Below are 144,179 nucleotides of genomic sequence, written 5' to 3'. Positions count from 1 at the left end.
GGAGAAGAATGCCTTAAAAAGCAGAATCATCCAAATTTTAAAGGAAACTCGAAAGTTCGTTGAGTAAGTGAGTCCTTAAAATTAGAATGGAGCAAACAGAAGATAAAGAGTGTATCAGAAATGAAGAAATGACGAAGCAAAACCAAAAGAATATAAAACACAAAATAATCTGAAATATCTAACCGAAAAACATCTGACCTGGAAAATAGATGCAGGAGGGATAATTGAAAAAATCTTCGACTACTTCAAAGACATGATATAAGAAGAGTCTCTACATCATATTTCTAAAAGTTCTAAAGGAGAACTGATATTCTAGATATTCTAGAAACAGAGGATAAAATAGAAATTGAAAGCAGGCACCTATCATCTCCCGGAAGAGATACGAAAAGGAAACCTCCCAGAATGTCATAGCCAAGTTCCAGAGTTCCCAGGTCAAGGATAAAATATTGGAAGCAGCCAAAAAGAAATCATCCAAATATTGTGGAACAACAATCCCAGTACCACAAGAATTGGGCGCTTGGGCAATATAAAAGTCAGAGAACTTGGAATATATTCTAGAGGTCAAAGTAGCAAGGATTAAAACTGAGACTTACTTACCTATCAAAACTGAGTGGGGAAAAATTATATTCAATGATGCAGAGGAATTTAATACATATTTGAGTAAAACAGAGCTCAACAGAAAAAGAATCTTACAAATACAAGACTTAAGAAAAGCATGGAAAGGAAAGTAGGAAAGAGATATCATAAATAACTTATTAAAATGAAACTGTTAATATTCCTATATGGAAAAAAAATTTGTAACTCATGAGACTTTTCTCATTATGATAGTTGGCGGGCACTGGGTGAGTTGAATATCAAAGGATGGTATTGAAAAGTAATATAAAAGTTGAAAGAGGAATGTACCGGGAGGAGGAGAAATGGACAAGGGACAGGTGGAAGGGAGTAATTTATCTCACACAAAAGTGGTAAGAGAACGCTTTTACAGTGGACGGGAAGAGGAGGGAGGTGAGAGTGAGAGAGTCAACCTTACCATCATCAGAATTAGCTTAAGGAAGGAATAACATCCACACTCTCTTGGGTATGGACATCTATCTTACCGTACAGGAAAGTAAGGGGAAGGGCATAAGAGGGGGGGATTGACAGAAGGGAAGAAGTTTGGGGGAGGGGGTAATCCAAAGCAAACACTTTGAAGGAGGGACAGGGTGAAATGAGAGACGAGAATAAATGGGAAGTGTGATTGGATGGAGGCAAATATAGTTATTCTTTCACAATATGATTATTTTGGAAGTATTTAGTATGACTTCAAATGTATAACATATATTGAATTGCTTGAATTCTCAATAAAGGTGGGTGGGGAGGGAGGAAGGGAGAGAACTTGGAACTCAAAGTTTTGAAAACAAATGTTATAAAATTGTTTTTACATGGAAATGGGAAATACAACAGGCAATGCAGTTTACCAAGCTACTTCATCCTAAACAAGACATAAATAATGTCTTAAATAAATAAGTTATGTTCAATCATTTGTAAATAAGTACACATAAATATAAAACAAACAAAAAAATTCCCGTCTAGTATCATTTGAATGTAAAATTACAGTCTAAAAGGCCATGGAAAAGTACAATGGAATTGGTACTTTGTGAAGTATTTCTCCCAATACAGAATCAGCATGATGTAATGAATACAATAAGCCTCAAGTCCAGAAAGATCTGGTTTCAAATGTTGACACAGAGTTCATCTTACCTGACTCTGAGCCAGAGGTCTGAAATTGCCCCAAATTTCTTCACAAAACTCAGTCCTGGGGGCATCTATTTGACACCACTGATCTCTCCTCACCTTCCATAAGAATATAAGTTCCAGAGAAATCCTCTCTTTTTGCAGAGAGTATTTCCTTACCTGAAAATTCTTGGCGAATGAAATTTCAAGTTCATTCCCTTTTGCTCTTCCTTACATTACACTTTAGTATACATCCCTCACTATTTCAGAATAGTTCGTTGCTCTCTAGGATCTTTATCTTTTACTTATTTTCTTATTAATTTACGTAAAATTATTCAAGTCTTTCTACATGGAGGAAAGACAAAGTCTTCATAAGTCAGAGCACTGGATGGAACCTGTTAATCACATGAAATTCAGTAAGAATGAATACAAAATTATATAATTAAATACAAAATAGTTTCATAAGTATAAGTTGGAGGAAATAGAATTGGACAGCATTTTGTCTGAGAAGATGTTAATCTTAGTCAGTTCTAAACTGAAGCTGAGTTGGTACTGTTATCTGAGAACCCAAAAGCTAGTGTAATTTTGCATCCTATTCAGAGAAGCATAGCTTTCAAAACAGACAAGGTGAAAATCCCTGTGTACTCTGAAGTGAATAGATTGGCTTATCCTGATTAATTCATTTGTGGCTCTCACAGAATTATGACAAGTAGTAAGCACGATGCCTAACAGGAAGACCCTGGGGGTCCATGACTTGTGAGGATCTGTTAAAGGAACTAAAGATATTGATTCTTATGTCTTCAGGATTTTGAAGGACAGTCATTTTGAAGAAAGATGAAGCATTCTGTGCTTCAGACTGAGGATCAGAGCTCGGAGCAATGGATCAGAGTTTCCAAAATGTACATTTTTAGGGTGAATGTCAGGAAAAAATTGTTAACCAACACAAACATCTTGAAACAGAATGCGCTCACTTGAGACGTGGTGGCCACCTCCACCTGTGAAGCCTTCAAGTTGAGGCTTGTAAGAGTTAGGTCCCTAAGAATTGATAAGGCTTGCCTTGGGTAGTGACTGAGGTTGCTTTCCATCTTTGAAATGCTATTATATTTTGGCTTTTCATTTTCAGTAGCCTGTATTCTTTTAATCTATAAAGCTATTTTCCTTGCTTTTTCACATTCTATATTCCAGTTGAAGGTCAAATGTTGTTGCTGACTTTGGAAGGAAAAAAGATGATTTAAAATTTTCTGAAATTGTTGTCCCCAGGACGAAGAAGAGCTCATCTCAAAGAGACTTTTTTCTGGAGCTAAAAGCCAGAGTTGAACAAGGTGGAATTGTGAATAATCCTCTTGGAAGCAGAAAGAAAGCTTCTTCCCAATTCACTGAGATTTCTGAGGTATTCACTTTGATCACTTTCCAACCTAAGTCCATATTTTCAAAATCAGGACTGTGCTTCTTCATTTTGCTACATATTTCTCATCCTCAGTCCGGTACATCTGTCTACAGCACACAAGTCGGGACATGGCTGGTTATCAAAATCCGCATATGCTGTTTGTTATGCTTGGTTGTTCCTTTTTCCTTTTTCATTCAATGGCCATTCTTGAGACCCAACTCTACTTCAACTCAAAAAATCCCTGGATTTCAGTAATGCCTTTGCCTTTTCTGGTCAGAGAAAAGGGGGAGCTCATCAGTGTCATTCACTCCTAAATTAGTGGGAGAAAGGAATGCAAAGAGGTAGAAAGTGACGCCTCCAAAACAAACCATTTTTATTCCTTGATTAAGCGATTCATCTCTTTGTACTTTTCACGAGAGAGATTAAGGGTTACTATATACATATATACAGAGAGAGCAAATATATAAAAATAGAGCAAATTAATAATATATAATAATACATATATAATTATATATAATATAATAATATATAATATATATACATACATATATATGTATATATATATACACACACACATATGTATATATTATTAATTTGCTCTATTTCACTTTGTTGTCTCATTCATGTCCCATGAAAGAGAAGTAAAAAATATTTGCCACAGAAAAACTTTTCTTAGATTTCTGACCTCTGGCTTTATCTGTGACCTGAATTCCTACATTCATTCTAATTCAACATTGCTCACCATGATAGGAATACATATTCATCAAATTCTAAATTTACAGTTTTGCATTTTCATATTTTCTTCAAAAGTTGTTTGAAGGAAATCATTTGTGTTGGTGGCCCCCAGTAATCCTTGGTTAATGGTGCCCTGGGGTGCTCCTTTTAACTCAGCTGAAACCTCCTCATACCCTCCTGCTACACTTCCAGAAAGGATGTCACAGCATGGAGCTTATAAGCTTTTTGATGTAACTCTTTCCACCAGTCCTGAATGGGGAACAATGCTCCTGGACCAGTTTTACTATGATACGAGTGCAATATGCACTTTTTACACTTTGGCCTCAGTAATGCTTTCATCATTCTTTTAAAATATGATGGTGAAGGGTAGGTTACCATCACTAGGAGAACACACTGCAGGTCTCACTTTTTCCATCCCGAAAATGAGAGGTTTTGACTTAACAACTTCTAAAAGATTTAAATCAGTGTTGCTGTGAAAACGCTACAGCTATCAGCAAAGAGAATTTTCTGAGGACTTCCACTAAGAAATTTATGACTTATCACTTCATTGTTCTGGAGATAATATAATTGTACCAAGACAATGATTCTAAACGTAGGACAAATGCTTGTCTTCAGCTCCTAAGAGGAATTAGCTATTGCAACAGCATGTTTGATTTGGAGTTTGAAGAGACGTGGTTTGAAACACTGCTACTACTACGTACTGAGTGTGACAATGGGCAGGTTATTCAGTAATATCTCCTACCGTAAGTCCTGATGTGTAAAATGGGGAGAATAATCTAAATATTTCCTTCTTAAGTGTGTTGCAAATTTTAGCCGTGATAATATATTGGAAGAACTTTCTAAAATACCTTAAAAGGCAACGTGGCATGAAGACTTCACACAGACCTGAAAGGATTTATTAGAAGTGATGATTAGTGATAGGAGCAGAACCAGGAAAACTCTTTACACAGCAAAAACCGCAGTGTGCAACGAATTTTTCTGGTACACTTAGTAATTCATTGCCATGCAAGTACCTAAAAGATTCTGAATGGCCTCTGGAGGCAAACCGCCTTGCACATCCTGAGACAGAAATACTGAACTGGATAACAGAATGAAGCAGACCATTTTCCTTTGGATTATGTTTTGTTTTATGGTTTCTCCCATTCATTTTAATTGTTCTCTGCAACGTGAAAAACAGGAAAATGTGTTTAATAGGAATGTACGTGTAGAACCTATATAAGATTGTACACAGAATCAGGGAGGGTGTGTGTAGAGAGAGGTGATGGAGGAGAAGGAAAGGGAAAACATCTAAGCTATATGGAAGTGATTCTAGAACACGGAAAACAAAAAAATAATTTAATATAAAAAGGCAATGTGTAAATATTAAGTATTTTTATTTTTATTGTAGCGCTTTGACTATCCAGTTTGGAATAGAATGGATAGAGCAAAGGAAATAAAATATGCTGAAAGGCAGCTTCGTGGGACTAGAAGTTTACTTCTTATCTTCAGATTGATGAAGCACTTTTAAGACCTGTTCTTTTTGAAAACTGAGTTGGACAGAAATGTGAAATAGGTGAAACTCCCTTAATTTAATTTTTTCTGAGGAAACTCTGCTTCTTGGCACCTTGGCATTTATTTTGAATTACTAAGGAAAATCAGAATACATAATTTTGTTTTGAGTAACATTTTTTTTCTGTTTGTTATATTTAGATTCCTAACGGCAATGAGAAAGAAAAATGTCTGTTGAATAAAAATCTAATCCTACACGACGAAGTTGCCAAGCTCAAACTCGAACTAGACACAGTAATAATTAAGGATGAAGAAAAAGAATGTCATTGTATGGAAGATATAAAAGTTTGAAAAGAAAAGATTGAGGAGCTTCAAAAGAATTACAACTGAATGAAGAAGTCTTAAGAAAAATTACATTCCAGTGCAGTGGAAAAGTACATGATCTGACGACTGAAAATGCAGTTCTGAACTTTAAATTGAACAATGCAAAACAGAGACAGAGTAGAGAGAGTAATTGCATCATGAAGTTCCCATGCGATTTCTGCTGTTCTCGATCATGAGCAAAGTGAGTCATCAAACTAGCCCATGAACATTCCTTTCAGGGAGAATGAGATGAGTGGCTTTGTTTACAACACAAGCTATCATGACACCCCTAGCTTAAGAGAGAACAATGGTGTCCTTCCTCATGAACTGTCTAAAGCTGAAAGAAAAACCAATAGTTTAGAGAATTAGCTGTCTGGTGCACGATTGCTTCAGGGAAAAGACACCCATTTAAAAAGCATACAGAGAGAATTAAACCTTGCCCAACAGAAGAAAAGGAACTTCAACACACAAATCAACTGAAAAAGGGGAAAGTGAACAAGTTACATTATCAAATGGGAATCTATCCAAGAAAGATTAGCACAAATTCAGAGTGAAAATATGTTGTTTCAGCAACAGCTTGAAGACACCCAAAAGAAAACCATGACTAAAGAAAAGTTCTTGAGTGAATCCCAGGTACTGTTCATTGATCTTTTGAATATAGTTTGTGCTGACACTGAAAAACAAGTTCTTACGGTAGAATAGAGAAGTAAAGTGTTGACCAGTGAATGTATGTACTTAAGAGAGCAAATGTGTATATATGAAAATGTGTAGGCTGAAAGAGAGGTAGGGTTTTAAGAATTCTGCTTGGGTAAACATGTAACTTTTTGAAATGAAAGTCAAAATTGATTTGATGAAGATAATTTAAGCATTGAATTTTCAGCAGGCACGCAATATTATTAACTTTTATTGTCAAAATTTTGAAATGTAAGAAAGAAGAATGAGAAGCAATAGTATGATAAAATAATACCATAAAAACGCATAAGTAAGTGTGAATTTAATAATAGTAATGAAATGAAATACAGTAAAATACAGGTAATTAAGTTCATAAAAGTAAATACTTAATATATCAAATTAAAATTTCTATGAAATAGAAATAAATTTTCATAAAGAAAGTATTTATGTAGAAATAAATAAAAATAAATACATAAAAGTATAAAAATAAAATAAAAAAATAAAGTGTCAGTGTCATCTTTTAGGTAAGATGACTCACTTTGCTTAAAGAAATTGTATAGTCAATGAATTTTTTTTTTTCATTAGCATAGATAGTGTTATCTCTTGTGCATAGATATTGATTAATTTATTATTCTCATTCCTTTCCAAATATTACATTTTCTTAATGAAATACAATAAATTATTTGAAATGCTAAAACTTCTGAAGAATCCTACAAAATTTTGCTAGGAATAATGTAGCAATTAAAATCATATATCTCCCTTGAGATACTCGTGAGTATTACCGTTACCCTTTTCATAAGATTTTTAAAATATTCATCAGTCTGACGAGTTTTTATTCATACTCCTTTGAACTAGTTTTAGAAACATTGAAGAGTGAATCATATTTTTAGTGGAATTCCAATGACTAGTCTCTACCTTTCTTTAAAATTTAGGACAGTATTTCTATTAAAAGGAATATAATTATGCACTAAGCATTAATATTTTTTGTGTTAATAAACTTATTTTTTTTTGCAGCTACAAAGTCAACCAGTACATATTTACTTTTTTTTTGGATTTTTTAAAAATTTATTTATTTAGCTTTTAACATTCATTTTCACAAAATTTTGGGTTCCAAATTTTCTCCCCATTTCTCCCCTCCCCCCGCCCCAATTCACTGAGCACTCTAATTGCCCCTATTACCGATCGACCCTCTCTTCGAACATCCCTTCCTTCCCTTGTCCCGATCTTCTCTTTTGAACTGTAGGGCCAGATAACTTGTTATACCCCATTACCAGTATTTCTTATTTCCTAATAGTAAGAACAATACTTGAGAGTTGTTCCTAAAACTTTGACTTCCAACTGTTCTTCATCCCTCCCTCCTCACCCATTCCCTTTGGGAAACAAGCAATTCAATATAGGCCATGGCTGTGTAAGTTTGCAAATGACTTCCATAATGGTCGTGTTGTGTAAGACTAACTATATTTCCCTCCATCCTATCCTGCCCCCCCATTGCTTCTATTCTCTCTTTGGATGCTGTTGCTCCCCAAGAGTGATGACTTCAAATTGCTCCCTCCTCCCAATGCTCTCCCTTCCATCATCCCCCCCACCCTGCTTATCTCCTTCTCCCCCACTTTCCTGTATTGAAGATCAGTATTCATACCAAAATGAGTGTGCATTTTATTCCTTCCTTTAGTCGAATTGATGAGAGTAAGCTTCATGTTTTTCTCTCACCTCCCCTCTTTTTCCCTCCACTGAAAAGTCTTTTGCTTTCCTCTTTTATGACAGATAATTTTCCCCATTCCATTTCCCCCTTTCTCCTCCCAATGTATTTCTCTCTCACCACTTAATTCCATTTTTTTTTAAAGATATGATCCCATCCTCTTCAATTCACTCTGTGCTGTGTGTGTGTGTGTGTGTGTGTGTGTGTGTGTGTGTGTGTGTGTCTGTGGGTGTGTAATCTTACCAACTACTCAGATACTGAAAAGTTTGCAGAGTTACAAATATTATCTTTCCATGTAGGAATGTAAACATTTCAATTTTAGTAAGTCCCATATGACTTCTCTTTGCTATTTACCTTTTCATGCTTCTCTTCGTTCTTCTGTTTGAAAGTCAAATTTTCTTTTCAGCTCTGGTCTTTTCATCAAGAGTACTTGAAAGTCCTCTATTTCATAGAAAGAGCATTTTTTCCCCTGAACTAATATACTCAGTTTTGCTGGGTAGGTGATTCTTGGTTTTAGTCCTAGTTTCTTTGACTTCTGGATAATCACATTCCATGACCTTCGATCCCTTAATGTGGAAGGTGCTAGATCTCTTGTTATCCTGATTTTATTTCCCCAGTACTTGAATTGTTTCTTTCTAGCTGCTTGAAATATTTTCTCCTTGACATGGGAACTCTGAAATTTGGCCACAATGTTCCTAGGAGTTTCTCTTTTTGGATCTCTTTCAGGTGGTGATCCGTGGATTCTTTCAATATTTATTTTGCTCTCTGGTTCTAGAATCTCAGGGCAGTTTTCCGTGAAAATTTCATGAGAGATGATGTCTAGGCTCTTTTTATGATCATGGCTTTCAGGTAATCCCAAAATTTTTAAATTGTCTCCCCTGGATCTATTTTCCAGGTCAGTTGTTTTTCCCCATGAGATATTTCACATTATCTTCCATATTTTCATTCTTTTGGTTTTGTTTTGAGATTCCTTGTTTTCTTATAAAGTCATTAGCCTCCATCTGTTGAATTCTAATTTTTAAAGGACTATTTTCTTCAGTGAGCTTTTGGACCTCCTTTTCCATTTAGCTAATTCTACTTTTTAAAGCGTTCTTCACCTCATTGACGTTTTGAAACTCTTTTGCCAATTGAGTCAGCCTATTTTTGAAGGTGTTATTTTGTTCAGCATTTTTTTGGGTCTCCTTTAACAAGGTGTTGGCCTGCTTTTCATGCTTTTCTTGCATCTCTCTCATCTCTCTTCCCAGTTTTTCCTCCACCTCTTTAACTTGATTTTCAAATTCCTTTTTGAGCTCTTCCATGTCCTGAGACCATTGAATATTTATTTTGGTTGTTTGGGATACGGAAGCCTTGACTTTTATGTCTTTCCCTGAGGGTAAGCATTGCTTTTCCTCATCCAAATGTATGGGAGGAGACATCTGCTCACCAAGAAAGTGACCTTCTACAGTCTTATATTTTTTCCCTTTTTTGGGCATTTTCCCAACCAGTTACTTGACTTTTGGGTCCTTTGTCAAGAGCAGGGTATTCTCCGGGAATCTGTGAGATTTCACTTCCTCCAAAGTGGCACAATGAAGCGTGTCCTGGTCTGGATGCAGAGAGCGATTTCTATGCCAAGAATCTTAGCAGATACCTCTCCACTGGCACTTGGCCTCGAGTTCCCAAGTCAGCACTTGGGGCTGATTTTCAGATAGGCTGGATGGCAGGGCCACCATTCAGTGTGAAGCAAAGAGCAGCTAGCCCAGGGCCTCCACCCAGGGCAGAGGCAAGACTCAGCTCTTCAATGGCCCCAGGGGTTTTTACGCTCCAACAAGGGAGCTTCCATAGGGGCTGCTGTGCAAGAACTGTGGCCACTGCCTGCTGCCAGAGCTATGGGAAAGCCGTCTCCCTTCCTGGTCTGCTGATTGAACCCCATCACTGGCCTTTGGTGCCTGTGGGCCAAGGGGTCTGAGGCCTCACTGTTGCAACTGCAGATTCAGCCCCTGAGGTGTCCTCACTAATCTTAATTTTTAATTGTTTGGGTGTCCCTACTAATTTTTTTTTATCTCAGTATTTTTTATTGTTTTAATAATTATCCTTGCTCAGTGTCCAAAATTGCAGTTTCTAGAATCATTGCCTTTTATTTGTTGAATATGCATTGCCCCTTACAATCTACTAGCAGTTCTCATTCTCTCTGATTCATCATCAATTCAATGGGGAAACACGTCACAAAAAAATTTTTAAATTTTATTTTTAGTATATATGGTCATGAATTTGAATCCAGTCCTTCCATACTACAATTCAGTTTACTTGTATGTATTTAGTTAATTAGGTCAGTTTTATTTTCACAAGTTTTTATTGCCATCTTTCTGCTTTCTGCTTCCTTCAAAAATTTACTAGATGTTATTTAAATTTAATGTTTCAAGGCACTTAATATTATCTAATAAGAGAAAAAAAAGCTTTAGTTCCTTTTATTTTTTGGTTTCATTTTCTCTTACTCACTGGTGCATTCACATACTTTGCTGTATGGTGAAGTGAAGATGATATTTTGTAGCATATCTCTCTATGCATTTGTGACTGTGTATTTCTGTGCATATTTGGACATTTGGATATGTGCATATGGATGAATATACTTATGTATGTAGAAACACTGACCTTGCAATATACTGCGTATACATAAGTGGGAAAACTACCCTATTTTTATTGTTTTCATTTTCTCTGTCCATTGGCTACAGCCAGACGTGTAATTCCTATTCTAATGGATAAGTGAATTGCTTTGAAGCCTTGGCAAAGAGAGTTGAACATGTGAAAGGTAGTTAACAAGGATATATGTTGCAGTTTTGGCTGCGAGCAAACTAAAACATACTTGTCAAGTGCTTTTACTAAGCCTGATAAGGATATCAGCACCTATGTTCATTCTCCAGGGGAAACTATGAGAGGAACGAAAATGCATCCCTTTCTTATGCATGTCTTCCTCATTGTAAAGGCAGGGGCAGAGAAAGAAAGTAGTTCACGTTTCTGAAAAAGGGAAGGGGAAACCCCTAATGTTTCTATCAAATATAAAAACTATTGATTATTCCCACTCCATTACATCACCTTCCATGTCAATTTCAGATAAAAGAGTTTAGTCCCTAGGTAACTTTGGAGGTCTTTTAATTTTTCTCTGAAAGAGGTGATGGGGAAATCAGGTTGAATGCATTGCTTAATGGGGAGTACACTGAGCAAGAAGAAGACAGCATTTGATCCATGCTGAGTGGAGGTGAAGTTGTATAGTTAATTGAGGTTTGTAGTCTCAGGAGACAAGTTCCAATCCTCTTCTCTCTCAATGACTGCCTTTAGGACCTTGAGTAATTCATTTAACTTCGTTGGGCTTCAGTTTTCATGTTGGCAAAATGAGGTGCTTGTATTAAATAGTCCTTAAGATATCTCTAGCTGTAAATCTATGGTAATTATGAATATATAAATGAAGTTAAGTTGAAAGAGAAAATATTAATTTCTGTTCATTTTAAAAGTGTGTTCGTTTTTTTATGAGCTAATATCATGTCATGGAATCATGAACAGAAATAATTTGGAAATATTTCACTCAGGTTACAGTAAGAAAGCTTCAACAAGAACTTGCTGATTCTTTGTGATATCATTCCATGACAGTAGTTTCACAAGTTGCATCATTTTATCGAACTGATTTTGAAAATAAGAAAAAACTACAGGAGAAATTAGATCAAAGGAAAAGTAATGTATGTATGCATAAAATCTATAATTTCTCACTGGTTAAGGGAAAGTGTGTTGAGTGTGCTATTTCCTTTATTTCATCAATATTATAAATTTTCTGAACACTATGCCTGTCATTTACACTCACATAAAGCTAGACATAAAAACTCCACCAACTGTACACTTGAATTTTAATATATTAAATTAAATTATATTTAATATTTTTTTTTAATTTTTCATTTGTAACATATTTCATATCACATAAAACAATTCCCACCTTTGGTCGGGTGATATCTCTTTTAAAGTGTTCACAATGTAGACCGCAATGTAATTTTTTTTAGCAGTATCCAACTGAGATACTAATGATAACTATGTATGCTAACTTCATAAGCCCTTGTCCTAATTGTCTCCACATTCCTACTAAGAAGTAGACGACCTTAGCTTACTGTTGTTGTTCTAAACTCCTAAGCCTAATAGCTTAATTTTAGACTTGACCTTGGATGTTCCCCTACCAACAAGCTATAATTTAATTGATCTCGTATTAGGCTTACCACCCTTTTGACTAGAGGAAATTGCCACTAAGTGTTAGGACATTGCAGCGAAAAACAAATCTCCCCAAATTCCTGTCAGTTTCAGGCAGGAATAGATTGTCAACTTGCATTCACTGAGGCTTCGAGTCTGCCAGCTATCAGTGGGGAAATTGAGTCAGGAGAATCCTACCTCAGCCCAGGCTGTACAGCCGCTCTCCCACCCTTCCCATGAGATCACCTTTTTCAATTCCTATACAGGCTTAATGGCACCATGGATTGGAGGCTCAGATTACTATTTTGCTATCCATATATGGAGTTAGATTCAGAATAACAGTCACTTAGTAGTCTCATAGCATCTTCAAATAGCAAGTTGCAATGACCACGGTTTCAGTTATGACTATAATTTCACATTGGCTAAGGCACATCTTTTGAGAGAAGTCTTAAGTGACTTCCATGCCGTTCTATACCTGTTTTAGTTCCCACTTAAATAACGATCATAAAAAAAAATTTACCAATCAAACCTTAACCTTTCCATCAATGCCCATTTTACCCCAGGTTACCTGACTCTAGGAGGTTTAGAATAAAATGCATTTCCCCAATCTAACGATGTCTCTGGTGTAGTCTCAGTAATTAATTCTGTCAATTGTTTTAATGTTAAGTGCTTTAACATCACTTTGTAACATGTCCAATTATTCTCCCTATCTCTCCCGTCCCCCCACCCACTAATTCCCTGCATTCTGATTACCCCTTCACTCAATGAGCCCTCCCTTCCATCACACCACACCCTTCCCTTTTCCCCATCTTCTGTCTTATCTTGTAGGGCAAGATAAATTTCTGTACCTCACTACCTGTGTTACCTGTTTATGGGTTATATGCAATAAAAATTATCAGCATTCCTTTCTACTGCTTTGAATTCAACCTTCTTTCCATCCCTCTCTCCTTCTCTCCCTCCCTCCCTCCCTACTCATCCCCCAGAGAAGGCAAATAATTTAATACAGAGTAAATGCAGGCCGCTTTAAAGAAGACTTCTATAATAATCATGTTTTCTAATACTAACTATATTTCCCAGTATCCTGTTCTATTCCCCGGTATGTTTTATTCCTTCATTTAACCTTCTTCCTTCCCAAAAGTGTTTATTTCTAGTTATTCCCTTCTTCCATTTGCCCTCCCTTCTATCATTCCCCTCACCCCTCTTGTTGCCTCCTGTGCTACATTCCTCTAGTATAACAGAGATTTTTATACCAATTTGAGTGAGCATTTAATTTCCCTCCTTTAGACGAATGTAGTGAGAGTAGCATCACTTACCCCCTGTCCTCTTCTCCCTTTTCTCCTCCATGGAACTAGATTTTTCTTTCTCTCTTTATGAGTTATAGCCCATCCCATTGCATTTCTCCCTTTCTCCTCCCAGTATGTTACTCCCTCACACTTCAGGTTTTTTCTATATATTATTTTTGTAGATATCCTCTCTTCTGATTCAACACAGCCTGTACTCTTTGTCAATGCGTGTGTGTGTGTGCATGTGTGCATGTGTATACAATCCTTCCACCTACCCAAACACTGAGAATAGTCTCAAGAGTTATAAATAATTTCCTTCCAAGTAGGAAGATAAACACTTCAGATTTAGAGAGTTTTTTTATGACTTTTCTTTCCTGTTTATCTTTTGAAGCTTCTCCTGATTTTTGTGTTTGAAAGTCAAATTTTCTGTACAAGTCAGGTCTTTTCAACATGAATGCTGCAAAGTCCTCTATATCACTGAATGACCATTTGTTCTCCTGAAGTATTATACTCAGTTTTGCTGGGTAGCTCATTCCTGGTTTTAATCGCAGTTCCTTTGACTTCTAGAATATGCTTTTCCTAGCCCTTCAATCCCTTAATGATGAAGCTAACACATCTTGTGTTATCCTGATTGTATTTCCACAACACTCGAATTCTTTCTTTCTAGCTGATTGCTGAATTTCCTACATGACCTTGGAACTCTGAAATTTGCCATGATCTTCCTAGGAGTTTCTCTTTTCGGGTGTTTTTCTGGAGGTGGTAAGTGGATTCTTTCAATGTTTATTTAGTCCTCTCGTTCTAGAATATCAGCACTGTTTTCCTCAATAATTTCATGGAAGATAATGTCTACGCTCCTTTTTTGATCATGACTTTCAGGTAGTCCAATAATTTTTATATTGTCCTCCCAGGATCTATTTTCCAGGTCATTTGTGTTTCCATTGAGGTGTTTCACATTATCTTGTATTTTTTCAAACTCTTTTTTGTTTGTTTTCCAACTTCTCGGTTTATCTTACACTCATTCATTTCCCTGAACTCAGTTCTCTGTTTCAGAGAACTGTTTTGCTCACTGAGCTTTTGAACCTTTTCCTTCTTTTGCCTAATTCAACTTTTTATTGCCTCCTTCTCCTCCCTGGCTTTTTGGACCTCTTTTCCCAATCGTGTCAGTCTCTTTATAAAGGTTTTATTTTCCTCAGCATTTTTGTGGTTGTCCTTGAACCAGGTGCTACCTTGCTTTTCGAGTTTTTCCATTGCCTGAGTCTACTTTAAGTTCAGTTTGGAGGCCCTGGAGGCAGAGGTCTTAACTTCCTGTGACAGTAAGTCTTGTTCTTTCTTGTCTGAAAGGATGGGAGGAGACAGCTGGTCACCAAGAATGTAACCTTTGATGGTCTTACATTTTTTCCCTTTTTGGGGCACTTTCACAGCCATTTACTATCACTCAGGGATGACGTTTAGATCAGCTGCTCCCTACTGCCAGAGGCTTTCAGTTGAGCTTCTTGAACAATGGACCCAGGTTACTTCCCACCCTCTGTGGCTTCCCGTGTCTGCTCCTGGCCTCTGCCATCACTTTGGGCTATTGCTGAAGAAATCCCTTTACCTCTCCCCAGCTGGGAAATCCCTCCCCCATTGACTTTGGGTGATTTCTGTGTTGCTTGTGGGTTGAAGTAAGTAGGATCCTCCCTGTTAGGAGCTCTTCCCAGAGGTCTGTTCAGGTCCTCTTCCTCCCAGTGCCGCATGGCCAGGGTTGAGCTCTGCTCTGCTCAGCGTCCTGTGAGATAGACCTTTCCTGTAAGCCTGCAGGTTGCCTTTGACTGGAAACCTCTTTTGCTCTGTTGTTCTGAGACTTCTGTTGCTCTACACTTTGTGGAGAGACCTTTTTACCGTTATTTTGTGGGCTGTAGGGGAAGTGCTAAAGTATATGCATCTTCCTACTCCTCCATCCTAGCCCCACCCAATATTTAATCATTTCACAGCATTCACTCTTTATGTGGTTGCCAATTTTGTTTTTCTAGCCTTACACAAAGAATCGGGTGTTTTTCCAACTGCCAATAATAAGTAAATCATTTCTATCATACTTCATATTTAGAAAGACCTTTACATTTATTTCCTGATTTATTCCCCCAAACAGCACTGTGAAGTAGAAATTATTTGTCTCCTTCTCTTCGAACTACTCCTTGAATAAAAGCAAAATGTCATTTCGTCAAAATTTGTAAATATATAAACTACACATGCAAAATGCCATTGAGAATGGAAGTAATTAGGTAGAGAATCTCATTATTATCTTCTACCTTAATCAAAGTGACCTCACCATGCTGATTTCCAGCTCCATACGTTCAGCACCCTCTTCTTCTCACTTAGTTACACTTCCCTATTTAGTATACCTATCTAAAACCTATCTACTCTTCACTTCAAGGTGCCTTTGAATTACAAAAGTATGATTCTTTTGCCATAACACTTTTTGAACTTTTCATACCTATTGAATTCTTAATCTCCTGAATTCCACTTAGATTTGGACAAACCATAATTTAGTGGTTAACTTTATACTGATTGCCTTATGGTGTTCACATCTGTTAACAAATTATCATGTCCTGATTCTAAGTCTGTTTTTTTCAACTAGATTGTGGTTCCTTGAGGACAAGAATTATTTATTCTTCATTTACTCAATAGAGCTTCCTTTTCCCAGAGTGTTGGCAGTATAAGTAAGTGTTATTACTGTAACAGTAAAAGAAGTTGTAGTAGTTGTTCTAGCAGTAGTAGTACTAGTAGTAGAAAAATAAGAACAAGGAAAGTAAATGTTTATTTGTCGATTTTATCATGAATTGAAAGTTTACCCAACATTAAATTTGTTCTAAGGCAATAATGGGCCTAAAGCATTTTTTTGTTTTTCTGGTCTTATTTTTTATGCATTTTCAATTTCCCAGAGACCCAGTGGCAAAATAGAAATTCAGTATAAAATTATTTCATTCTCAACATTTTTAGTATTAGAAATTGTTACGATGAATGTGAAGTTAATCGTAGAATAACATGGCAGTCAAAGTCTCACAACCTGCTCCTTTTATTACTATAAAATGCCTTTCTCCATAATCAGTTGCTTTCCCACAGTTACATGTATTATGTAGTAGGCTATTTATCATGATACCAGCCCAAAATTATAGAAATAGATATTTCTGATAACGTTCAAAACACAGTTTCAACCTAGTATCCATCATACGTGGAAAACTAAGCAAAATCTATGTCAAAGCAGTCAAAAAGAGAACTTTGGATGGTGAGAATTTTCAGAGATACATTGGGGAATTTTGTATAGAGATTTGAACCTAGACTTTCAAAGATCTGCCTTCATATATGGTCTTAGGTGCGAAGGCATAGCAAGGAAGCAACAATTTAGAGTCCATCTCTGACAACATGAAATTGGTCATTTAATTCACACTCAGGGGAAAGTGGCACCATTTCTTGTCTAATTTTCCTGATGATGAAAATGTTCACTATGTAAGACTTCAGTGAAATGATAGTTACTTTCTTCATCAAAACTTATTTCATCAACCAGTGACTGTTAATTATGCAAATAGTACTATGATTGATTCTGAACAGGTTACAAAGACTTGGTGTAAGACATGGCCTCTTACCTTGAAGAATTTTCAATCTCACTGGGAAGCCAATACAAAACAGAGGAAGTTCATTTATTATACAAGGTAGAATTTAAAGAAGTATTAAATAAATGCTATACCTGTAAGTATTTATATAAAGGAGAGATTATTATAGTTGGAGATTAGCGCAGGTGATGTTGATCCATTACTTGGTTTCCAACGCCAAAAATATTCCATATAAATTTGCTAAGTTAGTACCTCTGCTGGAAGAACAATTGCCGAATACCTACATTATATATGTATATATCTATATATATATATATATATATCTATACACACACATGCATATATATGTATATATGCATATGTGTATATGTGTATATCTGTTCCCCTATATATATGTACACAGAAACATATGCATGTGTACATACACAAATTGTCCAAAATCTGCGTCTGACTGTGACTTTTACCAGATTTTGAGTCCTACCTCAGTCCATTGCTATCCACATGATTTTCAACAAATGGCTTCCTGTTTCAGGCCTCTGATTCCTCATTTATTCCATGACGTGCTAACTCATCGCTAGTATCCCTTTCTGCTCTCACAATCTATATTTCTAAAAGAGTAAACTGCACTTCTGTTACACACCTAGCAATGGATATGAATTGGACTGAATAGTTGTTGAGGGTCCCTTACAATTTTGAAATGATATCCTTATTCCCTTTCGTTTTCAATAGCCTCCTTTTCTTAGAATTTTTATCTCTTTTCCATCCTTTCTCACATTCTATATTCCAGTTAAAGTTAAAATGTCTCTGCAGAATTCTAAAGAAAAAAGTGATGAAAAACTTTACAATATTGTTCTGCCCAGGTTGAAGAGCAAAATGACACTCAAAGACAAAGGCAGGGTCTGAGTGTCAGTTCTTTGCAAGATGGAATTCTGAATAAGCCTCCATGAGTGAACAAAGAAATAGAAGCTACTACTTCCAAAATGACTCAGGCTGGTCACCATTTCGAGTGAGCAGTAACGCCGATGGGTGAGTGGCGATACAAATACATGGAAGACAACACTCCATCAGGAAAAAGCTGTTCAGAATATCTCTGTCAAGCCAACAGATGGCTATTGGCAACCCCCTTCCACCAGAGTACATAAATGCCAGAAAGACTGTCCTCCTCACAAACCAACTGCAGTAACTGCAGAAGGTTGTCCTGAAGGCTCTATGGCAGCACAGTTTCTCTTTACCCTTCCAGCAGACTGTGGATGCGGCCAAGCTCACTCTCCCAGATTATTACAGCCTCCTAAAGCTCTTGGAACATAAATACTATGCGGAAGCCTCAGAATGTATAGAAGACTTGAAAATATTGTTTTGCAATTGTTTTGCAAGCCAGGTGATGACATTGTTCTAATGACACAAGTCTTAGAGAAACTGTTTCTGCAAAAACTGTCTCAAATGCCTTCAGAACAACTAGTGGCAGGTGGAAAGGAAAAAAAATGAAAAGGTACTCAACAATCTTCAGGAGTTTCCACTATGAAAGAAAAACCATTCCCTAAGGCATCAGAAAAGATAGCTAAACAGCAAGTGATTCCATCTCCTCTATGTCCTCAGACGTTACTTTCTGCATTGCACATTGCTAAACTAGCTCCACCAAGCTATAACACACAAGCTGTAACATAAGTGAAAAGGGGTGTGAAAAGGAAAGCAGATACTACAACCTGTATAACGTGGATAGATACAGCAAGTAGTGAATCTTCATCAAGCCTGGTTGAGCACAAATCTGCTAAAATACCACTTGTAATAGAAAAAGTAGTGAAGAATATCATACCAGATTCTCAGCAAAAATATAGAGTTGGGAACATGTTAAATTAACTGAGTAATTAAAATACCGTAATGAAATTCTTGAAGAAATGTTTTCAAAGGACGAAGTAGCATATACTTGACCTTTCCATAAGCCTGTTGCCAGTACTGCTCTAGGACTCCATAAGTACAATGATGTTGTCAAAAATCCAATGGACCTTGGCACAACTAAAGAAAAAGGTATAACCAGAAATGTAAGGATGCACGTGAATTTGCTGCAGATGTTCAGTTAATGTTTATGAATTGCTGCAAGTATAACCCACCAGATCTTGAGGTGGTAGTGATGGCAAGAACACTTCAGATGTTTTTGAGATTCAGTTTCCAAGATCACAGATGAACCCATTGCAAGAATGTCTATGTGCTATATAGAAAAGGATGTCACCAAAGCATTCTGTAGAGAAAGTAGCAGTGATGCTTGCCAGGCCTAGAGGCCTGAGGGCTACCCGAGTCTTCTTACCTCTATCCCGAGGTCTTCGGTTGGCCAAACCGGATGCTCGTATGAGAGAAAGGACGTTCCAGAGTCGAACAAGGGTTGAGCTTTATTTCAGGGTCTAGTTACAAGTGCAGGGGAATTCTTCCTTAGGAGGGAACGAAGAATCTCCCAAGGAGGGAAAGATCTTACAATAAGAGATTGGAAGTAGAAGTATAAGTGGGGAGAGAGGGGGAGGGGAGAGAAGAGAGAGGAAAAGCTGAGCCTTGTTGTCCTCACCACTCCGTGCCCCTCCGCCCAAGAGAGCTTTCAGGCTTTCCTGATCCTACTTAAACCCTCTAGCAGCATAGTTTTCTTCTGAATTCCGGGCTGTTAGATAACAATAGTGTGCCCAGATCTGGAACAATGTCGAGGGCGGGGAGAGCTCTCTCCCATCACGTTTCTCACGGGAAGAGGCGGAAATACACGAGATAGCTCGGTTCACCTCGATTCCCAGTCGTTTCCTGGGGGGTCTCGTGAGAACTCTAAGATTTAGAAGTTCCCACCTTTACCCGCCCGAGACTGTCCACCTGGAATTGAGCTTCCATCCCCAGCAGATGCTTCCTTTGAAGACAACTCTTTTGGAGAGTCTCCTGATGAGAGAGTGAAAAACTGCAGGAGCAGCTTAAATGTGTTCATCAACACCTGCAAGTTCTGTCTGAAGGACCTTACCAAAAGCTGAAGAAAAAGAATAAAAGATCTAAAAGAGAGAAGCAGAAAGAAACAAAAAAAAAATGTATCAATAAAGATGAAAGTGAGAGGAAAAAAAATTAAGCAAACAACTACAGAAAAAGCTGAAAAATAGCCTGCCAAACATTTCAAGGAACAAATGTTGGCAATAAATCTGCGGAGGAAGATAATGCTAAGCCTAGGAACTATGATGAAAAAAGGCAGTTAAGCTTGGCTATCAACAAACGCCGCAGAGATAAACTTGTGTGAGTCGTCCATATAACAGAGTTAGGAGAGCCATCTTTACTGAATTCTAATTCTGATGACATAGAAATTGATTTTGAAACACTAAAAGCATAAATCCTGAGAGAAATAGAAAAATACGTTATGGTGTGGGAAAGAGACCCAGGAAATCTCACACTGTGAAAACACAAGTGTCCAAGGACATGCGGGGGGCGGGGGAGTGCGGGGCACAAGGTTGAGCCAGAAGAGCAGCAGCAGTGACGGCGGTGGCAGCAGCTCCTCAGGCTGGGGTAGCAGCAGCAGCAACTCGAGCTCTTCTGATAGCAGGGATTCACGTTCAGGTTAGTGTCCCTTTTCCATCTCTCTGTGTAGGTGGCACACCTGTTCCTTGAAAGACCAGAACTGTTCTCTTTATGGAGTATTTGTTGCATCCAACAGGAAGGTGTGATTTGTACTGCCAGGTCCATTTGCCTTGCTTTCCATCCCAATCTTTCCCTCCCACCTTCAAGTATGTGAACTTGTATAAGTCTCTCATAGACTGGTAATGTCCCAGAGATAATTAATAGTTGATGAAAACAGAGACGATTGCTTAATAAAAAGTTTGAAAATGTGAGATCTCCATCAACTTATCACAATAATAAAGGGTCGCTAAAGGCATGTCACTTCATAGTGACTGTGACTATCATCTGGTTCCTCATGGTAAGCAAGCCTAAAAAATGTTGTCTCTGGTGTGGGATACTTCATTCATAAATCCTCATCAGCAAAATGGGGAGGATGACTACAAATATGTCTCTCAAAAGGTTCATCAAAGTTTTAGGTGACATGATGTTTTGAAAGTACTTTTGAAAAACCGTAGAAGGCCCACATAAATAATTAGGTTTTGCTATTTTTATTGTAACATCGTGACTAATCCGTGTGGGATAGAATGGATAGTGCAAAAGAAATCAAATATACCGAAAGCAGACAGCTTTGTGGGCTTAAAATTACAGTCCATATTTTCTGACTGATGAAGCACTTTTAAGACCTGTTCTTTAGGAAAATTGAGTCTGACAGAAATGTGAAATAGAAGAAACTTCCTCAGTTTACCGAAAACACTATCCATCTTGGCCTCCTGGGGTTGATTTTGAATTTCTAAGCAAAACTCATAATTCATGAATTTATTTTCACTAACATATTTTCTGTTTATTATGTTTGGGTTCCTGTTAGGAATGAATAAGAAAAATATCTTTTGGATAAAAATGGAATCATACAGGATGACTTTGCCATGTTCAAAGTGGATGTAGACGCAGAAACAATTAAGGATCAGGAAAAATAAAATCAATATGTAGAAGACATTGAAGTTTTAAAAGCAAAGAATGATGAACTTCAAAAGGAATTACAACTGAATAAAGAAGCATTAATTAAATTCATATTCCACTAGGGTGGAAAAAATAAAAGTTCTGACAACTGGGAATGCAGCGCTGAACTCTAAATTAAACAATGCAAAGGGAAGGACAGCAGTCTAGAGAAAGAAACTGCATCATACTGTTCCCTTCTGATTTTTGCTCTTCATGCTCATGAGCCAAATGGGACATCAGAGAGAGCTCTTGAACATTCCTTTCAGGGACAACGTGAAGAATAGCTTCGTTTACAACACAAACTAAGTCATGACTTTTCTAGCCTAAGAGAAAACCGTGGTTCCCTTTGTTAAGAGCTCTCTAAAGGTGAACATAACCACTAGGTTAGAAAAAGAGGTGTACCATGTACATGATTCCCTCAGAAAAAAGACATTCATTTGAGAAAGCATACAGAGAGAATTACACCATGCAAAACAGAAGGCAAAAGGAATTTGAAAACACAATTGACAGGAAAAGGATGAACCGATCAAATGCGTTGTCAAAGGGGCATGGTCAAGATGCTGGAGTAGAAGCACGCACCTCTAGCACTCTCCTCCCACAGCCCATTAGATACGTGTAAAAATTAAATCTAAACAAACTCGAGAGCAGCACAAGCCACAAAATGTCAGATTGAAAGAGATTTCCAGCCCTGAATAGCCTTGAAGTCCACAGAAAAGGTCTGTCATGCTGTGCAGAGTGAACCACAGAATAGGTAGCACAGTGACAGGGACAAGACTGGAGCAGGCCTCAAGAAAGCACCAGCAGCAGCTGCAGGTCCCATATTCCTCAACTCACAAATGCCAAAGACAGCTTCAAAGGTCAGTGAGAAAGCTCTTTCATTTGGGTGAGAAGGGAATGCAGCAGTCTAGGTGCAGGACCCTTGCAGCTGCATCTTCCATTGTTGGAGCCCTGGCCTAAACCCCTGGGTGAACTGAGAAACTGACGTGGATCTCAATCCTGAGTGGGGACCTTGGGGTTAGAAGGAATGGTAGCTGGTGTGGTGGAGCTAGTGGAGTCTCTGTAGAGGGAATACTGCTCACTGACCAGACCAGAGGCCAGGAGAGGAATCAATCCCTCCCCCTTATTTTTGCCACCTCGCAGGAACTGAGAACTTACATGTAACCAGAGTAGACCCTCCTCTTGAAAAAGGATTCAAAAGTCAAGAAACTGGCTGGGGAAAAGTTCAAACAAGGGAAAAAACATGAGTATAAAAGACTATTTTCTTTGCGAACGGGTATTTCTTCCATTCTTTGGATGAGGAAGAGCAATGCATACCATCAAGGGAAGTCAAGTCTTCTACATCCTAAACCTCTAAAATATATATGCAGTGGTCTCAGGCCATATAAGAGGTCAAAAATGATTTTCAAAATCAGCTAAGAGAGGTGGAGGAAAATTGGGAAGTGTTATGAGCGTAATGCAAGAACATCATGAAAAACGAGTCAACAGCTTGCGAAAAGACAACCAAAAAAATACTGAAAAATTTAGCACCTTTAAAAATAGACTACCTCAAATGGCTAAAGAAGCCCAAAAAGCCAATGAGGAGAAGAATGCTTTAAAGAGCACAATTAGTGAAATGGAAAAGGAGGTTCCAAATCTCACTGAAGAAAATAGTCCTTGAAAAATCAGAAAGGAGCAGATGGAAGCTATTGACTTAATGAGAAACCAAAAAATTACAAAACACCACCAAAACAATGAAAAGTAAAGAAGATAATGTGAAATATCTCACTGGAAAATCAACTGACCTGGGAAACAGGTCCAAGAGAGACAACTTAAAAATTAAGGAACTACCTGAAAGCCATGATCAGAAATAGAGCCTAGACATCATCTTTCATGAAATTATCAAGGAAACTTGCCCTGATATTCTGGAACCAGTGGGCAAAATAAATACTGAACGAATCCACCAATCACTTCCTGAAAGTGACTTGAAAAAAAAAACCCACCTAGGAATATTGTAGGCAAATTCCAGAGATCCCAGGTCAAAGAGAAAATATTTCAAGCAGCCAGAAAGAATCAATTTGAGTATTGCAGCAATACAATGGGGACAACACAGGATCTGGAAGCTTCTACATTACGGGATCAAGGTGCTTGCAATATGATATTGCAGATGTCAAAGAAAATAGGACTAAACTGAAAGATCACCTAGGAAGTGAAACTGAATATAACACTTTAAGAGAAAAAAATGGTCATTCAATGAAATCGAGGACTTTCAAGCATTCTTGACGAAAAGACCAGAGCTGAATAGAAAATTAGACTTTCAAACACAAGAATCAAGAGAAGTATAAAAAGGTAAACAGTGAAGAGAAATCATAAGTTATATACTAACCTGAAATATTTACATTCTTACATGGAATGATAATATTTGTAACTCTTGAAACTCTTCTCAGTATTTAGGTAGTGGAAGGGATTATACACACACATACACACACACACATAAGTAAATATATATGTATATATGGAGAGAGGGAGAGAGAGAGAGAGAGAGAGAGAGAGAGAGAGAGAGAGAGAGAGAGAGAGAGAGAGAGAGAGAGAGAGGGAGGGAGAGAGAGAGGGAGAGAGGGCAGAGATTGACTTAAATAGGAAGGGATGATATCTAAATAAATAAAATTAAGGTAAGGCAGAGGTGAGAGGAAAAAAGTGAAGCTTGCTCTCATCACGTTTGATTTAAAGAGGGAAGAACATGCAAACTCAATTTGGCATGAAAATTTATCTTACACTACAGGAAAGTACGGGGGAAAGGGATAAGTAGGGTTTGGGAGATGACAGAAGGGAGGGTAAATGGGAGGAGGAAGTAATTACAAACAATCAGTTTTGAGGAGTTTTAGAAATGACTCTTGTGAATTGTTTTTTCACATAACTGGGAAATAAGAAATGCAGGTAATGGGGTGTAGAAAACTGTATGGGGTATAGAAATGTATCTTGCCCTACTGGAAAAGAGAGAATATAGAGATATGGGAAGGAAGGGGTGTGATACAAGGGAGGGGAGACTGGGGGAAGGGGTCATGAGAATGTACACTGTTTTGGGGTGGGGGAGGGGAGAGATGGGGAGAAAATTTAAAACTCACAATCTTGTGGAAATGCATGTTGAAGATTAAAAATAAATAAATAAATTGGGAAAAAATACGCAAAAATACATCTTGTCAAAAACGACCTTATCCAAGAAATACGTGCCCAAATTCAGTGTTCAAATATGTTCCTTCAGCTACAGCATGAAGACACCCAAAAGACAGTCATCCTTCAAGAAAAGCTATTGAGTCTTGCCCAGGTACAGTTTCTTGATCTCTTCAATAGAGTTTATGCTGATACTAAAAAGGAAGTTCTTGTGATAGAAGAGAGAAAAAAATGGTTAAATCAGTGAATGTAACCAATTTAAAAAGCAAACATGTAAATATGAAAATGAGAAAGCTGAGCAGAGGTAGATCTTTAAATAATGTATCTGATAAGCATTTAACTTTCAGAAATGGAAGTTAAAGTAATTTTGATCAAAATAATTGAGGAATTTGAATTTTCAGCAGGTAGACATTTTTAACTTTATTGTAAAAATTCTGCTATGTAAGAAAGGAGCATGAGAACCAATAATATGACATATGATAAGAAAATAATGACATAATAGTCTCTAAGTTAATATGAATGTAATAAATCAGTGGAATAAAATAAGCATAATTAAATAAAGAAATGACAATAATCTTAAATAAAAAATAAAATAAAAAATTAAATTATACAAATAAAATTTTAAAATCATCTTTTAGGCTAGATGGCTCACTTTGCTGAAAGAAATTATGTACTGCATGAAATTTTGACAATAAATATTGATAGGGGTAATCATTAATGCAGAAGTACTGATAAATTTATTCTTCTAACAATATTCCTAATGTTCCATTTTAATACTGTAATGGAATAAATTATTTGAAGTGCTAAAACTTAAGAAAAATTCTACAATGTCATGCTAGGAATAATATCACAATTCAAATCAGACATCTCTTTTGAGATACTAGAGCATATTACCACTACATGTTTTACAAGAATGTAACCATGCTGAACAATCCGAGTAGTTGCAACTCAGACTTCTCTGAACTAATTTTTGAAACACTAAAGATTGTATCATATTTTTAGTGAAATTCCAAACACGAACCACCACTTTTCTGTAAAACTGAGGACAGTAATTCTGTTCAAAAGGATTATGTTTATGCATGTAGCATTAACTTTTGTGTGTTACTGATCTTATTTTTTAATTGTGCTTCCCTAGGATTTTTTCATTTATCTCCATTTTTTTTTATTGCTTTGACACTTATTCTTGCACAGTGTCCAAAATTGCAGACTCTGGAAGATAATCTTGATTTATGAAATCAGTAATAGAAATTATTTGGACATATTTCTATCAGGCTAAAGTCAGATACCTGCAACAAAATTTCGTCTTTCCCTCAAATATCATTTGCAGACAGTAGTTTCACAGCAAGTCACATCATTTTATCGAATTGATAATGAAGATCAGAAAAAACTACAGAAGCAAAAAAATAAAACTAAAATCAAATTACGCAATTAATAATTTGTCCCTGATTAATGAAAAGTATATTCAGTATGATGTTTCTCTTTTTTCACCAATATTATAAACGTTCTGAAAACTACTACTACTACTACTAATGCTACTGCCAATGCTACCCCTACTACTAGTACTACTAGTACTACTGTTGCTGCTACTACTACTACCACTACTACCGCTACCACTACTACAACAACTCCTCCTACTCTACTCTTCAACTTCAAGAGACTTTTGACTGAATGTTTTCCCAGGCTCCTTTTTGGACTTTTCACCTGTCTTGACTTCTTAATCTCCTGAATTCCACGTGTCATCAGATAGCACATAATTTAGGATTTAAGTGTATATTCATTATGGTGTTCACATCTGTTATCAAACTATCATTTCTTTTTTCTAAGTCTTTGTAACTCAACTAGAAAAATGTTCCTACAAGACAGGGATTACTTATACTTTGTCATTTTTGAAAGAATTCCTTTTCACAGCATGTTAGCAGTAGAAGTAATTTTATTATTGTAGTAGTAAAAGTAGTACGAGTAGTTGTGATAGTAGTGGTAGCAGTAATTCTAGTAGCAGGAGTACGAGTATTAGCAGTAGTACTAGCAGTAGAAGAATAAGAACAAGAAGAAGAAAACGAAAGATTTATTTGTGGATTTTGCCATGAGTTGAAAGTTAAGCTAAAATTAAAATTGTTGCAAGGTGACATTTGGACTAAAGCACTTTGAGTTTTTCTAGTCTGATTTTTTTAAACAAATTTTCAATTTCCCAGAGCCCTCAATGGCAAAATACATATTCCATATATAATTATTGTATCGTTACTATTATTATTTTTGGAAATTGTTACAATGAAGGCAAAGTTAAGCGTAGAATAACATTGCAGTCAAATTTTCCTAAAGAGTTCACTTTATTACCATCAAGTAGATTTCTCCATTCTCGGTTGCTTTCCCATATTTGTATGTAATTATGTATGCTATTCATCATTATGCCAACCAAAAAAGTATGGAAGTGGATAATAGCGATGTTCTTCAAAACATTTTCAGCCTAGTATCCATCATACGTGATAAAGTAAGTGAAATTTAAGCCAATGTGGTCAAAAACAGAATTTTTGAGCATGAGATTCTTTTCCACTTAGAGGTACTTTGAAGGAATTATGCATAGAAAGTTGAGCCTGGGGTTAGAAAGATCTGATATCAAATGTTGCCTCAGATGCTATCTGTGTGATACAAGTCATTTAATCTTTCTCATTTGGGGGATAATAACAACAGCTGTTTCCCAGGATTGGTGTAAGAATCAAAAGAGATAATAATTGTAAATCTCTTAGCTTTGTGGCCTTTATTTTAGGCACATATTAGACACATGATAAATGCTACTGTCTCTGCTCCAAAAACATAGTGACCATTGTCGATTATGTTAAACTAATCACGGCCTCCCACATTTTCATAAGCACTTCCTAATTTTAAAAAAGTGTTCTCTTCACCTGGTTCATTTCAGTTTACTTGTCTTAACTAAGAAATTATTGTGAGGGCCAGTCTCATTCCTATGGAAACTTTTTTCTTTTGCATTTTCATGTTTCAGAAATTTTTCTAAGTTTCAGAAATCAGTATAGCAAAGAAATAAGCTTTGTTTTCCATTTAACTCCCCTATCACTCATTGTCTTCATTTCCCTCCTTCTTTTAGGAGCACACTGATGGAAATAATAACCTTCCAAAGCTTTTGGCTTCAGGCTGCAGTCAAAAAACTAGGTGTGGACCGAGCCCTCGAAGGTAAAGCAAGGAAGCAATAAGTTGGAGTCCATCTTTGGCAGTACAAATTACCTCATTTTATTTGTGATCAGGGAAAACTGGCACCCTTTTTCGTCTAATGTCCCAGAGCATGCAAGTTTTCAGTATGTCAGCTTTCAGTCAAATTACAGTTTCTTCCTTGTTCAAAACTTACATCATCAACTAGTGCATGTTAATTATGCTAATTGCACTATAGTAGGTCCTCAGTAGGTTGCAAAGGCTTTGTGTAAGACATGCCCTTTCTCCTTGAAGAATCTGCAGCCTCAATAGGAAGCCAATGCAAAATAGAGGAATTTCATTTTTAATATAAGATAACACATAAACAACTATTGAGGGAATGATATACACATAAGTATTTATAAAAGGGAGAGATCACTACAATTGGAGATTACAGTGGATGGGATTAATCCCGTGGTGTTCTTCTTAACACAAGAAACACTCCATGCAAATTTGCGGAGGTAACAACTCTACTGGAAGAACAATTGCCAGATACTTAAATTTTATGCATGCAAATGTACTTATGTTTTTATGGATCAACTATCCTATGCCATCTGTTACGTCCTCAGTTGTAGCCATACATAAATGAACACATTTTATGTACCCGGGACTAGTGCCGCTCATATTCCTTAAAATGAATTCTGTTTCCTCATTAACCAGTTCTTAAACATGGGTTTTATCTCCTCTGATTGTTTTCCCATGGTACTGGCATCTTAACACTTAAAACACAGTCTTTCTGTGATCCTTCTGCTTTTTTTTAGAACGTCTTCAACATCTATATAAACACAAAAAGCCATACCCATATCAACACATTTTTTTTATTCAATACTGTAGAGAAATCTTTGGCAAAGTCATCACATATAATATAAAGAATTACGTCCTAATTTAGTTATTAGTTTCTATTTGTATGCGTATTTTCTTCAACTAAGATTAGAAACTTAAAAGGTATTGCATATCTATGGCATCTTTCTCTCCCTTTATAAAACGTGCCTAATTCTAAGGACCTCCCAGAGCCAACATGATAAATGTAATGCAGTCAACATTCAATACAGCAAATGTTTCATTTTTTTTAAAGACACAATTAAAATGCCTTAAAAATATATGTACTGAATGTGTTAATCACTCAGGGAAGATGAAATGATTAAGCATTTTGGGTCAATGGCTTGTAATCTTCTGAGTGATTTAGATATGATAAGGAAACATGAATAAAAGTTAATAAACATGTCTTCATTGTGAAGTTTTAATTAAAACGTTCATTTTGAAAACAGATAGTTTTGCAATTTTTAGGAAAACTTTCATGAGAAAGTCTCCTTATTAAGCCATAGTTGACCACTTTGTTTCACTTGTACATAGATAGGAATTATAATCACTCCTTCCCTTTGCCAATCAGCTCACCTTCACTTCATTTTATTTCATTGAATCGTGTGGCGTAAGATCTATACATGTGTTCTTACTTCTGCAGCTCCTTAATCAACAATTTGTTTCACCCTTCTGTTCTCTGCAACTATATCTATGAAAATGGGTGTACTCAATATTACTCAATGGTCTTACTTGCTCTCTGTTCATGGCTTGGACCACCATAGATGCTGGGGCATCTATATCACCATATAATTCCCTTATGAATAGAAGTTTATTTTTGCCATTAAAAAAACAACAACTAGTCTATATTCAGACTGTAGTCAGCTGATTCTGATGTCATTTCCAGGAATCAATCTTTTCTTTTCTCATAATAACCAATTTCATTTCTTCTTTGTGTGTGGTTTTCTTTTGCTTTGGGTAGTTACCTTCAAATTCTGGAAAAAAATCATCAGAAGAGACATGCAGACAGAGAAATATTCTAAATCATCGTAAAAGCCTTTGTTCTCTTTCATTTCTCAAACGTGAGTTATGTTTTTCAGCATACCTTCTAGAATCCCCTTTTCTTCAATCTTTCTTCTGAAGTCACTAAACATCAAAAGAAGTTATGATTTGAATAATACCTCTTTATTTCTCACAGAAGGTCTCTTCTTTGCTCTATTCAACACATTATTGGCATGGAGGTAACAATTATCTTCATGGTGGTCTTTTTATAAAGACTTGTCGTAATCATTGCTGTATGTGATGGCCAATTATGTGGAAAGATGGATCTTGTTGCTTTGGAGCACGTAGTGAAACCAACAATGATCGATCCCTCTAAGCTATCTTTCAGTTTCACTAGAATTTTATTTTGTCTTCTCCCTTATTGTGGTGACTTCATTAAGGGTGTTAAGGATTTTTTGCAATAACAGAGCAATTTCTCAGTCATCCTACACTGAAATTACCAACGGTTAAGTTAATATTCATAAAATGACTTAAACTATGATTGTCTCAATACCATCTCCACTGCGTGGAAGGAGGGATGTCGTTGAAAAGGACTAAAAGCCATTTATGCTTTTATCTAAGTAAGTACGAAGCATATACACACTACCTACAAGATCATTTGTTTTACACGGTGGGCAAATGAACTCGGAATTAAAATAGGACTTGGACGCACTTGAACTGAGCTTTCAAAAGATACTGGGAATTCTGAAAGACCCAGGGAAGGTGGGATTATATGCCTGGCATGGGAGAAAGTCTTTGGAATATCTTGGAGATAGAAGATGGAATAACATTTTTTTCTTTTTTAATTATTATTTTATGTGTTTCCAGTGTTCTACAATCACTTCCATATATCTTAGATTTTTCTCTCATCCCTTCCTCTCCGTCCTCCTCTCTGCACCCGCCCTCCATGAGAAAACATACAATTTCATATGGGGTCTATACATACATTCGTACTCAATTCATTTTCATCTTATTCGTGCTCCTTAGAAGAATTAAAACGAATGGGAGAAATCATCAAACAAAAGAAAACATAATACAAAAGAAAATATTCTCCTTCATTCTGTGATCCAATTTCGTAGTTCTTTGTCTGCATGTGAAAGGCGTTTTACCTTAAGAGACCATTCTGAATTTTTTAAGTCCTTGCATTGCAACGAAGGACTACGTCCACTAGAAACATTTCTCACACACTGTGGTTGGTGCTGTGCGAAAAGGATTTCTGGTTCTGCTCCTTTCACTCAGCATCATTTCATACAAGTTTTTCCAGGTCTCTCAAAGTCTTCCTCTTTATCATTTCTTATAGTATATTCACATTCCATTACAGTTAAATACCACAGTTTATTCAGCTGTTCCCCAATTGATGGTCATCGCCTTGATTTCCAGTTTTGGGCCACCACAAAGAGAGCTGCTATAAATATTTTTCTCCATGGACACGTACATGTGTTTGTTCTTCATCCCCGAAGAACACCTTCCCATCAAAGAACTGATGACACTTGAATTTGTTCTGAGTGAGGGAGGGCTGTGCAACGTCAATAGAATCACTTCGTCCCCAGAGCCATCTGAATCTAGTGAAGTGATATTCCTCAGGAGGCCTGGAGATGACCACAGATGCAATGGGAGACCTTGGCACTTTTAGGCCAATGGCTATACAGGTATTCCCTTAGGGTGACTCCTTGCTCATTCATTGAATAGGCCTCTTTAAGAAGTAGTCAGAGTATGGACACTCCTGCCTTCAGAGTGATTATTAAGAGTCCAAATACTAAGGCCCAAAATAAACCCTCACGTCAAAGCATAGATACTCTTTTCAGGGCTGAAGGGCAAGACTATTGTGACTCTGTGCCTCGTTAGAAATTAGCAAAACATGTCTGAGGCCCATTAATGGATGGGAAGGTCTTGAATTCTTCCCCCATGTACCATTAACCTTACATTCACCTTATGTTCAGCCCGAAGGGCATCCTTGACCCTTACGTAGGCAACAAACATTATCATTACTTAGGTAAACACGAAATAATTCCCACAAACCCGTCTTGAACTTCACATTTGCAGAATACAGAACGCAAAAACTAATTACGAGAGTGGCCTTAAGAGTGGAGGCACAAAATTATAGTACATGAGAAGTCGGCATACTCCACACCAGGTCACACTCAATACAAACAAAATGTCCAAATAATGGTGTATGTGTATGTTGTAAGAGTGACCTCATATCTGTCTATACTATTCAAACTATTTCATTTGTCTCCTGAAAGGGAAACTATACCACTTTAATCGTTATCAACAGTGATTTCCCATTTCATCTTCTCTTCCTGTATCTATGAAGGGGTTTTAAGAATTGAAGTAATGAATGAGGAAACAATCTTTCCTTCCTTCTTTATAACTTAAAGATGGAAATAGAATTTATCTTAGCGTGGTTTCTAAAATCTGCACAAGGAGAATGCATGTATTTTGAATCTCAAATGAAGTCAGTGTCTGCCTGAATAAAGAAATAATTCGAATGTAACAGACAATGGAGGAGATGCTTTCATTTAGTACTCTCTGCCCTTCCTTGGCGATAATGTATTGTATTTCATCATTTCCAGGAATTTTCTTCTCTGTTAAGGACCTCTTACGGGTCATTTTGTGTTTAGAATGAAGCTTAATGAAGACAATTTTAATGTTTGAAATTAACTATTTTGAAGCATAGGATATGAAACTGATTTTATTTTTAGAGAAAAATGTTATATTGATCCAATGAAAATAAAGAGGGCACAATTTGCTCAACACAGAAGAAAATTGTATTCCCAACCTGAGACATGACTACTGTGCTAAAAAATGTTCACATGTCTCTTTGCATTTAATCGTGAGAAATTCATGATTGTGTTCATAATAATATTAATTTATTACGTCAGTAGCTTTTCTGTTGAAAGTCTAAAATCAAATATACTGAGGTCTTAATTTTATTAGTCATTTCTTTGAATGTCTATATTCTTTATATGATTTTTTGAGTTCTGTGTATTATCTTGACTTCCTTTTTCCTCATTTACCTCACTGTTCTGACTTGGTTTTTCATTTGACTTCAGATGTGACAGGAGTTGGAAGAAAATATAACCAGGGAACTCAATGAAGGTATGTTCTAACAGCTCACAAATAAAATGTTATATTTAGATACTATACCTGATTTTTAAATATGGTGGAAAACTTCCACAGAGGTGCTGTTTCATTTCCACATCCCTCTTCTTCATCCCGTTGATGCAACCAGGGACTCTTCTTTGCAGGTGAAGTGCAAGATTTAGCAGCTTCTTTCCAATAAGCTAGAAAGGTGGCACAAGCCCTCTTGTGTCTGTTTTCAGAAGAGAAGCCTGGTCAATTAAAGAGAGACTCAGATGCTGAAGCCTGGTCAGTAAGTAATGAATCTTTGGCCACCATATCCCATGAAACAGAAGGAAGAATACTGCTGAGTTCTCGGTAGCACCTTCTGATCTTCAAATGAGAAATGAGTCACATTGGGCGAATGCCCTCAGGATGATAGAGGATTAAGGACTGTCTGGATTAGAAAGCTATTGAAGTCATATTCAATGCTGAGAGTCTATTGTTCTGTTTAATCCTGTGATTCTACGATGATTTCATAAGGGTGAGGAGACAGGGGGCAAACGGTACTAAGAATGACAGGATTGAAAAACCGTTTACAAATATCAATATAATTGTTAGAATCTCAATGGACACTCTTTGTCCCATGACCAACAGTACTGAAAATCAAAGCAAAATTTTTATTGACGCCCTGGTTATCAGTTTAACCAAAAGATACAAAGAAGTTGCCGCTAACTGCTATTGTGGTTTTTATTTTATTGAAACAGGCAAATCAAATTATTGGCATGATTGATTGTGTGGTGAACTCAAAAGCAAACATCAGCATACTTAAGTAGGAAGTAAAGTTCAACATGAGCATAAGTAAAGAGGTTTTCATGAACACCATCCTGATTGTTATTTATATAGTGTTTTCTACAGCAAAAATTTAAAAGAAGATCATAGTAACAATTGGCTGAAATCAAGGCAACACACATCTTAAGTGTAATAAGAAGATGAACTTTATTATAGCACTTGAAACATTGAAAGCATTGTGTTTGAACTTTAAAACACCTTGTAGGGTAGATGACTTCCCCAAGAGCTTGAGTTCAACTCATCCCTATGATAAGATACATGCTGCCTATGACACCATGACCAACTTCCTTCACTTCAAAGGGCTCAGGACACTCTTAGGCTCAGTTGTACCAGTGACAATTTTCATGCTTCTCACACACAGAATTCCTTCATATAATGAATCCTTTGTCCCAAGGAAAAGTAAAGAATTACACACATACATATATGTGGTATGTGTATACATACACACATATAAACATACATATATATAAGGTCAATTGATTTTCCTTCGTTCCTTTCCCAGCAGCTACTGATAAACTTTGATTACAAACCTTGACGGACTTCTCCAATAGACAACAGACTGAAAAATCCTTGAGAATGTCAAAGATGAATTAGCATCCAGAAATACGCTTAGAGGAAGAAATAATGTTTATGTATCAAATGAACTATGTTTGACAATGTTTACTGCTTTTCCATTAAATATACAAATGTGAAAAAATCTTGACTTCGAAAATATGTTGTCATGTTTTAATATGCACCAGGTGTATATGTATGAAAATATGTTTGTACAATCCTTTATTAAAAACGTTTATTTCACTATATTTTTAACAGTGTCCCTCAAATTGTTAGTTGTTGCAGGAATTCTCGAGACCACTAAATTGGCTAGAACACTTTAATTACCTATCGTTGAACATTATAATGTAATTTCTATTTAAGAAATAATAGATAAGACAGGTTTACTTCTTATTCAGATACAATTGCTAAACTAGTTGTCATTTTTAATTAAAAAAGAAGACAAGCTTACTTTCAGATGTATTTTTCCTTCCATTTCGTGTACTGGAGAACACTGGTCCGACATATATGAGTTCTTGCTGCTGATTGCTAACATCTTAGTGCATCAACGGAGAGTTAACTGCGTATTGTTTTGATTCTCATCTCTCTAAACAAGAATGATTTAGGGCATTTTTCCTGTCACCATACATAACGTTAATTACTTCCTCTAAAAAGTACCTGTTCATATCGTTTCAATGTGTATCAATTGGGGAAGGCCTTGTATTCTTCTCAACTTTGAATCAGTTTTCTATATATTTTAGAAATCAGGCCTTTCTCCAGGCAAAATTCATAAGAATCCCAGTTTTTTGCTTCCCTCCTAATTTGGGTGCATTGGCTACGTTTGTGCAAAATTTTTTCAATGTAGTGTAATCAACATTATGCATTTTGCATTTCATAATATTCTCTATCTCTTATTTGGACATAAATGTCTCCATTCTCCTTCAATTGACAAATAATCTATTCCTTGCTCCCTGATATTTTTATATAGTATCAGCCTTTATAGCTTGATCGTGAACCATTTGGACTTTTTTGGGGGGCGTATACTGTCAGGCATTGGTCTATGCCCAGTTTCTGCCATGCTATTTTCAAGTTTTCCCAGCAGGTTTGGCACACAGTGAGTTTGTATCCCAGAAGCTGGAATCCTTGGGTTTCTCAAACAATAGGATCCTATAAGCATTGATTAATGTGTCTTGTGTACCTAACCTATGCCTAACCAACTATGTCTTAGCTAGTACCAAGTAGTTTGGATGATTGTTGCTTTTTAACAGAAACTGAGGGGGCTGTTGTGCAAGATGGGAGATGGAGAGCATGTACTCACCTATGCTGTACCAGAAATTCCTTCAGATATCTCTAAAAGGAGAATCTGAATAAATTTGATTTTTCACCACCTCCTCCTGCAGCCTTCCCTTCCTTCTTTTGACCCCACTCCCTTTTACTCTCCTTTACCCTTACTGCTTCTTTCCTCCCTTTTATCTTCCCTCCTGTTTCTTCCCCCTTCCCTTCCTACTGCCTCTGGAGCTAGTTAGGATTATCTACTTGAGGTTATTGTTCCCTCCTTGAGACAAATCTGATGAGACTACCTCTCAAACAATGCTCATCACCCTCCCCTCTTTCCCTCTACTATACTTTTGTACTTCTTCCTGTGATGTAATTTACCACTTTCTGCTTCCTCCTCTTCACATCTCCTCTTAGAATCCCTTGGGCATACTTCAATCATATTTTTAACATGACATCATTTACTTTATGCCCGTTCCCTCTGCATATATCTCTTTGGTATTTCATAATAGATGCACAATTCTCAAGATTAACAGATACCATCTTCCCTCATAGGGAGGTAAGCAGTTTGAACAAATTGAGTAACAAGTCTTCCCCCCCCCCCCCGTTTACCTTTTTATGCTTCTCTTGAGACCTGCATTTGAATATCAAATTGTCTATTACTTTCGGGTGTTTTTGTCAGGAAGGTCTGGAAATCCTTCACTTCGTTGAATGGTGTTCTCTTTGCCTGAAATGTTATGCTGAAGTGTGCTGGGTAGTTGATCCTTGGTTGTAATCCCTGCTTCTTTGCTTCAGGGAATATTGGGGTCCAATTCCTTCGATCTTTTAATGTAGAAGCTTCCGGGTCCTATGTGATCCCGACTGTAGCTCCTCCATATTTGAATTGTTTCTTTCTGGCTTCCTGTAGTATTTTCTCCTTCACTTGATAGTTGTGCAATATGGCCACGATATTTCTTGGGGTTTTGAGTTTGCGATCGCTGTCGGGAGGTGAACGGTGGATTCTTTCGATGAGTATTTTGCCCTCTGGATCTAGCACTTCTGGGCAGTTTTCCGTGATGATTTCCTGGAAGATACTGTCCAGACTCTTTTTTTCATCATGGCTCTCTGGCAGGCCAAGAATTCTTAAATTGTCTCTCCTGGATCCATTTTCCAGGTCAGTTGTGTTTCTAGGTAGATATTTTACATTTTCTTCTATCTTTTCATTCTTTAGATTTTGTTTGACTGCTTCTTGATGTCTCCTTGATTAATTGGTTTCTAGTGGCCCAGTTGTAATGTTTATGGAATTGTATCCTTCAGTTAACTTTGTCATCACCTTTTCCATCTGTCCAATTTTTCCTTTGAAGGAGTTATTTTTTCCAGTTAATTTTTGTACTTCCTTTTCCATTTGCCCAATTTTCCCAGTTTGGTTTTTCTCTTCCTTTTCCATTTAACTAACTTTTCCTTTTAGGGAGTTATTTTCTCCAGTTAATTTTGTATTCCTTTTCCATTTGTTCGATTTTCCTTTTCAAGGAGATGTTCTCATCAGTGAATTCTTTTTTTTTATCATTTTAAAATCATTAGTCAGTTTTTCTTCTATTTCTTTCTTCAGGTGTTCCTGCAGAGTTGTTTGTGCATGTGAGCTGTTTCTAGACCATTCTGAAGTTTCAGAAGGAAGTACAGCCCCAGTACTGACCTCTTTGATATTTGTGTTTTGGTCCTTATTCCCATAGAAAGATTCTATGGTTTTTGCCTTTCTGCTTTTTCTTGTTCATGATATTGATTGTGTGTTGTGGCTTCTAGTTCTTTCAGTTAGAAGCTGCGCAACTTGGTGCTGAGCTGACTTGTGAAAAAGCTAAGAGCAAGTTTTTGCTTTGTGTATCCCAGATCAGCCCTGAGGTTAGCTCCTTAAGTGTGGGGGAGGTGTGATCTGGTCACAGGCTATCTCCTCTGTTGCACTGAGGCAAAAGTAAGCTCAGGGGATGGTGATCACAGCTGCCCTATTGTCTTCCCGTTTTCTCCTGGAGTGCTAAGACACTCCTAGATGCTAGTCTGAGTTCCCACCCCTTCTGGGGCCTCTCTCACGGTGCTGAGGCTCGGCTGGGTCCCAGTGCAACTTTTCTCTGCCCTGGGTCCTCTGACCTTCTGGTTTGCCTCTGCCACAGTAGGAGAAATCCCCTTTAGCTATATTCCTAGCCTCAGCTGTTGGGAGACTATTTGCCCCCTTTGCTGTTCCCGCTGACTCAGGATTTTTATGGGGAAATATTTTATGGTTCTTTCACAGTCATCAGGGTGGGAGGAGAAAGCACTTACTGATCACTCTGCCATCCTGGCTGCCAGGAGTTCAAGTAGGTTCACCTTGTTTGATCTGAGGACTGAAAGTCTCAGGAGCTGCTTTGCTGATATCTGGCACTCAGTAGCTCTCACTGGCTTGGCTTTGATGGCCTCCCAAACATGGCTGCAGCTCTGTCCATTCTGCCTGCTGCTATCAGGTTTCCCGGGGCCCCTCCACTCCACTGTGCTGGCCACACTGCACTGTACGCTGTGGGTTGACCCCCGCAGAACCGATCCTTCCTGTGAACCTTCCAGTCTGTCCTGGGTTCTGAATCCACCACAGTCTGTCTCTCCCTGGATCACACACCTCCAAAATTTGGACAGATTTTGCCTTCAGAGGTATCCGAAGGAGTTTTGCCAAGAGCTTACGTGAGTCGTTCCTTTCACTCTAATATCTTGACTCTGCTGCCCTGTTACAATTACCCTGAATCAATATGAGAGTGGCAGAATCCACTGTGAGATAGAGTGTGGCAGATTTCCAACCCAGGACGGTCTGGAATTTCGACGGGAAGAATCTCTAACATGGGGCTGGGGGAGCGTGGAGTGCACATGCTGCATCAGCACAGAACACACCATAGTGGAGCACCTGGCTGGACTGAAACTGAAGAAGGTATGCGAATTCTCCAACATATCAGCCCAGAAAAGGAGTCCTGTGTAAGTGAGGGAGAGAGATGTACAGGACCCTTGGTAACAGCAGCAGTCACTCCTGTGACTCTCAGCCCACAGATCCAAAGTCTGTAAGTTATCTACTTGAACTTCTGGGAGCCAAGATGCAGGAGTGATTGTTCAATGCTGTCCCCTTCCTCTTGTTGATCTTTGAAAAACCCTTAAAATAATTCCCCAGGAGAAATTCTGGAACAGTGGGATCAGTCGAAGTCGAAAACAGTCTCTTAGCCTGTGAGGTTAGGAAAATCTCAAAGGGCTGGGTGGTCCCTCTTGCTGAGGCTGAAGGGGACCAGTAGTGTAGGTGTTCTGAAACTAAACTGGAAAATATATCCAGGAGAAAAAATGAAAGAATTCTTGGTCTAACAGAAAGCCATGGTGCAAAAAAGGACCTGGACAATATCTTCTAAGAAATCATCAAGAACTTCAGCGAACAAGGAAGAAATGTGAAACCCCAGTGCGTTGGAGTCCGCAAACCAACACCAGGAATCTATACATGCCTCAGCATCCCAGGGGACAAGGGAAGACAGTAGTGCAGACAAGTTCACCAACCACCGAGTGTTCCTATGCTCTAGTTCGACAGAGGAGATCTTCTGTGGTCAGACCACTCCTCCCACACATCTAAGGCAGCTAGCTCTCTGGTAACTCCTGGGAAATCTGGAATGATTTCACCTGGCCTCTGCTTTCTCACAACAGCCACCTCAGGGTCAGGTAAGCTACAGCTTTTATTCATTCATTGATTCATTCATTGATTTCAAGTGTTTATTTATTTTTAGTTTTCAACATTTATTTCCACAAAATTTTGAGTTCCAAATTTACTCCCCATGTCTCCCCAACCCCACCCCAAAACAATGAACATCCTCATTACCCCTTCACTCAATATACCCTCCCTTCTATCATACCCCTACATTCCCTTGTCCCTGTCCTCTCCCTTGTCTTGCAGGGCAAGATAAATTTCTGTACTCCATTATATTCCCTTTATTTCCTTTTTCCCAGTTGTATGCAAAAACAATTCTACAAAGTACGTTCCTCAAACTTTGAGTTCCTACTTCTCTACCTTCTCCCACTGAAAGCTACAGTATTCACTGTAACGTATCTGGGATTCTACCTGTCAGAAGAAAACCAGGGGCTATATGAACACATTGACAAAACACTTTTTACACAAGTAAAGTCAGATCTCAGTAGGTATTAAAGCATCTGTTGCTCATGGGTAGGCTGAGTCAATATAATAAAATGACAATTCAACTGAAATTACATTATTTCTTTAGTGCAATACCTATCAAACTACCAGATAACTATTTTCGAGAGCTACAAAATATAGAGAAAGAATCATAATTCATCTGGAAGAACAAAAGGTCCAGAAAATCAAATGACTTAATTTAAAAAATGCGAGTGGAGTGGGGTCGTACTTCCAGATCTCAAATTGTATTACAAAGCAGCATTCATCAAAACCATTTGCTACTGGCTAAGACACAAAGGAGTAGACCCGACCAGGGGAAAAATATAGGTACACAAGACACAATAGGCAATGAATATACCAATCTACTGTTCGAGAAAGCCAAAGATTCCAGCTTCTGGGAAAAGAACCCCCTGTTCGACAAAAATTGCTGGCGAAACTGGATAGCAGTGTGGCAGAAACTGGATAGAGATCAAAACGTGATACCTACACAAGAATAAAGTCCAAATGATCTCGGTATAAAGATTGATACTATAAACAAATTAGGGGAGCATGTAATACTGTATTTGTCAATTTTATGGAGAATGGAGAAATATTTGACTGAAGAGAGGGAGAACGTTATGAAGTGCACAATGGATAATTTCGATTATATTAGCTTGAAAAGTTTTTGCAGAAACAAATCCAATTCAGCCTAGATTAGGAGGAAAACAGGAAACTGGGAAAGAAGTTTTGCCACTGGGGTCTGTGTAAAAGGTCTAGTTTCTACTATATAGAGAGAACTGAGTCAAGTGGACAAGAATACAGGTCATTTCCCACCTGGTATGTGGTCAAAGGATAGGGATAGGCACATTTTAGAGTAAGAAATTAAAGCTATTTGTAGTCACATGAACCAATTCTGTAAATCAATACTGATTAGAGCGATGCAAATAATAAAAAAACTTGGAGGTGCCATATCACGCTTATCAGATAAGCTAACATGAGACAACACGAAGATGATAATTGTGGGAAACGATGTAGGAGAGTTGGAACATTAATTCATTGTTGGTGGACCTGTGATCTGATCCAGTCACCCATGAGAGCCATTTAGAACGATGCCCAAAGGGTTGCAAAAATGTTCATACCCGTTGATATAGCAATATAGGAAAGGGTCTCCCACGTATAAAAATATTTAAAGCAGCTCTAGTTATGATGGGCAAATACTGGAAATCAAGGGGATGCCCATCATTTGGGGAATGGCTGACCAAGATGTGATATATGAATGTAAGGGAATGCTCTTCTGCTATAAGAAATGATGAACAGGAAGACCTCAGAGAGGCCAGGAAAGTCTTACAGGAACTGATGCTGAGTGAAAGGAGGAGAACTAGGAGAACTTTGTACACAGCAACAACCACAGTGTGTGAGGAATTTTTCTGGTAGACTTCGTCCTGCAAAGCAATGCAAGGACTTAAACAATTCCCAATGGACTTTGGAGGCAAAATACCTTTAACATCCACAGAAAGAACTGTGGGATTCATCACAGCATGAAGCACACCATTTTTTGTGTGTTACCTTTGGTTTGGTTTTATGGTTTTTCCCACTCATTTTAAGTCTTCTATTCAACACGACGGAGGTGAAATTGCATTCAGTAGGAATGTATTGTATAGGCTCTTTAATACCGCTTGCTGTCTTTGCGATGGAGTAGGGAGAGGGGAGACAATGAGGACGAGGATGCTGAAAAAATCTAAGATAATGGGAAGTGATTGGACAACACTGAAAGCAAATAAAATAATCAGTAAAAAAACCCCAAAGAATGAAAAAATAGAAGACAATGTGAAATATCTCTTTGGAAAAACAACTGACCTGGAAAATAGATCCAGGAGAGACAATTTAAAAATCATGGGACTACGTGAAAATCGTGATCCCAAAAAAGACCCTAGACACCATCTCTCATGGAATTATCTCAGAAAACTGCCCCGATATTCTCGAAGCAGAAGGTAAAAATTACACCTCCTGAAAGAGATCCAAAAAGAAAAACTCTTAGGAATATTGCAGGCAAATTCTAGAGCTCCTAGGTCAAGGAGAAAATACAGCACCCAGCCAGAAAGAAAAAATTCCAGTATGGTGCAAATACAATCAGAAAAGCAAAACAACTAACAGTTTCTACATTACGGGACTGGGGAGTTGCAATATGATATTGCAGAAGTCAAAGGACCTGGGATTCAAACCAAGAATCACCTACCCAGCAATATTGAGTAGAACACTTCAGGGGGAAAAGCGGTCATTCAGTGAAATAGAAGACTTTCAAGCATTCACGATGAAAACCCCAGAATGGAATAGAAAATTGGGCTTTCAAAGACAAGAATCGAAGAAGCATGAAAAGATAAACATGAAAGAGAAACCATAAGGGACTTACTAGAGTTGAAATGTTGACATTCCTATATAGAAAGATAATATTCCTAACTCTTGAAACTTTTCTCAGTATTTGGCTAGTTGATGGAAGTACACACACACGCGCACACACACACACACACACACATGCACAGATAGGCAGAGAGAGAGAGAGAGAGAGAGAGATACAGAGAGAGAGAGAGAGAGAGAGAGAGAGAGAGGGCTGAGGGTATGTTGAATAGGAAGTAATGATACGTAAAAAATAAAACTAAGAGGTGAGAGGAATATATTGGGAGGAGAAAGGGAGAAATGTAAGGGGGCAAATGATCTCCTATTAAAGAGGAAAGAAAAAGCTTTCTCAATGGAGTGCAAAAGGGGTGAGGTGGGAGGGAAAAAGTGAAGCTTACTCTCATCACATTTGGCTTAAGGAGGGAATAACATGCACACTCAATTTCTTATAAATATCTATCTTACACTACAGGAAAATAGGGGAGAAAGGGATACCTGGGGTGTGGGAAGGCAAATGGGATGAGGAAGTAATTAGAGGTAAACACATTAGGGGAGGGACAAAACCTAAAGAGAAAACAGGAGTAAATAGAGGGCAGGATAAGATGGAGGGAAATATAGTTAGTTTTTCACAACATGTTTATAATAGAAGTCTTTGGCAAAACTCTGCTAATAGAGCCTATATTGAAATGCTTGTCTTCTGAATAGGTATGAGTGGGGAGGGAGGAAAGGAGAGAAGCTGAAATTCAACGTTTGGAGAACCAACGTTCAGAATTGCTTTCCACACAACTGGGATGTAAGAAATAGTGGTAATGGGGTATAGAAATCTATCTTGTTCCATCATAAAACAGAGAAGATGGAAACAAGGAAAGGTAGGTGTGTGATAGAAGGGAAGGCAGAATGAGGGAAGGGGCAATCAGAATGCAGGGTGTTTTGGGATGGGGGAGGGGAAAGACGGGGAGAGAATGTGGAACTCAAAATCTTGTGGAAATAAATGCTCATAAATACGAATTTGTAAAAAAGAAAAGACCAAAGGTGAATAGAAAATTTGACTCTCAAATACAAGAATCAAGAGAAATATGAAAAAATAAACAGGAAAGCCAAGTCTTAAAGGACACATTGAATCTGAGTTGCTTACATTCCTACGTGAAAAGTTGTTATTTACAATTCCTGAAAACTTTTACATTATTAGGGCAGATAGACGTAGTATATACATATATATATATATATGTGTGTGTGTGTGTGTGTGTGTGTGTATACACACATATACATATATATTATATGTATATAAATCCATATGTCTATGAGTAGATTCAGATATGTATGGGTATGTAAATATTTATATTATATATGCCTATGTGTGTCTGAGTATGTATATGTCTCTGTATATATATATGTATATATACAAATATATTTGCATACATATGTGTATATATGTATACACACAAACAATATAGACAGAGGAAACAGGATGACCTGAATATGAAGGGAGAATACCTAAAAAGATGAAATTTACTTTTGAAGGGAATGTATTATGAGTAAGAGCAAGGGAGAGGTGGAATGTAGGAAATCATCTCATATGAAAAATAGAAGGGAAGGCTTTTACAATGGAGGAGACGAGGAGTGGGGGATGAAGGGAAATAAGTGAGCCTTACTGTCATGGGATATGGCTAGAGCGGGGGAATAACATACACTCAACTGCATGTGTAAATCTGTTTTCCCCTACAGGAAGGCAAAGGGAAAGGGCATAGGAGAGGGAAGATAATATAAGGGACAGCAAATTTGGGAAAGGGATAATCAGAAGCAAACACTATTGTGGCAAGATAGGTCAAGGGAGAGAATGGAATAAGTGGAGGGCAGGATAGGACAGTGAGTAATGTGGTAAGTCTTTTAAAACCAAACTATGTGGAGGTGCTTTGCACTGTTAGACATTTATGACCTATATTGAATTGCTTGTTATCTCAATCGAGATGGGTGGAGAGGGCGGGAGAGAATATGAAACTCAAAATTTTAATACTAAATGTTAAATATTGCTTTAGCATGCAAGTGGAAATGAAGATGTACAGACAAAGGACTACAGAAATCTATTTTTACTTACAAGAAAATAGAGGTGTAGGGGAATGGAAGGAAGAAGATGGGTACTAGAAGGCAGGAGAGACTGGAGGAAGAGGTGGATGGGGTGCATGCTGTCCTGGAGTAGGGGCTGGGGAGAGGTGGGGAGAAAATTTTTAATTCAAATTCTTGTGGAATTATATGTTGAGAACTGAAAAATAAATAAATTAAATTTTTTTTTTAAAAAGATGTTTGTTGAATTTCACTGAATAGATTGGGATCCTTTCATTTTCAGTCTTCAAAAGACATCCTTCAAGAAAAAGATAAATAAAGGAAGCAAATATGTCTCTGTTTTGTCCCCTGTTAAACGACTGGCTGCCTCTGTTACAGAATTTTGTATGATTTTAGCATAGGATTGGGGATATCATGTTTCAGGAGAAGATTAAACGTTTTTTTCTGAGTCAAGGACTTTTAAAAATTAACAAAGATATCCAAACACGTCCATTTAAGAAGGTATGGTCTGCTTGATAACAACCTCTGAAAACCTTTTCTTCCCTTATGATGCATCCATCCAGGATACCTTGTATGCAAGCACAGTCCATTCCTATGGTTTATCATGATGAGGACTGTGTGTGAGGCTTAATTGCTGCTGTATTTTTGAGTCACATTTTAAAAAGGAAAGGAGCCTCTCACTCCTTCTGAACTCTTTCCTCCTTTTAGATACCTTGAAAACATATTCCTCAGTACCATGAAAATTTTGTTGTATTCATTTAATTAATTGTAAATTTTATCGTTATGCAATTCTTCTGGATGTGTTGGTTAGATCCAAGTGTTCTTCCTAGTTTTATCTGTTCAACTGCTGTTGCCATTTCCTCACATTCTGAACTGGGCATAGAGGAGGTAGAATTCAAATGTTGTAGTTCCGTTATCACCACTGATCAGAAAAAATATTCAGACCTGCTCCATTTCACGTCTCTATATTGTTCAGCCACTGTAACTTATGAATCGACTTAGAACCCCAAGAACTCCACACTAACTTTTCCCCCTACTGCTTTTCCCCCTCACTGTTTTGTGAGTTTATGCTGTTTGTCATCTCATGTTCTTTGGCCCTAAGCACAGTGCCTAGTATATAGTAAATGCTTATGAAACTCTTCTTGATTGGTTAACTTTCTATGAACTCTTACAATTGGGCTTGTAGTCTAACTCTATGTTGCCCTTCCCTTCCCTGGCCATCTCTGACGGGCAAGAAAATCAAGTTATTGGACATTCTCATTGTGGTAAGTATTTTGACTTCACAAAGCATCAAGCTACTCTCAGAAAGCAAGGTATGGGATTGTAAGAAGGTAAGCACAGAGGTATAGTGCTGGTAGAGCAGCAAAGTAGTTCAATCATTTTGGAAAGCAGTTTGGAGTTTTGCAAATAAAGAGGGTATGACATTCACACTTTCTGAGCCAGATATTACACTATTAGGATCTTTGACAAGAATCAAGTCCTCATCCATAAAAAAATATTTATCGCACTAATTTTTGTCATAGAAAAGAATCGAAAAGAAAGTAGATGCCAAAGAATTGGAGAATAATTAAACAGATTGTGGTACATGAATGTAGTCAGATATTTATCTGTGCTATAATAAACTGCAAATATCATGAAAACAAAGAATCATGGAGACATTTGCATGATCTGACTCAGAGTGAAGAAATCAGAGCCAGGAAAACAATATATACTTGGACTATGGTAATGTAAATGAAACCACAAGCACAAAATAATCAAAAGTGAATGTGGTAGAATGACAAACAAGCCTGTCCCCAAGGAAGAGTTAAAATGGCACTCCCACCTCACTCATTTACACTGGTGGGAAGTTCATCAGTGTGGAATATTGGTTATGTTTCCAGATTTATTTGTTAAATTGAACTTTTCCTAGCTGTTCTCTTTGTTATAGTTTACTTTGAAAATACTATTTTTTATGTGAGATGGCTCTGGAGGTACAGGAAAGGACACTAGGAAAAATTCTGGTGATGGAAGAAAGCAAAATATATTGAAGAAATGAATTTTAAAAAGAAATAGATGAGGGTCTATATCTTTCCCTTTGACCATTTCAAAATACTTGACATTGAATGTTTATATTTCTGGTGTTGCAGCTGATGTAATTCCATGCTATATCCCCTTTTTTTCTTCAAAGATAATTCTACTGCTTTTATCTACCGAGATTAGCCTCTACCAAGAACATGATTAAACCACATATAGATAATTCGTTATTAAGTAATTATTATGACAGTAACCCATGATTTCCTTTCTTATAAGGTATCAATGTCTCCATGTGTGTGTATGTCTCTGAATGTGTGTGTGTGTGTGTGTGTGTGAGAGTGAGTGAGTGTATGAATGTTCACTATATTTGTTGTCTTCCTACTCGACTAAGGAAAATATTCATGTTATATAGGTGTAAGACTTTTGAGTGGTCACTTTGAGTTCTTGATTCTTAGGTATATTTTCGCACGTAGTTTGTGTTACAATTCCCCTTTTCCAATTTATCACTGCCATTAGCCCGTGCGACGGTGGTGAATCTTGTTAAATTCTTCAGAGTAGAATTTTCATATTTCCTCACTCTCTCTTGCATATTTCCTTATAGTCTACTACATCAATTTCTATATATTATCTCACTGAGTTGTTCTGAGGAGTGAACTTTGTAAATAATAGCATTTTGAGGTGCTGAATAAATGGGAGGATATAGTAAATATAATAAGTTAATGAGATATGATAAGTTCCATATGATTTAATATGATGCTATATAATATGGCATAATACAATTATAATATATGATATAATAAAAAGATATCATAAAATATGACAGAATACATCATGTGATGATGTAATGTGATGTCATTTGATGTGATGTGATGTAACGTGATGTAACATAACAAAATATAAAAATAACTATAATATATTGCAATGTAATGCAATACAACCTAACAGAATATATGTACGCTAGTGTCTTGTAACTCTTTTCTGAGCAATGTTTGATCCACTCACTGAGACTATTAGACGATCAATGCCCAAATCAAATGAACTTTCTAATTTTGTACCCATAATGGAACTAGTGATGGGAAGTATGGGGAAAAACAGAAAATGAAAAGAGAAGTCTATATCCTCATCTCAGCAGACTGCAATATCTAATACCACTCTTTGCATCGCTGCTCCAATGGAAAAAAAAAAGCTCCTAACCGTTTTTCTCCTTAAGCTTACAACAAGGGTAAGGGTGGAGGGGAAAGAGTAGCTGTGGGAGAGCAGGTTCAGATTAATAGGAATGTTAGGAATTCAGAAGTTGTTACATTGAAGAATCTGCGATTTACTTTAAAATATTCAGGAATTACTAAAACTCCTGTCTCATTTCTTTATTTTTGTTGCTCTCTATGATTAATCATAATAGGATGACACACCTTAAACATTTTGATGAGCAAGAGGTATAGGTGTAAGAGAAAAATGATTGCATAGGAAATTGGAACTTTGATCAGATATGTAACTTTAGTCACTTCGTTTCTCTGGATGTCTTTGTAAATGACTTATACTTGATTAGCTCTGAAGATTCCATTGTGACCTTCATAACCAATGCCTTTTGAAATATAGCACATTGTTAGCCTTTTGAACATTCACATAGACTCTTAAAATACAGATTAAGAACCTTTGAGTTGTAATAAAAATTTCAACAGTTCTAAAGTAATTCTTCATATCCAAAGTGCAATATCTGTTTTTCTTAAAAAGCTAATGCGTTACTTAAAAAAAACACTTTGAAATTCCTTGGACATAAAAGATCTATCCTGCATCAGAGTTATTTTTCCCCTTTCTGACTTCACGAAGGGATTCATTCAAATTTCTCAAGCATTTGTCATGAATTATTTTGTACTATCTATGAGTTCGTTGTACTAATAACCTTAAAAGGATCGTGCATTCCAAACTTATATTACCTTCGTCAAGGAGGAGAAACTTTTACTGGTTGAGGCAGTTTCTTTTCTTTTTTGGACCTTATTGTAGGAACTCTATTACACTAGGTAAAGTTTTCCGGTCACTGAGGCTTATAACCTTGGCATCACTTGGACTGTTTCTTTGCATTTATACCACATATCAGATCTCTTACCGAGTCTTGTTTCTACCTTAAACATCCTCTCTTGTATATATCCCATCATCTTCATACAGACCCTCATCGACTGGCTCTTGGACTATTCGGGAACCTTCTTAGTGGATCTGCTGGCCTCCAGTCACTACCTTCTTAAAGTCCATATCCTATTCTGCAGACAAAGTGGTCTTCCTAAATGCTAAATCTTCTAATCATTTCATTTCTCTACACATTAAATTCCACTGGCTCGTTTTTAGCTCTGAGATCAAATACAAAATCCTCTGCTTGGTTTTTCAATAACTTCATAAGCTGCCTCCTTCCTGTGTTTTCAGTTGTGTTACACTTCTCCGTACACTTCTTACCCTTACAGATATTGTCCCTATTCCTCATCACGATTTTATATCACAGAAATACGAGTCTACAGCATGACAAACAAATGCTCTTTAATTGTTCATTTTATCTTTTTAAACACTTCAATCACTTGTCTCCTTAAGGACATGCAAAATTTTATCTCATAATTTGTTAATCGTTAGATCATAAATGCCACTTTCCTCCACTGCAGAAACATTGAAAATATATCTACCCTATTTGAAATAATAATCTATGCAAGCTAAAGGGACATATAACAATTAATAATAAAGCAGACATTAGGCTGACCTAGATGTTTTTAAATAAGTCGTTTGACTTTACAATCTCTTCCCATATATGTACCTTCCCACCCTGTCTAAAGAATGATTTTTTGATCAATTTTTCAGAAGATGTAAAATCCCTTCCCCAGCACCCCTATCCTGTTACCAAAGCTTTCCAGGACCATTGAAAGCTTTCTGTATTACGTAAGGAGGAAAGGTGCATTCTTTTGTTTTCTTTCTGACAATTCTTTGAAAATATTCTTTACACACATGGAAAATCAGTCTATGAAAAATGGAAAAGCTGCTAAAAAACCTGAGCATTCGGCTTCTACTCTGAATCTGAGAGCCACATGACCACTAATAACACATTCTATTCAGAGAAAGGCTGAAGACCGAGGCCTACATGTCCAGGAGTTGGAAAATATTCTATTATACTTAATGCTTTAAATTAAGAGAAGCAGGCACTCTTTAATGGGGAAAAAAAACACAGATTGAAGTCAGATCATTTGGATTCAAATCCCATGCCTCATATTTCTAGTATGAATGTGGATAGTCAGTTGACATTCCTCACCTGCATTTTTCTCATATCTCAAATAATGGCGTTGGTTGAGATGTCCTCTGAAATCTCTTATACCTCAAGCTTTATGATTCTAATATTTGATTGACCACAGCAAAAGAATACTCAACAAAATGCAAGTGGCATATTTCTACATATGTGGTTAAGATGATTTGATGTTGAACAAATGTACAAATGAACAAAATGTAGTCACATTTTAGTTGTTTAATTATTAATTCTCTGGTATTTCATTCTCTTTTTTAATAAAACTAGTAACTCACATTCAAATAGTCTTCTAATGTTTTCATTAATACTCTTAGTAGTATTCTTTTCAATTACATGTATAGTTCTCAACATTCACGGTTGGGATTGGAAGTTCAAATCCCTGTGGACGGTCTCGGGTGGGTAAAAGTGGGACTTCTAAATCTTAGAGCTCTCACGAGACCCCCCCAGGGAACGGCAGGGAATCGAGGTGAACCGAAGTATCTCGAGTAATTCCGCCTCTTCCCGTGAGAAACGTGATGGGAGAGAGATCTCCCCGCCCTCGAGATTGTCCCGGATCTGGGCACACCTAGTTACCTAACAGCACGGTATTCAGATGCAAACTGTGCGGCTGAAGGTTAAGTAGGATTGAGGAAGCCTGAAAGCTCTCTTAGCACGTGAGGAGCCAAGAGGACAGTAGGTTCCGCTTTTCTTCTTTCCTCTCTCCCATCCCCCTCTCTCCCCGCTTGTACTTCTACTTCCAATCCCTTAAGATCCTAGCCTCCTTAGGAAATCTCCCGCTCTTCCTCCTAAGGAAGACTCCCCTGCACTTGTAACTAGACCCTGAAATAAAGCTCAACCCTTGTTCGACTCTGGAACGTCCTTTGTCTCATATGAGCATCCGGTTTTGGCCAACCGAAGACCTCGGAGGTAAGGTAAGAAGACTCGGGTAGCCCACACAGGCCTCTAGGCCTGGCAATTCACTATTGTAAAATTTTATGTTCCAAACTTTTCTCCCTCCTTGATTTTCCTCCCTTCTGCCCATGACACCAAATAATCAGATCAAGTTTAAATCAGATAAAATATTTAAAAAATGACAATTCAACCTAAATTAATTTCCTTATTAAGTGGCATACCAAACACAAGATAAATAACTTCTAGAAATAGAATAAATAATATCCAAATTCATTTGGAAGCACAAATGGTCCAGAATATCAAGGGAGGTAATGAAATAAATGCTCGGGAAGGTGGCCTATCTCTGCCAGATCTCAAATTATATAATAAAGCAATAACTATGAAAACCACGTGGCTAAGAAACAGAATCTTAGATCAGGGGAATACGTTAGACACACAAGTCACAAAGTCAAGGAATGTAGCAATCTATTGCTTGATAAACCCATGGGGAAAGGAGCAGGAGGGAAGAGGAAAAAAAAATCTAAGTTATATGTATATGACTGTACAACACTGTAAACAAAGAAAATTAGAAAAAGAAGAAGAAGAAAAGAAAGAGTTTAAGATGAATGAGTCAATTTCTTATTCTTCATGCTGGGGGAAGGTCTTTGATTCCCTAAAATAGAAAAGCGATGCAGAGGACATAGTGCACTAAAAAGGTTTTCACCCACTTACTGGAGGAATGAAATGAAAATCTTTAGACTACTAGAGTCTTTCCTTCCCTTAAACCAACACGAGCCCTTTTTTCATAGAGAAAGTCCTTCACTTTTAACTCTATGTTGTATTATGAAGTTTCTTAATATTAGCGGTAATCATCTTGCAATCAAATTTTGTTTCACCTATTTTTGGTAATTTTCAAATCTCTATTCAAATAGTTTCCGAATACTTTATGATTCAGTCCTCCTTGTCGGGGATATTTTTTTATCTTCAGGATTAGAGAAGCGGAGAATGAGAGGGAGCTCAGAATTTCTAAGAGCCCTGGAAAGACTGCACATGAAAGGCTTTCCATCATTTGCTTTCTTCAAACAGTCTATCTCCTTTTGGGAAGACTCCAATTCTTAGAAAATTTGTGTATACGTGAAATCAATATTTGTGTCTTTGCAGTTTCCACTGATGAGCAAAACAAGCTTGATATTTCTCACACGTGACAATTTGAAAATCCTTGATAGGTGCTTTTAACACACTATATTTAGATACATTTTATTGGACATGAATTTTATAATGGCAGAAGGTGAAAAATTTCTAACATACAAATCTAGATAGAAAGTCACTGGAGCCTAGAAGATTCATGTAAATATAAATTCCCCAACTTATCTACTGAGTTCCTAAGAGGAGCAAGAAACATGTGACTAGGACTTAAACAGAAAGTATTGCTTTACAGTCATGGGGAAGATGTAAATCTCAAGGATGTAGCTCTCCAATGACCTGCTACATGTTCTAACTACTTCAAGAGGAATATAAAGAGAAGATATTTCACATTCTTCTATGTTATGGATTACCTTATTTTTCAACCTATTAATTTGTCTATCCCTTTCAGATTATACTTGCTCCACTTCCCGCTTGTCAAGAAAATCTCCTTTTTCAGATTCTCCAGATTTCTTTTTACTTGTTTCCAAAAGTTTTTTTTTTTAATCTGTGTGAATGAGCAGGATAGTTGAGTCAAACTCTTTATAGCTCAAATATTATATAATTAAAAAGTATTAATTTTGACCAAGTGCCTTAAACTATTTTGAATCACAGAGAAGGAAATAAATCTAAAAAGAATTCTTGATGTCATCCAACAACATTTTCTTAAAAAACAAAACCAGAGAAACAGTAGCCTAACTTATCTTTTCATCCCTATTGCAAGAGATGCATATTCAAGATCAGCTCTTCATCAATATAACTTCATTGTACAATATTCCCCAAATGAGTTTTGGTTATGTTTTAATATTTGTAGAAAGCCGGATAGCTTCCACCAATATAATCCAAAATCTAAAACGTAAGTAAATTTCTTTTGAAAAACGTTTTACACTGATGTGTTTTTGTGTCTTTGTAATTTTAGTTGCAGATCTGGATAAAGGAGCTAGCGAAGTATTTAAAGGTCCTACTCCACACAATACAAATGATATCATTTAATGTTATTAGACTGCAAAGCTGCATTTATAATGTTCCTTTAGTGGATGTAAATATAGACAGTCCCTAACATGAAAAGTCAATTAGAACATTTTGAAAATGAGGAAACCAAGGCCTGAAGACAGAAAACCCTTTGTGAAAACTCATATGGACAGCAAGGGGCTGAGCCAAGCCTGGGGATGTTGGAAAAGTCACCTTCAAGTGCAGGTATTTCTTAGTATATATGTATCATATCAATAGATATTATGCATGCAAATATATACTACACAGTAAATGTAGCTATTTGGCAACTGTTCTTGCAGTAGAATTGCTAACTTTGCAAATTTTCATTGACCATTTTTTGTGTAGGGAAGAACAGGACTGGCTTAACTACCACCTCCTCTAACCCCCGACTATAGTGGTCTCTCCTTTTTATAAATATTTACATATATACCATTCAGTGAGTAGTTCTTTATATCTTACCTTGTATTATAAATGAACTTCCACTATTCTGCATTGGCTTCCCAGTGAAAGTGCATATTCTACAAGGAAAGAGGACATGTCTTACACATAGTATTTGTAACCTGGTCAGAATTAACCATAGTTTAATTCACATAACCGGCATTCACTATTTGATGAAGTGTTGAAAAAGGAGGAAACAGTAATTTGGATTAATTCTTATGTAGTAAAAACTTAGTTGCCAGCATAGTCAGGGAAATTAGACAGGGAAGAAATGATGCCAGTTTTCCCTGGAAGGCAATCATGTGAGTTAAGTCATAATGCCAAAGATGGACTCTAACTTAGTGCTTACTTGCTATACCTTCTACTGCTCAGTTCACACGTACCTTCCCAATTGTAGCCTAAGGACAAAAGTTTTGGAAGGCTAATATTTTAATCAATGTGTCCCAAAAAGAATGCGACGGTAATAAAAGGAATGGGTGGTAGGGGAGTTAATTGGGAAACAAAACATATTTTATTCCAGTATTGATTTCTGAGACTTAGAAATATTTTTCAGGTCATTCTAACCCCAGGCCAACATTCTATCCATAATTCCAGCAACGTACCTCCAAGCAGAGAACAACCTCGTCGTCGAAAATTTTATTTTTCAGTGTGCTGGCATAGATTTCTATTACTTTACCATTGAAAATGGGTACAAGACTGAAAATAGGTTTTGAAGGATACCAAGTATATATATTTCTGTAATTTTTGGCTGGTGTAATGATGAATATATTACATTTAAAAGCACATAAATGTGAAACACAACTGATAACAGAGAAATGTATTTTGCAATAACAAAGGGAACATTTTAGGGAACTTGACTGTCAAACTCTTCTATGCTTTCCTTAGCCTTTATTATAATAATTTTAGTAGTAGTAGTAGTAGTAGTAGTAGTAGTAGTAGTAGTAGTAGTAGTAGTAGTAGTAGTAGTAGTAGCAGTACTAGTACTAGTAGTTTTAGTAGTAGTAGTAGAAGTAGTAGTGGTAGTATTGGTGGTGGTTGTAGTAGTAGTACTTGTAGTAGTGCTATTAATAGTAACAGTAAAACATTTTTTATTGAATTTCTATTTTGCCACTGGGAGACTCTAGGGAATTGGGAACTAATAAAAAATGAGACTAGAAAGACTCAAAGTGGACTATTCCAAATACAGTCCACATATGACCTTGGAACAATTTTAATGTTAGCTACACTTTCAACTCAGGGTAAAATCAAGAAATAAACATTTACTTAGCTTCTTCTTCTTCTACCACTATGAAGATGACTACTACTGCTAATGCCACTACCACCACTACTACTACAATAATGACCATGACTTTTGTTTCCAACAAGCTGTGAAAAACAAATTCTATGGAAGATGACGTTTTATAAACAATCCATGTCCTGAAGGAATTACAGTCTAGTTGAGGAAACAAGCCTTAGGCACACAGAATGGTAGGTTGATAACAGGAACAACATAAGGCTATCAGTACACAGTTAAATAGGAAATCATGTGGTATGAGATGAAAAGTGGAATTCAGAAGACTGTGAAATCAATAGGACTGAAAAGTCCAAAAAGACATGTAGCAAAAGAATCATTCTTTTGGAATTCAAAAGGATCTTGGAGGTGAAAGAGGTATTCGTGCATCAGGGTGCTGAGGAACAGATAGATTATGGATAGGTAGCAGAAATGGGGAAGTATAATTAAGCAAGAAGAAGAGCATGACTGAAGTTGTGGAGATGCAAAGCAACACGGTGAGATCATTACGAATAAATTAGAGAATATTAATAAGATTATTCATCTAATTAATTTAATTCTCAATGTCCGTTGGCATGCACAAGTTATATATTTACAAATTATGAAGAAATATCATTTTTCTCTTATTCAAGTGGTTTGATTAGAAGTAAGCAACTTCCACTTCACAGAACTGTTATGGGGATTAAATGAGAAAATAAAGATTAAGGAATTTCCAAATATAAAGTGATGGAAATGACTTAGTTAGTACTGTTACTTGGAAAACTATCTCATTCTTTGCATAAGGACAGAAAAACAAAACTGTCAAACACCTAAAGAGTGAATATAATTATCCCAGTTGAAGAGTAGAAATGGTGGAGTTTATCAATCTTGTTTTATGTCCATTTGAACAACAGACGCAGTGTTCAGATAATAATGGTAAAAACTGAAGTTACATTGAAAACACTTTCCATTAATCAATGAGCAACTATTGACTTTTTGAATACATAGGTTGCATTTAGTTTGATGTATTTCCTTCTGCAGTTTTGTTTCATATCCCTCAAATTATTTCAAAAAAGTGATTTACCCTCTAGTTAAGCTTCTGTCCTGCATGTTTTTTTGAATGAGTAAGTTCTAGTTGAAGCTTTCTTACTGTAACCTAATAGAAATATGTTCGCATTGTTTCTATTAATTAGTTCATGAATTCATATCAGCTTATATAAGAAGAATAAACCTTAAAAATTAACAGATATAAACATTATGACATGCAACATAATTTCATTAATGTATTCACACTTTTGGTAGATTTAGAACTAGAAATATTCTCAGGGACTAGTGAATACAACCACCTCATTTTGCAGATGAGAAAAGCTACACCACAGAGGCCAAATGAGTTACGCACAGCCATAACGGTTGCAATTAATAGAGAAATGAAGTGCAATTTGGCTCCTGAGATTACACAGCTCTTTTGACTATACCACCCATCCTTCATTCAGCATGGATCAAAGGCTATCTTCCTACACTCTCGGTATACTCCTCATAAAGTCATGCATTCAGCCCTATTTCCCCATTACCACTTTCTGAGATTTACAACACCTCCAAGGCCACCTAGGGGCTAAAATTTGTTTTAGTGCAATTCACATGGAAGATGGGGCAATGGAAAGGAAGAATTTATAGGTTCCTATTCTACATAGAAACTTTAGGGTTTCTCTTTCCATTTTTCAAAAAGGTAGAGTACTTTATTTGAATAAGGACATCTATTGTAAAAATTGCGTTTTCTTTACTCCCATAGTTTTCCCTGAAGGATGAACATGTGCACTGATACGCTAGTCAAGCTTGGTAAAAACACATGAACAGATTGATTTGGATTTCTGGAAGCCAAAAGAAAAAAAAAAGAAAAAAGAAAAGAAAAACAGAAAAAAAGATCATTCGCTATCATTCACATCTTGAACTGTCCTTGGCAAACATACAATTCAATTCCTTTTTCTGCTAGAATAGGAAGTACGCTCTTGGCTGCAGTCAATAGGCAGAAAAAGGGGAAAATATGTTAATTCCACCACTTAAGTAAAGGGAAATCATTTCATTTCATTTCATGCCCTAATGTAGCAAAACTGCATACATACGTGTGTGTATTTACACACAACACAAATACACAGTTGTATTTTTATAGATATATACAGATATGCTATAAAATCCTATTTATTTCACTAGACAATAAATTATTGTACATATTATTAATAGCAAATAAAACTGAAAAGCAAAAGAAATTAATATTTTTCCATCATTAGATAAAATTAAGTATCATGTAAAAAAAAATTTAACTAAAGTCTAGGAAGTTTTAGAAAGGAAACATAAACTAAAGGAAGCCAATATAAAATTGTGAAAGGAAAAATTGGCATAATGAATTGAATGCCTAAAAACAAATTAAGTTCTAGCATGAAATCATGAGATTCAATCACATGATCGTATATATTAAAATTAAATATATATATTATTATACGAAATTTTTTTTACCCAGCACAATTTGTTGTAGTCTGGCCTCCCACTGCATGTGCGAAGAAATCTCAAATAATAAGAACTGCTATTATACCACAAAAGACTAACCATCTTCAAAAAATAAAAGGCAATCATTCAAGAAACTACAATTGTGTGCATTTAGCAAGAAGTGTTAGTAAAACAGAGAAAAAATAGTGAGATAAAAATATGGAGTGGCAATGCAAAGAACATTTTTTAATTGGAAATATTAATGTAGAAAAAATACTTATCCTTAATGCAGAATCATAATATCTTTGAACAGCATCACCGTCCAAAATTTTAAAGGGACATAGTGGACAGCATTTGGAATAACATTAAAAATATGATCCAGGGATTAATATTTCTAAAATTATTTCCAAGTGTTTGGAATTGAACATAGATCGACTGATAAATATTTTCAAGTAATTATGAAAAGTGTAACTATATTATTCCACACAATCAAAATTCAGATGTACCATTTCAATTATTCCATAATTGCTAGCATAATTTTTCAGGATTTTCTTCAGGTATAGCATTTCATGTAATTTATTCCATGGCAGAATTAAAATGGAAAAGTAGGCATATTATTAGAGACATCAATTCATCAGTATTTATGCACAAGGGATTAACCCTACGTGTATTTATGAAAGCCACATTTCATGGGCTACATAATTTCATTATCAAAAAGAGTCATCTTATTTGAAAGATGATTTTTAAATTTTATTTTCATACTTTTCTTTTTAATTTTATTTTTATTCTATCAGTTTCATATTTGAAATTATTTCCATTTAGTTATTTAAATATCTATATTCTATTACATTCTGTTTAATTATTTTTTTCTTATAATGATTCGGTTCATATTTTATTACACAGTGCTACATTATTATTTTAGTAGCATATTCATCGTATTATTGTTTCTCATTCTCCTTTCCTACATATCAGTATTTTTTCAATGAAAGGTTGTATCATCTGCAGGCTGAAAATTCAAATCTTCTTTTATCTTGATTAAAATTACTTTGATTTTCATTTTAAAAAGAAAATGCTTATCAAACTATGACAAATAAGGAGCTATCTCTTTTTCTGCTTTCCCATTTTCATATTTGCACATTTGTTCTCTTAAGGGATTATATTCACTGATTACCTCTTTATTTCTCTCTTCTACCTTAAAAATTTGTTTTTCAGTATCAACACGAACTTTGCTGAAGACATCAATACATTCTACCTGGTCATCACTCCATACCTGTTCTTGAATGATGCCTTTGTTTTGCGTATCTTCAAGCTGTTGTTGAAGTAATATATTTTCACTCCAGATGTAAGCTAATCTTTCTTGGATAGATTTATGTTTGACAATATATTTGTTCAGTTTTTCTTTTTACACTTGCTTTGTGTGTTCAAGTTTCTTTGCGTTATGTTGGGCCTGTTTTACTTCTCTCTGTGTGCTTTCCAAAATGGCTATCGTTTCTCTAAGGTAGTCATGTACATGGTACAGCTCATTTTTTTACACTGTTGGCTTTACTTTTAGGTGTAGAGAGCTCTTGACAAAGGACACAATTGCCTTTCCCTAACCTAGACAAGTTATGGTTTAGTTTGTCCTGTAAATGAAGTCACTCATCTCTTTCTCCCTGAAAGGTATGTCCAAAGGCTAGTTTCGATGTCTCACTTTGTTCATGACCTCAATAGTAGAAGGGGTGGTATGATTTCGTTTCTGTCTCAAGCCTTTCCTATTTTTCTTTGTTGCATTCTCTACCTTAGTGTTCAACACTACATTCTCAGCTGTCCGAACATTTACTTGTCCACTCTACTGGGATATGATTTTTGTTACTGCTCCTTCATTCAGTTGTAATTCCTCTTGAAGCCCATATTTCTTTTCTTTTCAAACCTCAGTTTCTTCTGGATCTTGATTTTCTTTTGCATGATCTTTAATTTTTACTGTATTTAGCTCCAGTTTGAGCATAGCAACTTTGTACTGTAGGGTTCCAATTTTGTCCAGCAGATATTTTTCTTTTTCATTACTATCATTCGGGACCTGAATACAATTAAAAGGGGAAAAAATGCTATTCAAGATTAAATTGTATATTCTGAGTTTTCCTTAGTAATTCAAAACAAACTCCAAGGGGCCAAGAAGCATACGGAGAAAAAGTAAATCGAGGGAGTTGCACGTATTTCACATTTCGGTCAGACTCAGGTTTCCCAAAGAATAGGTCTTCAAGGTGCTTCATCAATCTGAAGATGTGGGTTGGATTTTTAGGCCTGTAAAACTGTCTGCCTTTCAGCATATTTCATTTCCTTTGCTCTATCGATGGGACGCCACACTGATTCATCCTACAGTAATGACAAAGGTAACAATACCTACTATTTGCACAGGCATAGTAGGGTTCTGTGCAAATGACTTTCATTGCATTATCTCACTTCAGACTGGCAACACACTTATGAGGGCAATATTCATATTGTTCAATTCATTTTACAGAATCGAACTTAGGTGAGGAGAACTTGTTAAATGTTCCCCCCCCCCCCCCCGCCCATATCATCACACTCAGTAGGTTTTAGTAGCAGTATTTCAATCTAGGGCTCTTCATACTCGAAGTCTAACACTCTTTTGCAAAAGTTATTTTCCTCTTAGGTGTTGAAGATAAGAATTTGTCCTATATTTAGAGTCATTATTCTGGTACAATCATCTTAGCTGCAAACCAATGAAATGATGACTGTCTTAAACTTTCCTAATACACGTCTTGAGAAACAGCTCTTTTCTGGGAGAACTGTAGCATTTTCATTTTATCATTGATTTAAAACTTTTAGAAGTTTTCTAGTCTGAACATCTCTTTTAAGGATGGGAAAAGTGAGACCCGGAGTGTGGTCAGTAGATTGTAACCTAAACTTCCTTTACCATCAAATTTCAAAAGAATAGTGGAAGAATTATTGAGTTCAAAGTATAAAAGTTTGATGTTGCAGTGCCATCAGTTCAAGCAAACTGGGCCCCATTCAGGATAGGTGGAAAAGCTATCTCAAAATGCTTAGAAGATCCATTCTATGAGATTCCTTCTATAAAGTCACGAGGAGAGCATGAATAGGGAGCACTCCAGTACCCAGGCGGCAAAGGACTACTAAGGGCTAAATGATTTACTTGCTAAATGATTTACTTCCAATCGATTTTGGATAAAAGAAATGCAAAATCCTAAATCTGGCATTTGAGGAACTTGATTTTTTATCATACAGAGCAATGATGAATGTCAATTACTGAATCATTGTAATGGAAGGAGCCTTATTTTAGAAATCTAACTGAAAGTTATTCCTGTTACAAATCCTTATGTTCCTTCTCTTTCATGGAACATGTGTGAGACAACATCGTGAAATCGATCAAATTATTATCATGCATTTTATCACTCTTTCCCTCTGCCTATGAAAGCAGAAACGGATGAAATCAATTAATGAAGGAAGGAAAGAAATTTGTTTGAGATATCACCTTCTATTGGTTGCATTCCTTCCTCCCTGTAGGTATTAGTGACACTGATGAGCTGCCCCTTTCTGATTCTCAGAAAGGGCAGAGGTGCTCCCTTTGTCTTCCTTCCCTTCTAAAGACCCCGTCCTTTTTCTTTCCCCTTCCTCTTCTTACTGCTTCTGAGCCTAGTTAGGTTCCATACTTAACTGAGTATGTTCTTCCTTTCTTGAATCATATCTAATGAGAGCAAAGTAAAAACAATGCTCATCTCCCTCCATTCTTTCCCTTTACAGTCATATATTTTTGTGTCTCCTTAAGTGGAGTAATTTACAGTTTTCTGCGTCCTCCTTTGCCCTTCTCCCATTGCAATCTTTTTGTGATACTTAATTCCTTTTTTTGTCACATCTGTTAGTTTATACCCACAGCCTCTGTCTATGTCATTATAAAGATAAAATTTTCAAGATTTTTAAATGTCAGAATAAAGATAAAATGGTCAAGATTGTGAAGAGTATTGTTGTCCCACATAGGTATGTCAACAGTTTTCTCTTATTGAATAAGCTGATATTTTTTTAAAATGTGTTTTTCTTGTTTATTTTTTCATACTTCCCTTGAGTCTTGTATTTGAAGGTCAAATTTCCCATCAATCTCTGCCCTTTCATCAGGAAGATCTGGAAGTCCCTTCTTTCATTTAATATCCATCTCCTTTACTGAAAGATCACCCTCATTTTTGCTGGGTACCTGACCCTTGGATATAGTCCAACCTTCTTTGCCTTACAGAATAGCATATCCCAAAGCCTCTGACCTTTTAATGTACAAGTTCCAAGGACCTTCGTGATCCTGACTGTAATTCCATGGTATTTGAACTGCTTCTTTCTGAATGCATGCAGTATGTTCTCATTCACCTGATAATTCTGGAATTCGATTACAATGTTCCTTGCAGTTTCAAATTTGAGATCTCTTTTAGGAAGTGATGGGTGGATATTTTTGATGACTAGGAGAAGGAAGTGGAAGAGGAGGTGGAGGAGGAGGAGGAGACAAAGAAGAATGTGACCTCAGCAGATCATATTAAGGAATGGGAAAGATGTTTACATTTAAATTACCATTACCGAAGGAGGAGAATAAAAAGGAGGAGAGCAAAGAGAAGAAGGAGGGGGAGGAGAGAGAGAGAGGGAAAGGGAAAGTGAGCGAAAAAGTTAAAGGTAAAGGAAGAGGGAGAGGGATAAGAAAAGGGGAAAAGAAGTAGAAGAAACAGAAGAAGAAGAAGAAGAAGAAGAAGAAGAAGAAGAAGATGATGATGATGATGATGATGTTGATGATGAAGAAGTAGAAGAAGAAGAAGAAGAAGAAGAAGAAGAAGAAGAACAAAAAGGAGAAAAAGGAGGAGGAGGAGGAGTAGAAGGAGGCAAAGTAGAAGGGAGAGGAGGAGGAGGAGGAGAAAAGGACATCATCTTGTGAGTATCCGTTATTGTTGTATTCAGAAGTCCAGTGATCATGGACCTGAATGAACAGAATGAATGTTAGTAGTGCAGAGTACAAATTTCACATCATGAATGGAAAGCTGCAGAGGAAAAAAAGGGGAAAAGCCAAAGACCATGTGGTCATAGCTGGTTGTATTCCCCTTTGCAAGTACTTCCTGAGCTAACATCAATAAAGATCGCCAATCTGCTCTGCATTATATGTACCTTCAAAACCAAGGCAGCTTTCATGATCTATTCTAATGGAAGTCTGCAACAGGACGATACAAACAAATACAGAGAATGAAAATATCCCTGTCGGAAGAGACATTATAAATTCCAGAGTCCAACCTTGCAGTCAATGTAAGAATTGTGTCTGTAGTAGTCACACATAGTCAGACAGTGTCTCCTGAAGGAACTTGTCTCACAACCAATCCATTCCATTGCCATAAATTTTCATTTTTCTTATAAAAGTCACAACTAGGCACCTTTCATCACTGATTTGACCAATCTGTTCTAGAGATACCCAAGTCAGCACAGCAGCTCTTCACGGATCTGAAATTAGACATCATGCCGTCCCTCAACTGTCTTATTCATTCTTAGTTCATCCATATCACTTGTCTCTGAATTGAGTTCAGCCTTCTCCAGTCATCCTGATTCATATATGGCCAAAGAACCCTGGTGGTTCTGGAGGAGAAAGTGAAGCTGGTGACTTTGCACAGCCATTCCTTATTGAAATCCAATTCAGTGGTAAGCCGTGTCATCATCTTCTTCAAGTTCTATTGCTCCTCAAGAATAAAGGAGATACCAAAGCCTGTGAGTAGCTCACTTTAGCTCAATAGGGACCCAGCTGAGCAGTTCTAGTTGGGCTACTCAGCTCGTCCTGTCCTCTCTCCTCTTTTTCTCCCCGACATAGGGTATCACCTCTTTCCTGTAGGGGGTTCTGCCCAAAGAAAGGTGAGATTTCATGACTCAAACCTACATAGTTACCGGACATTTACTGGTTGGATTCGCTTCTTAACGATAATGCCTTCAACTCAATTCACTCTGCCTCTGATTAAGTGAACTATAGGTCGCTGACGAAGTACCACTTAATGAGTATTTTTTGGCCATCCTGGCTTCAGAGTGAATGTAAATAATAATTGTTTCTCTTCAGGAGAGAAGAGAGTTGAATTTTTTTTTTTGATTTCCATTAAAGTAGATATCCTTTGATTTACCTTTTAAACAGGCTTCTTCACTGAACTGGCATTGCCTCACTCAAAGTGAGAATTTGAAAAGACATTTATTTCAAACGAACAAGTTTCCTCGGCACACGCTGGGTCATCTCCAGTCATGCTGATCGATATGTAGCCAGTGGACTCAGATGGCTCCAGAGGAGAAAATCAAGCTGGTGGCTTTGCACAGCCCTCCCTCCAATCCAGTTGAAGTATAAGTCATGTTGTCTTCTTACTGAGGTCAAGGTCCTCTATCAGAAGGAAGGACAAACCATAATCACAACTCTTAACTTATCAATATTCCTCTTAATATGTAGCCCCCATTATTATCATAGTCTTGTGGACGGGGACCCTGCAGCCCAGAGGTGAATGGAACTGTTAACTTGCGAGATTTAAACTGTATTATTCTATTACCGTAGCCTTTCTTATGATCAGCTAAAACGAACATCACTTTTTCCAAGAAACTGCTGCAACCCACTCTTCCCCTACCCTTACTTAGGACATATCTAGGGCAATGATAATTTTGCAGAAGCTAGGCTTGAACCCAGGGCTTCCTGTCTAAGGCCAGCTCCACCCTCCCCGTGCCAGGCAGCCTGTCCCTGAGGAATCATTGCCCTCCTCTCCTGAAGGTCAGAAGGGAAAAGGAAGAATGAGAGCAAAGAGGAACCTAGGCTACCAGACATCAGAGTAGTAACATGCTACTCGTTTTCAGTCGGGGCGTCAACGAATTCTTAAAGCCTTGTAGACCCTTGGCGGGCTATGGAGAATCACCTCTTCCTTTTACAGACGCAGAAACTGAGGCTGGGAGAGGAGGTGCTTTCCCAAGTGAAACAACAGAGCCAGTCCGGAGTTCGACATTCGAATCCAAGTCCTCTGAATCCAGCTGCTCCAGCTTTCCCATTAGGTCTCCTCCACCCCTTCACAGCCCCGCCCCTATGCATCCTGTCCCAGCGCGAGACCCGGCAGAACCTCTAGCAGGGGAAGCAGCCAGCCTTGGGCCCAGCCACCCTCGCGATCATGACCTTTGGAGCCTTCCAGCAGAGAGTTAATGGACCTGGCACGTGAGCACTCGTGCAGGCTTAATCTTTCCCGTTGGGCGCGTGCGCATGCCTTGAGCGTCTGTCAAGCTCACGCGCACTTCGGTCTCCCTCGAGGCGTTGCTAGGGCTCCAAGCATCTCCAGGATCGATTCCTTTCTAACTGTTGCCCTGTTTGGACGCAGTTTCCTTGGAGTCTCTGACTATCGAAGTGTTTTGGAGAGTAAGCGAGCTCCCGGAGAAGGCTGAGGGTCTCCAAGTGAGTTCTCCAGACCATCTCTGAAGCCCGCCCTCAGGATGAGGAAGATTTTCAAAATCTTGAGAAGGAGAGAGCGGTCTCCATCTGGCTCCTCCTCTCCCAGGAGAGACAGCGAGGTCCGACCCTTGGTCCCAGGTGCCGGTTATGTCATCAGAATGAAGGACCTCGGGAAGATCCATAAAGCTGCCTCCTTCGGGGATGTGGCCAGGGTGCAGCACCTGCTGCTGCTGGGCCAGGCACACGTGGACGATCTGGATAAAGAGAAGCGGTGAGAGGGCGCTGGGGGTGAGAGAAGGGATGGCCCCCCCCAGGAACAGTGTAAGACACCCCCTCCTCCACCCTCCCTCCACGAGTCTGCATGTGCCTTGGCTAATCCTTGGAAAACTTGTCCTTTGAGCACCTGGGCCAGAGCAGGCGCAGGCTCTGCCTCCTGGAGATTGGATCCCAAGTTCTGAGTGCTGGTGACCCCTGACCCTCCTGCCTGCCCATTTTTAATGGAGGGGAAACTCCTTCCTTTTACTTGTAGTCTGCTTCCAGCTGACTTACTCTTTCTCAGTGACGTGGTGGGAGCAAATGCTGCTCTCTTCCAGTGAAATGTTCTTCTGAGTCTGCTATTTATTTCCCAGACGTTTTTGTTCATCATATCCGGTCAGAAGAACTAATGCACATTGTAGATGTCCTCGGGTGAGAAGGGTGGCCACTTATATTTATTTGGGCAGCGATTTCGATTTCAGGCGGAGTAACAATAATGCATTTTATGTTACAAGTGTAGTACCTAATAAGAGTACAATTTTGATTTTCGTAATTACCAAGCATTGACTTAGCTCTCATTTTCATAGCACACCTCTACACCTGGCTTCTGCAAATGGCCATCCAGATGTTGTGTCTCTCTTAGTAGAGAGAAAATGCAAAATAAACCTGCGTGACAAGAACTATCAGACATCTTTAATGAAGGTATGCCCTAGTTAACCTTGCTGGTCTATAGAATGCGTTTGGAGTAAGAAAATGTGCTTTACTAAATTATTTAAATATCACTAATGATGTTTTAGTATACTAAATACTTTTTAGAGTATTGATTGTCTCTTTCTCTACATTCCATTCACAGGCAGTACAGTGTCAGCAGGAGGAGTGTGCAAGGATCCTGCTGGATTATGGTGCAGACCCTGCTCTGATGGATACCCATGACAACACTGCACTTCACTATGCTGCCTCTGGACTTAACACAGCCATAGCAGCAAAGCTGCTTAGACATACAATAGACATGGAAGCAAAAAACAAGGTAGAAGTCTACCTCTTGTGTGAGAAAATATTTTCTGAGATCAAATGTGTAAATCAGGTATTTTCCAATGCACATTATATTCTTGGAAGCATTTCTTTAATGCAAGTATCTTAAAATCCATCTCTAGTCAAAGTTCATTGGCCTTGGGAATTTTCTGATGGCCAGGCAAAACGGGGAGGAGACTCCATTCACAACGGAACTCTTAATGAGGAACTTCCCTCGACTGCTTTGGACCAGGGCCTGTTCTAAGATTTAATCTTCGAGTAGGGTTGTTAACCTGGGATCCATTAATTTCAAAAAAAATCACCATTTATTTTATAGTTCTTTCAATGTTATTGGCTTCCTTTGCATTCTCTGTATTTTAGGTATTTAAAAGCATTATTCTGGAAAGGGGTGCATGACACACACACACAAAAAGTTATGAAAACGTGACTTAGGGAATGGTTTGTAATGGTGAAATGTGAAGTGACTTCCCAGGCTCACCTAGCCACTCTAAGTGTCTCAGCAGCAGGCCTTGAATCTCTGTTTCACTGATTTTGAGTTTGGCTCTCCATTCAGTCCACCACATCTATCTCTCTAGAATTTTCTTTGCATGCTATATTAGGTCTGGTACCCAGAATTCAAAGGTTCCATCAAATATCTGTCTGCAATACTTTACATATAAACCTTTACCTATGATAGTACAATGTTAATTGGTCAAGAAGAAATGTCATAATGTTTTAAAAAATATTCTGTTAAAAATTTGTTCAGCATAAAACTGCAGACAGACATTTTACAAGAACAAATTCTTAAGTGTATGTAGGTGTGTTTTTTTTTTCTATTTCCTACACGCTATGCCGTTTCCTTTCTAGACTTATTGAGTATCTCCTGATTTTTAAGAAAAGGTTTGACTCCTCGTCACTGCTGCTCAAGAAAGAAAATAAAAATCAAAATATACATTAGGAGGGTTGTGAAGGGAGGGAAAATATCAAGAGAATGACTTTCTTCAAGGTTCAGCCACCTTAAGGCAAGATTTTCTTGAGTTTTGAGGCTGGTTGTAACACACTTCAGGGGAAAGGATGAAGAGAACTAGGCAACTTGAAAACTGACCAGAACTTAGTTGTAGCTTGGCCAAGTACTGGGGAAATAAGGGTGACTGCACGCAGACGATCATTGATCATGACATGAAGACAGAGGAAAGGAAGGTACCCCTAAAAGATTAGGAAAATCTCTTACACATCCTGGTTTTCTACGTCCTGATCACAAATTAATAACTGGAAGCAATCCCAGAGGCTATCTAACTTCATTCCCTCATTTTACATGTGAGGAAATTAAGGCCCAAAGAAGTGAAATAATTTACTTACGGTCACATGGAAATTAACTAACAGAAGCTGGATTTATGCCCTGCTCTTCTCATTCCAGAGTTCCATTGTAGCCTACTTCCTTAGCATGTCATTAGCAAGTTCACAGGATGTTCACAACATGCCTTCAACTGAATTCTATCATATAAACAATTCTTGCATACCTTAACTTGATCTTTAATATGATTTTGCAGGAAGGCTGCACACCACTTTTGCTTGCAGTTAAAGAAAATAACCGAGATATGGTAGATCTTTTCTTAAAGAATGGAGCAAATGTGAATACATCGGATAGGCTTGACAGGTACGGTAATTAAAGCTTCCAAGAAAAAAAGAGGTAACTGTTATTAGAGGAATAAGAACAACTTCAATCAGGGAACTCTTAGTGAGCAACAATAATTGAAATTGTTCATCACTGAGAAAGGGTGACAATGTGCACAAACATCAATTATGAAAAGGGCTACTATTTATGCTTCTGCAGCAGAGAAAGCCATTCATGTGGGCATGCCATCCACCATCAATTAGTGATTTATTTTCGCAGGTTTCATTGTTTGATTTTCAATGACTTAAGATCATCACATAGCTGTTTTGTGTACTCGTGATGCAATTGATTCTCTACATGAAATAATCTTCATGTCAATCATGAGAATTGATGTGTGTAATTTTTCCTTCTTCTTCCTTTCATTGTTCTTAAGGATATGTGCACTGACAAATACAAATCAATACAATAATAAGATGACTGACTTTCATGATCCTGTGACCTTATCACTGTGAATATTTATGCCACTGGCTGAGATTTTAGTCCTTCCATACTTTCTTATGCTACAGGATTTTTGTCCTAATACCAGAAATTCCACAAAGAGGATCCAAGAAAGGCATTGAAGCCTTCTCCTGGTTCTTTTAATATTTGAGGACGATGAAAGCACTTACATTGTCACATTTTCTCTCTTTTATTCTTTTAAAATTTATTTATTTTTACTTTTCAATTTTTTGCAGTTTTCAAATTTTGAGTTCAAATTGCTCTTCTTCCTGGGCCTCCCCCTTTCCCAGGATGTTATGCAAACTGATATAGGCTGTACATGTACAATCATATTCAACCTATTTCTACACTGCTCATGTTTGACAGAAGTAGCAGAATAAAAGAGGAAAATCTGAAGACAGAAAAAACAAAAAACCAAAAGGGAGAGAAAATAGTATGCTTCCACCTCCATTCAGACTCCATAATTGTTTCTCTGGATGTGAATAACATTTTCTGTCATGAGACTTTTTCCCCCGGTTTTCTCAGCATTTTTTGTCAACTAGTGAATTCAGAAGCTGGAATCTTTGGATTTCTCATATAGAAGATTACTGTAGTCATTGACCCTGGTTCTTTGATACCAAACATATTCCACTAATCCTACACTCTGTTTCTCAGCCTGTCCCAAGTGGCTTTGATGATTGTCGATTTATACAATAGAATTTTATATATGGTAGAGATAGATCACCTTCACTTGTATTATTTTTGATTAATTCCCTTGGTATTCTGGACCTTTTGTTCATCCCGATGAATTTTATTTTTTAATTTCTATACAATAATTTTGGTAGTTTGATTGGTATGGCACTGAGTAAGATATTACTTTTGGTAGAATTGTCATTTGTATCATATTAACTTGGCCTACCAATGAATAACTGATATTTTTTAGATTATTCAGATCTGACTTGATTTGAGTGAAAAACGTTTTGTAATTGTGTTCATTGTTGGTTGGTTTGTATTGGAAGAGAGATTCCCAAGTATTTTATATTGTCACAATTCTCTTTCATCGCTCAATTCTTTGCACACTTTTCCTTCTACCTCTCTTATATGATTTTAATTTCCTTTCTGAGCTCTTCCATGAGCTCTCTCTGGGATTGAGCTCACTTCTCTTTTTGCTTTGCGATTTTGCCTATACGTGTTTTGGCGTCATTCTCCTTCTCTGAATATTTTTCCTCCACATTCTTTGTGGCCACAATAACTTCCTATGGTCATTTTTTCCAATGACTTTTTGCTCGTCTTTTTTTCCCCTTTCTTTTCAATTTGAGCTCTGCTCACAATGTGGAAAGGGCACTGTTTCAGAATTTTGTAGCAGGGTCTCCAGGTCCTGGCTGTTTACCTGGTGCTGCAATGTTTTGCTGACTCGTGTGGGAGCCCTCTTTTACGGTGGTTTGCTCGGGGGATGGGAGTGGGAATGAAAGGCACTGCTGCAGATAGTAGGGTTCTGGCAGCTTACCTGATGCTGTCCCGGAGTTCTACTGCTGATGTTTGTCATGTGCTACGACTGGTGGAGTGTTCTTGAGTTTCCCTAGATGTACCCTGAAGTTCTTGGCATTGTAACCATTGGTGGCTGCCTGTTTCCTTAATCACCTGTAGGGATAGACCCTACCTGTTTGGCTGAGTCTATTCTGAGGCATGTCAGTTCTTAGAACTGGAGTCTGCCCACTCCCTATACTGGGACTCCGAATCTACCATTGCTTTGTTGAGATGAGGCTTGCTGCTGCCCTGTTGGGATACTTCCTGTCCTGGAGTATGCTCCCTTTTACCTAAGTGAGAAAGAACTTCCCTGTCAATCTTCCAAGGTTTGGGGGCTCTAAGATTGTTTCACCCTATACCTTTGATGGTTCTGCTGTGGCAGGATTTGTTTGAGGGCAGTATTTTATGGTTGTTTCGAGGTGAATATTGGAGAGTTATGGCGATTTACTGCTTACTCCATCATCTTGGATCGCAAAACTAAAAATAATCTTTTAAAAAACAAACCTAATATTTTAAAAGATAGGATAATATTAAGAGCTAATACTATATTTCATAACTCCATCAGTTTCAATCTTTCCCATAATCCTTTATTCCGCGCCACCCCCAAATATATTGTACTCGTTCCTTTTGCTATGTTTGGTATTGAGATTTTGGATCAGAGAAAAACATTTAAACAGAATCAACATTTCTACCTGCCATAAAGAGTTTATTGACACTTGAATATACCTTAAAATATCCATAATTTCCCCATATAATATATTTACATTACATGGATATTTTTGACACTACTTCCACCTTCCACAGAGTTAGCCTATTATATCGGTTATCACTGCGTGAGTGTTCACCCTTCCTTGCAGAGGAAGACCATGCCATCAGGGCAATACTGCCATGACTTGCAATTGACTTTATTTTGAGCGAGGGAGGGCTGTGCAGGTTGCCAGCCTCACATCTCCTCCAGAACCATCTGAATCCAGTGACCAGATATTCATCAGGATGACTGGAGATGACCCAGGATGAGACAATTAGGGTTAAGTGACTAGGCCAAGGTCACACACCTAGTGAGTGTCAAGTATCTGAGGTGAGATTTGAGCTCAGGTCCTCCTGACTCCTGCACTCGTGCTCTATGCACTGCACCACCTCGCTGCCCCATGAGTTATCACGAAGTAATCAAGGAACAGCACACCTCTACGTGACATTACTGATATACCTACAATACTGCCTTAGGCAGAAAGACAGTGAATTATTCAACATAACACAAACTCGGAACTTCAGAAGATCTCTGTTTTCACGATTTTGGATATTTTCTCTACTAGTGCAGCTTGTAATCACACTAACTCTTTATCAACTGCCTTCATGGGTTAATGGGCCTTCCTGAAATCCAATGGTCCTAGCTATCTGGTGATGAACCTTTCTTCAGTTACATGAGCTTGTCCATAAACATTACTTTCAAAGAGCCTCCACTTTCCTTTCAAGGCTAGTAAACAAGTGGAAACTTGGTGTAGGCTCCCTTGAAAGTTCTTCACTTTTGTACACAAGTTACTCTGATGCACTACCTTCTTGTTGTCATGAAAATCTTGAATTGGACAGTTCCTGCTAGAACTCTAAGAGGACAAAAAATACCCCTCTCAATCCTGTCTTTCCTTCTTTTCCTAACTGCCATTTTTCATGCTGCATATAAGCACAAAAAGTACTCATCCCTCACGAAGTATTCATGTTGCACATGCGTATAACCTCATATATGAGATATCCTCTTGTTGCAACATATCGAGAGAAATCTAATTACGTGTGACTCCTTTAAATTCTGAAATGTCGATGGTTTCTTTGTTATTCTAGAACAGCCCTGATGATTGCTGCCCGTTGTAAACCAACAGGTGTAGTCAGTCTTCTTCTTCAATATGATATTGATCTCTCTTGCCGAGATGCATTTGGACAGACAGCTGAGGAACATGCTGCTTTCAGTGGTCATTCCATGTAAGTATCAACGTTTTAATTCTAATAATTTGTATGGAATTGCATTTAAAATCATTTCTCCTCTATACAAAGGAGACTGTCTGGGACTTTCATAGTTGCATAATATGGCAAGCATCTGGCAAGCATACTTCAAGGCACTGTGAAGAAGTTGGTCCAAAGGCCAATTTCGGTTATCCAAGTTCAGGAGGACATAAGCATGAGACGAGTTACAAAGTAGAGTCAGGGTATGTGAGATCAGATTTTTCAGAAGTAAGGATAACGAGGATGATAGGTGCCATTTTTATAGTTCTATAAGGTTTTCCAATGTTTTCCATACATTTTAGTATTTGATCATCCCAAAAGTTCACTTCACAAAAATTTATTTATAAAGTCTGCTTTAAAGACACGGTTTTTTTTTCCTGTTTGTTTCTTAATCTTTGCTGATACCTCCAGTTATAGTAGATTTAAAGTTAGTTTTAGGAAAAGCCACATGATATGTTGGACACCTGAAAGTGAGTGACAGCTAAAGAGAATAAGTAATAAATATAATAATCAACATCAAAATTTACAATGAGGCAGTTTGGTCAGGGGAAAGAGTGCTCTAATTGGAATCAGAGGACCTGAGGAAAAATGATGCCTCTCACTTTATGGATCACCCTGGAGAACTGTTAACCTTTTCTGGAACTCAGTTACTTAATCTAGAAAATAAAGTGTTTGGAGTAGATGATCTAAAGCTCTGAATCTATACTTCTCTATTACTGTGACTCTGAGTACATGTATACTAGGTTTAGGCTGAATAATTAGCTATACCCTACAGACTTTATCAAAAGAATAACAACAATTTTGCTGATAATCTGATTATTAAAGTCTAAGGTATGCAGAGACCCGGTACGTATAATTTTATCTTGGTTGATGTAGAAATATTTTGTTTTATCTTTTACTTTGTACATAGTCATTACGAACTAATTTATCAATATGGACAACAGAAGGCACTTAATCAGCCCCTTTCACTCCAAATCAGCAGTTTGGAAAGGGCTGCTGATTCCAGATTTACCGTGACTGGACCTGCCAACGATCAGGAAGGTAAGAGTGACAAATTAAAAAAAATAGCTAATTTTAAAAAATAATGAAAGAGCAATCTTTAATTTCATATATATTAAATATTTATGTATATAAATATATGTATATATGTTCTATTTCCATTTTATACTTTTAAAGGGTAGGAATTGGTCTATTTTTGGTTATTTACTTAATTATCCTTGTAGGTTGATTATCCTGAACAAAACAGCCTCAAGGTATTTTGTGTTATTAATGTCTGCTTTCTCCAAAAATTTCTTTAAGCAAGTTACAATAACAATTATCAGATTTCTCCATTGTTCTAAATGTAATTAATGAAATCATGTGAAAAATTTTGAACATATTTCACATGTATTATATGTAGTGATATTAGTTATTTTTGATGCTAAAACATGGGAAAAATAAGTACGTAAACGTCTCCTGTAACTGTAGCATGTTCACACACAGAGGCACACCGACACAGATGGGCTCATCTAATATTTGGACATATAAAGGCAGAACGGTAAAACAGCTGGAGAGCAAAGCCTTCTTCCTTTTTGGAAGTCTATGAAAATCACTTATCCAAGCTTTGGAAATGGATACATTTTAAACGTTTCCAACATTTCTAAATGTTCATAAAGCTTTCAGTTCAGAGATACCAAAGAGGATGCAAAAGACACAGAAGTTAGGGGGAACAGGGGACAAAGGTTTGAAAGGTAATACATATATGTTCCTAGATTTTTGGTAGATATTTGCACATGTGCCCACTTCCAACATCATCCTAGGAACACTTCCAATCTCCTGATTCAGGCCGTTAAACTTTCAAAGAGAAGAGATTTTTCTGAGTGGTTGCCTAATATTGAATCCTGCCAGCTGGGCCATTGGGAATCTCAATGACCTGGGCTTGCAATAATAACTTCATCCCGTATTTATGAGTTTTCTGTTTCAAATCAATTTACCCTTTACCTTGTGAGAAAAGCAGTGTGGGTATTCTGTTTACTTCCATTTGAATGGTGATGAAACTAAGGAGCAGTTAGCTTAGATGCCTTGCTCATGCCAACAGAGCTCCAAAGAAAGTGTGATCATGCGCATATTACACTACAGATCTGAAAGAGATGAGCTATGTAAATCGTTCCTTAAAAGAAATAAGAAATCACAATGGCACAAGAAACAGTATTTAATTTTAAGTATATCTAGTACAGTCTAAAATCACATCCTTTTCAGAAAACATTCCTTGCTTATAGCTTGTCAGGTGATGAATGAACTTCATTTTTCTTCGTTTTCTTCGTTTGTAAAATAGTATATCTCTAGCTACATACATGCAAATAGAATGAACTTTTAAGATTAAAAATGTCAAGTTGTATTCCTCAATTTCTATTATGTTATCTAGAGAAAGAAATTTAATCAAATTTTTTGAAATTCCAAATCAAATTGTAATAAAAATAATTGTACTTAGGAAACTCAATGAAGGTGGAATGTCTATGAATTTCATCAAACAAGAAAATTTATAGTCTACAAGACGGAAATAAATATAGGGAAAACTGAAAGGATTGTTACTGATAGAACTATTCATAAGTAGGTTTGTGACAGATATCTGAATGCAGACACTGACTTTATGAAATATATAATAACCAGAATCATTTTCTATAGAAACCCAAATCAGAGTGTAAGCGCAACCATAGTAAGGTTAGAATTTTAAAAGCTTCAAACAACTAGGGATAGGAATAGGAAGAAAAAAATTTCTTTTTTTAAATATATTTTTATTAAATATGTATGCTTTCCTTGAAATTCTGTACCATAAGACATTTATTTGTTCTATCTCATTTATGTTCATCCAAGAATTAGTAAAATTTGTTATCTGATACACGAGTGTGGCAGTACAGCATAGCTTCATGCAGCATTAGACAAAATTGGTGATGACTTTTTTGAACTTGAGGAGTCACTGAGCTGTGACCATGAACCTCAAATCTTCATTGTTTTGAGGGGAAGATGAGAGTAGTAATAAAGTGAGGACATATTTTCTTGAGTTTTATTAGTAGTGAACCCTTTGCGTACACATTTTCTTATAAATCATATTGGCAAAGGAAACCAGGCTCTTATCATGAAGTATGAGTGTGATAGAGTTCCGATCCTGGGGCCTGGTAGTCATTTTTCGTTCCCTGAAGCAACATCTTCCTTCCTTGTAATTATTTCTTGTTTTCTTTTGTTCACATTAATTGAGAATAAGCCCAAATTATTTGTCAGAGAAATTCGAAATTTTCTGGTTTTCTGGCATTTTGACAAATTATTGTATTCTGGGGTGGAGCATTCCCTAATCAGTAATTCTCATTTCTTTGATATTTTAATTCAGGGTTATGGTAGCAAAGTCACAAATTATCCCAAAACATTGCAATCCAAAAGTCTTTTTTCTCTCTCTCCCTGATGATTGATATTCAGTTTTGTTTTCATGAAGCCATTACTTTAATTGAGTAATGTCATCTTGTTGCACAACTCTTCATGGGTAATACAAATTGGAAATGCTGACAAGTAAAAGTTGTCCTTCCCAAGTCAGACAGTGCTGTAGTGTAGCTAGATAAGACAGGCAGGATTTAGGACTAAGTGATCTAGTCCTGGCTCTGCCAGGTATTGTGTTGAATTAAGAAATCCAGTGCTCTTGTTAATTACTTTTCTCTTCTTGTCCTTAGCTTTAGGAAACAATGAGATGAATTTCAGTTTAATGAGTGGGTTATATAAATGTCTGCCTCAGGATACAAGCCCATATCACACAATTCTTTTTGGTGATAAAGACAAGACTTGTATTTCCGTTGGCATGAATTATCTCCTTCTGCAAGTGCAGGTTAGCACCTTCTGTGAAACTTCGGGTGGCAGAGAATTGACTTGAGCACTGAAAGGTGAAGGGATATATTAATTTTCACGTAGGCAATATCACAATCAAAGGTGCAACAATAATCCTATATACAAAAACTTGCACAGTAGTACCTGTTTCTTGATGCATTTACCTTTGTGCTCCCCTCCAGAAGGGCTCTAGAGCACGGCCCCATATTTCAGCGGACCAGAGGACCTGACTTTGACTATACATACATACATATTTATGTATGTGTGTGTATCTATGTATACGTGTACATATACATATATATCAATAATTGAAAATTCCCAAAGTTAATAAAAAGTTTTGCATATGTTCATTGATGCAACCAATTCCTCTTGTCAAACTAATTGTAAATACTTAATAAACAAGAAACCCCTGCTAAAAAAAAGCTTTGAATTTAGTAATATATTGTGGACTGATGAATAGTAAAGGTAATTATATAGTTTTGTATATTAAACAACATCTTAAGACGTTTTTGGACTGATATATAGTAAAGTCATTTAATATTTCAAAATAGACAATGGCTGATGTAGGAATTTAAAGATGTAAAATTTCTTCCTCTAAGGACATGAACGAATTGGACATGCAGGTGAAAAAGCCAGAACAAGAAAAAATTGAAAATCCCCAAGTAAATCCCCAATCAGAAAGACTGAAAACCAGAAGAGAGATTAATAAAATGGAAATTAAGAAAACTATTGAAGTCATAAATGAAACTCAAAGTTGGTTTTATGAAAAATCACAAAATTGAGAAACCTTTGAGCCATTTGATAAAAAAAAAAACAAAACCAAAGAAGAAAAGCAAATTACACTATCAAAGATGAAAAGGGTTGAAGTCACCTACAATGAGCCGGAAATTAAAACATTAACTAGAAATTACTTTGCCCAACTGTATGCCCATAAATTCGACAATCTAAAGGAGATGGATGACTATTTTAAAAAATGTGAATTGCCCAGATTAACAAAAGAGGAAGTTGAGTAGTTACATAACCCTGTCTCGGAAAAAAGAAATTGAACAAGCCATCCATGAACTCCCTAGGAAAAAATCTCCAAGGTTGGATGGATTAACAATTGAATTCTATCACACATTTAAGGAACAGTTACTTCCAATATTATATCGAGTATTTGGGAAAATTGGCAAAGGAGTCCTCTCAAAGTCGTTTTATGATGCAAATATCGTTGTGATACCTAAACCAGGAAGGGCCAAAACAGAAAAAGGAAATCCTGGACCAATTTCTCTAATGAATATTGGTGCAAAAATTTTAAAAAAGATTTTAGCAAAAAAAAAAAAAATACAGCAACTTACCTTGAAAAGAATGGTTCATTATTAGGAAAACTATTAACATTATTGATCATGTCAAAAACTAATGATTATCTCAAAAGATGCAGAAAATCCTTGGACAATATACAACACCCATTCCTATTGAAAAGACTGGAGAGCATAGGAGTAGATGGAACTTCCCATAAAATAATAAAACAATAAGTAGTATCTACCGAAAACCTTCAGCAAGCATCATATGCAAGGGAGATAAGCTAGATGTACTTGCAAGAAGACCAGGGGTGAAACAAGGATGTCCATTATCACCCATGTTATACAATATGGTACTAGAAATATTAGTGGTAGCAATAGGAGAAGAAAAAGAAAAGGATGGAATTAGAATAGGCAAAGAAGAAACTAAGCTATCTCACTTTGCAAATGATATGATGATATACTTAGAGAATGCCAGAGGCTCTAGTAAAAAACTACTTGAAATGATAAATCATAAACAACTTGGCAAAGTTTCAGGTTGCAAAATGAACAGATCTTCTGCATTTCTATATATTATTAACAAAGCTCAAGAGCAAGAGATAGAAAGAACAATTCCTTGTAAAGCTAGGTTAGACACTATAAAATATTTAGGAGTCTACCTGCCAAGAGAAATCCAGGGATTATCTGAATACAATTACAAAACCGTTTTTGCACAAATAAAGACAGGTCTAAGAAAACGGAAAAACACTAGTTGCTCATGGCTAGGCCAAGCCAATGTTAAAAAAACATGACAATTCTACCTAAGTTAATTTACTTATTCAGTGCCATAACAATCAGATTATCAGATAATTATTTTCTATAGCTAGACAAAATAAGATCAAAATTCGTCGGGAAGAGAAAAAGGCCCAGAATATCAAGCGAACTAATGAAGAGAAATACCAGGGAAGGTGACCTTGATCTACCAGATCCCAAATTTCATTATAAAGCAACAATCATTAAAACCTCTTGATACGGGCCAAGAAACAGAAGGGCAGACCGGTCGTATAGCTTACGTCCTTCCGACGCAGTGGTCAAAGAATATAGCAATCTACACTTCGAGAAAGCCAAGGAACCCAGTTTCTGGGATAAGGACTCACTACTTGACAATAATTGCTGTGACAACTGGATAACATTGTGGTGGAAACTAGGGTTAGAGCATTGCCCAAAACCGTACACAGGAATAAATTCCAAATGGATACATGCTATAGGAATAAAGATTGATACTATAAATAAATTAATGGAGCAAGGAATAGTCTATTTTTCAGATTTATGAAGAAGGGAAGAATTTTTGACTAAACAGGAGGTGGAAAGCATTATGAAATTCAAAATGGAAAATGTTGATTCCGTTAAACTGAAAAGCTTTCTACAACCAAACCCAATGCAACGAAGATTAGGAGGAAAGCAGAAACCTGGGAAACAATTTTTGCAATTAGCGTCTGTGATAAAGGCCTCATTTCTAAAATAGATGGAGAAGTGAGTCAAATGTACAAGAATAGAAGTCAATCCCCAGCCCATTACCGGTCAAAGGTTATGAATAGGCAGTTTTCAGAGGAAGAAATAAAAGCTGTCTAGAGTGATATAAAAAAAGCTCTCAAGAACTTTTGATTAGAGAGATGCAATTCAAACCAACTCTGAGATACCACATCACAGCCATCAGGTTGGGTAACATGACAAAATAGGAAGATGATGCATGTTGGAGAAGATGTGGGAGAGTTGGAACACTAATCTCTTGTGGGTGGAGCTGGGACCTGATCCAACCATTCTGGAGAACATTTTGGAACTATGTCCAGAGAGCTAAAAAATGTGCACAGCCCTTGACCTAGAACTACCGCTTCTAACACTGTATCCCCAAGAGATCACAAAAATGAGAAAGAGTCCCAAATGTACAAAAATATTTATAGCAGCTCTCCTTTGGGTGGCCAAAACCTGAAACTCTACGGGATGCATATCATTTAAGGAATAGCTGAATAAAGTGTGGCACAGGAATGTAATGGAATACTGTTTTGCTATAAGAAATGATGAACAGGAAGATTAATGAGAGGCCTGGAAATAGTAATGTGAAAAGATTGTGAGTGAAAGGAACAGAACCAGGAGACCTTTGTACACAGCAACAACCGCTATATGGGAGGAATTTTTCTGCTAGGCGTAGCACTTCATTGCAATGCAGGGATTTACATAATTTCCAGTGGTCTCTTAAGGCAAAATGCCTTCCACATGCAGGGAAAGAACTACGAAATTTCATCACATAATGAAGCAGATCATTTTCTTTTATATTCTGTTTTGATTTGTTTTAGGATTTCTCTCATTCGTTTTAACTCTTCTATGTAACATGACCAAGGTGAAAATATATTGAATTGGAATGTAAGTGTAGAATCTATAACAAACGGTATGCTGTCTCAGCATGGACATGGGGAGATACGGGGTTACAGGGAGGGGGGAATCTAAGATATATGGAAATGACTGTTGAATACTGAAAACAAATGATATTTTAAAAGTATACAATAGTTTCAAAGCTTCAAATTTTGATTTCTGAGATATATCTCCAACATGTACATAGCTTTCTTTTTCATTAATGGTAAAATACATATGTGGAAAGGGTGTTTATATATTAATAACTTTGAATTACTAAAGGAGATGACTAAAACAATTTTTCTTTCTTGAAATAACTCTCCAAATGGCAAAAGTTTTTCCATCATGTCTTAAAAATATTTTATATACGTTCTTTCCTATATGGATAAACTAAACTTAAAAAGTAGCTTTTATATTTTTATAGTTTTGTCCATACACTTCCATTAATTTTACATTTTCTCCCCCTCCTTCCCTTTCCCCCTCCTCAAGACATTCTGCAATCAGATATAGGCTGTACATGTATTTTCCTATCAAACGTTTTTTCACATAAGTCATGTTATATGGAAGAACTGGAGTGAATGGGAAGAGCCATGACAAAGAAAATAAAACGAAAGGAAAATTGTCTGCTTGACTCTGAATTCACACTCCTTAGTACTTTCTCTGGCTGTGGACGGCACTTTCCGTCATGAGTAAAGAAAAACCTTTTAAGACTGATAAATTAATGGATACCAGAGGTGTAAAGATGCCAGTAGGCAGCACTGATAAGGAAAGAAATGAAACTGTATTATTAACTGTTATTCTACAAGTGTGCATCGAAGTGGATGTATTCAAAACATAATTCTAGCTCTTTATTTCTGAGATAAGAATATCATTTATACATTGTTTGAAAGTACCTTATTGTGACTGCTTACATATTACGCGAATTTCCAAATTATACAACTAATTAAGGAATCATCCACACTGGGGTCCCTTGTGATATAATTGCATCAATCACTGCCATTGTTTGGAAGATATGATGCTGTGTTGCAGCATCAACTTCATAAGAGCCCCCTGGGAATCTTGAGTATCCATCCCTTCAAAAGAATCACCTTTACATGTGTCACTGTGGAGCATGTTATGTACTGCTCCATATACAAATATGTAAAACCCTTGAAGTAGGGTCTATTTGAAATGTGCGTTGCATGTTGTGTTAACACTATATTCTTGTTTTATTTCAAGAACTGATAATTGATTCTAATTGCTGTGATGCAAACGCCATAACCGGAAGTACACCAAATTATGGCTTTCATTCTTTAATTCACATACTGGGATCCAACAAGCCTATTCGTTTTGTGGGAAGTTGTGATGGTATTATATTGCTGAAATACACTTGTTGATAAACCTTTCATTCTTTTTCTTTCAGATTCTCTTGAGAGACATCAAAATGTGAAGGTAATAAAAACGATACTGTTAATTTACATCTGATATTTATTCAAAGCTTTCAATATAACTATCTTCTTCTTATTGGTTTCATAGTCCATTCAACCCACTACAGAAACGCATGTTTATTACACGAATGATAACCTGGGAAATGGAGTTCAGGAAAAACGAAAGTCATGTAAGTGTCCTAATTCTATAATTTAGGAAGAAAGAAAGTATATTTTTAAAAACGTAAATATTCATATCCTTTTTTCCTTCCCTTTCTCCCTACTTATCTTACAGATTTAGTGGAAGAAAGGAACTTAGATGACTCAGATGATATTGACGGTATTGTCTCATTTTCCCCTTTTTTACAAGTAGGAGATTAAATGATTTTTATTTTCAAAAAATCACACCTAATAGGAGATGTGCCCTGCAGTTTTCAGGTTTTTGCTATTGTGTTATGAGTACCGTATTTCAAGTGGCATTTTTGTACTTGCTGCCTCCTTTCTACATTTCCCAAAGCCACATAAATTGAGTTATGTATGTATTATCGCAATTCAAGTTAGTATTTATTAAGGAACGATTATTTATCATGTGAATATCACATTCTTGCTGCTTTATTGGACGATGGAAAGATAAAAACAAACAGTTTTTTTGCCTCAAGAAATTTACTTTCTCTGAAGGGGTACAACGTACAAACTGTGTTAAAATGTCAGCAGTGTGGAAGGTAAGGGAGAAGAATTACACTGCTCCAGGAAAATTGAGGGGTGAGAGATCAGGAGAAAGGGTATTGGTTGTGGAAGAAAGGTTTCATAGCCCCGAGAACTGCAGCAATAAGGTACCACAGAAGGATAGAGAGCAAGAGAATGGCCAGTTCAGGGTCTTAAAGAGATTACTTGATGACTTTGTGTAGAAGGAAGCAGAGAAGGTAGAATTCAGAAATATGAAGACTGCTTAGTAAGCTATGGCAAAAATCCAGGTAAAAGTTGAGGAGTTCGTGAAATGGGGGTTCTTTGATACTGATGAAAAGGGAGAGGATGACAGATGTGATGGAGGTAGAACCAACAGGGACTTAGCAGCTTTTGCATGTGTATGTTTCTTCATACACACACATACATATATGGATGAGAGGAGTATCAAAGATACGGGCCCATATTCCTGAGAAGATGGCATGCGTTTACCAAAGATAAAAAGTATTAAAGACTGTAGATTTAAGAGCTGGAATGGAGAGAAAAGAAAATGATGAGTTCAGACTTGTTCATGTTGAATTTGAAGCTCCAGGAGGACATACAGGCTGAGAGATCCAGGAGCCAGTCCCAAAAGATGGTGCCCAAAACACAGAACAGTATTTAGGTGTGGTCTGACGAAGGCAGGGGTCAGCTGGATTTATATCTCCCTTCCTCTGAACGTGATTTCTATTTTGATGAAATCTAAAATTGCTTTGTCTCTCACGGCTATTATATTGATTCAGAGAAAGCACATCATCCAAAAAACTCCCAAGAAATTCTGACAACCATTTCTATGTAATTCTCTATCCTGTTCTTGTACTTGTGTTTGTTATTCTGTCCAGAAAGATGACTTGTAGGAATTTGTCAAATGCTTTTCTGAAAGGGAGGCAAAGTATAATGACAATAATACCCTGTTCCGTCAGTCTAGTAAGATTGTCAAAATGTGAATATAGTCTGCTATGACGTGTTCTGACCCTATCTCAAGAAATCATGAGAGTTGCTAACAAATAGCATCAGAAGAGGTTATCCATGAAGCATAAAACTTGAACAGTATGTGATCAAGACCATGTAAGGTCAAGAAAGAGTAAGAACGAGGATAAAGGCTATCAGATTTAGCCTTTAGAGACCATTGCTAATCTTGGAATCAGCAGTTTCTGTAGAAGGTTAGATCCAGGGCAGACAAAAAGGTTTGACAAATGAATATAAATAACTCTACTACTTGGACAGTGAAAAGGAGGGCAGATATCAGATAATATATTCCCAACATTCCGTGAAGGCTAGCAAGCCTCTCTCCTGCTCTTTCATCATTGAGAAAAACAAGTAACCCAATGGATTGATTACTCCTGGCCTAACGACCAAAATGATCACACATGACCATTGTTCATTAGTTTACCTTTAATTTTCAAATTTTACAATTTCATCTGGAATGAATACATAAATCAATCCTCACAGCTTCCTGTGATTTGGTATAAAATGAACATCTCACAAGCTACTTAAAATGCAGCAGTTGATTGAGATTACAGAATAATTTGATGAATGCATGATTAGTGAAATCGAATTTTCTTATATTCATTCCTTTCTTGAAAAGAGAATACAATGGATAACTTAGAGCTGTCCTGATTGCCACTGCTGATAAGAGGGGGAGGTTTCATTTCTATGAGAAAAATGCTTCTGAATAAAATCACCTGTTACTTAAACATTAATGCCCATTTAACCCAATAATTGGAATTTAAAGGATCATCAGAGGAAAGTCAAGAAAGTTTTGATAAAAGTGACCTGGAACAGGTATGTAATAATAATATTCCAATTTCTGATATTTTGTATTATGCAAAGTGCCTTTCATGCTAGTTTGCTTGCAAGACTTTCATAACTTGGTTTACTTTTCAATGCTTTTTGCAATAACTTTAGAAAATAATGCATGTTTCAGTGACAACGAATAGGAATAGTTAATCTGAAAATGAATAATTTTAGAAATTGTCTCCTAGTCAAATATGTCCATTGTGAATGCTAGAAATTTGATGATAAAGCTGGAATTTACTTCATTTCTCCCTATATATTAAAGAAGAATGTTTATAATCAGGAAGACGTGATTATATATATTATACATATGATATAATAATATATGCTTATATATCGTTATTTTATATACGTTATATGATATCATACATGATATCATATATATATATGATAATTTTCACAAGATTCCTAAATAATGTAGCTTCTAATTGGGTTAGGTGGCATACTAGGTAGGGTCAATAAGACCTAATTTTGAATCCATCCTTGGATTCCTAGCTAAGTCTATGATACTGGACAAGCCACCTTACATTTGTAAAATGATTATGAATATTGCTTGTCTCACAAAATGGTTGTGAGAATGCCACGAAGTTTTGTGAAAATCTGAAAGTGCGACAGAAATGTTAGCCATTGTTGTTCTTTAAATATTTGTTTTTTTAATTTTCCCCTGCTGTCATGTATTTTACAGGACACAGTACAGATGGATGCAAACAATTGTGATGACCTCACTCAGTCTTCTGACACAGCTACAGAGGGTGATGATTTACCTGCCTTAAACTATAAGAATGTTTTGTTAGTGATGGAACAACTTAGTGTTGGTTGTGATGGTACGAACGTTTTACAATTTCCTAAGAAAATAACAATGTTCAACAGAAACCAAAGATGTGTGTGTATGCAAGAAGATACCACTGAAGTCCTAACCCATTTTCTCATAGCAAAGTAGAGGTCAGCTTAATCTCTGGCAGGCCTTCACCAAAGAATCACTAAGTACCTATTGTGTGCTAAATATTCAAAGTTTAGATAAGTTTCCTCATTCAATGTGCAATCTAGTACGGAATATAGCCTACATAGATAACTCAAAAATTAATATGTATATTCATATATATATGTATATGTACATATACGTATATATGTACTATATATGTGTGCATATATATGCATATATATATATATGTATGTTTGAGAAGCACAGTCATATTGCTGTTTGAGGTTCAGTGGGGGAAAGACTATCAACATTACAAAATAAATAACCTGTGTGTGAAGGTAGCATTTGAGTTGACTTTTAAAGAATGAGTATGAATTCAGTAGGTAGAGATCATGGGAAAATAATGAGATGAAATGAACATTTTCAACCATGGAAACTCTGAGTAGAAAGGTAAAAAAGTGACACTGAAAAATCCAGTTTTTCTGGACAATATATACCTGTAAGAATTAAATATGGAAAGTTAGGATATTACACATTTGCACAGGGCCTTGATTTTGTCTGTAGTGCACACACTTAAACGTGGAACTTCAGTTTCATAACGTATAAAATGTCATACTTCACAGGATTGTTGTTGGAGGAGGTGTATTTTGTAAGCCTCTAAGTGCTATATTATATAATCTGTGTTAGTAATATTGGTTGGTAATAGGAGAACCATTGAAGAGACTGAACTGACTACGAGTATAAAGATCTCAAGGAGTGAACTCTTTCATGAAAAGAATAGTCAAAATATGATAATCTTTCATAAAATGGCCCCAAATATCAAACATCTTGTAAATATTCTGCCTAGTTTTTATAATTCTTCTCTCAGCATGGCATATAGGATAGTGCACTGGACACGATGCCGTGAATAGCTAGGTTCAGATTCTGCCTTTAACACGTTCCAGTTGTGCGAATCTTAACAAGTCTTTTAACTTCTCGGTGCCTCAGTACCTTCTTTTCTTTGAATCGGTGAGCTAACCAGTTCCCTCAGTGTCAGCTTCGCTTCTACTCCAGTATGTCTACATCCAGCAATTGGGTTCTCTCTTGTTGCCTCACTTCAGTTCAACAGTGAATGAATATATGAAGAATTGGAAGTTCCCAAGGAAAACCCAATAATCAAGTTCGTTGAAACTGTAACGACATAACGAACATTTCTAACTCTGGATTAGGTCTCAATTTGACTCCATATGTCTCTCAAGAATAAAGGGGCAGCTATTTTCTTTAGTGCTCAGAACCATTTTTGACCTTCCTCTGGTGTTTCAAGTTACCAGAGGTTTCGCCAATGAATAAATGAGGATGGATATTTCAATGTGTGAATATTACATACTTATTGATATTATAAATCTCTAAAGAGGAAACAGTGTTTCCATACAATTATGTAAAGCAAAACATGTTTATATTTCTAAAATAATTCACTATATTTTCATTATGTAGATATTAAGTATATAATCCCTTGGATGAATCTTATTTGTCCCACCCAGAATACACCTCAAAATACTTCCTTTTCACAAATATTTTTCTTTCATTGTGAAGAATTCTGAGCTTTCAGATTTTTTTATATCAATTAATTTGTCACTTAGAGATTGTGTTTCATTGCCTACAGTGCACACATAGAAATAGGTTATTGTCATCTTCAATGTAAATTTTTGACAACGCATTATTTTGCAATATGTGAGGATTTATACGTGGATATGATTTTGTCATTGCCAGAGTATTTGAATTCTAAGTATACTGCTACGGTTCAGCGGATTTTAAAATACTCATGTTTTTATTGACTTGCGTTTTCCTCTGTACAGATTTTATTAAACTTGTGAAAAATGAAGATGCAATACTTAGATATGATCGATCAGTGGTACGTAAAAAAGGACATTGTCCATTACTCACCAGGAAAGTGAAGAGTTTAGAAAACAAGATTTGTGGACTGCGGGAAGAATTATCAGAAACAAGGCAAATGGTGTCTGACTTAGAGCAACAAAAAGCAGAATGGAAAAGAGAACTTCGTAGCACGAGGTATGGAACTCATGATTTTAAACAAATCCTTGGAAGCTTTTCTCTTACCGTTGAAGAAATGTGATAGAGGATTTGAGGTTAGGAAGGCCAAAATACCACCTCATTCAAACAGTATTATGAATGAGCCCTACTTACTCATTTTTACTCTGTGGATATCAGGTAGAGATGCATTTGTAGTGAATTTTGAAAACTGTAACACAAGTAGCTGTGTTTCATTTTTTTCAACATGAAGTAAAAAATCACTTCACTAATCAATAGTAATGGAAAAATGGATGTAATTTCATATGCATCCCCCTCTACACTTTTCACCGGCGAATTTGAAATGTATCAGAACTCGGGAATTTGGAAATAATCTTTTGTTCCAGCTCCATACAATTTATGGAATTTCTCTTCATTGAATACAAGAAACAAAAGCATCCAAGTGAATATATGATACAGTTTTGATAGAATTAAAATGCCCTGGAGCAGCCTGGATAAAAAAAATGGGTTCCCCTCTGATTTTGATGACAACTGGCAGAGGGGCAATAAGTGCCACGCAAAGACCAGAGTACCACGGGCAGGTCACCTGGAATGAATTCACAAACTCAAACATTTTTGACATCAAGGTAAAGCTTTCTGACACTTTTCAGCAGCAAGGGTTCTTAGGGAAACTGCAACCCTAGCTGGGTACAGGTAAAGTTTATATACGATAGTCTATAGGAAAACATGTGCCAAATATGCTAAGCAGATGACTCAAGGTGAGACTAGGCAATGGTTAAGCAGAGGTTATTTGTTAAAGGAACATGTAATTTTGGTATCTACCTGGCAGGTATTATACGCAGAGTTCACAGGGAAATAGCATAAGGAGGAGTGGCAACTGCATAGAGATGCGGTTTTAGGACTGAAACATCCCTAAGTCCACTAGTGGTCAGGACAGACTAACGGATGCCAGATTGGTCTCACGAATATCTTGTTGGACAAGAAAAATGTAAGGGAGTGTTCCTATATCTAAATCGAGGAAACATATGATGGGTCAATGAGTAGTCAATGTCGTTCTGGCCATGTTCACAGACTGTTCAGCCAGCACACAGCTGTTCAAACTTCTGAATTCTATGGTTGTAACTGGCTATTGTATCAGGTAAGGAGATAATAGTTGTTGCTGTGACAGGCTGTTTTCTTGCACTGGGGAGAAACTGCCTGAGATAATGTTTTGAGGCTAGGGAGAAATGCGACTTTGAAAGAGAAACGTGATTTTAGAATTGTGTCCAAGCACAGGCACCCAAGAACTCCATCAGTTTCTGACACATCCTGACTTTGTGAGCCTGTGCAAGTTACGTTTATTCTCAGTGTAATAGAGAACAGAAACAGGTCAACTCAAAAGTGTAGAGCACGGACCACTCTGCATGAACAGAGGGAGTTCCTTGACAGGGAGTTCTCTACATAGATCGAGTTCCCAATAAATTAATCTTCTTTTCCTTTAGAAATCCAGATGAGTATATTCAATGGTATTTCATCCTTATTTCTACTGCATTGTCATTGAAAAAGGACAATTTTCTTCTAGGGTTCCCGGGAAGCAAGAAGAAATTGAGCAAGACGCTGAAGAAAAGCTAGTTCTAAAAATGAGTCACCAGTTCAGAAAAAAAGAACGATGTGGTGAAAAAGTGGAGCTAAGACAGGAATTTCAATACCCTCTCAGAACTCTGGACCTGGAATTGAGAACAGAAACAAATCATTCGAAACAGGTAAATTGGAATTTTAAAGTCACTATTTCCATCTGTTCTTGGTAAGAAAACTTGTGGGTTCCCTGGGAGTGGGGAAGTGAACATCATACTCTTTTTAATCTTGAGAAAGGACTAGGATTTTTATGTCTAGTGTAAGTAAGTTGGGTCTAATCATTTGTAGATATGTACTCATGAATATAAAAAAATATATATCCCATGCAGTAGCATTAGAATGTAAAATTGCAGTCTAAAGAGCCATGAAAGAGTAAAGTGAAATTAGTACTTTTTAAAGTATGTCTCACAGTAGAGGATCACTATGGCGTAGTGAATAGAACTAACCTGATATCCCGAGAAACCTGGGTTCAAATGTTGCCACGGAGTTCATCTCACCTAACCCTGAGCCAAAGGTTTCAAAGTCCCCCAGACCTGTCCATAGAACTCAGTACTGGAGGATCTGTTTGACACCACTGCTCTATCCTCAACTTTGATAGCAACATAAGTTCCAGAGGATTCCTCTCCATTTTTAGAGAGAGTCTCCTTATCTGAAAATACTTTGGGCAATGCAAGTGCAAGTTCGTTCTCTTTTTCTCTTCCTTTCACTGCACTTTAGCACACATCCTTCAGGCTTTCAGAAGAGTTTATTGGTCTCTAGGGTCTTTATGTTTTACTTATTTACGTGTTGATTTACTTAAAATTATTGCAGACTTTCTACATGGAGGAAATGCAAACTCTCAAGAAGTCAGAGTACTGGACTGAGCCTATTCATAACATGATATTTAGTGAGGATACTGTCAAATTATACAATTAGTTACAAAATTAGGTTCATACGTATGAGTTGGGGGAAATAGGTTTAGATAGCATTTTGCCTGAAAAGATATAAGAATCGTGGCCAGTTCTAAACTAAAGTTGATTTATTGATGTTATTTGAGAACCCAAAAGCTAGCGTAATTTTGCATCTTATTCAGAAAAGTATAGCTACCAAAATAGAGAAGGTGAAAAGCACTCTCTACTCTGAAGTGAATAAGTAGATAGGCTTATGTTGTTTAACTCATTTGTGGCTTCCTCAGAATTATGCTCGCTAATAAGCAGAATGGCAAACAGGATGAGGAAGGCCCTTGGGGACCATGACTTTTGAGGATCTGTTCAAGAAAATAGAGCTATTGATCCTTTTATGTTCAAGTTTTTGAAGGAGAGTCATGTGGAAGAAGGACGAAGCTTGCTCTGCTTCAGTGTAAGGATAAGAGCTAAGAGCCATGGATAAGAGTTGCACAAATGTACATTTTTAAGATTAATGAGAAAAAACTTGCCAACAAAGAGAACCATCCACAAATCGAATGAGTTCACTTGAGATATGGTATCTATCCTCACCTGTGAAGACTTCAAGCTGAGGCTTATAAGAGTTAAGGACTTAACCCTGGGTGTGGATCGCCCTGAGGAGTGATTGAGGTTCCTTTCCAACTTTGAAATGCTTTCCTTCTTGTTGCTTTTCCTTTTCAGTAGCCTGTTTTTCTTTGAGTTTTTAAAGTTAGTTTCCGTGCTTTGTCCGATTCTGTATTCCATTTAAAGGTAAAATGTTGTTGCTGACTGTTGAAGGAAAATGGTGATGAAAATTTTATGAACTTCTTGTCCGCAGGACGAAGAAGAGCTAAAGGAAACTCAAGGACCACTTTTTCCGGAGCTAAATGTTATAGCTTTGCAAAGTGGGATTCTGAACAATCCTCTTTCGAAGCAGAAAGAAAACAAAACAACTGCTTCCAAAATCACTCAGACTTCTGAGGTATTTACTTTGGTCATTTTCAAATCTAACTACATATTTTGAAAGTTCAGATTTCGGTTCTTCATTTTGGGACATCTTTGTTATCCTCAGTCCCGTCCATCTGTCTGCAACAGATAGTTCAGGACACAGCTAGTGACTAAAATCAGCACAATACTGTTTGTCTTGCTTGACCGTTTCTTTTTCTTTTAATTGAATGATCTCTCCCGAGACCCAACTTTACGTCTACTGAAAAAAGTTCCTGGTGCACAACAGTGCCTCTTCCTTTCTGGACATAGGAAAGGGGCAGCACATCAGTGTCACTAACTCCTAGCTTAGAGAGAGAAAGGAATGCAACTAGGTAGAAGGTGACACCTCAAACACAAACCATTTTTCTTCCTTGATTAAGGGATATCATCTGCTTGTACTTTTCAGGGAAGAGAGTGAGGGTTCTGAAATATATGTTAATAGATTGCTCTATTTCACCTTCTTGTCTCCCTCATCTTTCATTAAAGAAAAGGAATAAAAGTATTTGCCACAGAAATAAATTTCACTTAGGTTTCTGACATAAGGCTCTATCCGGGCCATGAATTCCTCCATTCGCTCACATTCATCATTGCTCAGCATGATAGAAACACAAGTTTCTCAAATGCCAAAATTAGAAATTTTCATTTTCTTCTGTTTTTCAACAGTTGTTTGAAGTAAACCATTTGGGTTGTTGGCCCTTAGTAGTCCTTTGGTGCTTGCACACTGGAGTGCTTCATTGAACTCACCTGTGACCAATTCATGCTCTCCTTCTGGCTTTTTAGAAAAGATATCATAGAATGCAGCTTCTAAGCTATTGGACAAAACTCTGTTCTCTGGTCCTGAACGGGATCCAACGCTCCTGGAGGAGTTTGGTTGTGATGGGAGTGCAATAGTCATATTTTATTATTTGGCCCCAATAATTCTTTCATCATTTCTTTAACATGTCATGGTTAAGACTAGGTTACCATCAGTAGGGGACCACATTCTAGGCCTGACTTTTCCCTTCCCTAAAATGAGAGATTTCAACTTGATAACTTCTAAAAGTTTTAAATCAATGATGCTATGAAAATGCGACACATCCATGAGAAAATCGATTATTCGTAAGACTTCTACTAAGAAACATAAGACTTATGAGTTCATTGTTCTGGAGTGAAGTTCATTGTACCAGGGCAAGGAGTCTCCATTTAGGACAAATTCTTAATATCAACTGCTGAAAGGAAATAAGCTATTGAAAAAAGTGTGCTAGATTTGGAGTCTGAAGAGACCTGGATTGAGATATTGCTGCTGATACTTACTGAGTGTGATAATGGACAGGTTGTTCAATAATGTATCCTAACCTAAGTTCTAATCTGTAAAACGGGGAGAAGAATATCAATATTTCCCGCATCAGGGTGTGGCAAGGCTTAGGTGAGACAATGTATGGGAAGTACTTTGCTGAATACCACCAAAGGCAATGTGTCACCAAGACTTTAGAGAGGGCTGGAAGGACTTATGTGAACTGATGATGAGTGACAGGAGCAGCACCAGGAAAATATTGTATGCAGGAACAACCAGAGTGTGTGAGGAAATATTCTTGTAGATGTAGTACCTCGTTGCATTGCAAGGACTTAAAAAATTCCCTTTGGCTTCTTGAAGCAAAATGCCTTCCACATGCTGAGAAACAACTATGAAATCTGATCGCAGAATGTAGCACAGCATTGTCTTTTCTGTTACATTTTGTTTTATGGTTTCCCCCGTTCATTTTAATTCTTCTAGGGAGTATAACTAAGGTAAAAATGCACTTAATAGGAATGTATGTATAGATACAAGATACTAGATAAGATATAAGACAAGATATTGATGCTCTATAAGATCGTACACCGTGTAAGGCAGTAAGTGGAGAGAGAAGAAGAAAGGAGGTGGGGGAAAGGGAAAAGAATCTAAGATATACAGAAGAGATTGCACAACACTGAAAATGAGTAAAATAACTCAACATAGAAGAGGCAGTTTGAAAATATTAAGTATTTTAATTCTATTAACAATATGACTTATCAGCGTGGAATAGAATGGACAGAGCAAAGGAAATAAAATATAAGCTTTCTAGGCCTAAAAGTACACTCCATGTCTTTTGATTAATGAAGCACTTTTAAAATGTGTTCTTTGTGAAAACTGACTCTGAGAGAAATGTGAAATAGGGCAAACTCCCTCATTTTAATTTTGTTTTACTAAAGTATGCTTCTTGGTACCTTGGCGTTTATTTGGAATTGCTAGGGAATAATCAGCATCCATAACTTTATTTTGAGTAGCACTTTTTTTCTGTTTATTATGTTTAGATTCCTGACAGCCATGAGAAAGAAAAATATCTGTTCGACAAAAATCAAATCTTAGAGGATGAAAATGCCATGCTCAAACTCGAAGTAGATACACTAAAAATTAAGAATCGAGACAAAGAAAACCATATAGAAATTTTAAAGGAAAAGAATGATTATCTTCATCAGAAATTACAGTTGAATGAAGAAATACTAACAGCAATCAGAGTACAGTACAGTGAAGAAGTAAATGTTGTGACAGCTGAGAATGCAGTGCTGAATTCTAAATTGGACACTGCAAAACAAAACACAGAGAGACTAGAGGGCGAAATTGAATCATACAGGTCTCGTCTGATGTCTGTTATTGACGATTATGAGCAAAGTGAGGCGTCCAAGCTAGCCCTTGAACATTACTTTCAGGAAGCAAGAGATGAGTGGCTTCATGTACAGGACAAGTTATACAGTGACTTGTCTAGTTTAAGAGAGAACCATGCTTTGCTTTCTGAAGAACTCTCTCAGGCTGAAAGTGGAGCCAAGAGTTTAGAAAATGAGCTAGGCCATGTCTATGAATCCCTCAGACAAAAGACATATATTGTAGAAAACACACAGAGAGAACTGAACCATGCTGAAGAGAAGGCAAAGGAACTTGAAGAAACAAATCGAGTGTTAAAGGAAAAACTCAGCAGATGTAGTTTGGAAAATGAATCTCTCCAAGAAAGATTAGGGCAAATCCAGAGTGAAAATATGGTGCTTCAGCAAGCGCTTGAAGACACACAGAAGAAAGTCACGATGAAAGAAAAGCAACTGCGTGATGCCCAGGTACAGTTTATTGATCTCTTCAACAAAATTTATGCTGATAGTGAAAAACAACTTCTTCTAGTAGAAGACAGCAAGAAAGTGTTAGTCAGTGAATGTAACCACTTAGGAGAACAAATGTGTAAATATGAAATTGAGAAGGCTGAAAGAGGGTTCGGTCATTAAATGTCTTGGACAAAGATAAAGCTTTTTGAAATGAAAGTCAAAGTAATTTTAATCAAGATAATTTAGGAATTTGAATTCTCAACAGGCTGGTGAGGTTATCAACTTTCACTGGGAAAATGCTGATATGTAAGAATTGAGAAGGAGAATCCATAATATGATAAATAGAACAAGTAATATCGTGATTTTGAAGATAATATGATTGCAATAATAAGTAAATATCCTGTAATAAAATATAAGTAATTAACTTAAATGAAAATAATGTGACATATAAAATAATAATTTAAAAACAATATAAAACTAAAATTAGAAAACGCTTTTGTAGATAAGATGACTCATTTTGATTGAAGAAATTCTAGAGGCCATGACATTTTGGTTTCATAAATATTTGTAAGGGAAATCGCTAGTGTATAAACACAAATAATTTTTTATATTATTAATTTTCCTAATATTCTATTTGAATATTGAAATGGAATAAATTAATTCCAACGCTGAAGTTTAAGAGAAGTCTTACCAAAAAATGCTAGGAATAATGTAACAGTTGAAAGATAACATTTCTTTTCAGATACTCTGGAATATTCCCATTAGACATCTCATTAACATTTAAACATGCTCAACATTCTGACGAGTTTCAATTCAGATTCCTCTGAACTACTCTTTGCAACGCTAACGACAGGATGATAGTTGTAGTGAAAATCCAGAGTCTAGACACTCCTTTTCTTTTCAATTTAGGACGGTAATTCTATTCAAAAAGAGGTTAATTTTGGGGTTACTAATATTATTTTTTATTGTGCTTCACTACCAATTTTTTTTTAATCTCAGTACTTTTTATTGTTTTACTAATAATTCTTGCTCGGTGTGCAAAATTGCAAGTTCTGGTATCACTGCCTTTTAGTTGTTGAGTAAGAAGAGCTTTACACAGTCTAATAGCAGCTCTCATTTTCTGTGATTTGTCATATATACAATGAGCATCCATTGTACCATATATTGTACTGGGTAATAATTTCATCTAAAAAATATGAAAATTTTATCTTGTCATTCAATGGTAGAATTTAGTTAACATGTAAGAATTCAGTGAATTGCGCCCATTTTACTTTCTCAACTTTACATTGTCTTCTTTTAGCCTTACGTTTTCTTCAAAACAACTTACCAGACTTTAGTTAAATTTAGTTTCACAAAGTATTTCAACTTGTCTAATAGGAGAAAACATTTTGATTTCTTTTGATTTGGGGCTTCATTTGGTATTCATAATTTATGCAATAACTTGCCTGGCACTATGATGAAAGCAGAGATGAATTTCTGCAGTATAACAGTCCATAAACACACGACTTTGTATCTCTGTGTGTATATTTGCTTATACACATATGTGAATGAATGAATACGTCTGCAGGTACAAAACTCTGATTTTGTAATGTGCTATATATGCATAAGCGGGAGAGCTAGCATATTTTCCGCAGTTTGATTTTTTTTTGCCGATGGACTGAAACCAGGCGTGTAATTCCTATCAGAACAGGAAAAGGAATTCTTTGAAGGCTTAGCAAAGACTCTTGAAGATGGGAACAGCAGCTAGTGACCATATGTGTTCTTCTCATTGTGGCTTTGAGCAAAGCACATCATTCATGTGAAGCGCTTTTACCAAGCCTGACATGCGTACCAGTACCTACGTTCCTTCCCCCGAGTTAAACAATGAGAGGAAGGAAAATTCAAACGTTTCTTGTAGATGTCCTCTTCATTCTAAAGGTTGGTGCATAGAAATGAGGCAGTTAACTTTTCTGAAAAACGGAATGGGAAACCATTAATGTGGCTATCAAGTACAAAAAAGTATACATTCCTCCCCGCTCATTCCATTCCCTTCCATGTGAGTCTCACCTATAATATTTTAGTCCCTAGATAACTTTTGAGGTGATACAATTATGCTCAAAAAACAGGCAATGGGAAATCAGGCTGAATGTTTGAGCAAGTAGAAAGATCTCATTTGACCCATGCTAAATGAAGGTTGAGTAGAATAATCAAAAGAGCTTTCTCGTGTCAGGAGCCAAGTGTCAATCTTTGTCCCTAGAAACGACTAACGTTAGGAGCTTGGGTAACTCAACTAACCTCTTTGGAGTTTGGTTTTTCTCATGTGCAACATGTGGGAATTTTGTTAAATAACATCTAAGATAATAATACCGCAAATCTATGAAAATTATGAATATGTTGATGAAATTAAATTGCATGCAGAACTATAATGACTTTTGATGTGAATTTTGACATGATATTTATTTCACATGAGTTAATTCTGCTTTCTGAAATCAGCAATAGAAATAATTTGGACATATATCTCTCAGGCCAGAGAAAGAAATCTTCAGCGAGAAGTTCCTGTTTCTGGCAACTACCAAGCCATGAGAATAGTTTCGCAACAAGTTACATCATTTTATCGAAGGAATTATGAAGAGAAGGAAAAACTACCGAAGCAAGTAGATGAAACCAAAAGTAAAGTATGTATGCAAAAAGATCAATAATTTGTTCCTGATGAATGGAAATTGTGTGCAGTGTGACATTTCCCTTTTTCTCGTCAACAGTATAAATTTTCTGAACGCTCTGTCAATTAAGTCGAATTAAATTAGACCTACAAACTCCACAATGTGTGCACACGAATTTCAATACAAATATTCACTCATGATGTCCTTGACAATTTGGTTTATCTGTCTTTACAGAAAGAGTGAGGTGTTTTCCCAAGGACCCATAATGCCTAAATCATTTCTATGATTCCTTATGTTTAGAAAGACCTTTACCATTATTTTCTCTTTTAATTCCGAAGCAATACTGTGAAGTAGAAATTACTTGTTTACTTACGTTGAAACTTCTCCTTGAACAACAGGAAAAGGTTGTTTCTTCACAATTTGTAAATATGTAAATTGTACCTGCAAAATGCAATTGAGAATTCAAGTAATGAGATGGATGATTTCATTAATATCCTCTAACTTCATCGATCTGATCTCACCATGTAGATTTCTGGCTCCATACCTTCTTCACACTCTTCTTCTGGCTTACACACAGTTACACGTCCTCATCTGCACTACCCGTCAAAAACCTATCGACTCTTTACCTCCAGCATGCTTGTGCCTTCCAAAAGCATGATTCGTTTGCCATAAGGCCATTGGGACTTATCACCCATATGGATTTCTGAATCTCCTGAAATCCACTTTTCATTTGATATGACCTCATTGGGTATTTATTGCTTTATGCTGTTCACATCTGTTAACAAACTATTACTTCCGTGTTCTACCTCTTGTTTGCCCAACTATCATAGATTTCCTTGAGGACAGTGATCATTTAGACTTCGTTATTTTTGATAGAACGTTGTTTTCAAAGCATGCTGTCAAGAGAAGTAATTGTTATTATTTTTTCAGTACAAGTAGTACTAGTAGTAGTTCTAGTACTAGTAGTTCTAGTGATAGTAGTACTTGTAGTGGTAGCACTAGCAGTAGAAAAACAGGAACAAGGAAACTCAATGTTTTCTGTTGATTTTGCCAGGAGTTGCAAGTTTACCTAAAATTAAATTTGTTCTAAGGTAATGGTTGGGCTAAAGTACTTTGAGTTTCTCTAGTCTGATTTTATATAAAGTTTCAATTTCCCAGACGCCAAAAGTAGAAATTCAATACAAAAGTGTTGTAGTTTCTATGATCATTCTTCGAAATTATTAAAATGAAAGTGCAGTTAAGCGTACAATAGCATGACAGTTAAATTCTTCTAGCCCCTTCCCTTTAATACTATCAAATAGCTTTCTCCATTGTCAGTTGCTTTCCCACATTTCCATGTATTTCTGCATGCTATTCATCATGGTGGAAGGCACAACGTATAGTAAGGGAGATTTCTGAGATTCTTCCAACCGCAATTTCACCCTGGTAGTCACCATAACTTGAAAAGTAAGTAAGTAACTCTGCCAAAGCAGGTTAAAAAAGAACTTTGGATGATGAGATATTTCTCCACTTAGACGTATGTTGGGGGAATTAGCGATAGAAATTTGGGTCTGGGGTTAGAAAAATCTGACTTCAAATGTGTCCGGAGATTCTGTCTGTGTGATCCTAGGCAAGTCACTTAGTTTTTCTCAGTTTCCTCAGCCACAAAATGGGGATAATACTAGTACATACTTCTCAGGGTTGTTGTGAGAATCAAATGAGATCATTATTGTAAATCTCTTATGTTTATGGCCTTTATTGTTGGCACATATTGGACACTTAGGAAATGCTAGTTTCCCTGCTCCAAAAGCATAAAGACCAACGTCCACTATATATAAATAATACTGCTTCCCACATTTGGATAATCATCTCCTAATATTGCAAAAGAGTTTTCTTAACCTGGCCAATTTCAGTGTACTCAGCTTAGTTAAGAAACTATTATGAATTCCAATCTCATTCTTCTGAAAATGACTTTTCTTTTCAATGTCCATGCTTGAGAAATTTTTCAAGGTGTCAGAAATGAGCACTGGAATGAAATAAGTTCTGTTTCCCAAGTAACGCCCCTATCACTTCTTGTCTTCATTTCTCTCACCTTCTTTCTGAAAGACTTGGATTAAAATATGAACCTTCATAAGCTTTTGGCTTCAGGTTGCAGTCAAGAAACGAGGTGTGAACTGACTCCTGGAAGGTATACCAAGCAAGCAGTAACTTAGAGTCCATCGTTGGCAGCAAGAAGTAGGTCATTTTATGGGCATTCTGGCCAAACTGGCACCATTTCTTATGTAATTTCCCTGATCGTGTAAGTTTTCAGTATGTAAGAATTTAGTGAAATTACAGTTTCTTCCTTGTTCAAACGTTATTTCATCAGCTAGTGAATATTGTCTATGTGAACAACACTGTGATAGATCCTGAGCAGGATAAAAGACTGTGTGTCAGACGTGCACTGTCTCCTTGAAGAATTTTCACTCTCTGTGGAAGTTAACACAAAATAGAGAAACTTCATTTATAACAAACGGTAGAATTGAAACAACTACGAAGTGAAGGATTTTCCAGTAAGCATTTATAAAGGAGATATCACTAAAGTTGCACGTTAGAGCAGATGGTAGTAATCCATTCATGTTTTTCCTAATGCAAACATTACTTGATGCAATTTGGTTGAGTTAGCAGCCCTACTGGAAGAACAATTGCTGAATACCTACCTATTGTATATCTATATCTATCTATCTATCTGTCTATCTGTCTGTCTGTCTATCTATCTATCTATCTATATTAACATGTACATTTATATTTATATATTTATTTATATTGATATATTTGTTCCTGTGTGCATGTGTATATGCACACACAAAAATATACATGTACACATACGTTGATACATGCACATATATGTGTGTGTTTTTACAAATATGTGTCTGAAGTTTGTTAAAACTCTGCATCTAAGGATGACTTTTCCAAGATTTTGTGTTCTGCTTCAGTCCATTGCCATCCAGATGGCTTTCGACAAATGATTTTCTGTCTTTAGGCTTCTGGTTCTTGATTTGTAAAATGAAGTACTAACTCATCAGTAGTGTCCATTATTGCTCGAACAGTCTATAGTTTTACGTGCGTGAAGTGCACTTCTGTTACACAATTAGCAATATGAAGGAATATAAATATTTCCCTCACAAGGGTGGTGCAAATTTTAGGTGAGATAATGTACTGAAAGTCCTTTCCAAAAACCTTGACATGTCTCAGATAGAATCATCAGTGTGAGACAGAATGTATGGAGAAAAGGAAACCAAATCTACTGAAAGACAGACAGCTTTGTGAGTTCAAAAATGGTGCCCAAATCTTCTGGTTGATGAAGCAGTTTTCAGTCGTATTCTTTCAGCAAATTGATAGAAATGGGAAAGAGGTGAAAGTCCCTCAGTGAACTTTTTCTCTAAATACACTATGCTTCTTGGCCCCTTGGCGTTTCCTTTGAATTTTGAAGGAAATATCAGAATAAGTCATTTTATTTTGAATAACACTTTCTTTTCTTTTTCTTATGTTTAGGTTCCTGTTAGGAATGTAAAGGAAAAATACTTGCAGGAGAAAAAGGAAATCATCCAGTATGAAGTTGCCATGCACAAAGTGGAATTAAAAACAGTAAAAATTAAGGATCAGCGAACCAGAAAGCACCACAGAGAAGAAACTGAAGCTTTGAAAGAGAAGAATGAGGAGCTTCAACAGGAATTAAAATGGAATAGAGAAGCATTAAGAAAAATCCGATTTCAATACAGTGGCCAAGTAAAGGTACTGAAAGCTGAGAATGCAGCGCTGAACTCTCAATTGGAGAATGCAAAAGAAAACACAGAGAGACTAGAGAGCGAAATTGAATCATACAGGTCTCGTCTGATGTCTGTTATTGACGATTATGAGCAAAGTGAGGCGTCCAAACTAGCCCTTGAACATTCCTTTCAGGAAGCAAGAGATGAGTGGCTTCATGTACAGGACAAGTTAAACAGTGACTTGTCTAGTTTAAGAGAGAACCATGCTTTCCTTTCTGAAGAACTCTCTCAGGCTGAAAGTGGAGCCAAGAGTTTAGAAAATGAGCTAGGCCATGTCCATGAATCCCTCAGAGAAAAGACATATATTGTAGAAAACACACAGAGAGAACTGAACCATGCTGAAGAGAAGGCAAAGGAACTTGAAGAAACAAATCGAGTGTTGAAGGAAAAACTCAACAGATGTAGTTTGGAAAATGAATCTCTCCAAGAAAGATTAGGGCAAATCCAGAGTGAAAATATGGTGCTTCAGCAAGCGCTTGAAGACACACAGAAGAAAGTCACGATGAAAGAAAAGCAACTGCGTGATGCCCAGGTACAGTTTATTGATCTCTTCAAAAAACTTTATGCTGATAGTGAAAAACAAGTTCTTCTAGTAGAGGAGAGCAAGAAAGTGTTAGTCAGTGAATGTAACCACTTTGGAGAAGAAATGTGTAAATATGAAATTGAGAAGGCTGAAAGAGGATTGGGTCATTAAATGTCATACTTGGACAAAGATAAAGCTTTTTGAAATGAAAGTCAAAGTAATTGTAATCAAAATAATTTAGGAATTTGAATTTTCAACAGGCTGGTGAGGTTATCAACTTTCATTGTGGAAATGCTGATATGTAAGAATTGAGAATGAGAATCCATAATATGATAAATAGAACAAGTAATATCATGATTTTGAAGATAATATGATTGCAATAATAAGTAAATATCCTGTAATAAAATATAAGTAATTAACTTAAATGAAAATAATGTGACATATAAAATAATAATTTAAAAAACAAATAAAACTAAAATTAAAAAATGCTTTTGTAGATAAGATGACTCATTTTGATTGAAGAAATTCTAGAGGCCATGACATTTTGGTTTCATAAATATTTGTAAGGGAAATCGCTAGTGTATAAACACAAATAATTTTTTATATTATTAATTTTCCTAATATTCTATTTGAATATTGAAATGGAATAAATTAATTCCAACGCTGAAGTTTAAGAGAAGTCTTACCAAAAAATGCTAGGAATAATGTAACAGTTGAAAGATAACATTTCTTTTCAGATACTCTGGAATATTCCCATTAGACATCTCATTAACATTTAAACATGCTCAACATTCTGACGAGTTTCAATTCAGATTCCTCTGAACTACTCTTTGCAACGCTAACGACAGGATGATAGTTGTAGTGAAAATCCAGAGTCTAGACACTCCTTTTCTTTTCAATTTAGGACGGTAATTCTATTCAAAAAGAGGTTAATTTTGGGGTTACTAATATTATTTTTTATTGTGCTTCACTACCAATTTTTTTTTAATCTCAGTACTTTTTATTGTTTTACTAATAATTCTTGCTCGGTGTGCAAAATTGCAAGTTCTGGCATCACTGCCTTTTAGTTGTTGAATAAGAACAGCTTTACACAGTCTAATAGCAGCTCTCATTTTCTGTGATTTGTCATATATACAATGAGCGTCCATTGTACCATATATTGTACTGGGTAATAATTTCATCTAAAAAATATGAAAATTTTATCTTGTCATTCAATGGTAGAATTTAGTTAACATGTAAGAATTCAGTGAATTGCGCCCATTTTACTTTCTCAACTTTACATTGTCTTCTTTTAGCCTTACGTTTTCTTCAAAACAACTTACCAGACTTTAGTTAAATTTAGTTTCACAAAGTATTTCAACTTGTCTAATAGGAGAAAACATTTTGATTTCTTTTGATTTGGGGCTTCATTTGGTATTCATAATTTATGCAATAACTTGCCTGGCACTATGATGAAAGCAGAGATGAATTTCTGCAGTATAACAGTCCATAAACACACGACTTTGTATCTCTGTGTGTATATTTGCTTATACACATATGTGAATGAATGAATACGTCTGCAGGTACAAAACTCTGATTTTGTAATGTGCTATATATGCATAAGCGGGAGAGCTAGCATGTTTTCCGCAGTTTCCTTTTTTTTTGCCGATGGACTGAAACCAGGCGTGTAATTCCTATCAGAACAGGAAAAGGAATTCTTTGAAGGCTTAGCAAAGACTCTTGAAGATGGGAACAGCAGCTAGTGACCATATGTGTTCTTCTCATTGTGGCTTTGAGCAAAGCACATCATTCATGTGAAGCGCTTTTACCAAGCCTGACATGCGTACCAGTACCTACGTTCCTTCCCCCGAGTTAAACAATGAGAGGAAGGAAAATTCAAACGTTTCTTGTAGATGTCCTCTTCATTCTAAAGGTTGGTGCATAGAAATGAGGCAGTTAACTTTTCTGAAAAACGGAATGGGAAACCATTAATGTGGCTATCAAGTACAAAAAAGTATACATTCCTCCCCGCTCATTCCATTCCCTTCCATGTGAGTCTCACCTATAATATTTTAGTCCCTAGATAACTTTTGAGGTGATACAATTATGCTCAAAAAACAGGCAATGGGAAATCAGGCTGAATGTTTGAGCAAGTAGAAAGATTTCATTTGACCCATGCTAAATGAAGGTTGAGTAGAATAATCAAAAGAGCTTTCTCGTGTCAGGAGCCAAGTGTCAATCTTTGTCGCTAGAAACGACTAACGTTAGGACCTTGGGTAACTCAACTAACCTCTTTGGAGTTTCGTTTTTCTCATGTGCAACATGAGGGAATTTTGTTAAATAACATCTAAGATATTAATACCGCAAATCTATGAAAATTATGAATATGTTGATGAAATTAAATTGCATGCAGAACTATAATGACTTTTGATGTGAATTTTGACATGATATTTATTTCACATGAGCTAATTCTGCTTTCTGAAATCAGCTATATAAATAATTTGGACATATATCTCTCAGGCCAGAGAAAGAAATCTTCAGCGAGAAGTTCCTGTTTCTGGCAACTACCAAGCCATGAGAATAGTTTCGCAACAAGTTACATCATTTTATCGAAGGAATTATGAAGAGAAGGAAAAACTACCGAAGCAAGTAGATGAAACCAAAAATAAAGTATGTATGCAAAAAGATCAATAATTTGTTCCTGATGAATGGAAATTGTGTGCAGTGTGACATTTCCCTTTTTCTCGTCAACAGTATAAATTTTCTGAACGCTCTGTCTGTCAATTAAGTCGAATTAAATTAGACCTACAAACTCCACAATGTGTGCACACGAATTTCAATACAAATATTCACTCATGATGTCCTTGACAATTTGGTTTATCTGTCTTTACAGAAAGAGTGAGGTGTTTTCCCAAGGACCCATAATGCCTAAATCATTTCTATGATTCCTTATGTTTAGAAAGACCTTTACCATTATTTTCTCTTTTAATTCCGAAGCAATACTGTGAAGTAGAAATTACTTGTTTACTTACGTTGAAACTTCTCCTTGAACAACAGGAAAAGGTTGTTTCTTCACAATTTGTAAATATGTAAATTGTACCTGCAAAATGCAATTGAGAATTCAAGTAATGAGATGGATGATTTCATTAATATCCTCTAACTTCATCGATCTGATCTCACCATGTAGATTTCTGGCTCCATACCTTCTTCACACTCTTCTTCTGGCTTACACACAGTTACACGTCCTCATCTGCACTACCCGTCAAAAACCTATCGACTCTTTACCTCCAGCATGCTTGTGCCTTCCAAAAGCATGATTCGTTTGCCATAATGCCATTGGGACTTTTCACCCATATGGATTTCTGAATCTCCTGAAATCCACTTTTCATTTGATATGACCTCATTGGGTATTTATTGCTTTATGCTGTTCACATCTGTTAACAAACTATTACTTCCGTGTTCTACCTCTTGTTTGCCCAACTATCATAGATTTCCTTGAGGACAGTGATCATTTAGACTTCGTTATTTTTGATAGAACGTTGTTTTCAAAGCATGCTGTCAAGAGAAGTAATTGTTATTATTTTTTCAGTACAAGTAGTACTAGTAGTAGTTCTAGTACTAGTAGTTCTAGTGATAGTAGTACTTGTAGTGGTAGCACTAGCAGTAGAAAAACAGGAACAAGGAAACTCAATGTTTTCTGTTGATTTTGCCAGGAGTTGCAAGTTTACCTAAAATTAAATTTGTTCTAAGGTAATGGTTGGGCTAGAGTACTTTGAGTTTCTCTAGTATGATTTTATATAAAGTTTCAATTTTCCAGACTCCAAAAGTAGAAATTCAATACGAAAGTATTGTAGTTTCTGTGATCATTCTTCGAAATTATTAAAATGAAAGTGCAGTTAAGCGTACAATAGCATGACAGTTAAATTCTTCTAGCCCCTTCCCTTTAATACTATCAAATAGCTTTCTCCATTGTCAGTTGCTTTCCCACATTTCCATGTATTTCTGCATGCTATTCATCATGGTGGAAGGCACAACGTATAGTAAGGGAGATTTCTGAGATTCTTCCAACCGCAATTTCACCCTGGTAGTCACCATAACTTGAAAAGTAAGTAAGTAACTCTGCCAAAGCAGGTTAAAAAAGAACTTTGGATGATGAGATATTTCTCCACTTAGACGTATGTTGGGGGAATTAGCGATAGAAATTTGGGTCTGGGGTTAGAAAAATCTGACTTCAAATGTGTCCGGAGATTCTGTCTGTGTGATCCTAGGCAAGTCACTTAGTTTTTCTCAGTTTCCTCAGCCACAAAATGGGGATAATACTAGTACATACTTCTCAGGGTTGTTGTGAGAATCAAATGAGATCATTATTGTAAATCTCTTATGTTTATGGCCTTTATTGTTGGCACATATTGGACACTTAGGAAATGCTAGTTTCCCTGCTCCAAAAGCATAAAGACCAATGTCCACTATATATAAATAATACTGCCTCCCACATTTGGATAATCATCTCCTAATATTGCAAAAGAGTTTTCTTAACCTGGCCAATTTCAGTGTACTCAGCTTAGTTAAGAAACTATTATGAATTCCAATCTCATTCTTCTGAAAATGACTTTTCTTTTCAATGTCCATGCTTGAGAAATTTTTCAAGGTGTCAGAAATGAGCACTGGAATGAAATAAGTTCTGTTTCCCAAGTAACGCCCCTATCACTTCTTGTCTTCATTTCTCTCACCTTCTTTCTGAAAGACTTGGATTAAAATATGAACCTTCATAAGCTTTTGGCTTCAGGTTGCAGTCAAGAAACGAGGTGTGAACTGACTCCTGGAAGGTATACCAAGCAAGCAGTAACTTAGAGTCCATCGTTGGCAGCAAGAAGTAGGTCATTTTATGGGCATTCTGGCCAAACTGGCACCATTTCTTGTGTAATTTCCCTGATCGTGTAAGTTTTCAGTATGTAAGAATTTAGTGAAATTACAGTTTCTTCCTTGTTCAAACGTTATTTCATCAACTAGTGAATACTGTCTATGTGAACAACACTGTGATAGATCCTGAGCAGGATAAAAGACTGTGTGTCAGACGTGCACTGTCTCCTTGAAGAATTTTCACTCTCTGTGGAAGTTAACACAAAATAGAGAAACTTCATTTATAACAAACGGTAGAATTTAAACAACTACGAAGTGAGCGATTTTCCAGTAAGCATTTACAAAAGGGAGATATCACTAAAGTTGCACGTTAGAGCAGATGGTAGTAATCCATTCATGTTTTTCCTAATGCAAACATTACTTGATGCAATTTGGTTGAGTTAGCAGCCCTACTGGAAGAACAATTGCTGAATACCTACCTATTGTATATCTATATCTATCTATCTATCTGTCTATCTGTCTGTCTGTCTATCTATCTATCTATCTATATTAACATGTACATTTATATTTATATATTTATTTATATTGATATATTTGTTCCTGTGTGCATGTGTATATGCACACACAAAAATATACATGTACACATACGTTGATACATGCACATATATGTGTGTGTTTTTACAAATATGTGTCTGAAGTTTGTTAAAACTCTGCATCTAAGGGTGACTTTTCCAAGATTTTGTGTTCTGCTTCAGTCATTGCCATCCAGTTGGCTTTCGACAAATGATTTTCTGTCTTTAGGCTTCTGGTTCTTGATTTGTAAAATGATGTACTAACTCATCAGTAGTGTCCATTATTGCTTCAACAATCTATAGTTTTACGTGCGTGAAGTGCACTTCTGTTACCCAATTAGCAATATGAAGGAATATAAATATTTCCCTCACAAGGGTGGTGCAAATTTTAGGTGAGATGATGTACTGAAAGTCCTTTCCAAAAACCTTGACATGTCTCAGATAGAATCATCAGTGTGAGACAGAATGTATGGAGAAAAGGAAACCAAATCTACTGAAAGACAGACAGCTTTGTGAGTTCAAAAATGGTGTCCAAATCTTCTGGTTGATGAAGCAGTTTTCAGTCGTATTCTTTCAGCAAATTGATAGAAATGGGAAAGAGGTGAAAGTCCCTCAGTTAACTTTTTCTTTAAATACACTATGCTTCTTGGCCCCTTGGCGTTTCCTTTGAATTTTTAAGGAAATATCCGAATAAGTCATTTTATTTTGAATAACATTATCTTTTCTTTTCCTTATGTTTAGGTTCCTGTTAGGAATGTAAAGGAAAAATATTTGCAGGAGAAAAAGGACATCATACAGTATGAAGTTGCCATGCACAAAGTGGAATTAAAAACAGTAAAAATTAAGAATCAGCAAACCAGAAAGCACCACAGAGAAGAAACTGAAGCTTTGAAAGAGAAGAATGAGGAGCTTCAACAGGAATTACAGTGGAATAGAGAAGCATTAAGAAAAATCCGATTTCAATACAGTGGCCAAGTAAAGGTTCTGAAAGCTGAGAATGCAGCGCTGAACTCTCAATTGGAGAATGCAAAAGAAAACACAGAGAGACTAGAGAGCGACATTGAATCATACAGGTCTCGTCTGATGTCTGTTATTGACGATTATGAGCAAAGTGAGGCGTCCAAACTAGCCCTTGAACATTCCTTTCAGGAAGCAAGAGATGAGTGGCTTCATGTACAGGACAAGTTAAACAGTGACTTGTCTAGTTTAAGAGAGAACCATGCTTTCCTTTCTGAAGAACTCTCTCAGGCTGAAAGTGGAGCCAAGAGTTTAGAAAATGAGCTAGACCATGTTCATGAATCCCTCAGAGAAAAGACATATATTGTAGAAAACACACAGAGAGAACTGAACCATGCTGAAGAGAAGGCAAAGGAACTTGAAGAAACAAATCGAGTGTTAAAGGAAAAACTCAACAGATGTAGTTTGGAAAATGAATCTCTCCAAGAAAGGTTACGTCAAATCCAGAGTGAAAATATGGTGCTTCAGCAAGCGCTTGAAGACACACAGAAGAAAGTCACGATGAAAGAAAAGCAACTGAGTGATGCTCAGGTACAGTTTATTGATCTCTTCAACAAACTTTATGCTGATAGTGAAAAACAAGTTCTTCTAGTAGAAGACAGCAAGAAAGTGTTAGTCAGTGAATGTAACCACTTAGGAGAACAAATGTGTAAATATGAAATTGAGAAGGCTGAAAGAGGGTTCGGTCATTAAATGTCATACTTGGATAACGATATAGCTTTTTGAAATGAAAGTCAAAGTAATTTTAATCAAGATAATTTAGGAATTTGAATTCTCAACAGGCTGGTGAGGTTATCAACTTTCATTGGGGAAATGCTGATATGTAAGAATTGAGAATGAGAATCCATAATATGATAAATAGAACAAGTAATGTCATGATTTTTAAGATAATATGAATGCAATAATAATTAAACATACTGTAATAAAAAGTAAGCAATGAAATTAAGAAATGAAAATAATGTGATACATAAAAATAATAACATAAAAACGAAATAAAAATAAAAATAAAAAAATGCTTTTTACCTTAAGAAGACTCAGAGTCCATGACATTTTGGTTTCATAAATATTTGTAGGGGAAATCGCTGCCTCATAAATGCAGATAATTTTTTCCATTTTAATAATTTTCCTAATATCCCATTTGAACTCTGAAATGGAATAAATTATTTCAAATGCTGAAGTTGAAGAGAGATCTTACACAAAAATGCTAGCAATTATATAACAGTTGAAAGATAAAATTTCTTGTTTGATTCTGTGGAATATTCCCATTAGACATCTCATTAGCATTTAAACATATTCCACAATATGACTAGTTTCAATTCAGACTCCTCTCAACTACCTTTTGATGCATTAACAACTGGATTATATTTGTAGTGAAATTCCGTAGTCTAGACACTATTTTTCTTTCCAAGTGAGGACAGCAATTCTATTCCGAAAGATCATTTTTCTGCATTAAACGTTAACTTTTTGGGTTATTAATCTTATTTTTTAATTGTGCTTCACTAGTAATATTTTAATGTCAGTATTTTTTTTATTGTTTTACGAATAATTCTTGCTCGATGTGCAAAATTGCAAGTTCTGGAATCACGGCCGTTTAGTTGTGGAATAAGAATAACTTTACACAGTCTAATACCAGCTCTCATTTTCTGTGATTTTTCATATATACAATGAGTGTCCATTATACCATATATTGTACTGGGCAATAATTCATCTAAAAAAGTTGAAAATTTTATCTTATCCTTCCAAAGCAGAATTTAGTAACCTTATGGGAATTCAGTACATTGTGCCCATTTTACTGTCTCAACTTTACATTGTCTCCTTTTAGCCTTATGTTTTCTTCAAAATAGCTTCCCAGACTTTAGTTACAGTTAGTTTCACAAATTCCTTCATCGTGCCTAATTAGAGAAAAAATTTTGATCTCTTTTGATTTTTGGCTTCATTTGGTATTCATAACTTATGCAATAATTTGCGTTGCACTATGATGAAATTAGAGATGAATTTTTGCAGTGTATCAGTCTATACACACATGACTTTGCATCTTGCGTGTATATGTACACATACACATATGAGAATGGATGAATACGTCTGTATGTACAAAACGCTGAACTTGCAACGTGCTGTGTATAGATTAGTGGGAGAACTAGCATATTCTTTCATAGTTTCCTTTTTTTTGTCGATTGACTGAAACCAGGAGTGTAATTCCTATCTGAACAGGAACAGGAATTCTTTGAAGGCTTAGCAAAGACTCTTGAAGATGTGAACAGTGCCTAGTGACCATATTTGTTGTTTTCATTTTGGCTTTGAGCAAAACAAATCATTCATGTCAAACGCTTTTACCAAGCCTGACATGCGTACCGGTACCTACGTTCCTTCTCCCCAGTTAAACAATGAGAGGAAGGAAAATTCAAACGTTTCTTGTAGATGTCCTCCTCTTTCTAAATGTTGGTGCATAGAAATGAGGCAGTTAATTTCTCTGAAAAAAGGAATGGGAAACGATTAATGTGTCTATCAAGTACAAAAAAGTATACATTCCTCCCCCCTCATTCCAGTATTTTCCATGTGAATTTCACCTATAATATTTCAGTCCCTAGATTTTTGAGGGGCTGTAATTATTCTCAAAAAGAAGTCAATGGGGACACCAGGCTGAATGTTCTGATATCTCAGGATTATACTGAGCAAGTGGAAAGTGCGCATTTGATCCATGCTAAATGAAGGTTGAGTAGAATAATCAAAAGAGCTTTCTTGTGTCAGGAGCCAAGTGTCAATCTTTTTCCCTAGAAACGACTAACGTTAGGACCTTGGGTAACTCAACTAACCTCTTTGGAGTTTCGTTTTTCTCATGTGCCACATGCGGGAATTTTGTTAAATACCATCTAAGATATTTATATCTCAAATCTATGAAAATTATGAATATGTTGATGAAATTAAATTGCATGCAGAACTATAATGACTTTTGATTTGAATTTTGAAACTATATTTATTTTATATGAGCTAATATTGCTTTCTGAAATCAGCAATAGAAATAATTTGAACACATATCTATCAGGCCAGAGAAAGACATCTTCAGCGAGAAGTTCTGTTTCCGGCAACTATCAATCCATGAGAATAGTTTCACAACAAGTTACATCATTTTATCGAAGGAATTATGAAGAGAAGGAAAAACTACTGAAGCAAGTAGACGAAACCAAAAGTAAAGTATGTATGCAAAAAGATCAATAATTTGTTCCTGATGAATGGAAATTGTGTGCAGTGTGACATTTCCCTTTTGCTCGTCAACAGTATAAATTTTCTGAACGCTCTGTCTGTCATTTAAGTTGAATTAAAGTTAGACCTACAACCGCCACAATTTGTGCACATGAATTTCAATACTAATATTCACTCATGATGTCGTTGACAATTTGGTTTATCTGTCCTTACACAAAGAATGAGTGTTTTTCCAAGGACCCATAATGCCTAAATCATTTCTATGATTCTTTATGTTTAGAAAGACCTTTACCATCATTTTCTCATTTAATCCCCAAACAATGCTGTGAAGTAAAAATTATTTGTATACTTCCATTGAAACTTCTCCTTGAATAACAGGAAAAGGTTGTTTCTTCACAATTCCTAAATATGTAAATTGTACCTGCAAAATACAATTGAGAATTAAAGTAATGAGATGGATGATTTCATTAATATCTTCTAACTTCAGCAATCAGATCTCACCATGTGCATTTCTAGCTCCATACCTTCTTCACTTCTTGCTCAGTTACACGTTCTCATCTGCACTCCCCATCAAAAACCTATCTACTCTTCATCTCCAACAGGCTTGTGCATTCCAAACCCACGATATTTTTGCCATAATGCCATTGGGACTTTTCACCCCTAAGGATTTCTGAATCTCCTGAAATCCGCTTTTCATCTGATACCACCTAATTAGCTAATACCGAATTGGGTATGTAAGTGAGCATTTATTGCTTTATGGTTTTCACATCTGTTGACAAACTATCACTTCCCTTTTCTAACTGTTTTTTGCCCAACTGTAATAAAGTTTCTTGAGGACAGAACAATGGATACTTCATTCTTTCTCGGTAGAACTTTGCTTTCAAAGCACACTGTCAGTAGAGGCAATTGTTATGATTGTTGTAGTACAAGTAGTACTAGTTGTAGTTCCAGTACTATTAGTTCTAGTGATAGGAGTACTTGTAGTAGTAGTCCTAGTAGTAGGAAAACAGGAACAAGGAAACTAAATGTTTATTTGTTGATTTTGCCAGCAGTTGAAAGTGGTTGGACTAAAATACTTGAAGATGTTCTAGTCTGATTTTTATAAATTTTGAATTCTCCAGACCACAAAGAGCAAAGTAGAAATTGAAAACAAAATTATTTTTCAGTTGCTCGTATTATTCTTAGAAATTTTTAAAATGAAGGTACAGTTAAGCGTACAATTGCATGACAGTCAAATTCTTCTAACCTGTTCCCTTCAATGCTAGCAAATACCTTTCTCCATTGTCAGTTGCTTTCCCACATTTCCAAGTATTTAGGTATAGATTCATCATTGTAGAAGGCACAATCTATAGTAAGAGGTATTTCGGATACTCTTCAAAACAAATTTCACCCTAGTCGTCATCATAAATTGCATAGTAAGTACGTATCTCTTCCAAAGCAGGCAAAAAAAGAACTTTTGATGATGGGATATTTCTCCACTTAGACGTATGTTGGGGGAATTAGGGATAGAAATTTGCGTCTGGGGTTAGAAAGATTTGACTTCAAATGTGTCCACAGATTCTATCTGTGTGATCCTAGGCAAGTCACTTAATTCTTCTCCCTTTCCTTAGCCACAAAATGGGGATTATAATAGCACATACTTCTCAGTGTTGTTGGAAGAATCAAATGAGATAATGATTGTAAATCTCTTAAGGTTATGGCCTTTGTTCTTGGCACGTATTAGATACTTAAGAAATATTAGTTTCCCTGCTCCAAGGACATAAAGATCATTGTCCATTTTATACAAATAATACTACCTCCCAAATTTTGATAAGCATCTCCAAATATTGCAAAAGACTTTTCTTAACCTGGCTAATTTCAGTAGACTTGGCTTAGTTAAAAAACTATTATGAGTTCCAGTCTCATTCTTCTGAAAATTACTTTTCTTTTGAATTTGTATTCTTGAGAAATTTTTCAAGGTGTCAGAAATCAGCACTGGAATGAAATAAGTTTTGTTTCCCAAGTAGCTCCCCTATCACTCCTTGTCTTCCTTTCCCTCACCTTCTTTCTGGAAGACCTGGATTAAAATATTAACCGTCAAAAGCTTTTTGCATCAGGATGCAGTCAAGAAACTAGGTGTGAACTGACTCCTGGAAGTTTCAGCAAGGAAGCAGTAATTTAGAATCCATCTTTGGTAGGAAGAGGTAGGTCAATTAATTGGCATTCTGGCCAAACTGGCACTATGTCTTGTCTAATTTCCCTGATCGCGCAAGTTTTCACTATGGAAGATTTCAGTGAAATTACAGTTTCTCCCTTGTTCAAATGTTATTTCATCAATTAGTGAATAATAATTATGTGAACAACACTGTGATAGACCCTGAGAAGTATACGAAGACTGTGTGTGAGACACGCACTGTCTTCTTGAAGAATTTTCACTCTCTCTGGGAAGTCAATACAAAAGAGAGAAAGTTCATTTGTAGCAAAAAGTAGAATTTAAACAACTACTAAGTGAACGATATTCCTGTAAGTATTTATGAAAGAAGATATCAGTACAGGTGGAAATTAGAGCAGATGGTATTAATCCATTCATGTTTTTATTAATGAGAACATTACTCGATGCAAATTGGTTGAGTTAGCAGCCCTAGTGGAAGAACAATTGCTGAATACCTACGTATTATACATATATATGTATATATATATATATATATATGTATATATATTTATACATATGTATGTACATTTATATATTTATTTATATTGATATATCTGTTCCTGTGTGGATGTGTATATGTACACACAAAATTATACATGTACACATATGGAATTACACACACATGTGTGTGTTCATATAATTATATGTCTGAAATCTGGTAAAACTGTCAATCTAAGGGGGACTTTTCCAAGATTTTGTGTTCTGCTTCAGTCCATTGCCATCCACACGACTTTCAGCAAATGGTTTTCTGTCGTTAGGCTTCTGGTTCTTGAATTATAAAATGATGTACTAACTCATCAGTAGTGTCCCCTTTTGCTCTAATAATCTATAGTTTCAAATGCGTGAACTGCACTTCTGTTCCACACTTAGCAATATAAATAAATATAAGTATTTCCCTCATAAAGGTTGTGCAAATTGTAGGTGAGATCATGTATTGAAAGTACTTTCCAGACACCTTGAAATGTCTGAAATAAAATCAGCAGTGTGAGATAAAATGTATGGAGAAAAGGAAATCAAATATACTGAAAGACAGACAGCTTTGTCGGTCCAAAAACGCGTTCCAAATCTTCGATTTATGATGCAGTTTTAAGTCCTGTTCTTTGCGCAAATTAACAGAATGGGAAATAGGTGAAACTCCCTCAGTTAACTTTTCCTCTGAAGACACTATGCTTCTTGGACCTTTGGCGTTTATTTTGAATTTTTATGGAAATATCAGAATTTATAATTTTATTTTGAATAACATTTTTTTCTTTTTCTTATCTTTAGGTTCCTCTTAGGAACGAAAAGGAAAAATACCTGCAGAAAAAAAAGGAAATCATACAGTATGAAGTTGCCATGCACCAAATGGAATTACACACAGTAAAAAGTAAGGATAAGCGCACCAGAAAGCACCACACAGAAGAAACTGAAGCGTTGAAAGAAAAGATTGAAGAGCTTCAACAGAAATTACAATTAAATAAAGAAGCGTTAAGAAAAATCGGATTTCAGTGCCGTCGACGAATAATCGTTCTGAAAGCTCAGAATGCCATGCTGAACTCTAAACTGCAGAATGCAGAACAAAACATTGAGAAACTAGAGGACGATGGGGCATCATACGCGTCCAGGTTGATCAAAATCGTTGGCAAATATGAGTTATCAAAATTAGCCCTTGAGGATTCCTTTGAGGGTAAAAGAGATGAGTGGCTTCATTTAAAGGACAAACTAAACCATGACTTGTGTAGTCTAAGAGAGGATAACGGTGTCCTTTCTGAAAAACTCTCTAAGACTGCAAGTAGAGCCAAGAGTTTAGAAAATGAGCTAGACCATGTCCATGAATCCCTCAGAGAGAAGACATACATTTTAGAAAACACACAGAGAGAACTGAAGCATGCTGAACAGAAGGCAGAGGAACTTGAAGAACCAAATCAAGTGTTAAAGGAAAAGGTCAAGAGATATAGTTTGGAAAATGAATCTCTCCAAGAAAGATTAGGCCAAATCCAGAGTGAAAATATGGTGCTGCAGCAAGAGCTTGAAGACACACAGAAGAAAATCATAATTCAAGAAAAGCAAATGAGTGATGCCCAGGTGCAATTTATTGATCTCTTCAATAAAGTTTATGCTGATATTGATAAACAAGCTCTTATAGTAGAAGAGAGCAATAAAGTATTAGTTAATGTGTGAATGGAACCACTTCAGAGAGCAAACGTGGAAATATGAAAATGAGAAGGCCGCAAGAGGGTTCGCTTTTGAAGTGTTTTGCTTGGATAAGTTTTAGTCGTTTTGAAATGAAATTCAATTTAATTTTTATCAAGATATCTTAGGAATTTGAATATTCGACAGGCTGGTGATGCTATTATCTTTCATTGTACAAATTCTGATATATAAGAATTGAGAGTGAGAATCCATGATATGATAAATAGAACAAGTAATATAATAATTTTTAAGATCAAATGAATATAAAAATGAAAATAACATGTACTGTAATACAATATAAGTAATAAAGCAAACAATCGAAAGCAATTTTAAACATAAAAATAATAATATAAAAGCTAAAAGTATAAAAATAATTTACAAATTCTTCTTTTAGGTAACGACACATTTTGCTTCAAGAAATCATGCAGTCCATGACATTTGGCTTAATAAATATTTGTATAGGAAATCTCTAGTATCCAAATAAAGATAAATTTTTATTTCATTAATTTTTCTATTATTCCATTTGAATACTGAAATATCACAAATTTTTTCAAATGCTGCAATTTAAGAAAAGTCTTCCAACATAATGCTAGGAACAATATTACAGTTGAAGTATAAAATCTCTTTTGAGATAACTGTGCAATATGCCCTTTACGAGTTTCATTAAAATTTAAACATACTCATCTGTCTAACTAGTTTCAATTTAGACACTTTTGAACTAATTTTTGAAACATTAACGATTGGATTCTATTTGTAGTGAAATTCCGTAGTCGAGCCACTACTTTTCTTTGAAATTTAGGACAGTGCTTCTATTCAGAAACATTATGATTCTTCATTAAGCGTTAATTTTTCAGTTACTAATCTTATTTTTTAATTGTACTCCACTATTTTTTCATCTCTTTTTTTATTTTTTTTTTTGTGGTTGGACTAACAAGTCTTGCTCAGTTTCCAAAGTTGCCGGTTCTGGAATCACTCCTTTTAGTTCCTTAATATGAATAATTTATACAGTCTAATAGCAGATCACATTATCTGTGATTTTTCATATATGCAGTGAGGGTCGATTCTACCACGTATTGTCCTGGGTAATGATTTCATCTAAAAAATTTAAAATTTTATCTAGTCATTCCATAATAGAGTACAGTTTACTTGTAGAAATTCAGTGAATTGAGCCAATTTTACTTTCTGAACTTTACATTGTCTTCTCTTAGCCTTATGTTTTCTTCAAAAAATTTGGCGTGACTCTACTAAAATTGACTTTTACAAAGTACTTCATCTTGTCTAATTAGAAAAAAAACATTTGGCTTCTTTTGATTTTTGGCTTCATTTGGTTTTCATAATTTATGTAATAATTCCCCTTGCTCTGTAGTGAAAGAGGAGAAGAATTGTTGCAGTATATCATTCTATACACATACAGTTATGTTTTTCTGTGTGGATATCTACATATACATATATGTGAACGGATGAATACGTCTGTATGTCCAAAACTCTGTACTTCTAACATGCTATGTACACATAGCGTGTAGAACTAGCATATTTTCCATAGTTTCCTGTTTCTTCTCCATTGACTGAAACCAGGAGTGTAACTCTTATCTGAACAGAGAAAGCAACTTCCTTGAAGGCTTAGCAAGACTGTTGAAGATGTGAATAATACCTAGCGCCCATATTTGTTGTTGACATTTTGACTTTGGGCATGTTAAGTGCTTTTACCAAGCCTGACAAGCATATCAGTGCCTATGTTCATTCTCCAGCGTAAACCATGAGAGGAAAGAAAGCAAAACCTTTTCTTGTAGATGTCTTTCTTCTACGGACTGGCACACAGAAATAAGGTAGTCAACTTTTCCGAAAAATGGAATGGAAAACCTTTACATTTTCTACCAAGCATAAGAAAGTGTACGTTCTTCCCTCCTCTTTCCTTTACTTTGCGTGGGAATTTCACGTAAAATGTTTTAGTGCCTAGATAGCTTTGGAGGTGGTCTCATTCTTGTCAATTAAGATGTAATGGGGAAAGCAGGCTGACTGTACTGATTTCTGAGGAGTATTCTGAGGGAGTAGAAAGATCTCATTTGCTCCATGCTAAATGGAAGTTGAGTGGTATAATCTAAACAACTTTGCTGTCTCAGGAGCCAAGTTTTAATCTTTTTCTTTCTAAACGTCTACCTTTAGGACCTTGGTTACTCATTTAACCTCTTTGGAGTTTAGTTTTTCTCACCTGCAAAATGAGGTTGTTTCCTTAATCCCTAAGAGATTTCTGTCTTTCAATCTTTGATAATTATGAACATACTGAAGAAATTAAGTTGTATGCAAAATTATACAGACTTTTGATTTGAATTTTAAAATTATATTTATTTTATACGAGCTAATGTTGCTTTATGAAATCTGTAATATTAGTAATTTGGACATATTTCTATCAGGCTAGAGTAAGAAATCTTCAGCGAGAGCCACCTGTTTCCTGCAATTATCAGTCCCTGACAGGAGTTTCACAACAAGTCACATCATTTAAGGAAATTGATTATGAAGATAAGGAAAAACTACAGAAGGAAGTAGATGAAACCAAAAGTCAAGTACGTATGCAAAAAGATCAGTAATTTGTTCTGGAAACAAATGAGTGGAAAGTATATTCAGTGTGACATTTCACATTTTTAAGCAATATATTTAGTTTTAATATTCTCCAATCACTACGACAAAACTTAGATTTTTTTCCCTCCCCAAGAGCCATACAATTCTATATAGAATCTACATATACATTCCTACTGAGTACATTTTCACTGTAGTCATGCTGTGTAGAGGAACTAAAATAGATGGGAGAAATCATATAACAAACCAAAATATAACACACACACACACACACTCACACACACACAGAAATGATCTGTTAAATTCTGCGATTGAATTCCATAGTTCTTTCCCTGCATGTGGAAAGCATTTTGCCTTAGGGCATCATTGGGAATTTTTTTTTTCTATGAATATCGAAGTCTACCAGAAAAAGCTCTTGCACACTTTGGTGGTTGCTGTGCACAAAGTTCTCCTGGTGCTGCTCCTCTTGCTCAGCATCAAACCATGTAAATATTTTCAGGCTTCTCTGAAGTCATCTTGCTCATCATTTCTTATAGCGCAATAGTATTCCATTACATTCAGATACCATAATGTCTTCAGCCATTCCTCAATTGATGGGCATCCCCTTGATTTCCAGTTTTTGGCCACTACAAAGAGTGATGCTGTAAATATTTTTGTACATGTGGGGTCCTTTCTCATTTCTATTATCTCTTGGGGATACAGTCATATTGCTGTATATTGCTGGGTGAAGGGGTGTGCACATTTTTGTAGCCCTTTCGGCACAGTTCCAAAGCGCTGTCCAGAATGGGTGGATGAACTCACAGCTCCACAAACAATGAATTAGTGTTCCAACTCTCCCACATCCTCGCCAACATTTATTATTTTCCTGTTCTGTCATGTTTGCCAATCTAATAGGTGTGTTGTGTACCTCAGAGTTGTTTTGATTTGCATCTCTAATCAAAAGTGGTTGAGAGCATTTCTTCTATGATTATAGGTATCTTTAATTTCTTCCTCTGAAAATTGTTTGTTCATATCCTTTTACCATTTATTAATTGGGGAATGACTTGTATTCTGGTACATTTGACTCAGTTCTCTATATACTCTAGAAATGAGGCCTTTGTCCCCAACATTAACTGTCAAAATTCTTTCCCAATGTACTACATCCCTCTGAATCCTGATTGCATTGGGTCTAGTTGTGTAAAAACTTTTCAGTTTAGTGCAATCACAATTATTCACCTTTCCCTTCATAATGCTTACTGTCTTTTCTTTAGTCAAAAACTCTTCCCTTCTCCATAAATCTGATAAATACACTATTCCTTCCTCCTTCACTTTGTCCATGATATCAATCTTTATCCCTAGATCATGTACCCATTCATTCTTGTGCATGGTGTCATGAATTGGTCTATGCTTAGTTTCCACCACATTGTTATCCAGTTTTCCCCGCAATTTTCTCGAACAGTGAGTTCTTATCCCAGAAGGTAGGGGTCCTTGAGTTTATCAACCCAGAGACTGCTATATTCATTGCCTGCTATCTCTTGAGTACCTAGCCCATTCCACTTCTCTACCCTTCTCTTTCTTAGCTACTACCAAGTGGTTTGGGGAATTGCTGCTTTCTCATTTTACCAGTTTTGTCAATTTTCTGAACACTGTGTCTGTAATTTCCGTTGACTTAGAATTATTCCTCCAACTTCCACAATCTGTACACGTAAATTTTAATACTTATATTCACTCTTTCTGTGGTTGACCATTTGGTTTATCTGTCCTTATGCAAAGAGTGAGGTGTTTGTCCCAGGACCAATAATAGCTCAATCATTTCTATCATACTTGATTTTTAGAAACACCTTGACCTTCATTTTCTCATTTAATCCCCCAAACAGCACTGTCAAGTACAAATTCTTTGTTTCTTTCTGTTCAAACTCCTCCTTGAATAACAAGAAAATGTTATTTCTTCACATTTTGTACATATAGAAATTGTACATGGAAAGGATAAATTGGAGTTGAAGTAATTAGATGGATGCTTTCATTAATATTCCCTAACTTAATCAATCTGATCTCACCCTGTGGATTTCCACCTCCATACCTCCATCTTGTTTAGTTACTCTTCTTGTTTAGTTACACTTCCTCATCTGTGCTACCTATTCAAAACCTTTCTACTCTTCACATTCAAGATGTTTTTGAATTACAAAAGTATGATTCTTTTCTCATAATGCTTTTTGGGCTTTTCACCCCTGTTGATTCCTGAATCTCCTCAAATCCACTTTTCATCTGATACCACAAAATCTGGTATTTAATTACAGATAGATTGTCCTATGGTGATCGCATTTCTTATCAAACTATCAATTGCTTTATCTCATTGTTTTTTACCCAATTATAATGGAGTTCCTTGAGGACAGGGAGTATTCATGCTTCCTTATTTTCCATAGAAATTCCTTTTCCCAGGATGTTGGCAGTAGAGTAATTGTTATTATTGTAGTAGCAAAAGTAGTAGTAGTTGTTGTAATAGATTTGGTAGTAGTACTTCTAGTAGAAGTAGTAGTGGTACTGGTAATAATAGTAGTATTACTAGTGGAAAAACAAGAAGGACAAAACTCTATATTCATTTCTTGGCTTTGCCTAGGTTGAAAATGGAGTTAAAATGAAAATTGGCTCAAGGTGATATTTGGACGAAAGCACCTTGAGTTTGTCTATTCTGGTTTTTTATATATTTTCGGTTTCCCAGAGCCTCCAATGGCCACATATAAATTCAGTAAAAAAAAATATTGTTGTTATTATTATTAGAAATTATTAAAATGAAGGGGAGGTTACGCATAGAATACCAACACAATCAAATTCCCCTAACGGGTTTCCATTATTAGGTCAAGTGCCTTTCTCCTTTTTCATTTGCTTTCCCATATTTATATCTAGTTGTGTGTGCTATTCATCATTATGCCTGCCAAAAAGTATAGAAGTGGATATTTCTGACATTCCTCAAACATATTTTCAAATTAGTACCCATCATAAGTGGTAAAGCAAGGGAAATCTAAGCCAAAGTGATCAAAAAGAGAATTTTGTATGATGAGATGTTTCTCAACTTGAAGGGGATTGGCAGCAATTATGGATAAAATCTTGAGCCTGGGCTGAGAAAGATCTGATTACAGATATAGCCTCAGATGCTCTTGGTGTGATCTTAGGCAAGTCACTTAATCTTTTCAGTATTCTCAAACATGAAATGGGGTTGATAATAGCACCTACCTCCCAGGGTTGTTGTGAGAATCAAATGAGATGATAATTGCAAATCACTCAACTTTATGGCCTTTGTTCCTTGCACACGTTAGACACCGACTAAATGCTAGTTTCTCTACACTGAAAACAAAAGACCATTGTCATTTTCATACAAATAACCACTGCCTCCCCAATTTTCATATCTACCTCCTAATTTTTCAAAAGCCTTATTTTGAACTCGTTAATTTCCGTATACTTCCCTTAGCTATGACATTATTACAAGGTCCAATCTCATTCTTAGAAAAACTTCTTTACTCTGGCATTTGACCCTTGAGACATTTTTCTAGGTTTCAGAACGCAGTACGAGAGTGAAACAACTTTTTTTTCCCAATTAACTCCCCTATCCCTCATTGTCTTCATTTCGCTCACATTGTTTGTGGAACACATCGATTGAAATATTACCCTTCCAAACCTTTTAGTTTCAGGCTGCAGTCCAGAAACTAGGTGTGGACTGAGACCTTGAAGGTAAAGTAAGGAAGAAAAAAGTCAGAGTCCCTCTTTGTCAGTACGAATTACCTCATGTAATTGGTATTCAGTGCAAACTAGCACCCATTTCTAATCTAATTTCCCAGATCATCCAAGTTTTCGCTCTGTAAAAATTAGTCAAATTACAATTTCTTCCTTGTTCAAAATTTACCTCATCAACTAGTGAAAATCCATATGTGAATTCCACTATGAGAGGTTCTGAGCAGGTAGCAAAAGCTATGTGTAAGACATGCACTCTCTCCTTGAAGAATTTTCAGTCTCTCTAGCATTCCAATGCCAAATAGAGGAATTTCATGTTTAATACAATGTAGCATATAAACAACTACTAAGTGCATGGTAAACATGTAAGCATTTATGAAAAGGAGAGATCACTATAGGTGGAGGTTAGAGCAGATGGTATTATCCAGTCCTGTTCTCAGTACAAGAAGTTCCCAGAGCAAATTTGCTGAGGTAGCAACTCTAGTGGAAGAAAAATTGCAGAATATCTGAATTTTATATATGCGTACACACATCTATACATCTGCACATATGTATGTTAATTATTGATAGCATATATAGGAGGGTGAACTTTCAAAATTTTGCGTCCTGGCTCAGCCTCTTGGCATACAACTTGTTTTTATGAATGGTTTTCTCTCTCAAACCTTGGATTCTTCATTTATAAAAAAATCTGTACTAACTCATGACTTATCCATTTTTGCTCTGCTTATAGTTCTAAATGAGTATAGTGCAGTTGATTATCCTGAAAATATTTAGTGAATTCCTGCTAGGTCCCTATACAATATATCACCAGTAGACACTGAAATAATAAAGAACTAAAATGAGAGGTGATTCTCAATGTAGGCATTAACCCGAATAGCATACTCACTCAATGCTGCAGACAAAAATCTCAAAGAATGTAGTGAAGGCAAGGTTCATTGAAGCAAAATAGTAAGGAAAGCATTGAAGAAAAGTGAGAACTTTGAGTTGCCTTCGAGATTTGGGAAGGGATCAGCAGTACAGGAGAGCAATGGAGTCCAATAGGCTAAGAAAGTGATGGATTAGTAGGATAGGGAGCGATAGGAAAATACGAAAAGGATAGGAGTGTGAGGAGGGGAGCCGTAAAGCAATTAGAATTAAAAGTTGGAAAAATGTGATGAAGTGAGATATAAGAGAAAAGAAGACGGAGAATTTAAGCCTCAATCTGATAGCCCATAGAAGTTCCTGTACATGGCAGTAACATGATCTCAACGATGTTTGATAGTACTTGGCTTAGCATTTTGTAGGAAAGATTGGTGTGCGGGCAAAATTAGAACAGAAAGACTCTGTAGCCCTTTTGTTTTTAATTAAACTGTATGCAACTGATTTAACACCAGTGTGATTGCTTCCTCCTTTGTAAAATGAGAAGGTGGGATTAAATGCTCACCTCCCTCACTCTTTGATCCTCGGCTTGAAGTCATGATCCAGGACCAAAGGGGTCTCCATGAGATAGAAGAGGAAAGAGAAACAGGGTGAAAGGATAATTTATAGGGAAAATAAATTACCAATCACAGAAGAGAAAGAGGATCTATGTTTCAGTGAAGTCAGAGACTAAGAAGAAAAGTTTTTGGATACCAGTATGACTTCTACCTCTTGAGAATGCAGTTGTAGTAGACTAGTAAGGAGGGAATAACTGATTTTATGGCAATGAAGAAAGGCACTATATTTTAGGAATAGAGATCTTGCCTCAGACGTAAGCGTAGGTTGAAATCCCAATGTTGACATAAATGGCTTCATGAACCTGGGCCAGTTTTGTATAATTTTGGTGCCCTAAGTTATTCAGTAAAACTCTGAGAGTTGCAGATTCTGAGATGTCGGTTGAGGGCAGGGCCTATTTGTACTGATACGTTATAAACGTTATGACTGGGAATTTCCTATACCAATTAAGTCACAGATAAATAGAAAATAAATAAGGGAAGAGTTACAGATAAATAGATGAATGAAATGGAAATAGGAAGTGAAGAAATTGCAGCTGTGGTAAAAATTCATTGGAGAAATGTGGAAGCAAAGAGGAGAAATGCGGTATTCACCACAATGAGCAGACTTCTGTCTTCCTTTGCAAGAGAGTAAAGAGCACCTGGCTCATAATCGGGAACAACAGATAACCACTCAAGGAGAAAAAGAAAACGTCAATTTACTCACGTTGCATCTCTCTTATTTCAGTACAAAGAGATTAGCAGAACTGTTTTACACCCTTACTTACAAAGACATACATTGTCATTTCAACATAGGAATGTGTGGAACATGGGTCAGGTGTGCCAACGCAAAGGGGAAGTGGAGCTGAACGGATAATTATCATGGGCTCTAGAGAAATAGGAAAGGCCAATGTTCCTCCAAGGTGTGGTGTGTTGGGAAACTTGGCCCACTTTCTATTCATTCCTATTCATTTCAATCATTTCTAAATTTATGAATATTGTCAGTAAAAGTAATACCTATATTGAATCAAATCAGAACTTTCATTGATTTAAATTTCAAAAGAAAAGAAATAGTTTGTAGTGAAATCACAGGAAAGGTATGTCATGTCAAGGAAGATCAATCATTTTCAAATCTTTCCATATTTGTTTTGGTTTAACAATCTATGCTTAAATTGATATTTACAGTTGCAGCTAGAGTTAATGAAGAGAATCCCTTTGAGAAATGCCAGTTCAATTGTGATATTTTTCATTGTAAAATTTTTTTAAAGCTTCGTATTGAAAGGGAAAAATTCACGAGACTCAATGAGTGGAAGCAATGTCTGGAAGATTCTCTAGAACTACAAATGAAGAGAAATGATGAATTAGAGGAAGATTTAAATCGGTAAGACCCCTTTTGGCAGGCCTTTCAAAGGAAACATTAAGTAAGCAAGGATTTCACTCTTTTGTTAAATACTGAGTACAAATTCATTTTGTATATTAACACTTAAAGAATTCCACCATGGATGATTCTAAGTGAACAAAGGGGTTTTTTTTTTAATTTTCATTTTCTTCACTAACCTACCGCTGACAAATATACCTTGTGTCCTGCATCTCTGAAGCTATAGTAAAATGCTGCATAGCACCTGTACCTTAAAGTATGTTTGGTGGAATGATACTATACAGCATTTGACAGTCGCTTGTTCTGTATACTATTTCTGGACACAAATGCTTCTCTAAGGTAAATTTCTATGTTTTCCGTCCTAATTTATTTCCTTCATTATTTATCTAATTTGTTCAATTGTCATTCAGTCAAAAAGTATTATCAAACATCCATTGTATATAAAATACTGTGCTGGTCCTGGAGTGACAGGGGTCCATGACTAATGTGCAGTCCCTGCTTTGACAGTGAGTGATTGTAGGCTATTCAAAGAGGTAATGTAGGGACCCAAATAAGCTGTGCAAATGAGAATGTATTAAGTGCTTTAGAATGGTCGAAATGAAATGCAGTCAGAGACTGAAGGAGTAAAAGGCATCTTCTAATTTTGTGGGATCAGCCAAACTAAGTTAAGTATATGACTTTTGAGCTAGACCCCACAGCATTTCTTGACCTGGGATATAAGGCTCTTCACGATGTGCCAGCAGCGTGCCTTTTCTCTCTTCAATTATATTATTCTGTCTTCTATACTTTACACTCCTGTTCAACTGGACTATTCTCTGTGCTTCAAAACATGCCTTGGGCTTTCCCAAATCTGTCCTGTGCCTGTGATATTTACCCATGGTATCTACACTCATCCTCACCCAAATGCAGTTCCTCACTGAGGCCTACTCTGATCTCTGTTTTTGGTAATGAATGACCTTCCCCATCAGAGTTGACATTGAAATTTCGATTACACTCCCCTAAAGCTCTTACACGTGGTTGTATATTGTCATTATCTGCACATTTATTTCATATCCCACTTGGATGAGAGCATCGACCATAGTCTGTCTAAATTCTGTATTCTGTCACACTTTTGAAAGTAAGCATTTAATGCTTTCAAATTGCATTGTAACTGAATTCCAGAGGATGACTTCTAATTGAATGTGGCAAGAAGTTATCACCGCTGAGGTATCAGATCTTCTTACCACAGGAGAGAGGTTGCCGTATTAGTGGGAGAGGAGAATCTCCAAATGGTCCTGCATTTTCCAGGACTTTAATTTAGCAGTGTTATGATAGAATTAGTTTTTGCGGGGCTTTTATTGAACTGCTTTTAAGAGTACTACCTCTGAGTGGGAGGGAGAAATGCCTCCCCTGTTCCACAAAGTCAGTTTGCAAAGGAGCGTTTGAGATCCATCTGATTTTTCAAGTTAGAGACTACCTGTAATTCCATCCACTAAAGCAACATTTTAAATGCAACTTGGTATTCCAATAGCATTAAATGAGATCATTTGTGTTTTGTAGCCTAGGACCTTTAAACACTTGCCCAGCCAATTTACATGGATCGACAATTAAAATAACGAAGACACATCACAGCACTGTAAAACTTTTTTTATTCAAAATGAATTTCCTTATCCTTTAATTGTTGTATTATATTATTTGGAAGGCATCCTTCGTTCTACAAATATGACAGCATAACGAGAAATCATGTGGGCAGTGTTCTAAAATGAAGTGACATTAATGTAGAGCTGATGACGAATATATATCTTTTGAAAGAGAGATGAAATCATTGGTGAGGCTACTGTTTTTCTGGTTTTATTTCCCAAAATATCGTCAGATGTGTTGAGTAATGACAAGAACTCTTTTTATATTTATTTTCTTCTCTATGATTGAGGATAATTTAAGGTAGTGGTTCAAAAATTACCCTTTTGAAATGTATAATATGTAAGCTATGAAGACATTGACTTAATTATTCTGTTCATTGTCACAGATGTTTCAACGCGTTGCAAACAGCCACGACGGCATTAAAAGAATATGAAAATGGAGATGTTGTTGACCAGGGTGGGAGTGAAGTGAACTCATTCTGAAATGGATAGAGAAATTAATGCTTTAAAAAATCAGGTAATTCTGAATATTGAATTGTGTCAAATGACTTCCCTTGATATACCTTTTGAAATAGTTACAATATGCACCAGGCCATTGGACACCAATGTCCTTGAGATTTACATCTTCCCCATGCTAGGAAGACAACAATTACTATTTCAGGCCTAGTCTCCTCTTGCTGTTCTTAGCAACTCAGTAAACAAGCTTGGGACTTGATAATCTCCCTGAAAATTCTGGGCTCTACTAACTTTCTTTCTAGATTTATATGCTAGAAGGTTTTCCTCTTCTGCCGTCTTGGAACTTATATCAAACAGAATGTATTTAAATATATTGTGTTAATGATACTTCTCAAGGATTAAAAAGCTTTCTCAGGTGAGAGAAATATTAGATTTGTTCTACTCATCAATGGAAGTGTGCAAAGACACAAATTTAGATTGGACCTCAAGAAAAACTTTCCAGCAATCACAGTGCTACCAGAGGGAGATAAGCTATTTGAAGAAACACGTGATAGAAAGTCTTTTAGGGGCACTGATTGCAGGATCTCTTAGAACTTCTGAAGTTCTTCTGACACTTCTTCTGGATTTCTAAAGATCCAAATCATATCCCCCCAAAAAAGATGACTACTAAGCAGAAACAATTTGAAAAGCACTCGCTCTTTAAGAGCTTTTAAAATGGCAAAAACACCCCCCCCACACAAAAAAAACAACAACGAAAGCAATTTGATTGCAAGGTGATTACCGCTGATTAAGAACCTTCATAATACAAGGTAATTGAGTTACAAGATTTAAAAGTGAAAACAGGACTTGAGTTGTTTTAAGAGGAGAAAGGAGTGGAATACTTAGGAGATTTTCATATCATTCCACCAGGACGTGGGTGAAACCGACTTCATTGCAGTATGGCCTATACATTGCTCTTCTGTTTTAGGGAAGCAAAGATTTTCTCGAACTTGAGGAATAATAAGTTGAGTAATTCATCTTGAACTATTTCTTAATTTGTAAGGATTCTAGTATTTGGTAATATTGAGCCATTTCCCCAACTCCCAGCAGGAGTTGGGGGAAATTCCTAGCAAGGTTTTGAAAAACAAGTGTTCAAATGTGATCCCACTGATAATGCTTAAAGTGCTATTTAAATGCTAACTAATAGTAATACTCTTTTTTTCTGTGTCAAGTGACTCCTTAGAAACATTTTATCTTAACTCTCATTAATGTTCGTAGATGATATCTCTTGTCTTGCAGTTCTCATCAATATTTATCATAAAGAATTAACTTCTTAACATTTGTTGAGGATTGGTCCTCTGGAAGGCAGTGGTAGCATATGTTTTATTGATCACTTATTTCATTCTGTCCTCTAACCCCTGGGTCTGAAGGAATAACGATCGAGTCCTGTTTAGCGTGTTGGTTTATTCCCTTAAAGCACTTGGGGAGCAGGAAGACGGCCATTTCACAACAGACGCTCTGAGAAACAATGTGATGTCCCTGGGTACTGTCACCTGAGTTTTGAGAAAGACCTCTCTGGTTTTCTCTGGCTCTGTAACCCAAAATCCTACCATGTCGCCTTCAAATGGCTATAAATGTATTTGCTTTCTCAGTGAAGTTTCTGAACATAGAATCAGTGTTCTCATTAGAATGAGAAAGGAAATTGCATGTCTTTCCAAATTCCTTTTGAGATGTCTTGATGCCTTAGGCCTGGCATAAGTGAAGAATTTATTGATCTCCTTCGAGTATGAATTTTATTGATATCTGCGCACTGTATTAAGAGCTGGAAAAAAGATGCATGAGAAAATTAGAGATCACAGAAGAAAATATGGGATGAAATATGAAATGTGGATTACACAGAGTATCAGAGCTAATCAAAGAAATTCTTGGTTTATCATTTCAGTCTTAATTTTGTTTTTGATTTGTCACTTTACCTGAATAATCATTTCAGGAAATACAATTTGTAGCTGTAATATGTAGAGAATGATGCATTTAATTACAACTGAATTCCAAATAATTTAATGTTATCAGTTTAAAATTAGTCTTTAGTTTGAAAGACCTAAATTGAATTGGTGTAACTTGATAATGTTCTTTTATACAGATTAAATACCTTACACAGCAATTGGAAGCAGCATTTTCATTTTATAAACACTTGGCATCAATTAATCAAAATCTTCAAGAAGAGGTTTTTTTTCACGAAAACCTTGCAGAAGAAATGTGACCAGTTGGAAGCAGACAGCAAACACCTGGAAGAAGAAGTTGTTGCTATTAGACATCATCTGGAAATTCTTAAGCTAAAATGCAGCTAAATGGCACAGAATAAAAACATGATCTTGATGAACGAGCATGGCTGGAAACTGATGAAAAACCAAAGGAACTCCATACATTCCTCCAGGTAACTTCATTTACCACGACTATGATTGTAAAATATTTCAATGTAAATGAAATTTTAGGATATTTTTCCCGGTTCTACACCCAAAGTAAGCATTCCCAGAGATTATGGAGTTGAAGACAACTTTTGGAATTATACATGTTTTTTGTAATGATCCTAATACTAGCACCAGAGTAAATACCAGAGTGCAAACTAATGACTAACTTCCTGTAGAAATAGGGCTGTTGTTGCTTTTAGTTAAAATTTAATTCAGATGAACTTTATGATCAATACTTTCAAAGTTCGAATGTATTTTTAGAAATTCAGAATCGGTCTCTGGATCTCTGACTGAAATTAAAGTGAAAGCTAAGAAGTAGACATCTGTTAATTTCCACGATAAAACTGGGCAGTTTCTCATTAATTTCATTCTTTGTTTTCCGTTTGGTTTAGACTCAGCAGAGACAGACAAGTTAGAACAATGAAGAGAAAATAAATTAGAAATATTTATAATTACAAATTAGAAAATAAGAATGCTGATCTAAGGAACCAAATGGAGCAACCAATAAGAGAACTGGAATCCCAACTCTCAAGAATGACAAACTCATATCAAGACGGTACTGAGGGAGAGAGAGACAGAAATATGCCCAGCTTTCTTTTGAAGATTTAAAAATGAGACAATTATTGTCAAACAAATTATACAGGTAAGCCGAGGCAGAGAAATAATACTTGAACTTATCAGATTGCTCTTGAGCTTTTCGATGATGATTTTTAACAAATCCTTAAGTCAGAAATCCATGACTCCATTGGGAACTCGGTATCAAGAGTAGACATTATATTCATTAATAGAAATGAGTAAACCATTTTTTTTCAAAGTTAACTAGGTAGACAGGAATGAAGTGTGGTCCATTGGAGAAACGTTGGCTTGGCTGTAGAAGCAGAGGACCTGAATTCAAATTTTGCCTGTGATGCTTACTCCCTGGTCTCTCTCATTCCCTGATCCTGAAACCTCTGGTTATTTATTCGCTGTGTCTATCAGATAAAACACAAACTGAAGAAAATGAGTAATAACCTTCATCTTTAAAAAACAATCTTATGTATCTGCTTTCGAAAGGCTGTTAATGTTCAGACTCTTGACAGCAAACAGTGACTGAAGAAAAATGTAGGCAATAGGAAGTCAGAAATATAGATAGTAGGAAATGAGTTCATTGGAATCAGGAAGAAAAAGAAACAAAGAACTCTCTTACTTTCATAAAGTTTGAGGGAGGGTATGAAGGCCTCAGTCTATACTGGGAGTTCTTATTACTGAGTTTTACCCAGACATATGTTTTCCCTCCCTAAATTCATTTATTCAAGAATAGGTTATGCTTTTTGCTCTCACCCTTCTTTGCACCTTTTGCCTCCTTTTCTTGGCGTGTTGCTATCTTGATATGTAGTCTAAGGATATTCAAATGTGGTGGGCATAGGGTAATGTACAAAGTTAAAAAAAATATTTCCAATACCCAGCAGAAAAACACACCTTCCAGCAAATGTTCAGGAGATGAAGGAGCGCTGCCTTCTAGGACCCTTGACAGTAGGACTCTGACCAGTCTTAATTCATCCTGCTCGTCTTCACTCTCATTTTTCAGCCAAACTTCTCTACCACTTACTCTGTATTTTGTCCTGCTCTGTATCCATTCGGGCTATTTGTTGAAATCTCTCTCTTCCTTCAGACACTTTCACAGGTGTAAATTCCAGGAAGCTTTCCTGGATTTTGCTCATCTCCCTGATAATCATTTCCCAATAAATTGATTTATTTGTTTCTTTTAAAGGCATACTAAATAAAAACTCTATCAATTAATGTAACAGAGTACCTACTACTACATGCATGATAATGTAATCCATCCCAAAGTTTGCCAAACTTTGACGTAACAGCCATTTTTTTCTGAACTATTCATAAAGGGAAAGAGTGGACCAATATTAAATAGAAATGACAATGATTATATGTAAGTGTTCAATTATCCCAGGGATCCCTGAATTCATTGGTCTAGACTCTAGCCCAGATTCCCTAAAACTGATACAGATTGAACCCGAGAACCTTTCTCCATCTGGTCTGAGTTACCTAGAGACTTTTTTATTCACTTCTCAGCAAAAACAATCAGCACCTTATTGCCAGGATTTGATTGATCCCCACAAGAATGTACATATAGGGACCAACTTTGATCACATCCAGTAGCATAAGCTATCCCTCTCTCCTGGAAATTAAACCCGTCTTCCAGTTGCCAATAACAATTCCACTGTATCCTTCCTCAACCTGAAAATGCTTCCAGTATGTATGTCCTCTGTTCTCAAAGCAGACCAAAATGACATCATTGTGCTTGAGTCCAGATTCAGTGTGTCTGACTGTGGCTGATGATACCAGTTCCGACTAGCAATGGTCTACCTCACTTTAGGCAGAAATGGTCCTTGTGAGTATTTGTGAACAAATTTGGGTATCCTGTGTTTCCTTTGAGCTATCTCAATTCAGATTTGTTCACAGAGCACAACACCTTTTATGATGTGGTCACCCCATGATGAGCAGTCCTGTGCCAGTGTCTCCGATGTCACATAATGAATTTCAAAGTTCTTAAGAGAGACCATGAGAGTGTCCTTGCATTGCTTCTTCTAACCACCGTGTGAATGCTTGTCCTTTGTGAGTCCTTCAAAAAAGAGTCTTTTTTGCAAGCGTAAGTTTTTCATTCAAACCATGTGACCAGCCCATCAGATTTGGAGAGTTTGAAGGCCTGAACATTCAATATCTAGAAAAGACCTCAGTCTGGTACCTTGTCCTTCTAGATAATCTTCAGAATCTTCCTAATACCATTCAAATGGAAGAGATTCCGTTTCCCGCCATGGACCTGCTATAGTGTCCAGGTTTCACAGGCATACAACAGTATAATACAGTTTCTCTTCCATAATATTCTTTGGACCCTCCCAAACACTGAGTTAGATCAGTCAGTGCCTGTGTCAGCCTCATTACCAAGGCTGTGATGCTAGGTAAGGTGATGAAAGAAAAAGACTTCAAAAAGTGTGATCAGATTTAGCAGTGAAGATACCATTGGCAACCTTGGAGTAAGCAGTTTGAGTAGAGTTTTAGGGTCACAGTCAGATAAATGGGTTTGAGGAGTGACTGTAAATAACTCTAATATTTAGACAGGGAAAAGGAGGGGAGACACTACATAAAAATATCCTGAAGGGATGCCAAATTCAATGAAGATAGGAGAAATTTTAAAAACCCAGAAATTAAACATATATTGGATAGTGTGGTGTTTATATCACCTTTCATACATCATTGTCCTTAATTTGTACTTTTTGAGCCTAGTATAAAGGTCATGTTATAATATCTGAAATGAGAATACATAAACTCTATAAACTGTTATTTGCATTTTAGATTTGTAATGCATATCGAAAGTTAAAAGGTTAATCATGAAGAATTTAGAGTAAACTTTGAACTACCTTATATTCTACTCACATTAAAATCCGTCCTTGGAATCCTAGCTAACTCTGTGGTGCTGGACAAGCCACCTAACATCTGTGAAATGAGTTTGAGTAATGTTTGTCTCACAAAATGGTTGTAAGGATGCCACAAGATGATGTATATAAAGTGTTGTGAAAACCCTCATGTGTGAGAGAAATGTTAGCCACCGTTATTATTTTAAAGATTTCTGATTTTTTTTTGAATTTTCCCCTACTGTTACTTATTTTACAGGACAAAGTGGTGTGCAAATGATTGGGAGGACGTCACTTATTCCTCTGAGACAAATAAAGAGGATGACGATTTATCTCCCTTAAACTGTAAGAATATTTTGTTATTGGTTGAACAGCTCAGTAGTGATTGCAAAGGTAAGTACAGTTTAAAATTTCCAAACATAATAACTGTTAAACAGAAATCGAGGACGTGCGTGTATACAAGAAGAGACCATTGCAACCTTATGCCATTCATTCACAACAAAATAGAGGAAAGCCAATCACTGACAGGCCTTGGCCAAGGGGAAAGGGATTGTGTTGATTGCAGGGTCATAAATTTTTCAGCCATCTTCTACTTGTGTCAGTTCAAAAACAATTACTAAGGACCTATTTTGTGCTGAATACACAAAGTTTGTATAAGTTATCTCACTGAGTGTGCAATCTAATAGGGGATATACCCTGCCTAGGTAACTCGAATACTGATATGTATATTCATATAAATATAAGTGCATGTGTACCTAAGTAGATATATGTGTACACATGTATATACACGTATATAAATACATATATATGTATTTATATATATAAATATTCATACAAATGCATATTTGTATATATACGCATATGTATGAAATGCACCGTCATAATGCTCTGTGAGCTTCAGTGGGGGAAAGAACACTAACTTTCAAGAAAAAATAACCTGTGTGTGAAGGTAGCATGTGAGTTGAGTTTTAAAGGATAGCTATAGATCATGGGAGTATAGGGAGGTGAAATGAACCTTTGAACTATGGAAACTGAGTAAAAAGGCAGAAAAGTGACAGCGAAAAATCGAGTTTTTCTGGACAGTATTTAGCAGTGAGAATTAAATATGGAAACTTAGGGGATTACAAATTTGCCGAGGGCCGAGATTTTTTCTGTTGCCAAGCACTTAAACTTGGAGCTTCAGTTTCTTAATCAAGAAAATACCATAGTTCACAGGATTTTTTGGGGGGTGGAATGTATCTTGTAAGCCTCTAAGTGCTATATTATATAATGTGTGTTATTAATACTTCATGGTAGGATAAGGTGCATTAATTTTATTTGCTTGGTTGGTGAAAGGAGAACCATTGAAGAGATTGACTTGACTTCAAGTATCAAGAGATCAGGCAGTGATCTCTTTCATGAAAAGAATGGTTAAATTACTAAAATCTTCCATAAAACGGCACAAAATGTCAACAATCTTGTCAGTGTTCTGCCTAATTTTTGTAATTCTTCTGTCAACATGACATATAGTACAGTGTACTGGACACCGTACCAGAAATGGCTAGGTTCAGATTCTGCCTTATACACATACCAATTGTGTGAGTATTAACATGCCTTTTGACTTCTCTGTGCCACAGCTTCTTCCTTTGTTTTGAATCTTTCAGCTTATCATTTCTCTTACCGTCAGCTTCACTTCCTGCTACAATCAGTGTGGCTCCATCTAGCAAGCGAGTTTTGTCTTGTTGCCTCAGTTTTGCTAAACACTGAAATATACGAAGAATTGAAAGTTACCAAGGGAAACCCAATATTCAAATCTGTTGAATCTGTAACTTGACATAACACACGTTACTACCTCTGGGTTAGGTAACAATTTGGCTCCATACCTCTCTGAAGAGTAAAGGGGCAGCTATTTTGCTTAATACTATAAAGAATTTTTCACTTTCCTCTGCTGTTTCAGCTATATTTGTTTCAAGTTACTAGAAGTCTGGCCAATGAATAAATGAAGATTGATATTACCATGTGAATCTTGAACTGTTTTTGCTATTATAAATCTCTAAAGGAGAAGCCGTGTTTCCACACAACTTTGTAAAATAAAACGCATTTATGATACTTATAAAATCATTCAGTATATTTGAAATATATAGATATTACGTATAGCATCCATTATATTAATCTTATTTGTCCCATCCAGAGTCCACATCAGAATATTTACTTTCCACATATATTTTTCTCATAATGTGAAGAATTCTGAGCTTTCATATATTTTTTTCTATTAAGTAATTTATCCCTTAGTGATCTTTTATCATTTTCTTCAATGCTCACAGAAAAATAGGTTATTCTGACACACAATGTGAAGTTTTTGACCAAGTAATATTTTGTTATATTCTCCGGATTTATGCTTTCATATTATTTTGCCATTGCAAGAGCATTTCAGTTCTGGGAATACTGCTACTGTCTTGCAGATTTTAAAATACTCATATTTTTATTTTGTGTTTTTGTCTGTATACATCTTATTAAACTTGTGAAACCTGAGGATGCTGTTCCTGGATAGGACTGATCACTACAACGTGAAAAAAGGCATTGCCCACTACTCACCAGAAAAGTGAAGAGTTTACAAAGCAAGATTCGTGGACTACAGGAAGAATGGCCAGAAACAGGACAAAGGATATGTGAGTTCGTACACCAAAAAGCAGAATGGAACAGAGAACTCCATGGCCTTAGGTATGAAACTCGCGATTTTAAAGAAAGCCTTGGAAGCATTTTTCTTACTGTTGAAGAAATGTGACAGGGGATTTGAGATTAGAAAGGCAAAAGGACTACGTCATTAAAACAGTATTATTGTTGAGCCTTACTTATTGATTTGCGCTCTAGGGATGTAAGGAAGAGATGTATTTTGAGTGAAATTTGAAAATGGTAGCACAATTATTTGTGTTTTATTTTTCAAAATGAAGTAAAAAAGTCAACTCTGAATAATCAATAGTGATGGGAAAATGGATAGAATTTTATGTACATGCCCTTCTACACATTTCTCCAGAGTCATCCCAATGCATCAAAACTCAGGAATAATGAAAAAAGTCTGTTGTTCTAGCTATATAGAATTTATGGAATTCCTTTTCATTGAATACAAAAAAGAAGTTGTACACAAATAAGAATATGACCCATTTTTCATAGAACTATAATGCCCTAAAGTAGCCTGGATAAAAAATGGGTTCCTCACTGATTTTGATGAAGGCTAGAAGGGGGGCAGTGAGACCCTTGCCAAGATCATAGTACAAGGGGCAGTTCACTTCGAATGAATGCAAAGACTCAAGCATTTCTGAACTCAAAGTAAAGATTTACATTTTTCAGCGGATAAGGGTCCTTAGGGCACCTGCAACCTTATCTGTGTACAGGTAATGTTTCTAGAGCATTTTCTATAGTAAAACATGTGTCAAATAGGCTAACTAGATGATTCAAGGTGGGATTAGGGAATGGTTACTTCTTAAAGGAACATGTAGTTTTGCTACTGGGGAGGTATTTTACCCAGCATGCGTCTGGAAACGAATAAGTGCCACTCCATGGAGGTATGATTTTAGGCCTGAAACCTCACTAAGTCAACTAGTGGTCAGGACTGACCACTGGCCACAGGACTGACTAAAGAATACCGTCCTGATCTCATGAATATCTTGTTGGAGGAGATAAATGAAAGGGAGTGTACTTATATCGAAGTCTAAGATACATATGATTGGTCAGTGAGTAGTGAATGTCATTATGATCAAGTACACAAACAGGTCAGCCAGCATACAGCTGTTTAAACTCATGAATTCTCTAGTTGGAACTTGCTACTGTATCAGTAAATGAGAAAATAGTGGTTGCTGGGGCAGGCTGTGTTCTTGGCCTGGGGGGAAACTGCCTGAGATAGGGTTTTGAGGCTAAGAACAAATGTTATCTTTGAAGAGAAATGTGATTTTAGAATAGGAGTCCAATCACATGCACCCAAGCACCCCATCAATTTCTAACATGTCCTGACTTTGTGGGCCTGTGCAGGCCAACAAATTCTCAGTGCCACAGGTAATACGAAAAGGTAAGCTTCAAGGGGTAGAGCACGGACCACTCTGCATCAATAGAGGGAGTTTCTTGACAATGAGTTCCCTACATGGATTTAGTTCAGCTGAAATGAACATTCTTTTTCTTTTAGACATCCAGATGAGTATATTCAAATGGCATTTATTACTTCCTTCCACTGAACTGTCATTGAAAAAAGGCAATTTTCACCTAGGTTTACTCTGAAACAAGAGGAAGTGAAGCAAGTGACTGCAGAAATGCCATTTGAAAATATTAGACATCAGTTAAGGAAAAAAGAATGATGATGTAAAAAAGTGGAGCTCAACAGAAACTTCAATGCTTTCTCAGAATTCTGGACCTTGAACTGAGAACAGTAGCAAATCATTTGAATCAGGGAAAATGAAATTTAAAAGACACTATTTCCATCTCTTTTTGTTAAGAATATGTATGGGTTGCCTGGAATAGGGAGGTGAGTATTATAGTCTTTTTAATCTTAAGAAAGGGCTATGATTTTTATATCACATAAATCTAAATTGGTCCCAGGTCATAGAAGAGCTCAGAAAGGATTTTGAAAATCACATAAGAGAAATAGAGGGAAATTTGGAAGAGAAAAGAGAGTAAGGCAAAAAAAATCATAGGCAAAATAGGAGTCAACAAGTTCATAAACGAGACCAAAAATATCTTGAAGGAAATAACGTGTTAAAAAAGTGGACTAGACCAAAGGGCAAAAGAGGTGGAAAAAAATCAATGAGGAGAAGAATGCCTTAAAAAGCAGAATCATCCAAATTTTAAAGGAAACTCGAAAGTTCGTTGAGTAAGTGAGTCCTTAAAATTAGAATGGAGCAAACAGAAGATAAAGAGTGTATCAGAAATGAAGAAATGACGAAGCAAAACCAAAAGAATATAAAACACAAAATAATCTGAAATATCTAACCGAAAAACATCTGACCTGGAAAATAGATGCAGGAGGAATAATTGAAAAAATCTTCGACTACTTCAAAGACATGATATAACAAGAGTCTCTACATCATATTTCTAAAAGTTCTAAAGGAGAACTGATATTCTAGATATTCTAGAAACAGAGGATAAAATAGAAATTGAAAGCAGGCACCTATCATCTCCCGGAAGAGATACGAAAAGGAAACCTCCCAGAATGTCATAGCCAAGTTCCAGAGGTCCCAGGTCAAGGATAAAAAGCAGCCAAAAAGAAATCATGCAAATATTGTGGAACAACAATCCCAATACCACAAGAATTGGGCGCTTGGGCAATATAAAAGTCAGAGAACTTGGAATATATTCTAGAGGTCAAAGTAGCAAGGATTAAAACTGAGACTTACTTACCTATCAAAACTGAGTGGGGGCAAATTATATTCAATGATGCAGAGGAATTTAATACATATTTGAGTAAAACAGAGCTCAACAGAAAAAGAATCTTACAAATACAAGACTTAAGAAAAGCATGGAAAGGAAAGTAGGAAAGAGATATCATAAATAACTTATTAAAATGAAACTGTTAACATTACTATATGGAAAAAAATTTGTAACTCATGAGACTTTTCTCATTATGATAGTTGGCGGGCACTGGGTGAGTTGAATATCAAAGGATGGTATTGAAAAGTAATATAAAAGTTGAAAGAGGAATGTACCGGGAGGAGGAGAAAGGAACAAGGGACAGGTGGAAGGGAGCAATTTATCTCACACAAAAGTGGTAAGAGAACGCTTTTACAGTGGACGGGAAGAGGAGGGAGGTGAGAGTGAGAGAGTCAACCTTACCATCATCAGAATTAGCTTAAGGAAGGAATAACATCCACACTCTCTTGGGTATGGACATCTATCTTACCGTACAGGAAAGTAAGGGGAAGGGCATAAGAGGGGGGGATTGACAGAAGGGAAGAAGTTTGGGGGAGGGGGTAATCCAAAGCAAACACTTTGAAGGAGGAACAGGGTGAAATGAGAGACGAGAATAAATGGGAAGTGTGATTGGATGGAGGCAAATATAGTTATTCTTTCACAATATGATTATTTTGGAAGTATTTAGTATGACTTCAAATGTATAACATATATTGAATTGCTTGAATTCTCAATAAAGGTGGGTGGGGAGGGAGGAAGGGAGAGAACTTGGAACTCAAAGTTTTGAAAACAAATGTTATAAAATTGTTTTTACATGGAAATGGGAAATACAACAGGCAATGCAGTTTACCAAGCTACTTCATCCTAAACAAGACATAAAATAAATAATGTCTTAAATAAATAAGTTATGTTCAATCGTTTGTAAATATGTACACATAAATATAAAACAAACAAAAAAATTCCCGTCTAGTATCATTTGAATGTAAAATTACAGTCTAAAAGGCCATGGAAAAGTACAATGGAATTGGTACTTTGTGAAGTATTTCTCCCAATACAGAATCAGCATGATGTAATGAATACAATAAGCCTCAAGTCCAGAAAGATCTGGTTTCAAATGTTGACACAGAGTTCATCTTACCTGACTCTGAGCCAGAGGTCTGAAATTGCCCCAAATTTCTTCACAAAACTCAGTCCTGGGGGCATCTATTTGACACCACTGATCTCTCCTCACCTTCCATAAGAATATAAGTTCCAGAGAAATCCTCTCTTTTTGCAGAGAGTATTTCCTTACCTGAAAATTCTTGGCGAATGAAATTTCAAGTTCATTCCCTTTTGCTCTTCCTTACATTACACTTTAGTATACATCCCTCACTATTTCAGAATAGTTCGTTGCTCTCTAGGATCTTTATCTTTTACTTATTTTCTTATTAATTTACGTAAAATTATTCAAGTCTTTCTACATGGAGGAAAGACAAAGTCTTCATAAGTCAGAGCACTGGATGGAACCTGTTAATCACATGAAATTCAGTAAGAATGAATACAAAATTATATAATTAAATACAAAATAGTTTCATAAGTATAAGTTGGAGGAAATAGAATTGGACAGCATTTTGTCTGAGAAGATGTTAATCTTAGTCAGTTCTAAACTGAAGCTGAGTTGGTACTGTTATCTGAGAACCCAAAAGCTAGTGTAATTTTGCATCCTATTCAGAGAAGCATAGCTTTCAAAACAGACAAGGTGAAAATCCCTGTGTACTCTGAAGTGAATAGATTGGCTTATCCTGATTAATTCATTTGTGGCTCTCACAGAATTATGACAAGTAGTAAGCACGATGCCTAACAGGAAGACCCTGGGGGTCCATGACTTGTGAGGATCTGTTAAAGGAACTAAAGATATTGATTCTTATGTCTTCAGGATTTTGAAGGACAGTCATTTTGAAAAAAGATGAAGCATTCTGTGCTTCAGACTGAGGATCAGAGCTCGGAGCAATGGATCAGAGTTTCCAAAATGTACATTTTTAGAGTGAATGTCAGGAAAAAATTGTTAACCAACACAAACATCTTGAAACAGAATGCGCTCACTTGAGACGTGGTGGCCACCCCCACCTGTGAAGCCTTCAAGTTGAGGCTTGTAAGAGTTAGGTCCGTAAGAATTGATAAGGCTTGCCTTGGGTAGTGACTGAGGTTGCTTTCCATCTTTGAAATGCTATTATATTTTGACTTTTCATTTTCAGTAGCCTGCATTTCTTTTAATCTATAAAGCTAATTTCCTTGCTTTTTCACATTCTATAATCTAGTTGAAGGTCAAATGTTGTTGCTGACTTTGGAAGGAAAAAAGATGATTTAAAATTTTCTGAAATTGTTGTCCCCAGGACGAAGAAGAGCTCATCTCAAAGAGACTTTTTTCTGGAGCTAAAAGCCAGAGTTGAACAAGGTGGAATTGTGAATAATCCTCTTGGAAGCAGAAAGAAAAAGAAGTAGCTTCTTCCCAAATCACTGAGATTTCTGAGGTATTCACTTTGATCACTTTCCAACCTATGTCCATATTTTCAAAATCAGGATTGTGCTTCTTCATTTTGGGACATATTTGTCATCCTCAGTCCGGTACATCTGTCTACAGCACACAAGTCGGGACATGGCTGGTTATCAAAATCCGCATATGCTGTTTGTTATGTTTGGTTGTTCCTTTTTCCTTTTTCATTCAATGGCCATTCTTGAGACCCAACTCTACTTCAACTCAAAAAATCCCTGGATTTCAGTAATGCCTTTGCCTTTTCTGGTCAGAGAAAAAGGGGAGCTCATCAGTGTCATTCACCCCTAAATTAGTGGGAGAAAGGAATGCAAAGAGGTAGAAAGTGACACCTCCAAAACAAACCATTTTTATTCCTTGATTAAGCGATTCATCTCTTTGTACTTTTCACGAGAGAGATTAAGGGTTACTATATATATATATATATACAGAGAGAGCAAATATATAAAAATAGAGCAAATTAATAATATATAATAATATATATAATTATATATAATATAATAATATATAATATATATACATACATATATATGTATATATATACACACACACACATATATATATATTATTAATTTGCTCTATTTCACTTTGTTGTCTCATTCATGTCCCATGAAAGAGAAGTAAAAAATATTTGCCACAGAAAAGCTTTTCTTAGATTTCTGACTTCTGGCTTTATCTGTGACCTGAATTCCTACATTCATTGTAATTCAACATTGCTCACAATGATAGGAATACATATTCATCAAATTCTAAGTTTACAGTTTTGCATTTTCATATTTTCTTCAAAAGTTGTTTGAAGGAAATCATTTGTGTTGGTGGCCCCGAGTAATCCTTGGTTAATGGTGCCCTGGGGTGCTCCTTTTAACTCAGCTGAAACCTCCTCATACCCTCCTGCTACACTTCCAGAAAGGATGTCACAGCATGGAGCTTATAAGCTTTTTGATGTAACTCTTTCCACCAGTCCTGAATGGGGAACAATGCTCCTGGACCAGTTTTACTATGATAGGAGTGCAATATGCGCTTTTTACACTTTGGCCTCAGTAATGCTTTCATCATTCTTTTAAAATATGATGGTGAAGGGTAGGTTACCATCACTAGGAGAACACACTGCAGGTCTCACTTTTTCCATCCCGAAAATGAGAGGTTTTGACTTAACAACTTCTAAAAGATTTAAATCAGTGTTGCTGTGAAAACGCTACCGCTATCAGCAAAGAGAATTTTCTGAGGACTTCCACTAAGAAATTTATGACTTATCACTTCATTGTTCTGGAGATAATATAATTGTACCAAGACAATGATTCTAAACGTAGGACAAATGCTTGTCTTCAGCTCCTAAGAGGAATTAGCTATTGCAACAGCATGTTTGATTTGGAGTTTGAAGAGACGTGGTTTGAAACACTGCTGCTACTACGTACTGAGTGTGACAATGGGCAGGTTATTCAGTAATATCTCCTACCGTAAGTCCTGATGTGTAAAATGGGGAGAATAATCTAAATATTTCCTTCTTAAGTGTGTTGCAAATTTTAGCCGTGATAATATATTGGAAGAACTTTCTAAAATACCTTAAAAGGCAACGTGGCATGAAGACTTCACACAGGCCTGAAAGGATTTATTAGAAGTGATGATTAGTGATAGGAGTAGAACCAGGAAAACTCTGTACACAGAAAAAACCACAGTGTGCAATGAATTTTTCTGGTACACTTAGTAATTCATTGCCATGCAAGTACCTAAAAGATTCTGAATGGCCTCTGGAGGCAAACCGCCTTGCACATCCTGAGACAGAAATACTGAACTGGATAACAGAATGAAGCAGACCATTTTCCTTTGGATTATGTTTTGTTTTATGGTTTCTCCCATTCATTTTAATTGTTCTCTGCAACGTGAAAAACAGGAAAATGTGTTTAATAGGAATGTACGTGTAGAACCTATATAAGATTGTACACAGAATCAGGGAGGGTGTGTGTAGAGAGAGGTGATGGAGGAGAAGGAAAGGGAAAACATCTAAGCTATATGGAAGTGATTCTAGAACACGGAAAACAAAAAAATAATTTAATATAAAAAGGCAATGTGTAAATATTAAGTATTTTTATTTTTATTGTAGCGCTTTGACTATCCAGTTTGGAATAGAATGGATAGAGCAAAGGAAATAAAATATGCTGAAAGGCAGCTTCGTGGGACTAGAAGTTTACTTCATATCTTCAGATTGATGAAGCACTTTTAAGACCTGTTCTTTTTGAAAACTGAGTTGGACAGAAATGTGAAATAGGTGAAACTCCCTTAATTTAATTTTTTCTGAGGAAACTCTGCTTCTTGGCACCTTGGCATTTATTTTGAATTACTAAGGAAAATCAGAATACATAATTTTGTTTTGAGTAACATTTTTTTTCTGTTTGTTATATTTAGATTCCTAACGGCAATGAGAAAGAAAAATGTCTGTTGAATAAAAATCTAATCCTACACGACGAAGTTGCCAAGCTCAAACTCGAACTAGACACAGTAATAATTAAGGATGAAGAAAAAGAATGTCATTGTATGGAAGATATAAAAGTTTGAAAAGAAAAGATTGAGGAGCTTCAAAAGAATTACAACTGAATGCAGAAGTCTTAAGAAAAATTACATTCCAGTGCAGTGGAAAAGTACATGATCTGACGACTGAAAATGCAGTTCTGAACTTTAAATTGAACAATGCAAAACAGAGACAGAGTAGAGAGAGTAATTGCATCATGAAGTTCCCATGCGATTTCTGCTGTTCTCGATCATGAGCAAAGTGAGTCATCAAACTAGCCCATGAACATTCCTTTCAGGGAGAATGAGATGAGTGGCTTTGTTTACAACACAAGCTATCATGACACCCCTAGCTTAAGAGAGAACAATGGTGTCCTTCCTCATGAGCTGTCTAAAGCTGAAAGAAAAACCAATAGTTTAGAGAATTAGCTGTCTGGTGCACGATTGCCTCAGGGAAAAGACACCCATTTAAAAAGCATACAGAGAGAATTAAACCTTGCCCAACAGAAGAAAAGGAACTTCAACACACAAATCAACTGAAAAAGGGGAAAGTGAACAGTTACATTATCAAATGGGAATCTATCCAAGAAAGATTAGCACAAATCCAGATTGAAAATATGTTGTTTCAGCAACAGCTTGAAGACACCCAAAAGAAAACCATGACTAAAGAAAAGTTCTTGAGTGAATCCCAGGTACTGTTCATTGATCTCTTGAATACAGTTTGTGCTGACACTGAAAAACAAGTTCTTACGGTAGAATAGAGAAGTAAAGTGTTGACCAGTGAATGTATGTACTTAAGAGAGCAAATGTGTATATATGAAAATGTGAAGGCTGAAAGAGAGGTACGGTTTTAAAAATTCTGCTTGGGTAAACATTTAACTTTTTGAAATGAAAGTCAAAATTGATTTGATGAAGATAATTTAAGCATTGAATTTTCAGCAGGCACGCAATATTATTAACTTTTATTGTCAAAATTTTGAATTGTAAGAAAGAAGAATGAGAAGCAATAGTATGATAAAATAATACCATAAAAATGCATAAGTAAGTGTGAATTTAATAATAGTAATGAAATGTAATACAGTAAAATACAGGTAATTAAGTTCATAAAAGTAAATGCTTAACATATCAAATTAAAATTTTTATTAAATAGAAATAAATTTTCATAAAGAAAATATTTATGTAGAAATAAATAAAAATAAATACATAAAAGTATAAAAACAAAATAAAAAAATAAAGTGTCAGTATCATCTTTTAGGTAAGATGACTCACTTTGCTTAAAGAAATTGTATAGTCAATGAAATTTTCTTTTCATTAGCATAGATAGTGTTATCTCTTGTGCATAGATATTGATTAATTTATTATTCTCATTCCTTTCCAAATATTCCATTTTCTTAATGAAATACAATAAATTATTTGAAATGCTAAAACTTCTGAAGAATCCTACAAAATTTTGCTAGGAATAATGTAGCAATTAAAATCACATATCTCCCTTGAGATACTCGTGAGTGTTACCGTTACCCTTTTCATAAGATTTTTAAAATATTTATCAGTCTGAAGAGTTTTTCTTCATACTCCTTTGAACTAGTTTTAGAAACATTGAAGAGTGAATCATATTTTTAGTGGAATTCCAATGACTAGTCTCTACTTTTCTTTAAAATTTAGGACAGTATTTCTATTAAAAGGAATATAATTATGCACTAAGCATTAATATTTTTTGTGTTAATAAACTTATTTTTTTTTTTGCAGCTACAAAGTCAACCAGTACATATTTACTTTTTTTTTGGATTTTTTAAAAATTTATTTATTTAGCTTTTAACATTCATTTTCACAAAATTTTGGGTTCCAAATTTTCTCCCCATTTCTCCCCTCCCCCCGCCCCAATTCACTGAGCACTCTAATTGCCCCTATTACCGATCGACCCTCTCTTCCAACATCCCTTCCTTCCCTTGTCCCGATCTTCTCTTTTGAACTGTAGGGCTAGATAACTTGTTATACCCCATTACCAGTATTTCTTATTTCCTAATAGTAAGAACAATACTTGAGAGTTGTTCCTAAAACTTTGACTTCCAACTGTTCTTCATCCCTCCCTCCTCACCCATTCCCTTTGGGAAACAAGCAATTCAATATAGGCCATGTCTGTGTAAGTTTGCAAATGACTTCCATAATGGTCGTGTTGTGTAAGACTAACTATATTTCCCTCCATCCTATCCTGCCCCCCATTGCTTCTATTCTCTCTTTGGATGCTGTTGCTCCCCAAGAGTGATGACTTCAAATTGCTCCCTCCTCCCAATGCTCTCCCTTCCATCATCCCCCCCACCCTGCTTATCTCCTTCTCCCCCACTTTCCTGTATTGAAGATCAGTATTCATACCAAAATGAGTGTGCATTTTATTCCTTCCTTTAGTCGAATTGATGAGAGTAAGCTTCATGTTTTTCTCTCACCTCCCCTCTTTTTCCCTCCACTGAAAAGTCTTTTGCTTTCCTCTTTTATGACAGATAATTTTCCCCATTCCATTTCCCCCTTTCTCCTCCCAATGTATTTCTCTCTCACCACTTAATTCCATTTTTTTTAAAGATATGATCCCATCCTCTTCAATTCACTCTGTGCTGTGTGTGTGTGTGTGTGTGTGTGTGTGTCTGTGGGTGTGTAATCTTACCAACTACTCAGATACTGAAAAGTTTGCAGAGTTACAAATATTATCTTTCCATGTAGGAATGTAAACATTTCAATTTTAGTAAGTCCCATATGACTTCTCTTTGCTGTTTACCTTTTCATGCTTCTCTTCGTTCTTGTGTTTGAAAGTCAAATTTTCTTTTCAGCTCTGGTCTTTTCATCAAGAGTACTTGAAAGTCCTCTATTTCATTGAAAGACCATTTTTTCCCCTGAACTAATATACTCAGTTTTGCTGGGTAGGTGATTCTTGGTTTTAGTCCTAGTTTCTTTGACTTCTGGATAATCACATTCCATGACCTTCGATCCCTTAATGTGGAAGGTGCTAGATCTTTTGTTATCCTGATTTTATTTCCCCAGTACTTGAATTGTTTCTTTCTAGCTGCTTGCAAGATTTTCTCCTTGACCTGGGAACTCTGAAATTTGGCCACAATGTTCCTAGGAGTTTCTCTTTTTGGATCTCTTTCAGGTGGTGATCCGTGGATTCTTTCAATATTTATTTTGCTCTCTGGTTCTAGAATCTCAGGGCAGTTTTCCGTGAAAATTTCATGAGAGATGATGTCTAGGCTCTTTTTATGATCATGGCTTTCAGGTAATCCCAAAATTTTTAAATTGTCTCCCCTGGATCTATTTTCCAGGTCAGTTGTTTTTCCCCATGAGATATTTCACATTATCTTCCATATTTTCATTCTTTTGGTTTTGTTTTGAGATTCCTTGTTTTCTTATAAAGTCATTAGCCTCCATCTGTTCCATTCTAATTTTTAAAGGACTATTTTCTTCAGTGAGCTTTTGGACCTCCTTTTCCATATAGCTAATTCTACTTTTTAAAGCATTCTTCACCTCATTGACGTTTTGAAACTCTTTTGCCAATTGAGTCAGCCTATTTTTGAAGGTGTTATTTTGTTCAGCATTTTTTTGGGTCTCCTTTAACAAGGTGTTGGCCTGCTTTTCATGCTTTTCTTGCATCTCTCTCATCTCTCTTCCCAGTTTTTCCTCCACCCCTTTAACTTGATTTTCAAATTCCTTTTTGAGCTCTTCCATGGCCTGAGCCCATTGAATATTTATTTTGGTTGTTTGGGATACGGAAGCCTTGACTTTTATGTCTTTCCCTGAGGGTAAGCATTGCTTTTCCTCATCCAAATGTATGGGAG

The 144,179-nt window shown here is 36.3% G+C and overlaps 3 protein-coding genes, 4 long non-coding RNA genes and 2 pseudogenes across 7 annotated transcripts in view; all 9 read left to right on the top strand.

Annotated features, from left to right (window-relative positions):
* Nucleotides 1-2,918: 2,918 nt before the first annotated feature.
* On the top strand, nt 2,919-14,847 carry LOC140524316 (uncharacterized). Its single transcript, XR_011973662.1, has 5 exons — nt 2,919-3,103; nt 5,223-5,387; nt 5,525-6,319; nt 11,618-11,764; nt 14,211-14,847. It is a non-coding gene; the product is annotated as an uncharacterized lncRNA (long non-coding RNA).
* Nucleotides 14,848-15,043: 196 nt separating this feature from the next.
* On the top strand, nt 15,044-19,867 carry LOC140522457 (bromodomain testis-specific protein-like; annotated as a pseudogene).
* On the top strand, nt 19,811-21,517 carry LOC140522456 (bromodomain testis-specific protein-like; annotated as a pseudogene).
* A 77-nt stretch (nt 21,518-21,594) lies between these two features.
* Nucleotides 21,595-29,232, top strand: LOC140524315 (uncharacterized). The gene is made up of 3 exons (XR_011973661.1): nt 21,595-24,018; nt 24,932-24,994; nt 27,941-29,232. It is a non-coding gene; the product is annotated as an uncharacterized lncRNA (long non-coding RNA).
* Nucleotides 29,233-32,931: 3,699 nt separating this feature from the next.
* On the top strand, nt 32,932-34,592 carry LOC140523396 (uncharacterized). Its single transcript, XR_011973382.1, has 2 exons — nt 32,932-32,979; nt 34,295-34,592. It is a non-coding gene; the product is annotated as an uncharacterized lncRNA (long non-coding RNA).
* Nucleotides 34,593-64,016: 29,424 nt separating this feature from the next.
* Nucleotides 64,017-92,151, top strand: LOC140522455 (ankyrin repeat domain-containing protein 26-like). Its single transcript, XM_072637895.1, has 16 exons — nt 64,017-64,382; nt 64,954-65,068; nt 65,220-65,450; nt 66,928-67,034; nt 70,830-70,967; nt 71,899-72,029; nt 79,724-79,852; nt 79,908-79,936; nt 80,021-80,102; nt 80,207-80,251; nt 82,370-82,419; nt 83,117-83,255; nt 85,189-85,402; nt 86,943-87,123; nt 88,736-88,879; nt 91,195-92,151. The coding sequence occupies exons 1-16, from the start codon at nt 64,153-64,155 to the stop codon at nt 92,149-92,151; spliced, it is 2,922 nt and encodes a 973-aa protein (XP_072493996.1). The 5' UTR covers nt 64,017-64,152.
* A 1,643-nt stretch (nt 92,152-93,794) lies between these two features.
* On the top strand, nt 93,795-106,076 carry LOC140522454 (ankyrin repeat domain-containing protein 26-like). The gene is made up of 4 exons (XM_072637894.1): nt 93,795-93,888; nt 94,444-94,625; nt 101,421-101,570; nt 105,074-106,076. Exons 1-4 carry the CDS (start codon nt 93,795-93,797, stop codon nt 106,040-106,042), a joined length of 1,395 nt encoding a protein of 464 aa, XP_072493995.1. The 3' UTR covers nt 106,043-106,076.
* A 2,319-nt stretch (nt 106,077-108,395) lies between these two features.
* LOC140524313 (ankyrin repeat domain-containing protein 26-like) lies at nt 108,396-122,067 on the top strand. The gene is made up of 4 exons (XM_072638729.1): nt 108,396-108,541; nt 112,008-112,805; nt 115,325-115,474; nt 121,912-122,067. The coding sequence occupies exons 1-4, from the start codon at nt 108,446-108,448 to the stop codon at nt 122,026-122,028; spliced, it is 1,161 nt and encodes a 386-aa protein (XP_072494830.1). The 5' UTR covers nt 108,396-108,445; the 3' UTR covers nt 122,029-122,067.
* Nucleotides 122,068-139,475: 17,408 nt separating this feature from the next.
* Nucleotides 139,476-144,179, top strand: part of LOC140523394 (uncharacterized) — a 7,041-nt gene continuing 2,337 nt past the window's right edge. The window contains exons 1-2 of the long non-coding RNA XR_011973381.1: nt 139,476-140,119; nt 140,257-141,050. This is a non-coding gene — a long non-coding RNA (uncharacterized lncRNA). The remainder of the gene's footprint in view (nt 140,120-140,256; nt 141,051-144,179) is intronic.

The sequence above is a fragment of the Notamacropus eugenii genome, chromosome 2 (genome assembly GCF_028372415.1).
Source record: "Notamacropus eugenii isolate mMacEug1 chromosome 2, mMacEug1.pri_v2, whole genome shotgun sequence".
Lineage (NCBI taxonomy): Eukaryota > Metazoa > Chordata > Mammalia > Diprotodontia > Macropodidae > Notamacropus > Notamacropus eugenii.
Note: the sequence above shows the minus strand (reverse complement) of the source record. Positions and strands in the feature narration are given on the sequence as shown.

What these genes read in the sequence shown, in the direction of transcription:
- LOC140522454 (XM_072637894.1), top strand. Translation starts at nt 93,795, where the DNA reads ATGCGTACCAGTACCTACGTTCCTTCCCCCGAGTTAAACAATGAGAGG. An exon ending in TAGATGAAACCAAAAGTAAA is followed by an intron (nt 94,626 to 101,420) that starts GTATGTATGCAA and finishes TATATCTCTCAG; the next exon opens with GCCAGAGAAAGAAATCTTCA. An exon ending in TAGATGAAACCAAAAATAAA is followed by an intron (nt 101,571 to 105,073) that starts GTATGTATGCAA and finishes CCTTATGTTTAG; the next exon opens with GTTCCTGTTAGGAATGTAAA.
- LOC140524313 (XM_072638729.1), top strand. Translation starts at nt 108,446, where the DNA reads ATGAGAATAGTTTCACAACAAGTTACATCATTTTATCGAAGGAATTAT. An exon ending in TAGACGAAACCAAAAGTAAA is followed by an intron (nt 108,542 to 112,007) that starts GTATGTATGCAA and finishes TCTTATCTTTAG; the next exon opens with GTTCCTCTTAGGAACGAAAA. An exon ending in TAGATGAAACCAAAAGTCAA is followed by an intron (nt 115,475 to 121,911) that starts GTACGTATGCAA and finishes ATTTTTTTAAAG; the next exon opens with CTTCGTATTGAAAGGGAAAA.
- LOC140522455 (XM_072637895.1), top strand. Translation starts at nt 64,153, where the DNA reads ATGAGGAAGATTTTCAAAATCTTGAGAAGGAGAGAGCGGTCTCCATCT. An exon ending in AAACAAATCATTCGAAACAG is followed by an intron (nt 87,124 to 88,735) that starts GTAAATTGGAAT and finishes TCTTGTCCGCAG; the next exon opens with GACGAAGAAGAGCTAAAGGA. An exon ending in AAATCACTCAGACTTCTGAG is followed by an intron (nt 88,880 to 91,194) that starts GTATTTACTTTG and finishes TATTATGTTTAG; the next exon opens with ATTCCTGACAGCCATGAGAA.